This window comes from Thamnophis elegans, chromosome 1 (genome assembly GCF_009769535.1).
Source record: "Thamnophis elegans isolate rThaEle1 chromosome 1, rThaEle1.pri, whole genome shotgun sequence".
In the NCBI taxonomy this organism is placed as follows: Eukaryota; Metazoa; Chordata; class Lepidosauria; order Squamata; family Colubridae; genus Thamnophis; species Thamnophis elegans.
The window spans coordinates 139,498,431-139,628,635 of record NC_045541.1 but is presented as its reverse complement, the minus strand read 5'-3'; the positions used below and the strand labels follow the sequence as shown (position 1 = coordinate 139,628,635).

The window sequence follows — 130,205 nt, the reverse complement described above, 5'->3', positions numbered from 1 at the left end:
TGTTATACTGTTAGTCTTTGCTCATGAAGGTTGGCAGATCCTACTGCATCTGATCAGGCAAAGAGTCAAAGAAGAAGTGTGCTTTGGAAGATAAAAATAGGAAAGAAGATGCCTGAGATTAGCAATTTCATAAGCAAAAAAATAGACAAAATGAGAAACAGAAGAATTTCTATCTTTCTCTCTAGACCACTCTTCCCTTGTAGTCTGGAAATTGTAAGGTACAACGGGTCACAATTCTAAGAAAATAAAAGAAAGTTAATTAAAATGAGACCTGTGGTTGACATTTGAGCAGTCCTGTTTACCTTAATAATATACTACTTAGAAGCATTGAAACATTTGGTGAGTGCACAAAGTAAAACTATAATAAAAATATATTGTTACTTGGATAGAAAGAAAACTTGACAATGAGTCAAGTCATAGTTAATAGCTATACTTTCCTTCTTTCATTTATTTGCTCTAATATATATCCCTGGTTCTGCTGAGAATTACATGATACACACAGAATTGTTCTCGTTCTGAACTGGCTTTGTTTTTCTTAGCAATATTTGCACAGTGTCATAAGCTTATTTATTCACAACTCAATCATTGGAGTATATCATATTCTTTTTGCATTGAAAGGATTCATAAGTTGCTGAAAGTCCAAGGGGCAGATTTGGTGTTTTTTTTAAATTTTATGAATATCAAATCACTATTTTAATTGGAAAATTTATAGTTATTTATAAGTAGCTATTTATCTGCACATGTTCATACATGATCTTGTTCATCTTTTCCTCATAATTAATTTAAGTGTATCACATCATGCATTGTCACATAGTTTTCAAACATGTTTTGATTGTGAATGTCGGTCATAATTAAGTTGCTTTTGATGCTGGCTGTAACAAAGGAAGTCCTAGTTTCCAATCACATCTTGGAGTAAACTGTAAAATTAAATTAGTGTTACAATCTCCATGCTAATGCTGCACCAATCATGATTAATTCCAAATAATGTTCAGTCTCAACAGAAAGAATATAGAAACAAAATATTTTAACCTTTTTTACACTACAGATTAATGTTCTTTTCTAAGGATGTTCCTTTTATTCTTTTTCCTCTTGATTTGTCACAACTCTTTGTCTTCCCTAGAAAAAGGACAAATAATTTAACTATTCAGTGCTGTTTCTTATTGCCATCAGCCTTCATTACGGCTGGTGATGTTTGAGTGGAGCTGTTCTTTGGTTTATGTCCTTCCTTCCTTCCTTCCTTCCTTCCTTCCTTCCTTCCTGCCTGCCTGCCTGCCTGCCTGCCTGCCTGCCTGCCTGCCTGCCTGCCTGCCTTCCCCATCATGCTTTCTGTCATTTCTGAAAATTAAAATCACATTTTCCCCAAAGTTACATGAAACACATGCACCCCTCAAACCCTGAAGCCAGCAATAAAACCAGACATAGAAAACCACCTCTATTCTGAGTCTTTTTGAAGGAAGAATAAAAGCTAGTAAAAATTTAAAACTCTTTTAAATCTGCAAAAGGCTTAACTGCAGGTCTGCAGCTGAGGAAGACATATCCTTACAATGTCTGCAAACATGTGCAAAGTATGTTCTGCAAGACAAAGTTTGGTGCATACTCTAGGCATGTCTAGAACATATTCTTGAAGGGCAAATATCTGTTTGGTCCTAGCAAACCTGGACCAAAGCAGGAACCTTTATTCAAATAGCATGAAAGCTAGGTACCATAGAATTGACCTCTATGTCTCTCAAGCAAAGGGTGAGGACAGGAGACTCCATGCTCTTTGCTTTGTAGGGGATGTGTGAGTGTGAGTGTGCGAGAAAAAACTACACAAGATGCAGTTATGCTGCCTTTAACTGCCTTGTGACTGTAATTTGATATCACAGTAAATAGTAAGATTAAGAAAAATAATACATTGGATTAATTGTAAATTCAGTTACTCTATTTTTTTTAGAAATTTCAAAATATTAATATGACACACTGTTTGAAAGCCTCTTAACTACCTTAAGCTGTATCTGTGGGGAAATAACATACTTGTTCATCTCCTAAATCTGGACCCCAAGGAATGAAGACCAGAAACTTACTCTCCTCCCTTCAACACTTCCATAATTCTATGTATCTTGGTAGCAACACAGTTGAGAATTCTGGGAGTTAAAGCCCACACATTTGAAGAGTGCCCAAGTAAAAGAAAAATGACACAAAGAACAAATGACACAAAGAACAGGTTGTTTTCTTTTTATTCTGAAGAATTAACATTGTTTCTGCAAAATTAAGCTCTGTTTTAAAGATATTTAAAAGTAACCTGAGAAGTTAATATATGAGTGAGTCTTAATATGTTGTATATCTTGGATTGGGAGAAAAAAATGGCTGCTTCTGCTGATATTTGACACAGTATCTATCAACCTTGGCACATTTGACTGGGGAATTCTGGGAGTTGAAGTCTACACATCTTAAGGTTGCCAAAGTTGAGAAATACTGCACTAGCATATATCTACCAACTTACCATTCCTATTGATTAGTCGTCCTAATAATTGTCTGCATTTTGCCTTCTGTGTACATGCTGCCAATTTTCCTAGCACCTCTTATTATCTGGAACTAAAATATGAAGCACGTAAAGTGTTAGATCGGGTGAATGAAGGCACACTCAGGCTTCAGAGTAACAAACAGCTCTTTATTAGCACAAGTCAACTATGTACAATCCAGCGAAGGTTCAGTCTGACAGCAGCCCTTTTATAGGGAGCTGTCAGAACCTTCGACCAATCAGATTGAATCTCTGTTCCCACCGGAACAGAGGACCATGGTGTAAACCAAAACATTGTTTCTGGTATCTAACAGAAGCATACCTTTTATTTAGGGGAAGCAGCAGCTATTTTTTTTAGCCTGCTTTCTCAAATAGCTGGCATGTTTGTTATTTCAGGGTGCTGTGTGGAAGAAATTTTTTTCTATATACCTCAAGTCTGTTAAATTGAGATCTTATTTTAAATTTTCCAAATACAATAAAGCTTATCACCAAAGTTTCTTGGTGATAAAGACAGAAAATGTACTTTATAGACTGGTAAGCGATCAATAATTGGGATGCAAAATAGAAATAAAATGAGTGTATTTTATGAGATTAACAAAATGACATTACCCCAAGGGTCTATACAATATTTGGATTGATTTTTAATGTATTTATAAATAAATCCTGCAATATAGTTAAAATACCTAATGATGTTGTATGTGTTTTCGTGCGGTTGGAAGTAAAAAGCAAGCCAGGTTGTGAGATAGACCTAAAAGGGAAATGCATAGTGCTAATATAACTCCAAATTGAAACCCATAGGTAAGAGATAGATGAGAGAAATAGCTCACATTCTCTGTATATGAAATGAACACAGCAAATAAAGATGAAGAACAGCTTTTTGGGAAAGGGGACTGTTTGCACAAGGTGCCGATGAAGCCTTCTAATATGTGTCTGCTTGTGGTTTGTGTGCTGATGAGAGGCAGTAGCTGTTGGTTAAAAATATACATCCATTTGGATTAGTCTTATGTGTTCTATAAGGGGATGCCTCTAAAGATCACTCCCAAATTGAAATTGCTTCAAAATGTAGCAACCTATTTATTAATGAATTAGAGTTGTTATAGTCTCATCACATTTGTTTTGTGATCACTGCACTAGCTACCCCTATGTTTTTGAATGCAATTCGAAGTGTTGGTTTAATCTAAGCTTTTCTTACAGCAAAGAATTTCCAGGACCATCTTCTCCACATAGAGATGACTTGCCTAATGCAGAACTAATTTCCTATCAATAATGTATAATGCCCCAATTTGGAGAGTTGAAGGCAGTTAAAGCTTGCAGGCGATATTTTTAATGTCAGCTTCCATATTGTGGAACAGCCTCCCTCTAAAGATTTGATTGGGGCCCCACAATTGGTTTTGTTGAAACTATTAAAGACTGCGCTGCTCCAAAATGAATGAGCATCATCTTGCCTTTGGTTTGGGGGTAATTTTGTGGGTCCTCCTCCCATTTTTATTATGTTTTAATGCTTTATGGTAAATGAAAGCTGACTCAAAATGGTTTATAGAAAATCCACACACCCAAATCAGTATTTACATTTTGATTCTCACCAGTCACTGGAGCACAAAAGGTTTGTGTGTGTGAAGGTTTGTCTATCAGCAAATGGGAAAGGAAAACAAACTGAAACACATCAAGGAAGCTCTCAGAACTTGTGGCTACCCCAACTGGACCTTTGTCAAATCCAGAAAAAGATCTAGAAGGAGCTTCTCCATAACTAAAAAAGAAAACAACAGACAAAGCAATGTTGTCATTCAATATATTGCAGGAATATTTGAAAAGCTCAGGAGGATTTTCAACCAACGCAACATATGAGCACACTTTAAACCCAAGAATACACTAAGGCAGAAGCTTGTCCACCCCAAGGATAAAACACTGAACCTTCTGAACTGAAGAGAATAGTGGTTGCTAGGAAGTCAAATGTTGTTCTTCTAAAGACTTGACTCTTTGCTCTTTGCCAAGGATGAGTGAAGCTTCTTGCATTATTTGTTTCTCTTTTCCCCCCCCATCGATAATAGATTTAAAATATACCATCGTTGTCATCATATAATAGCTAACTGAATAATAAAGATAAGTAAGTAAATAATAACAGTGGCAAAGCTTAGAAGCAAAGATTGAATAAGTTGAAAACAATATTTTATACTGCAAGGCATAGAGGTACTAATGGAGATTGGACTAAGTTGTAGGCTTTTATTTTCTTATTTATATTTTGTGTTGATTGGATATTTATATCTTTGCATTTTCCTCCTTTCTGATACTATTTTAAAACACTTTTAGTCCTTTGAAATAGGTGAGTGATACACACACACACACACACACACACCAGGGGTGGGTTCCTGCCAGTTCTAACCTCTTCTATAGAAGAGGTTCCACAAATCTACAGTGCCGTTTAGAACTGGTTTCAGCTCCCTCCCTCCGCCCGTCCACACATCATCAAGATGAAGAGCGAGAGGAGGAATTTGGGAGTTGAAGTCTACAAGTCTTAAAGCTGTCAAGTTTGAACATCCCTGAGGTTTTTTTTCTAAAGGGTGATGGGTGCAAGGGTCTTGTAACTTGCCAGCTTTAAGACTTGCACGCTTCAAATGCCAGAGTTTCTGAGCCAACATTTTGGTTGCTAAGCAAGAGCATTGTTAAGTGAGTTCACCACATTTTACAAGTTGGCCATGCCCACCCAGTCACATGGCTGGCAAGCCACTCCCACCCAGTCACATGGCCAGCAAGCCACTCCCACAAAGCAGGGCACACCTACAGAAGAAGTTCTAAAATATTTGAAACTCACCACTGTTACACACACACACACACACACACACCCCTGGTTGATTGTATCACAAAATAGTGGTGGTCTTCAGGATTTTTGACTCAGCACAGATAGGATGGGTGTTAAATTCTGGTTGGTTGCCTGTAGTTTGGATAGTTAAAAAGGAACGGCAGGAAAAATGCTGGCGGGGAAAGGGGATAAACCAGTAATTCCCAAAGAGGGCAGTACTACCCCCTGGGGGGCTATGGGATGACTTAGGGGGGCGCTAAGAGGCAAGGGAGGTGGCAGAGGAGTGCTGGAGGTTGCCCCCTCGCAGGGCGCAATTCTGCCTGGGGCTCTGTTGGCTGCCAGTCAGCTGAGCACTTCCGGCAGGGGTGAAATTCAGTCTAACATCCCAAAGACTGGAATAATTTTTTGCTTGCTTGCTTGCTTGCTCATTCAGGAGGCATACAATCATGTCAGGCCGGGGGGGGGGGGGCAAAGGGGGGCAGAGAAAGAAGAGAAGAGCCTTTTGCGTGCATTTCTCCTCTGATATGACTCTGCGTGTGCTGTGCACAGAGAAGAGATACGGGACTGAACGGGACTGTCCTTGGGCCTGCATTTCAGGGATTGGGAATTGGCGCTGCATTAAGCAGCAAGTCCGATGTCACTGCACAAGAGTGCTCGCCTGCCTGCCTGCCTCTCGCACTTTTATAAATGGCTTTATTTCTGACTCCCTTTCCGGGGCTGTGCTGCGAGCCGCCTCTTCGAGGCCTGTGCAATGGAGCCAGCCCCCAATCCTTCTTGTACCGTCTCCACACGGACGTGCCACTCTCGCCTATCTCTATCCTTCCCATCTTAGAAATGCAACACAGGTAAAAATGTGGCTGGGTGGGGGGAGAGGCTAGCCCCCCTCTGCCTCCTCGCTCCATTCGTAGAGGTGGCCTTAAAAAGCGAGGAGTGGGAGGAAGGGCACTTGGGGTGGTTTCTCAAACTTTGAGTTGCAAAGTAATCTTATTGAAGGCTGAAATATAGGAGATTGTGGAAAAGGGAAAAGCATTTCCAACATATACTGTTTTAAAAAAAGTAAATTAAAAAGTGGTCTAATTACTGTCTAAAGTTGGATGTTGTCACATACAGGAAAAAGCAAAGCAAAACAAAATTATGATAGAACAACGTCCCATATTAGAAGAAAATGCTGTCTAAATGTTCCAGTATGCCAAACAAGATGTTTTATAACCAAATGGTGTCAAAACATTGCAGCCCTTCCTATCTTGATATTTATGCACAGTGAGACCTTTGTTACAGATAAATCTGGATAACGGCATCACTCTTAGGTTGTATGAGTATACATGAGCTGCAAGTCTTGTATTTTGCCATAGTATCATCTACAGCTCCATAAGTACTACTAGGGTTTTGACCAGCTGCTGGGCACCAATATATTGAGGAATACGGAAAGACTGATCACGTGGAGCAGTGTAATGAGCATTTCTGAAATGGCAGATACCACAGAACAAAGTCTTCTTCCTTCTCTACCCCCACCCCACCCTGTTATTTTGAAAAAAACAAAAGGCAGCAGTGTGTCTGTGAAAGCATGTACTGTATTACACAGAACTTACTGAACAGTGAAGTAGTTACTAAATTTTACTGAGTTTACTAAGTTACTAGTTACTCAGGTTCTTGATAAATGACTATCAGACTTTGAAAACCTGGTATCATAGGATCATGTTCAACAATTTTGCTGAATTAACCTGAATTAAAAAGGTTTTTAAATTGGATTTTGAATAAATGTGCAATTAATTGTTACAGTTTTGCATTTTACTGTTACTACCTTCCTTCCGTTGTTCAAACCACCCAGTCACATGACCCCCCAGCCTCACCCACCAAACCATGCCCACAGAACCGGTAGTAAAAAAAATTTGAATTCCTCCACTGGGGGGGGCGCTCAGGATCAGTTTATAGCACCAAGGGGACGGTGGACTGAAAAAGTTTGGGAACCACTGGATAAGAAGAGCCAAGGTGGCGCAGTGGTTAAATGCAGCACTGCAGGCTACTGCTAGATCAGCAGGTCAGCGGTTCAAATCTCACCGGCTCAGGGTTGACTCAGCCTTCCATCCTTTCGAGGTGGGTAAAATGAGGACCCAGATTGTTGGGGGCAATATGCTGACTCTCTGTAAACCGCTTAGAGAGGCCTGAAAGGCCTATGAAGCGGTATATAAGTCTACTGCTATAAACCAACCAATTTAATTTAAAACAGACATAAATGGGGTGGAGTATAAACATTTCACAAAGCACAAGTTAAAAATTATTCACTCGCTTAAAATTCATAAGTAACTTCTTGTAACCCAATCTTACATGCTGACATAAGAATCAATGTCTTATTCCAGTTTTCAACTGCAATATTATATTTCTGTTATTTATTTTCCATTAACTATATTTGTGTTGCTAAAATGTTTTTTCCCCAGTGTTTTGTTTCTCCTGAACCATGAAGAATCAATTCTGTAAGTCTTTCATATTGTGCCATCTGTCAGTTCAGTCTGTAATTTTCTAATGAAATACTGTGGTTTTTTTTACAATTGTTTATATGGATCAAGTCTTTAATTACCTTGCCTCTATTAAACCATCTCTCAGTAGATCACACACAGTCTACAACCAAATAAGAATTTCTCCAACAGTTCTAATTTTTCCTCTTCTGCCAAAAACATCTGAAAATGCTTAATTTATACGCAATGAAGGTAGCGGTTTCAAAATTTATTATTGTAATTATTTATATTGTTGTTAAACATTATCAGGTAGCTGAGGAATGCTGATAAGAAGAACACCATAGCTGCGTAGCAAGTTGACACAGAACAATCACAATACCATTGACCAAGTAGATATTCATGTTTGCTTACATGTGTGAGCAGAGAGTTACTCTTTTATATTTATTGTATCATTTTGTTTTCTGGAATATTCTTTTTAACTTTTAAATAATATATTTGAAAACAGCAAAATAATTTACTTTCTTCTTTTAAAAAAATGCTCAGTTTACACCTAAAAATTTGGGGAAAAGGGAGTACCTATTAAAAATCCAATCAATTATTTCATAAAGTCTTAAATCAAAAAGTCTAGAAATCCTTATGTTCTTATATCTTTTCTATGGAAAAAAGAAAAGGAAGAGGCTATTTTAATTGCTTTGGAAAATGAAAGTAATTGCTACATGGGTCCCTTAAACCTAGTTCCTTTATTAGCAACTCTTTGTTCTCCAGTCCATTCTGAAATTCCAGTAAATGTTCAGCTAACATAGCCAATTAGTTCACTTCTGAATTTAACCAAGATTGCATTCTGTGCCATACCTTATCTTCCTTGTTCCTTCTCACTGTCATTATTTCTTCTCATTATATCCAAACCCACATCCTCTTGTTTCTTCTGTGCCCATCTTTATCAGGAAAGCCCACTATCATTGTATTCAAATTGGTAAAATATTTTTTAATGTTTGACAATTTGCATATATTACCGAAATTCTGATATCCAGATTCTTAATATACTTGAAGAGATTTTAGTGAAAAGAGAAAGTTAGCATTGTAGCACCATTTATGAGAAAAATGAATACACAGAGATACACAGAGAGGGATTTGCAGTCCTGGGGATTTTTGCTTGATGCTTCAATTCTGTGAGTACCTACCTCTGAATAGTGGTAATCCCAGTACTGTTGATCATGAATCCCCAACCCCTGGTCCGCAGACTGTACTGATCCATGGCCTATTGCGAACTGGCCCATACATGTAGTGGCTGAGCACATGAAACTTGTGTGCGGAATCATTCCTTCCCCCCGCTGCTGCCGATCTGCAGAGCCGAAAACATTGGGGACCGCTACTGTAAATAGTTCCTGACACTGTACTTCCATCTTTAAACAAAATATAAAATTATTAATAAGACTAAATCAGAGGGAGCTACTGCTATTTCTTTAGGCAGCATATTATTTGGTGGCCATGATGTTTTGCCCTTAATTGTGGCCACAAAATAGAGATGGCATAGTAGGATAGCCCAGAGCACTTGAAGCTTCACTGCAAACCACAGCTTTTATCCTATGGAAAACTACTTTTCCTTAGAATTTGACTTACAAAATTTTTACAATTAATCTTCATTATCACTATGTGAGATAATTCACCATTACTTCCATTTTATGCATGTAAATTAAAACTGATACAGTGCAAGACTATAAGTCCCGGAATGGTTTGGAATGAAGCCTAGGCTGAATTGTCACTTGTCTTGTAAATCCCTTATTGTTTACTTATACTTAAGCCAGAACGGATGTCATAATTTCTTGCAACATCAGGAAACAGGGAAAGGAAACACAAATCAGTGTTTTTAGTTCACATTTTCATTGTTAACTTTTCCTAGCAGAGGAGGAGGTACTTTGTCCCTTAGACTTGTAAAGCTTATAGAGGAAAAGCACACACATTTCCCCATCAACATGCTTATAGGGTGCAAGAACATATTGGCCAAGATGGACAAAATGACCTCATTTGCTTCCCACACCTTCTTTTCACATAGTCTTATTTTCTTACATATTGTCTAGACATTCCTCAACATTACATATTAATAAAGAAAATTCCAGCAGTACCCGAGAGTACAATATGCATTTCAGTGAGCTACACCAGTAAATTCTAGATTTACCTGGGATATTGAAAATGAGCTACTTAGGGATAAAAAGTGTCCCAGGGGATCTGTTGGAGCTGTTCTTCCAGCTTAGGAGTCACAGGCCTGCATGTTTCTACTATCACTGGGATCATTTTGGCCTTTCAATACCTTTTCTAGTTCCTCCCTCAGACTCTGCTTCCTCCGTCTTGGGTCCTCTACCAGAGGCTTCAGTTTTGCACAGTATCTTAGCTGTTTTAGGAGTTCTGTGAAGTATCTTCCATAAATCATCATTAAGGTCTGTATGAGTATGGGTATTATACATATATACTGTACATGCACACATTATTCTTTTAATAAGGTTGTTGCATTAGTTTTACTTATTTAATTTAATCTTTAATTAAATTATTGAAAAAACATGAACATTATGCAGTATATTTGGGTTCAGTCCTGTCATTCTGAGGAGGGAATGGACCTCTGCCTCTTTATTTGCAGGGACCACCTCCTCTGGCATCTCCTGAAAGGTTTTAACCAGCCAAGATGGCATGGATTGACCGGAAGTCCTCCAGCTGGACAGATGAGGGGTGTGTGAGCTCTGAAGAGTCTCACATAAACTCTGTCTGACAAACCAATTCCGAGATCCTTTTTGGATCAGAACCCCCCTGAGGGGAGGTGAAGAAAGGGCAGTGTCTCATCAGACCCAGAGGGAGAGCAACAGGTCCCTCGTGGGTCGGAGATTTGCTCTCTGAATTGGGTGGCAGCATGGCAACATGGCTGCACAAGAAGCTGGCTTCCAGCCAAAGCAACTGAAGAGGAGTGTGCAGGACAAGATGAAAGCCCAGTAAGAAGATCTCCCACAGTTATAAATCAGAATTTGGAAAAGGCAAAGAGCCTTGAGAGTATAAATAATATTAACGGACAGATCTGGATTTTGGCAAAAAGAAAGAAAGAAGGGTTGAACCACTAGCCCAAAAAGAGCCATTTGCTTGAAACGCATGTGGACAGAAATCTGAACAGAAAAGAAGAAAGTAGAGAAGTGGCAAACCCACTCAAATGCAAACTCTAAATTTGGTTTTGGATTTGAAAAGATTGTGTTTTTAAAAGCGACTAGGAGGTTGAAATGAAAATCAAAACATACCAAGGAGATTTGCTCTGTTTGAATTTCTTCTAACTAATATATCTTAAGCAACTCCAATTAAGAAGAGGTGGAATATAACAAGGAAAAAGAAAAAAGAAAAAAGCACTATTTTATCACTGATAACCTAATCTTGCCTGTGAGGCAAATGGAATACGAAACTCTGAGTAAGAAGATTTAATTAACCAATTGCTATAAATCAGAACTTGGAAAAGCAGGAGGCGAAGAGAAACATACTGGAATTTGGCTGTATGCAAGTTTGTTCCAATTAATATATTTTGAGCAATTATAACCAATGAGAGGTAGAAGGTAACAAGGGAAAAAATAATAAAATCAAGAACCGGGAAAATACATTTCCTCTCTGCAAAAGATCAAGATGGCTCCCGTTTCTCTTCCTCTTTACATTGGCTGAATTAGCTAAATTTAAGGTAAATCAGAACTTTGAAATAAGAACTGTATAACTAACTGCAATTTTGAAACTGGACATTAAGGAAAAACAAAAGATCAAGATGGCTCCGGCCTTTCTTCCTCTCCACATCAGCTGAACTAGCTAAACTTAAGGTGGACCAGAACTCTGAAATAAGAACTGTATAACTAACTTAACTTTGAAGAACTACGTGAAATTATAAAAATATGCATAAATAATTAAAATCAAGTTTAAATAGAATTTTGAACTCAGAGAAGCAGGAACTGAAGAAATGAAGGAAGAAGGGGGAGGGATAATGAAGGGCTAGAAACGGTGGAAGATAAAAAGCAGACAAAAACTTCATTGGGTTTGACAGTGGTATAGGGAAAATTGAAAAGAGGGGGATGTGTCCCAACAAAAGGAAATAAAAAGCAGAGAAAATATTTTACTGAGGCTTACAGTGGCAAAGGGAAAACTGTAGAAGGGGGTTATGACTCAAGAAAGGGAAATACAAAAGATTTCACTGGGTTTGACAGTGGCTTGGGGAAAATGGAAGAGGATGGATATGTCAAAACAAAGAAAAGGGAGAAGACGGGAATAGAGAAGTGGGACAAAAGATTTACTAGGAAAAAATTAGATAATTAGAAATTGTTATAAGGGGAAATATAAAGCTGAAATATGTGGTTTATTTCTGTACATGATAATAAAATTGAGTTGCTGATTGAATATGATAATGGAAAGATAATTAAATAAAGGTTAAAATATATGGAATATGGGCAAATATGAAACTGTTACGGGGAGAATGTAAAGCAGAGGTATGAGATTCACTTTTATACATGACAAACTGAGTTGCTAATTGATTGAATATGACAATGGAAGGACAATTAAGTATGGGTTAAAATATATGAAATATGGAACATGTAGAACTCCTAAGACGATGAACAAAGTGAGATGTGCATCGCTTTTTATTCTATATAGTAGATTAAGGGAATTGTAATGATCATTGAACAGTATGGATTGTTATTTAAAGACAATTAAGGGTAACCTAAACCAAGATATGGAAAAATGGAGAGGGAACATGAAATATACCTACAATGGGAAATTATTGAGATTACAAAGATAGAATCACAAATTTGGGGAGTGTAAGGATGCATAATTATATAAATATAATAATGAGAATAGCTGGGAATTGTAACCAGGTCTACATCTTACCCAAAAATAGGCTGGGGTGGGTGGATTAAAAATACAATTACTATATATGTATACTTCTTTTTTTCTCTTTAAAAAAAGAAAGATATGTTAAAATTAAATATGTACATTGAAAAGGAATTATAAATACCATCAACACAAAATGGAGCTTGCTCAGAGGCTGAATTACACTAAGTAAATGAGATGAAGACTGTGAAATCGAGGAGAGAGGTAAGGGAAGAAGAGAGGGATAGGAGAGAGGGCGGGCTGGGAGAGGAGGAGAGAAAGGAGGAGTGGAAAGGGGAGAGAGGAGAAGGAGAGAGGAAGGGGAAGTAGAGAAGAGAAGGACAACAGAGGGAAGAAAGGAGGTAGGGAGGAGGAGAGAGGGAGAAGAAAGTGATGGAGAGGTACAAATATGGTGTATGGAAAGCAGAGGAGCCAATAATTATTTTGGGAGCTGATGATAAGACAAAATGATGTAAACAGTTAATAATATAATACAATGTTGGTTATGTAATAATATACATGTGGCTATATATTATGAAAATAAAAAAATGTATATATGAAAAAAGATGGCATGATTTAAAATTCAGGCAGAAACACCCTACCTTCAAGGATGGTGGCTATTTTCTCAGAGCCAATAGAATCAAACCCTTACCAAATATACATGCCAATTTGTTTCTTAACGAACTCCATAGGACTTAAGCATCCAGAGTGCAACTCCAAGTGAAGCTGAATGATTTTAGCTAACATATGGTATAAAATACCCTCAGTGGCCCTGCATGTGATTTTCTAACTCAGCCCCCCCCCCCAAAAAAAGCAGGGACCAAGTCCCTTTAAATACAGTTCAGATGCAATCTAAGAATGCAGTAAAAACAATAAAAAGTGTTGCTACTTTTATCACCATGGTGTATCCTTAATAAAGTCTCTTAATTACTGGTATTTTGTTTGGATTTACTCTTTGTTGTCCTCTAGTGACACTCTAACCATCTCTTCAACCAGTTCATCTCCCAGAATTTTTCTGAAAAAATAGTTTTTTTGGGGAATTTGCCTGCAGAGAGAAGCTGTACAGGTGCAGTTATTCCTATTCTATCCTCTCATTCCAAGTTAGGCAAATTGTGCACCAGATTATTGGGAATTCCACCAAGTGTCCTCTGGAATTCAATTGGTCCATCAGGCATCTGAAATGACCAGATGAATTAGATGCTATTGCTCTGGTGTGAGAAGCAGATCAGAGTGATCTGATCATGACAAGGGACAAACAGAAATATTTCTCAGATCCAGATCATATTGCCACCATCTAACACTGAAACACATGTTATTCCCATTGTGTGTTCATGCCCTTAATTACTTGGATTATGTCCATGGTTGCCATGGTGGCCTTGAACGGATTAGGAAGAGTTATCAGTATTAGTGAGTGTGGGATTTATCCCATTTATATACAGTAACTTGCCCTGCCAGTGTTGGTGGGGATGTAGTATCTTTTCCATCATTAGGATATTTTTCTACTTGATTGTTTGTCTGTTGATTTGCCTCCTTAATCAAAATTCTGTTGAGATCTTAATGTACCATGAGCTTATGGTATCTTATTGCCAGCCTGCAAATGTAAATAAAAATGATATCAGAAGAACACAACTAAATAATGAGCCATGGTGGCCCAGTGGTTAGAATGCAGTACTGCAGACTACTGCTGCTGACTGCAGTAGTAAATAAAGACTGCAGTTGGCAGTTGAAATCTTCCCAGGCTCAAGGTTGACTCAGCCTTCCATCCTTCCGAGGTGGGTAATATGAGGACCCAGATTGTTGGGGGCAATATGCTGACTCTGTAAACTGCTGTAAAGCACTATGAAGCAATATATAAGTCTAAGTGCTATTGCTATTGCTACATTAGTTGATTATTTTCAGAGAAATCATATAACTAATAATTGTTGCTCTCCTCACCAGTGCATGTCTAACAATTGAACGTTTCAAGTAGCTGGACTTACTTGAAATATTCTCAAGAGCTGCAAATTCAGTGAAGCTTCACATAATTTAAAATACATCTGCAAGTTTTTCATTTACCAGAATTACACTCTCTTACTGACATGTAAATGACAACCTGAGCAACAGAAAGAACTATTGTTGGAACCATTACCATGCCTTCAGTAGCCTTTATTGGCATAATAGATTCAACATAGATATTCAGGAGGCTTTTTGGCAGTTTTTTGGATTGGCTTTGTTTACTAATATTGTCTGATCCCAGCCACCATAGTTTGTAGCCTAGCAAATTACATATACATGTCTAGCCAACTGAGATTTATAGAGTAAATTATACTTAAATAAACAATGTTTTGCTTAATTTAATTTTTATGTTAGATTTTTAATCTTGCCTTTATTATTTTTATAAATAACTGAAGGTGATGAGCATACCTAACTCTGTTAGGTGGGTTGGGATGAGAGAATGATTGACTCAAAATCACTCAGCTGGCTTTCAGGCCTAAGGTAGAACTAGAACTCACAATCTTCTGGTTTCTAGGCTGATACTTTAATTACTAGAAAAATGGCTTTTAAACCATTTATGAACAAAATCTTAATGCTTTATTTTTTTAATGTTAAGTGAAGGAAGGAAAGTAATTTTTTAAAAGTCTGTTTTAATTTAAATATATTCTTAGGGTTTTATTCTAGCAAGTAATGAATCAAATACCGTAACCTATAATCACCTCAATTCCAATCAGGTGAAGCACATTGCGATATGAGAAGCTGTGATATCATTAACCTGTGAGGGTTCTACTGACAATTGAATGGGGAGTAAAAGGGTACCAAAATGTGCAATGGAAATCAAACAGCAAATTTTCAAGACAGTCCATAAATATTCGTCATTTTTAAAGACTCAAAGTTCATTTGTCTGACTGTGATTTGGACATTGTAGAACTAAATGCTTTGAGACACAAAAGTCTATTCTCATCAGCAACAAGTAGGTTGAATTGTCAGTTCTTTATCAAGCCTATGATTAAAAACTGTTAACTTAAGCAATAAAGTATATAATAGATGGAAAAAGGACAAAGTATGGCAGATTAATAAGGAACAGAAATTCATTATTAAGTTTCACAACAGCATAAACACCTGGCTATTTCCCCACATGCAGGGTGCAGGGTGTTAATGTTGTATGGGTCTACCGATTTTATTGTGAGATCAGCTGCTATCACCATTTCTTTTTTATTCTTTTTTTTACTGTTATGGATTGTGATTTATTTATTTTTTTGCCATCCAGAGTGCTTTGATGGATGAGTGACTTCATAAATATGCTAAACAAACAAACCTCAACAATTAACCACATGGGAGTCAAATATAGCTAAAAGTGATCAAAAATCCTACAGGTGTGAACTAACCCTATTTAGGCAGCTCCACTGTAAGAAGAAAAAACTCATAGATAAATATCCTGTTTTACGTACCTGGTTTTTGGAGAAAAAAAACAGCAAAAGGTAATTGAAAAAGTAAGTGACTCTATAGGGGACCTCACTGCCAATGCCTGGCAACCTGATATCTTCCAAATAGGATTGATTTCAGTGGTCAAATCACAGGCCAGAAGTGGTATTCAGCTGGTTAGCACCAGTTTGTGTGAACCAGTGGCAGTCATTTCCCCAAGGTTGGAGAACTGGTAGTGATTGTCAGCTGGCTATGCCCTTGAACTGGTCCCCTGGCCTGTCCCTGCTCACTCGGCCCACTCACCCGGTCACCACTCGCTCGTCCCACCTGCCCGCCCGACGCTTGCTCGCCCCACACATCTGAGCCCTATATATCCCTTTGCCACACGGCCCAGCCCCAGCTAAACCCTCGCCAGTCACCTCCGCACCTTGCTTGCTCAGCTCACCAAATGTAAGCATGCCACCTGCTCGCCCTGGGTCGGGGGCTGGGGCCCCAGGGACGCACCATTCCAAGGCTCCAGAGCCATTGCCCTCTCGGTGCCCACCTCGGGCGGGTCGGGGAATGCACCATTCCCCAGCTGCAGTCTTGCCTTGGAACTGCCATCCTGTCACTGCCCACCTCAGCTGGGTCAGGGAGTGCGCCATTCCCGGACTCCGACCTTGCCCTCTCGTCCCCCCCTGTCCTCCCTACGGCCCCGGTCCTAGCCCCACATCCTCCCCCCCACCGACTCTTTCAGCAGCTTATCTTCCGCAGCAGCTGGTGCAGAGTCCGGAAGGCAAACTGAAACTCCCAGGCAGCTACTGCTGCTGGGAACCATCTGACTGGCAACGAAGCTCCCAGCCGCTGCCTCTTTGAGAGCTGGCGACTGGGAGGCTTGTTTGCCAGCCAGCCACTGATTGCCTAAAAGTCCTCCAGTTGGCGAAACAGCTGCTGACGTTTCTGCCATGTTCTTTGCACATGCACAACCCTTAGACTTGTTTCAGATTAACAAGCAGTAAGTTAAGTTTATTGGTAGAAACTTAAGGCTGAACAAGTAGGAAAGGTCTGTACAACATGGTAAAAAGAACTGATGGCAGAACCAAAAGTCAAATGCATCCCATTTAAGACAAAGCATCCACGAAAGAGACCTAAAACAAGATGGATCAATGATATCAGCAAATATTACAGGCAAAAGAAAGCTCAGGACCATATTGGTTGGAAATATGAGGCCTTCATACTGTAGTAGATAGGCAATGGCTAAATGATGATGAATAAGAAAACATGTTTGTCTGTGTGGTGTGATTTCTAATCTGAATAGGTCCTTGTTTTGTTTGGGTGTGTTTTGTGAATGTATGTAAATCAAGTTGGGTCCACGTCAGAGGTGGGTTGCTCCCGGTTCGGCATAACTCAGCCAAACTGGCAATGATAATTGCAAAGCATGCGAGCGAGCGAACCAGTACTGGTTCACATAGGAGCCCACCCCTGGTCCATGTGTTTCATATGTTTATCCTTTGTTCATGCAGGTATGTACTGGAGTGATCTCCATGTGCTTCCCTCTGCTGCCCTGAGGAGTGAAGGGCCAACTGCATTCTGTGTCACTCCCCAACTATTGCTATATTATGATTTTTAGATTTTTTTTCCCACAGTCCAAGCTCAGAGACAGAATCCTAAGACCTTTTTCTTAATTTCTTTATAATATTCTATTAGGTTGGAAAATATGAAAATCTGACCCCTCACATGCCCCAATTCTCAACAGCAAAATGCCAAAATAATAATAATAATAATAATAATAATAATAACAACAACAACAACAACAACAACAACTCCGCCGTTGCCCGTCCCAAGCCCGGATGAGAAAGGAGGAGGGTTGGGGTCAGGTTGGCAACCTGGCCCCATAAAAAACAACCCGCCAACCCATACAATATGGTGAAAGAAACGAATAAAAATTTTATACCACATCGGTTGTTGCGCGGGTTAACAAGGACCGCGGTGGATGTTGGGGTCCCTGGACATCCGTCGACAAGTGGGCTAAAAGTGGACCAGCCAACAAAACGACAAAAATATAGTGCAGATGAAAACCGTGCCATAATGGCCTGTTCCTACAACTCACAGCCAGAAAAAAGAGGTTATTTAAAGCGAATGTATGAATTATGGAAACAACAATATCCAGATTCAAATGTTAGTGAACAACGACTAGCAGATCAAAGACGATTTATTATATGGAATAAAGTGTTTAGTGAAGTTGAACTTGAGGAAATTCAGGCAAATTGCAAAACCAAAAAAACAATATCACAAGCGGAAATAACTGATATTCAAGACACAACTAAAGACATTATAGTAGAATTCCCAGAAGAAGCTCTTGGAGAGGAAAAAACACCACCACCACTAGAACCAGTTGTCACTGAACCAACTGATGAACTAACTCAAAAACAAAAAGAATTGAAGGATAAGATCATGGAGCATTTTCTGCTTAATGAGGAAAGGCAACGTTTACCATCACTAAAAACTGTGCCTAAGAAAATTTTGGCCCCTATCATGAAAATGGTTAATGCAGTGTTTTCAACAATTGAATCGGGATCCATCTTGGAAACGAACCAGTTAATGTACAGCGCAGCTGTAATAGTCACTAACAAACTAGGCATTAAAATCAAAGTACCTAGTCACACAACAGAAAAAGCATCAAAGCCTAAGTAGAAAATCCGATTAGAACAAAAAGTAAAAAAATTAAGGGCAGATGCTAGTAACTTAAAGAACATGCATGAGCAACGGCTTAAAAACAACAAAATCATAGATCGGCTAATCAGAAGATATAGATTGGATACAAGAAACATCAATGAAGCTGTAGAGATTGTAAAACAGCAGATAACAGCAACAGCTAGAAAAATTGAAAGATATGAGGCACGAATCATCCTATATAAACAAAATCAGCAATTTTGATCAGACCAACAGCATTTTTATCAAAGTCTTAATGTGAATGGTGACACCAAAAGTGAAAAACCAGAAAAGCAGGCCACAGTTGAATTCCGGAAAGAATTGTGGGAAAATACAAAGGACTACAATAAGGAAGCAAAGTGGATACATGACTTTGAGAAAAACATTGCAACAAACAAATGCAAGTATTAGAAATAACAACTGAGATGGTCAAAAATCGAGTAAAAAAGGTAAAGAATTGGACATCACCTGGAAAGGACCAATTACATGGTTTCTGGCTCAAATATCTGACCAGTTTACATGCAATATTGGCCAGGCAACTGAATGAAATTTTACAAAAGGGCCAAATTGATGAATGGTTGACAACTGGAAAAATAGCAGTAGTAGACTTATATACCGCTTCATAGGCCTTTCAGGCCTCTCTAAGCGGTTTACAGAGAGTCAGCATATTGCCCCCAACAATCTGGGTCCTCATTTTACCCACCTCGGAAGGATGGAAGGCTGAGTCAACCCTGAGCCGGTGAGATTTGAACCGCTGACCTGCTGATCTAGCAGTAGCCTGCAGTGCTGCATTTAACCACTGCGCCACCTTGGCTCAACATATTTGATTCAGAAAGATGCAACTAAAGGAACAACACCTGAAAACTACAGACCAATAACATGCTTGCCAACAACCTTCAAATTACTCACAGGCATTATTGCAGATAACATGATGGATTATTTGGAAACAAACAACATCTTGCCAGTAGAGCAAAAAGGCAACAAAAGAAGGAGCAGGGGCACAAAAAATCAGCTCCTAATTGATAAAATGATATTAGAAAATTGTAAGAACAGAAAAACGAACTTGAATATGGTCTGGATTGATTACAAAAAGGCATTTGACTCACTGCCACATAGTTGGATCATAAAATGCTTAGAAACAACTGGCATTAGCAAAAATATTACATCCTTTACTGAAAAGGCGATGAAACAATGGAGAACTGAGTTGGCAGTAGGGAATGAGATCTACGGAATGATTAATATCAAGCGAGGAATTTTCCAGGATGATTCACTTTCATCTCTTCTCTTCATCATCGCAATGATCCCACTAGCAGTAATCTTTAAAAAAATGAAATTAGGCTACCAAACAGCCAAAGAAGCTGAAAAAATTTCACATTTACTATATATGGATGATTTGAAACTCTATGGAAAGTCAGAAATAGAAATCCAATCATTGACAAACACAGTCCGAGTATTCAGCACCGATATTTCAATGCAGTTTGGCATGGAAAAATGTGCCACTGTATCCATAAAAAGGGGCAAAATCACTGTATGTGAGGGAATTGAAATGCGCAATGGCCAACTAATTAAATGCAACAAAAATGAAGCCTACAAATACTTAGGCATTCTGCAGTTGGATAACATCAAGCATGGAGAAGTAAAAACTATTGTCAGGTGAGAGTACACCAACAGAGTTAGGAAAATTTTGAAATCTAAATTAAATGGTGGAAATGCAATCAAGGCCATAAATACCTGGGCAATACCAGTTATAAGATACACAGCTGGTATAGTTAACTCGACACAAGCTGATTTGGACATTTTGGACCGAAAAACCAGGAAACTAATTACAATGCACTACAGTTTACATCCACGTGGTGATGCTGATAGACTGTACCTGCCCCGAAAATCAGGTGGCAGAGGATTATTACAAGTGAAGCAAACAGTTGAAGAAGAAAAACATGCACTGGCTGATTATTTAAAAGAAAGTCAAGAACATCTATTAATCAAAGTAAAGAACAAAAATCTACTGAAGGCCCAACAGACGAAACAAGAATACAGAAAAGATGTGATAAAATCAAGAATGGAGAGTTGGCAGAACAAAGCACTGCATGGCCAATTTCTGGAAAAAATAAAAGATAAAGTGGACAGTGGATTATGGTTAACAACAGGTACATTAAAGAAAGAAACAGAGTCACTAATCCTGGCTGCACAAGAACAAGCTATCCGCACAAATGCCATTAAGGCCAAAATCGAAAAATCCTCTGATGATGCCAAATGCAGACTTTACAAAGAAGCTGATGAAACTGTTGATCACATACTCAGCTCCTGTAAAAAAATCGTGCAGACTGATTATAAATTGTGGCACAATTCAGTAGCACAAATGATCCATTGGAATTTGTGCAAAAATTATAATATTAAAACAGCAACCAACTGGTGGGAACATAAGCCCGAAAAAGTCACTGAAAATCAGATGGTCAAAATCTTGTGGGATTTTCACATACAAACGGACAAAATACTGGCGCATAATACACCAGACATCACACTGGCTGAGAAAAATAAGGTTACAATCATAGACATCGCAATACCAGGTGATAGCAGGGTCGACGAGAAGGAATATGAAAAAATCGCGAAATACCAGGACTTAAAAATTGAAATTCAACTATTATGGCACAAACCAGCAGTGGTAATTCCAGTAGTAATTGGCACACTGGGTACTATTCCAAAAGCACTGGAATTACATTTAAACCAGTTAAAAATGGACAAAATCACCATCAGTCAAATGCAAAAAGCTGCACTGCTTGGAACTGCACGCATATTACGAAAATACGTTATGACGTCCTAGGCCCCTGGGTGGGGCCCGACTAGTAACCAATGCCAAATCCGGCGGAACAACTGGCCGCTGTGATACAATTGAATAATAATAATATTGTTTGGAGTTTATCTTATTTTGAGTTCTTTCATGAAGTGACAATCCTCATTCATTCTAGTATTTGTTGCACACAGATAAGGTGGACACTCAGCCAACTCATTCCTGTTTAGGGGCCTACATACTATTAGATAATCACCATTGTTTTTAAACATGCTAATATATTGAAGTTATAATCCCTTTGGCAAAAGAGAACAAAAGTTCACCAAGTTTGTTATCAAGGTTAGGATAGAGGAAGTGGGAGGGACACAATATTTTTTTAAACAAAGCCCAAAGTAGTTTCTTCAGACCCACTTGCCTTCTCATTTAAAAGTCTTTAGATGTGAGAACGATGAGATGTAAGCTAATATGCGGGCTGGGAAAAAGCCCATGGTGAGTTTGTCTCTAGTGAAAATAGAGAAAGGCAATGCTTGAAAACAGGGCCAACAGGACTTCAGGTTAATGGAGAAGAAAACTGCCTAAATCTGAAGGATGAAGTTCATTTCTCTGGAATGAAACTGAGGGGGGGAATGCTGGAATTGGGATCCAAAAATCTGCAGAAAAAGCAGAGGAGTAATATTAAATCGTTCTTAAGCATATAATTAAAAGGTGAAAGCCTGGAAGAAGCAAGTCTTATCTAAGTAATATTCAATCAGATGGTCCTGAACAGAGTTTTGAAAGATAGAATGCTCCATCCGAATCTTATGCTGTATTTTCTGGGATCTTGATTGTTTTTAGCAATTATCTTTAATAGCAAATAATTATGTGTGTGAAGTTATACAACAGTAAGCCTTAGGTCCTGCCCATTGTGGATCTGTTTGTCTCCACATAACATTTTATGGAAGACTGATATTGAAGATCCTGTTTGCAATTTCTTGTGCTCATTGACTTGAATATTTGACTACCTAAAAAATAGTCACATTTTTAAAAGTTCCTTTTTAAAATGCTTAAACTATATTTCCTGCTTTGGCTTGCAACTAATGAAAAAGGGAGTGCTATTTTTTTCTTAAAGCTATAAAGTTATAAAGACTAGGTGACACTACAGAATTTACTTTTTTGTCATTATTATAACTCTCACACAGTTCTGCGACTAAAAAGCTGTTTGATTATTTTCATCTAATTTCCATGTATTTTGGTGTGCTGAAAACAAATAAAATATTGAAAAAGCTCCTAGATATCATGATTTGTCACAACATGCAAAATTGTCTTCAAATTTATCAAAAAAAATATTTTTTGGTATTTTTTATATTATGGGTTTTTAACCAACTTTAAGGTCCAAATTACTATTAATTAATTCACATAAGTGCATTTAAGATATAAAAAAAACCCTTAAACCGTTTGTCTGAGTTATGTAAAAAAATATAGCACTGTAAATCTGATGGTCAGCAATATATACATAAGCTAAGCAAGTTTTAAGTCTGTGCTTCTAATGGTAGAAGGTGTTAATCTTTCCTGAAGAATCCAGTGGGAGGGAGACACAGGGCAGATAGCAGCATCTCCGGTCAGTGCAGGGGGCATGGCCAGAACTGTGACGTCTCGTGTACAGACACAGAGCTGCTCCCTCCTGCATGCCACACTTGTGCACGAATCATCATCAGATTCTTGGTTCTAGGCTGTTCACACTTTTTCATCGCAATTCATGTTAGTTCGTCATTCTTCAACGGTTACGTTATGGCTCCGCGAAAGTGTATTAATTCGCCAGACAGTTTCTGTTTTATCTGGGGTGAATATACAGTGTTGAAGCAACAGCAGAATATTTGATTTGATTTGATTTTGATTTAAAGTTTATTTATATGCCGCCCTTTTCCCTGGGGGGACTCAGGGCGGCTTACAACTTAAAAAGTGGGGGGGGGAGACAAACTTTTAACATATAAGACAAATACATAATTAAAACACAACATTCATACTATTCGGGCGGGTTGTAGTCTTAACCCCAGGCCTGACGGGATAGCCAGGTTCTGAGGGCTGTGCGGAAGGTCTGTAGGGTGGTGAGGGTACGAATTTCCATGGGGAGATCGTTCCACAGGGTCGGAGCTGCCACCGAGAAGGCTCTCCTCTGCGTAGTTGCCAGTCGACATTGACCGGCAGATGGGACTCGGAGGAGGCCTAACCGGTGAGATCTAATAGGTCGTGTGGAGGTAATTGGCAGTAGGCGGTCTCTCAAGTATCCAGATCCACTACCATGGAGGGCTTTATGGATGGCAAGTAGCACCTTGAAGCGTACCCGGAGATCGACAGGTAGCCAGTGCAGCTCGCGGAGGATAGGTGTTATGTGGGTGAAACGAGGTGCACCCACAATCGCTCGCGCGGCCGCATTCTGGACTAGCTGAAGTCGCCGAATACTCTTCAAGGGCAGCCCCATGTAGAGCACATTGCAGTATTCCAGCCTAGAGGTCACAAGGGCACGAGTGACTGTTGTGAGAGACTCCCGGTTCAGGTAGGGGCGCAACTGGTGGACCAGGCGGACCTGGGCAAATGCCCCCCTGGTCACAGCTGACAAGTGATGTTCGAAAGTCAGCTGTGGGTCCAGGAGGACTCCCAAGTTGCGGACCCTGTCTGAGGGGCGTAGTGTTTGACCCCCCAGCCTGAGAGATGGAATACTAGCCAAATTGGTGGGAGGGAAACATAACAGCCACTCGGTCTTATCTGGGTTGAGCACGAGTTTGTTAGCCCTCATCCAGTCACTAACAGCTTCAAGTCCTTGGTTCATCACTTCCACCGCTTCATTGAGTTGGCACGGGGCGGAAAGATACAACTGGGTATCGTCCGCATACTGGTGGTATTTTATCCCGTACCGCCGAATGATCTCGCCCAGCGGTTTCATGTAGATGTTGAAAAGTAGGGGGGACAGGACCGAACCCTGCGGCACCCCATATGTTAGGGGCCTAGGGGTCAATCTCTGCCCTCCAACTAACACCGACTGTGACCTGTCCGAGAGGTAAGAGGAGAACCACCGCAAAACAGTGCCTCCCACCCCCACCTCCCGCAGTCGTCGCAGAAGGATACCATGGTCGATGGTATCGAAAGCCGCTGAGAGGTCAAGGAGAACCAGGATGGAGGCGTAGCCTCCGTCCCTGGCTCTCCAGAGGTCATCGGTCAATGCGACCAAAGCGGTTTCTGTGCTGTAGCCAGGCCTGAAGCCAGACTTTGTGAGAAAAGTATACTTTGCATACTTTGGACTAAAAATTGGAGATCCAGATAAAGTTTGGGCGCCTCATAAAGTGTGCAAACGGTGTGTTGAGGACCTCCGAAACTGGTTCAAGGGTAAGAAAAAATCTTTCCGTTATGGGATTCCTATGGTATGGCACAAGCAAAAGAACCATAGTGATGACTATTACTTTTGTTCATGCGATGTGAAAGGGTTTAATTCCAAATGGAAGCATTCCATTTCATACCCCAATCTTCACTCAGCAATTCGTCCCATCCCCCATGGCACAGATATACCAGTACCCAAGCCCCCTGCTACTTTGGAAGAGATACCTAGCTCCGATGAAGGTGAAGTCATACCTGAACCAGATGATGAATCAAGTTCTGACTTTGAAGATGATACAAGACCAAAATTGTTTTCTCAGGAAGAGATGAATGATTTGGTAAGAGACTTGAATCTTCCCAAAGATGCCGCTGAGTTATTCGGATCAAGGCTGAAAAGCAGGAATTTATTGTTGCCAGGAGTGTCATCTTCATGGTTCAGATATCGTAAAAAGGAGTTCGTTCCTTACTTCTCCCAGGAAGACAAGTTGGTTTATTGCATCGATGTTGAAGGTCTGTTGGGTCAATTTAAAATCCAATATGATTCAGAGCAATGGCGTCTTTTTATAGATTCTTCAAAAAGAAGTCTCAAAGCAGTTTTACTCCACAACGGTTTTTACGCTTCCATACCTGTAGGTCATTCCGTACACTTGAAAGAAACCTACGAGAACTTGGAATTGATTCTTCGTAAACTTAAATATGAAGACCATGGTTGACAAGTGTGTGGGGACTTGAAGGTCTTGTGCATGCTGCTCGGGCAACAAGCTGGATATACCAAATACCCTTGTTTTCTGTGTCTATGGGACAGTCAAGACCGACAAAATCACTGGACCAAGAAGAGTTGGCAGCCAAGGGTGCTAACAGTCGGTGAAAAAAATGTCCTCCGAGAAACTTTGGTACCTTTCCATAAAGTTCTTTTACCACCTCTCCACATAAAATTGGATGAAGCAATTTGTAAAGTCACTTCCAAGAGATGGCGAATGCTTCAAATACTTGGTCACTAAGTTTCCATGCCGGTTGGAGGCAAAATTGAAAGAAGGTGTGTTCATCGGACCAGACATTAGAAGGCTTATAGTTGATCAAGAGTTTGTCAATACCATGACGGATCCTCAAAAAGAAGGGTGGATTGCATTTAAAGAAGTCATACAGAAATTTTTAGGCAATAACAAAGATCCTCAGTACAAAAAGATCATCAGAAGAATGCTGAAAGCATTTCAAGCTTTAGGTTGCCTGATGAGTTAGAAAGTGCATTTCCTCCAGTCCCACCTTGACTACTTTCCTGAAAATTTGGGAGCTGTGAGTGAGGAACAAGGTGAATGATTCCACCAAGACATTAAAGAGATGGAAAGGAGATACCAGGGAAAATGGAGCATTACAATGATGGCAGACTACTGTTGGATGCTTCAGACATTCCAGAGGCTACTCACAAGCATAAATGCACCAAGAGGAGTCTTACAAGGAAGAAGAATCGAGTTTTGTGTGTGTAGGTGAGCTCATTTCAGTTCAAAAAAGGATTTTCATGAAAATATTGTAATAAAAAATTAATTTTATAAGTCTATTTCCATTTATTTTGAGGTATTGCCTTATTTAATATAGTTACCTAAATTGTCAGGAGGTGTGATGTCCTATGAAAAAAAATGGAGGTCATTTTTGGATTCAGCGCACCAAAAAAAATAAAGATTACGTGGAATAACCAAAACAGCTCACGATTTTTTTTTTGCGGGCCTAAATTGTTGTTAAATGAAACAATTGTTTTAGGCCTAAGTAAGTGTACATAATTAACATCAATAATTGCTGGGGCTGGATCCCTGTATATCCCACATCCTGGGAATCATGAAGGAAGTTGTTACATAAAGCCATGCCTAAACAGATTGGTGAGGGCAGCTGGAATTACAAAGCCCCTGTACTATGGCAAAAAGATGAAACAGGATCTGTAAAACTCAGGGGATTGGAAGGAGAAAGGTTGGATACTATTTGTTGCATTGTGGACCCATGCTTTTGTTGCTTCATGAATATTTTTGGGTCTTTTAACAACCCCATAATCCCTTGCATTGGGGTGGAGTCAGGGTAACTGAATGGAGCTGAGTGTTTACTAGCTGGATGCCCTTCCTGTCGCCAATGCAGAGTTCGCAGCAGATATTTTTTCATTGCGCCTCAAAAAAAACGAGAGACAGAGACAGACAGAGACAGAGAAAGACAGAGATCTGCTGCTACCTAGGATGGAACTCACAGACTCTTGATTGTGATGCGAGAGCTCCACTTCTAGGCACTGCACCACTGTGTTTCATGAATAGAATGATGTGAAATAATTTGATAGATGAAGTCTTTTTAACATCTCCAGGCTTGTGTTAAGAGGGCTCATTATTCTCCTTTTTTAAACTTTAAGATCCATGTTAGAATAGCTGGCTATGATGGCACATCAGAAGTGTGGCATTTTAATCATTATGCTTCAATGCTAAAAAATAATGGGTTTCATTTGCTTTTCTACTGATTTTTTTTCTATAGAAATGTTGGTGCATTTTAAAGATAATTTTCCTTGCTTTATGAGCATAGAAGCCATTGTTCAGTGCAAATGACAGCAAAGGCTTTTATTACTTCTTTGTATATTGGATTTTAGCATATTTAGCTATGCCTAAATAGAAACATTCTCAATTTTAACAACTTTGAACAGGAATAAATGAAGCTAGAATGTGACTCTTATTTTTACAACCTCTTCCTCTTCTATTTATTTATTTCATTATTTAAGGTAAAATGTTGTCCACTCATTATTGATCCATTTGATTTCTGGTTTCCTTGTTTAATCAATCATTAAAACAGTTTTCATTTAGTTGCCCATGTCACATTGAGCACTTGAGTGATTTTATTCAGCAGAATGAGGAATTTTCATCTTTCCTAATCAAAGCTCCGTCATTATCATCAAGAACTACTGTATGAAAAAGGCTGGAGAATATAGATATTGGTACTTGCATGTTAAAATGGTACTTGCCCAGCATTTCATGTCCATGGACACTTACACGATAAGTTCTTGACACGTTGTTCCTTAAATTAATTCAGTACTGAATTTACTTACCCTTTACAATTTACTTTTCAAATACACTTAGGATACCTCAAATTTCAGAATGCATCAAAAATATGGGGCCCATGATTCTCATGGAATTGAAATTTAGCAAAGTTTATAAAAAATTTATGACATAAACATTATCAGTTTATGAGGTAATACAAAATGTCATAAAACATTTTCTTAAAACAAAACATCCATAAGACAAAGTGCCTAATCATACGTGCCTAATTGCAGACAGTTGCTGTTGAGTTGCAACTTTTTCAAAGAGTTCAGCCCATGAATAATAATAGATAAGGCTTTGGAACTGGAAATTAGAAGATACATTTTGAAAGCTAAGATGTTTTATAGTTCTAGTGGGTTTAACCTAATTTTATTTCACTATTTCTAGTGGAAGAACTTTGCCATTAGAAATATACAGTTGGTCCTGATAATATGGGCAATACAAAGGTTTTATGCACTAACATGCCATGGCATATCAATCTAATGATTAACTCTTGCAAACACATTACACAGTGCAGAATTCTGATGAGTGCAGAAATGACAAATAATCCTGGAAGATGAAGATGCAACAAATCTCTGAATAAGCAGTGAAGAACTTTTCACATATAAATTCAAAAGTAAATGTTTGCTTCTGAGTATTCATTAGAACTCATTCTATGATTTGTCTGATTCTTGACTTTATCTCCTGACACAACTACTGTATTCTTTTGTGATGTACTTTTGCTGTACAGCATCTTTGGTTTAGGATTAGTTGTGTATGTGTATGTGCATATTTATATTCGTGTGTGTGTGTGTGTGTCTATACATACATACATATATACATGTATGTATGTGTGTACATATGTATATGTAGAACTGTTTTCCTGTAACATAAATTAAAAGAATAATTGCTTAGCCTTTTGAACAATTATTTTTTAGCTGAAATGAATTGCACACTGTCAGTTGACCCCTTGAGTAGTCTTGACTGATACAGAGAAAACTGTGGTTTGTACATGCCTTCTAATGTAAAAACACATTTGACATAGGAACTTATAGTCTGCTCTACAACCTTCTTGATTGCTATTCTAGAACTTTGGGCTAGAGCAATGAGGATAGATTAGTAGTTAATCAAAGGAAGGATGACAAACAGGGTAAGGAGTCAATGGCAGCAGCTATTTCAGTGATATGAAATGGAGAAGGTCTGATACTGGCTCAAGGAGACATCTTTTTCACAACAACACTTGTACTCTGTGCTATTTCGTCTGTTGGGTGTTTTGCTTACTTTTGACACATATTTTTACATGCTTTTGACACATATTGCTGAAACTTTTAAGTGTGGCTACATGAAATGACACCAGTCTTCAGCAGGGGATACTCAGCAAGAACAGACAGTTGTGTGCAAAATCCAACACATATTAACTCCTAGCAACAAAATTAGGGATTGCCTTTCTGAAAATCATCTTGTTCAGTTAGCTGTCTTTGTGGTTTGAGCTTTATGTTCCCATACTTACTGACCTGTTCCAGTGTTAATGTTTACTTATCAGTTCTTGTCTCTGCCAATCTATTGTTCATAATTCCCAAAGCACCTACTCCACCTTCAAGTCCAGTTTTCGCAGATGAGACTGGTGGTCTGTGAAGAGGAATTTCAGCCAATCGTTTTTGCAAGACAGCAAGTGATACTTTGTTAGAGGCTAAGAGGTCTTTTATGGACATTTCAGCAGATCGACTGGATCCTCTTGTCTCACTGTCGACACCATCTGACTCAATTGATACGGTGCGCTGTCTCAACACAGTCCCTGGCATCACAACATTTGTCTGTAACCTCAAGAGTTTTCTTTGGCACTTATGACATGTGCTGCCCATGTTCTTTAATATCCAGTTTAAGAACTGTTTGATGACAATGGAGATCACATTAAATAAGGAATAGACAAAACATATCCCTGTGAGTATAACAACACTGTTGCCAAACCGATAAAGGTGTTGATTTTTGTAGTGTGGATTCCAACCACTCACCATGTCACCAAAACCAATAGTACTGAAGGTCACAAAACAATAATAAAGGGAATCAGAATAACTCCATCCTTCTGTTGCCGTGAACATAGCAGAGGCACTACAGGAAACAATGACTGATGCCAAACACAAGGTAAGCATGACATGATACACAGAGGGCTTCCATCTAGCTAAGTTGTCTACTTCATCAATATCAGCCTGCTGGACATCTCTACGAAGTTTTCGTTTTAACTTCCTCTCATGGTAACTCTTCATAACATATGCTATGACTACAATCAGACGCTCCAGGAATAAGTTGAAGAACAAGATGGCCGCTGCACAGCCAATAAGACCATAAAGTATTAGAAAAAGTTTGCCTGTTCGGGTAGTTGGTGTAGTTCTGCCAAATCCTGGAGAAATAGAAAAAAAGTATGTAAACAAGATTTCTCAGCAATAAGATATTGCACATGTATTCAGTGTATTATTAGAGTTGTCTTTCAGTGGTAATATTAGGTTATAATATGTATTTATGTAAAATTTCATATTGCTTCACAATATTATTCTTATTCCTTATAAGCTTCTGATCACTATTAATATATCATTGTGTGCAAGCTTGAGAGAGTGATGGCATTGTCAGGGCTCAAATAAAACCGAAGTACAATTCAGTCAGATTGGGTGTCCAAAGATAATAGCATTCAGAACTGAAGACTGGGGAGAGGTAAATCAGAAAGAAATGTGTAGGAAACATTTATGGCATTTAACATCAGCCCCACATCCAGAAAGTAAGAATAGATTAGAGGGACTCTAATAAAAAAAAATTGGACCACATTTTTTGTCCTTTCAAAGTGTGGCCCATGTTAAAATCCTGAGAGAGAGAGAGAGCACTGGATTGTCTTAAAGATTAACACATAGATTACAAATTAGATGTGTTTAAAAGGACTGCATATTTCCTTCATTTTCACTGTTTATTTTATTTTTGATCCTATGTTTCTATCATGAGCTCAAGCAGGGGTGGGATTCTACCGGTTTACCAACCAGTTCGCTGAGCACGCGCTTTGCGCACACTTCACTCGTGCACGCGCACAGTTTAGAGAAGATTTACCTTCCAGGATTGCTGCTTGGGCAGGAAAACAGTTGAGACATGGCAATCCACTCTCCCATACGACTCAGCTGAGAAGATACAGGTAGGTAAAGTAGAAGGGCGGGCGAGCGGGCCCACTTCAGAGCTATAGGTTTGCCCGAACTGGTAGAATCCCACCCCTGAGCTCAAGATATGATATACAATATTGCCTCCTCTAATTTCACTCCACAATAATAACTTTGTATAATAGATTGGGTTAAGAGAGGCGGCTGACTGGCCCAAAGTTACTCAGATAACTTCAAAAGCTGAGAATGGACTGAAATGTTCTCAGTCCTAATCTACTACACTGCATTAATTCCACTACCATAAATGATTTTAATATGTATCGGAGAGTGGCGGAGGCCTATCCACACTTTTGGTAGTATGTATAGAAAAACTATAATTTCTAGTGGAGTTACTACTATTCCCACTATGAGTCCTGAGAGTGGTGATTCTATGGAAACATTTTATGGACTTTTTGCTAAAATGGAAAAATGTGAAATGGTGATTTTTGTATATTCTAATTTGAAAAATTTGACTATAGGACAGAAGGAATCTGCAATTTAAGTTTAATGAGGGAGGAGAGATAGTTTGTATACTGCAAAGAAGACTGGAAGCTACTTCTGCTTTTTTTTCTTTTTCTCTAATTGTATTACTTTTTGTACTTTTTCTTTTATTTATTTTTTTAACTTTTCTTAATATGCTTTCATGTTTAACTTTTATCTATGTAAAAACTTTAACGAAAAAAACCCCTAATACAAAACCCAATTCAACCTCACTTCCCTGACAACAATATTTATTCAAATCACTTGATAGGCTCTCTATCAAATTGGGCTCCACATGCTCACTGGCAAAATTATCTTCAGAGACTTTTGAAGAGTATAAATATGGAAGCCAATCTTAATTCTATGGGGATGATGTCCCACAGAGAGGGAGCCAGTAAATGGTGCCAATGCAATAGTTGGGCTTCTTTTCTATAACTGGAGGAGGATGCCACAGAAAATGCACTTACACTGACAATCAAACTCTTCCAGGATTACAACACTCAGAACCAAGCTGAGTCACTCCCTCCCTGTAAAGAATCCCTCTGAGTTTTCATTAAAGTTTTTGCTAGAGTTGCTGCTTGCCTACATTCTTTAATCACTGAACAATCAATAAGTGAACTTTTCAAATTCAGCTTGGAAATCTCCATATGGGGATAAGAAGTCATTTAAAGGAAAAGAAAAAAAGCACCCTGGCTACAGGTTATGATGAAATTCATAAGGCAAATAATTTATTTTTACACTCCCCCTTTCGAAAAACATGATGGTAGGAATCACTAAAACTAATTTAGAAACAATAGACACATAACCTTGAAATGCTTTTCTTGAGGTACTCGTTCCATGCTATAGTGCTGCAAAGCAACAAAGCTAAATTCCTTTAACATCAACCCCGCACTCCTCGAAAGCAGGCAATATTTGTCAGATACTGTTATGTGGTAGTCAGTGGGTAAAACTGCAGATTCAATGTGACTTTAAGAATGTATGCCCAATTTATACATGGTTTTGTAATGTAAGCTTTATACACAATATGATGTAACCTTGAATCTATATAACTATCTCACAGTATACAAAAGAGTTACTGTGAATAGAGAATTTTTAACAGATATTCAGAATTCATCTACCATGACAACAGAGTAGCTGATGTATTCTGGGTACTAATATTGGATGGCCCCAGTTCAAAGTATATATCTTGTTAAAAAGGGTTTATGATTAATAAGATTAGTCATATGAGCCCGCCACAGAGTAGTAATAATTTCATAATTTGTAGTAATTTTGAAATTTAACATGAGGCATATTATATAGTGGTTATTATAGATATTACATTTAGATGATGAGAACATGCAAAATTAGGATTTTAGTTGTGACAAAGGAGATACAGACATGATCCCTAGCCTTCAAATTGTAATTGCAAATGGTTACTAAATACAGCAGTTGTTAAATGAGCACTACTGTACCTGTATTCATTACAATCTGAAGAATAGAATATTTTCTTGAAATAACAAATTATGGCTTTCTTTTCTTCCATATTTATTCAAGGGATTTATATAACAACTTTTTTCTGTAGGATAAGACATATTATAAAAGAGTAATAGGTCTTTGTGACAGGCAAGATATTTTTAGTTCTATTTATTTATTAAGAAAAATTATGTCACTTCTTATCTTAAATAAATTACCTTTGGTGACTTCTTTTCCAAGAATTTAATCTTCATATCTGCCTCCACGAAAGAAAGAAAGATCTCATAAAAGTTCTTTTCTGATCTAAGTATTCCTTATATTATGGACTTCAAAACCAATAATTTTTAGCAGTGGTTTATTGCTTGGAATTCTCAAAGATGAAGATTACAAATCTAAGAAGTATGCTTTAGATTTTGCCTTCAAATTTTAGTTTTTAAAATTAACCATGTTAAAATATGAGTTAAAAATAACTGTCCTAGTCAGCATGTTGATTTGGGAAAAACTGAGTAAGCCAGGATCCAGCTTGGCCAATTATATTTGCATCTAACAGCATTTCTTTTATCTATTAAAATTTTCAACAGAGCCTATTAAGAACCAACACATTTGTTTCCTCCATTTCCCCCCAGTGAAATTTATGGTACAACACAAGGCAGAAATAGGGAAGTTGAAAATACTGTAATTATTCCTGTTTTTACTATTTTGAATGAATATAGTACATTGATCTAATTGATCACTGTAGATAATGAATCAAACTCCAAAAGTATAATATGTGGAGCCTTAAGGAAGTTGTCCTGGAACTGTTTCAACTTCACATTTATTCTGGTTTTGTGCTATCTATGTATTAGGCAGAATCACAAAAAAGGAGGGTGACTGAATAAACGATAGGGAAAACAACTGGAAGTGGAGCAACTGTATACAAAGTAAGTTTGCTATTTCCCTTGTTTATTAATTCAAGTGCTGGAATACATCCATTGTAAGAACTAAGTATTGGTATATTACCATGTGTGCTTCCTCAAAGCTTTTAGCAGAAATTTCAAATAAACCATGGGCACAATTTAATTTGTAACATGGAAACATCTGCATGAGATCCTAATGTCTGCACACAAAAGTATATCTAAGAAGAATGTGGAGTCCCTGAGATCCATGGGAAATGCCAACCTGGGAAAACATCACTTTAGCTAGCTCTTTTTTCCTCAATAAGTTTCTTATGCTCTGGAATGGTATATCTACACTGTGAAGGTTTGGATGACATGGGTGGAAAAGGAAAAATGGAAATAGCAGTGGACTTATATACCGCTTCATAGGCCTTTCAGGCCTCTCTAAGCGGTTTACAGAGAGTCAGCATATTGCCCCCAACAATCTGGGTCCTCATTTTACCCACCTCGGAAGGATGGAAGGCTGAGTCAACCCTGAGCCGGTGAGATTTGAACCGCTGACCTGGAAATGGAAAGTGGAATGAACAGCCAGTTCTGTTTCCCCAGTAACCAGTTCAATGCTTTTAGGAAGGCCACAGGTGAGTCTAGAAGGGACCTACAGACCCATACTGAAAGCTTCCAATTACGGTAATGAAGTGACAATTCAATCTCTAACATCAAGGTTCAAATTAATCATAGATTGTTTGTATAATTAATGATCATTTATTCTTTGTAACTAAAATACAAAAATTGCACAGAGATATAAAAATTCCAAAGGTTTTCCAAAAAGAAAAAGCAGAAAGAGAGAAACCCAATCTAACCAATTAATACTGTACTTGAGAGACCGCCTACTGCCAATTACCTCCACGCAACCTATTAGATCTCACCGATTAGGCCTCCTCCGAGTTCCATCTGCCGGTCAATGCCGACTGGCAACCACGTGGAGGAGAGCCTTCTCGGTGGCAGCTCCGACCCTATGGAACGATCTCCACGTGGAGATTCGTACCCTCACCACCCTCCACACCTTCCGCACAGCCCTCAAAACCTGGCTATCCCGTCAGGCCTGGGACTAAGATTGTAACCCGCCCGAATGGTATGAATGTTGTGTTTTTTAAATTTGTACTGTTCTATATGTCTAAAGTTTGTTTTTCCCCCCTCCCCTCTTGAGTTGTGAGCCGCCCTGAGTCCCCCCAGGGAAAAGGGCGGCATATAAATTTAATAAAATACAAATACAAATACTGAAGATGCTCTAACTGTTGATGGGGATAAAAACCAGTTAGAATATGTATATTGGGAAAAAATCACAGCTGATTGCTGTCATAAACAGGCACAATGTATATACACCGTCACCTATTAAATATAAGCTCTGGGCAATTATCCTTTGTAAGTAAGTCTAATTTAATTACAAAATGGAGTTTATATTCTGGTCAATAGAGGGATGTTATATTTTTATATCCACACGCTATATCTATGTCCTGCAAAAGCATACATTGTTGTTTTTGTGGTTGAAAGCAACCCAATAGTTTAGCAGCAATCCTTCAGCATGTCCAACTGTAAATAATTTGAGATATAACATGAAATTTACACAACATACTACAGAGTCAGTTGTTAAAGCACCATGCTACAAATGGGGAGACCTGTCAGTTTTAGTTCTGTCTTAAGTACAAACTCAAGTGGATTACCTGGAGCTGGTCCCTCTCTTAGCTCTACAAAGAAAGCAATGAGTGAAACTTTGTAAAACCTTACTAATAAAATTGTAGGAATTAGTCTGGGCAGTCACCATGATTTAATTTGGTGCCCTGAAGCAGCAAAAACAACACAAAAACCTACTACATATTAATTCACTCAATCACTGTCAAAAGAAAACTGTACAATTGGGTCATCTTAAAAGCCAATTACACCTGCTAAATGCAGTTATTATAAAGACTCATCAGTACAGATAGCATCACTGCTTGTTCTTTTTGTGATACGATTTGTCATGAAAAAAAAATGTTTCTAAACGATTGTGTGGGAGAAAATGAGCACTTGCTGAGATAATATTTTGATAAAAGTGATACCTTTGGGTATTTAACTCATGTCTATGTGAGAAAGAACATTGCTAATTGTGTTGCCATTTAGAAGGAAGAGAAACTGAGATATTCAAGAACATGCAAGATTAAAGTGGGCAAAAGCCACTATGAACTTTCAAGAAATCTGACTTCCAATGTGTGTTAACAGGAACAAGAGCCATAACATGGAGATTCTTAAAGACATGTTATAAAATTGAAAACACAGCAAACTAGTGGGAAAAGCATGAAGGAAGGGTAACTTGCTTATTGCTCTCAGTACTGTGTGGAATAAATTTGGCTTTCTGCAATGAAGTTCACACAAATGTGCCCTATTGAAAGAAATCTGTCATGTTTCTAAATACCCTGTGACTTGGAAAAGCACGTTTTAGTTACAGATAGTGACTAAAGCCATTTCACAAATTACATATACAAATACACCAGTCATCCAAGCTTTACCTTCCAGCACTGATGTTGATCAGAGAAAACATTCATGTATTGTCCTTCTCTTGTGAATGGTAGTTATTTTCTGAGCTGGAAAAGTACAAGAGCCAACCAGTGTAAGGCAAAGAAAGTGAAGAAGTGTTTGGACGGTTTCCTCACTTACCTACAGTAGAAACCACGGTGCCTGCAAAATAAAAGGCCCCCATTAAGTCCCACTGGGGCCGCGTCGCGTTGACCCGGACACCAATCAGGTAGGCAGCCTCGTATTCAAACAGAAAACCCTTCAGGTCCGCCAAAGCCAGGTTGTGCTTCTGGGAGAAGTTTTCAATCTTTATCTGCCACTTCCGAAGGGTTTCCAGCTCGGAGGGTCGCTCTAGAGTGGAGAAGATGACAGCTCCGCAAGCCATGTACAGAACAGTCAGAACGGCCAGGAGCAGGAACCGGGCGGTGTCTTGGGTGAGGACGCCAAAGCCGGGCAAAGAACAGGAGCAGAGACCGCGACGAGCCATCCCTCTCTGCCCGCCGGGCACCCCCGGAGTTCCTCCCTATCCCCAGCTCCCCTCAACGGCTCATTCTCCTCGCGCGACTCTCGAAACAGGCGGCCGCGGAGTCCGTGGCGGCGGGTAGGGTTCCGCGGCTCCCGAAGGGGGCAGATCCAAGCCCCAGGCGCCCTTCGAAGTACTTCCCAGGCTCAGGAAGGGGCAAGAGGGCGAAGCGCGAACCACAATGCCGCACCCGCTGCGGCCAAGCCTCGCAGAGCATAGGCGGCAGCCCGTCCCCACAGCGCGTCCCTTAGAATCGCGCCGAATCGCAGCTTCCTTCGCTGGATCTCCGAGCCGTCCACCTGTTGACGAAACTCGGGCTCCTCGGAAGCACCGGCGCAGGCTGGGTTTGAATCAAGTCCTTCAGTCAGATCTCACAACGGCCGGGCGCAGGGTCAGGGCCTCAGCCTTCCCAAATGCCGGGTCATTAAAAACACCCAAAGCGCGCCCTTTCCCACGTGCGGTGCGACTCCTGTTGGCCAGGAAATCAACGCGGTCCGCAAGGGGCCGGGTTTTTTCCCTCCTGTTTCTTCGGACAACCGCACGGGAAAATCAAGATTGGACAGAGCGCCCGATTCCCCCCCCCCCCCCAAACCCATCGAAGGGAGTCAGAGCTCGGGTCTTTTGCTTCCTGCGTAGTGTGCGTGTGTGTGCCCACGCCTCCGCCTCCACAAGCTGCTTCAAGGGAACGCTTTGAGACACTTGCGGCGAGCCTAGCTGTAGCGCTTGGCTGGTGAGGAGCTTCGAAAGTGCGGATTCGAATTTTACTGGAAATGTTGTGGTTGATCGGGCTGTGGTTTGGGGGAAAACTGGGCGACAGAATCTGGAAGTAGGGCTGCCCTAAGGAATTTAGGAATTCATGTGCTACAAGCACATGAAATGAATTCCCAAGGTCCTGTATACCGTGTTGTCGGTAATCGTTATTGTTCAGAAGCCAACAGTCCTGTTTTGTGAAGAGTACAGGTAGAGTTGCTACTACAATGGAGCCAAAAATTTATGTTGCTAAGTGAATGATTTGTTAAGTGAGTTTGCCCCATTGTACGACTTTCCTTGCCAGAGTTGTTCAGTGAATCGTTGCATGTGTTGTTAGTAACGTGGTTGTTAGGTGAATCTGGATTTCCCATTGATTTTGATTTTGCCAAGTATCTGAATTTTTATCATGTGACCATGGAGAGGCTGCAACGGTCGTAAGTGTGAAGAATGGTCTTAAGTCACATTTCAGTGCTGTTGTAAGTTGAGGACTACCTGTATCTCTGCAGAAGTGCTAGGCATGCTTTATCTTAACCCTTTATCTTTGCAAGGAACCAAAGTCAAAAGACAGTGTGCCATGTGTCTAATGCCTCATTTTAATCTTGAATTTTCCAGTTTTACTGAATTTAGAACAGATTGATCTGAAAGAAAGTGATTTCTCATTCTGTGCAGTATCCTATACACTATTCTTATATTGAACTTGAGTTTTCTCAACAGTTGCTAGGGATTTCCAGTCTAATTCTGCTAATGTACTACCTAACAGAAATGTTTGATCTCTAAAGGGGCACTATCTTATTACTTGCTCACCTGTATTCTCTCTTTAGGAATTGAGTTGGTGAAAACAGGGTCTGGATTCCTAGTCAATCTAAGACATCAGACATTTCAGGCTCTGTCTTTCACTTCTTCATTTAAATTTTCACTTTAAATAGTCAGAGACATTTATTTATCTATCTGACTTACATACCGCTTCATAGGGCTTTCAGCCCTCTTTAATTCACCCACCTCGGAAGGATGGAAGGCTGAGTCGACCTTGAGCCGGTGAGATTTGAACCGTTGAACTGCAGATCACAGTCAGCTAAAGTGGCCTGCAGTACTGCACCCTAACCACTGCTCCACCTCGGCTCTTCAAAGTATCTGCATCAAGGACAGAGGTAGCAATCAAGAAGGCAGAAGGACGAATTGTCACAGCTCCCTCCTCCCATTCTTTTGGCTTTAGTAATAGCCACGAGTAACTATTTGAAAACAATCCTGATCATTCCCCAGAGGAAGAGGACATGATGAGGTGACAAGTTTTCATCTGCTTTCTCTATGGCAAAAAAAGATGGGTGATCAAAGAGTTGGATGCTTTGTAAATTATTTCTCTCATGATGCCGAGTTGAGCAATAGAAAAGAATCAGAATAACCCAAAGTTAGAAATAGAGGACTCAAAGTCGCTATTCAGATGCTCCTCCCCTTTTAATCTAATGTGTTCCAGTTACATGGCAAAGGAATGGAAGTGAGATTGTTTTCATCTCTGTTCTTCACTCATCAAAAACAAAAAGAAATTGATAATATGAAGCATATTTCATGCACACATATTCTAAATCCCATGTTTCGAAGTGTAATGGATAGAAATAATGATTTGAGAAACAGGAGGAAGAGCTGCAGCCAAGGTAAGTCAGATAAAAGAAATATGTGTCCAGGCCAGAACTGTACCCTGAGTAAGGCTCTCAGACAAGAACCTTTCATGAAGACCAAGGGAGGGGAAAAGTGCATTCATTGCAAGGTTCTGTGACTATACCCTATAATAAAAAGTAGTACTGGTATGAGCATGTGTGCTTTGGTTTCCTAATCTGGTATATCTTGAAGACTCACAACAGGATCCATTTATCTACTATTGGAGTCAATCCTTTCTGTCAAAGGCTTGCTGGGCTTGATTCTGAAACATTCAGGGCCCAAAGGAAATTGGCGAGCTAGAATTATATAGTGGGAACAACCAGAGTAAGTCAGCCAGTCTTCAAAAGGCTACCAGAACTACTGTAACCCTGGAAGGAAATTGCTGAATGAGGCTGGAGATGACTGATGAGTGGAAGAAGAAACAAGAAGGCAGCTGCTCTGCTTTTTTTAATCTGAAGGAAACTGGAAATAAAAAGATGAGAGCTGTCTTCCTTTGTACACATGGAAACCTCTATTGAATCAAACGCCTTAGGTAAATAAAGAGACAGGTTAGGAGGGACTTGTTAGAACTGACCAAGTTATAATTTATTTAAATAAATTACTGCCTGAATAAAATTCAAGGAAAATAGCCCAGAAAAAGTTTCATTTTCTATTGCTGGGCAGTACTGGACACTATTGTAAATGATATTTTTATTTCCCATTTGGATATAAATTCTTAAAATAATACTGCTTTTCCCCCTCAAATATAGCTGAATATCTTGATTCAATTATGTAATGTACTCATGAATAATCCCAGACTTGAATGTTTCTTGCTCTTTTATTGGGTTGCCTCCCTAAGTAATTCACACACACATTAATATTAAAATATACTAAATGTTCATTTTTTATTGCTAACAGCTAGGTAGTTTATTTCATTTTTTTGGTAAACTTTCTCTTTTATCATGTTCAGAATTTCACAAAACTCTCCAAAGATGAAGTTATTCTGGCTAAAAAAGACAATTATCTGACGGCCATTTCAAAAATTTTTAATTTACAGATACACCTTGTTTAGCAATTGCTTCATTTAGTGACCAGTTTTGAGTGATGAAAAATATTATGTTAGTAATGAAAGATAACTTTATGATCAATCCTTATATTTATTACTCTGTGAAGCAAAGGAAAGATGAAGTAAGATCATAAGAATATTACCTATTTCATTTAGTGACCACTTCACTTGATGACTGAATTGCTAATCCCAATTATGGTCACTAAACAAGGAGTCTACATAAATGTAATTTCAAAAGTATGATTTATCATGAAATTTAATGCTGCTAATCTTCAAAGCAATTATTTTTTTTCAAAAATGCTGTTAGTAATAATAACCTAAAGTCTTTATTTTATTCAAACAATTTTTTTCCAAGTGTACAGATATATAATAAAATGTACAGATATAAAGCATAAAATCTGACAGGTATTCAAATGATTCCAAATAAAGATTCAGAATTACTTTAAACGTTCATTTCGGAACCCACATATTACCATTTGTATCAGGAGCTTTGGTGTAAGGAATATTCCAAATCCATGGGTGGTCTGCAAAGCAAATTAAAAGGACAGATTTATAGCACAGATGAAGATGAACTGAAATTAAATTAGATTCCCCCTTCCTAAAGTTCTTTATATTAAAGCTATTTAAAACCTAGCCATTTTCTAACCAATCAGTTAATCTTAAATAATCTAATATTGCCACTTTGAAACTATGGAAATGTTTATGAATAAGTTTTACTTGAAATTAGCTTTTAAATTTACTGCTTCATAATACAAAACCAATTCTTTAAAGCCATCTTTAAGTAGTGAGCAACGTTATATACAATAATCCTAAAAGCAATTATAGAATCAAAGGTTCTTTGGTTATATTTGGTCTTAAACAGAGTTGCACTTCAAAGGTGGCATGATATCTGAGGTTCATCTGGACTCACAACTCATACTCAAATAACAGGCAGCAGGTGACAGCTGTGACCAAAAGGGCCTTTGCATAGGTACATCTAGCATTACAATTGCATCCTTTTCTGGACTGGGAGGCCCTTTAGTCACATCACAAACAGATTAACAAATGTGCTCAACACAGGCCTATTCTTGAAGGTGACTGGGAGTCTATACTGGTTCAAAATGCAGAGTTGCAGGCAATGATGTGCATGCTTCATTAGTTTTATGTGACTCCATTATTTTGTGAGCAGCACTGGTTAGTGTTTGGCTTCTAGGTGGAATCTGAAATGCTGGTCATTGCCTATGAAGACCTTCAGGACATCAATCCTGATTATTTGTACTTCCTCTCTTTGGTTGTGTGTATCTGCTGAGATCCAGTAGAGTGGGCACATTTTGGATCTTATTGGTTAAGCAGTAAGAGTCAGGAAGTATAACTTTTCAGCTGCAACCCCTGTCCTTTGGACCAATATTCTTCCATAGATCCAAGTGGCTCCTACTCTGATAATTTTCATAAAGCTATTAAATATATGACCATTGTCCCACCTCTTGGGGCAGGATGTTTTGAGCATCTGTTGGATGGTTTTGCTTATTTGCATGTTTGTGATTTCTTTTCTTTTTCTTGTATTTTTGTACTTTTTCATTTTTAAACTGTAAGCCATCAGAACTGTTGAGATTGGAGGGGCTCTAAATTGTATATAGTTATATATCTATAAAGAATGATAATATGTCTGTCGTAGGATAAATTAATATGACCCTTTGACCGCTGTGTGAGACTTTGCTTATTTAGAAAACAGAAATATTATGAATAATAAGAGGAATGCCTGTATTAAAGCCTTTGAAAATAATGTTCCAGAGATCCTAAAGGATCTTCCATTTCCATTTATTAGCTTTTAAAGCAAACCAATTCTATTGCACACAATATTTTAAAATCCCATTTAATTTGAAAGGAACTAAAAAATAAGCCTATTGTTTGTTAGACCAAGGAGGAGCTGTAGTTCAATAACAGGAGCATATTTGTGTAGTGAATGCAGTAATAGAATGCTGATTTGCTAGAGAATTATAGTACAAGTGCAAGTGAAATGTGATATGTTCAACTGCAGCACCATTACACAAATGAATCGTAACAACTGATAATCTTATCAGTTGTGACTTAAACCGTTGCGACTGTTGCTTTGTTTTAACTTGTTTTTTGTTTTTTTGTTTGTATTCCCCTTCCCCCCTGCTGTAAGGCGCCCTGAGTCTCTCGGGAATAGGGCGGCATACAAATGGAATAAACATTACAACAAACATTTCAAACATGAAGCAGCATTCTGTATTTATTCTAGCTGTACCTCACGCTTATTCCAAAAAGCTTGTAACAAGACACTGGTAAAGAGGTAACGATGTGCAAAAGTTTCAGGGTTCAGCTGGATGTCAGGACTGTAGCCGGTTCCTTTTGGGATCTTTGGCCTGCCACACTAATATTCTATTCTACTCTGCTGTTTCATTAGTGGGGAATTGGGAGGGGGAATAGTAAGTAGAATGTGATGTTGTCAAAATAAAATGTCTTTCTAGAATCCAAGATCATCCTTTGTCTCTACACCTAATCGGAACTGGATGGGTGGAACTGCCAGCATGGCAGTGGAAGATTGGACCATGTGATGGGCTTGTGGGTGTGGGGGCAGGATCTTGAACTTTCAACTGCGTGGGAAAAACTGGGAAGCTTTCAGATTTGGGTTTTCCCAGATGTGCCAACATGACTCTCTTAATAAATTGGAACTGTGAGCAATACTTTGCCTTGGACTCTGATTTTGGATGTTATTTGGAACCCTGACACTGGATTTGAAAACAGAATCTTCTAACAATTGTAATTTAAGCAGCTGTTATATCGGGTATCTAGTTAAGAAATCTGGTTCAGGAATTTCTTCACAAAATTCTACTCACTTGTCTGTTTTGGCCTTTCTAAATCCTCTTTTCCCAGTAATCTACAACTGCATGTTCTTTATTATTTTAAATGGTTTTCATTCATTCAAGTGGATTAATTTTACTTATATGCAGAAAAAATAATTATATAGGAGAATGCCTTACCTTTTTTTTCATACTTTTCAGGGGGCAGATCATAAGGAACAGGAAATGACAATACTGATGTATTAGCAAACATATTTTCCTTTACTTGGAAATACCCTGTATTCAAGTTCTAAAAAAAAAATTGCATTCAACCAAAATTAAAAAAAAACCCAAATACAGTAATATAGTGCTGTTAGTAACACGCCAATATGTGTCTATTAGGTAGGTTGTCTAAATAGCAACTATAATCAAATAATTAATGTATAAGCAATCTGCCACAATTAAAAGCAGATAATCTATTACTCAGTCATTATTTTCTTTAAAATAAGCAAGACCTCAAAAAACCAACTTAATCACCTTAATTTGAAATGAAGAAATGTTCTACATCATACTGAAGGTTAATTCTGTTAAATAATGAATGTAGAGTGGTTTCCAAGACTGAAAATTGTGTATATTATGTTCACATTTAAAATACTATAAAGCTTCTTTTTTGCTTGATAGTTTTTCTTAATATGTATTTCTATTATTTGTGGGGTGTAGCAGGGTCTATATACAGTACTATATTCAAGTAAAACATTGGATATTAAATATTCTATCTTGGTTATTTATTTAGAAAAGCATAAGACAACCACTTAAGGTAGTATGTATTAAAAGAAACTCATAAAATATAGTTTTTTAAAAACACCGAATCTGGAAAAGAATCAACCAGTAAAAACTAGTCAAACATGTAGGACCCATCATCCCAGCTTTGGAGAGATATCTAGATTTTAAAAGCTTTTTTAAATATGACCAGCATGGGTATCTACTGTATCTCTGTTGAGCTGGAACATTGGTTCTACCTGAACATTCTTCTCAGCGTGGCACAGAATGGTCCAGGAATGGGTTGTTCAATCCTTATTTGCCCAAGAGACTGAGTCAGAATTGAAGCTACGCCTCCAGCTTCCCCTGCTGATATCCGACGAGGCGCAGCTCCAACTAGAGAAACAAAAGAAGAACAGGTCCTGCACGCAGCATTAGTAGCCCCCAGGGACATGGACCTAACCAAAAACAACAACTAGGGTGGGACCTGGGCCGTCCTGCGCCACGCTGAGAAGAACGTTCAGGTAGGACCAACGTTCCTTCTCCAGCTGATGGCGCAGGAGGGTCCAGGAATGGGACATACAAAAGTGGCAGTCTCTAGGGCGGGAATTCACTGGTTTGTGGCACCTGAGGAAGCATGTACTCCCTGCAGCACCATACGTCCAAATGATGCCTCTGCAGATGCAAACACATCCAATCCATAATGCTTAATAAAAGGTGAAGGGGAAACCCACATCGCAGCTCTACAAACATCTCCAATTGGGGCCTGAGTGTTCCATGCGGCCATGGTGGCTGCACTCCTAGTTGAATGAGCTGTTATGCCCTGAGGTACTGGTTTGCCTCTTGCCTCATAAGCCCAGGTAATACAAGCTCGCAACCAGCATCCAATAGTAGAGGAGGACACCCATGACTTCTCCCATCCCCTGAACCCCCCTTGCTTGGGTGGAGCATGCTTCACCAGCAGGGGAACCCTTCCTCTTCTTGGAGCTCTTCGAGGGAGCTGCTGAAGTCGCCCCAAAGTTACTTTCAACGAGGGAATCATCCATGGCACTGTAGCGATCTCCATGCCCCAAGGCCTCACTCAGTTCAGGAACCAGCACAGTAATGTGCGACTGTTCTCACCGGAGCTGGCACTCGCAATGAGTCTCGTGGTAGCGAAAAAAGGGAAACTAAATGGCCACCATGTGACTCACCGGATGCTCAAACAAAATAGCCACCGCCTCATGGCCACTAACAAAATGGCCGCTGCCACGAGGGCCTCCCCAAGATGGCCACCGCCCAATAAGGTCTCCCCCAAAAATGGCCACCCCAGGGGCCCATACTCATGAAGGAGAAGCCTTTGGGGAAAACCAGCAGTGCCGGCAAGCAAACGGCTCTGAGAATGTCCGGTCAGCCGTGCAGCTTTCTCGTAAGTCCAATCGGCGCCGTGCGCCTTCTGGTCGTCTCTCCAGCTATGCGAGAATGCCGGTGCACCACACACGCGCTCCCCGCACCAGCAGCCTCGATGTCCACCTGCTGCAGCCCCTGAGAACCAGCGGCAATGCAGGGAAGCTTCCCTGGCCTCTTACGAGTCAGTAATCAGAATCAAGCCGAACGGAGCCGCAATAGACTCCGATGGCTAGCACAGTCGGCTGCTTACTTGCGAGGAACCTGGGAACCTCCAGGAGGATCCAACCCACAGAATTCACTATCCTAACACAAGCAGGTGGGAAAGAACTTGTGAGCCAAGTTCAAACACCTTCCTTCTGCTAATAACGTTAAAGATAAGCGAAAGAAATAAATGAAAAACTATTCTGAGAAAGAAACCAATTTTCACTCACAGCAAAAAAAATTACATCTCTTTTCGGGCAAGATTGAGTCAGAATTGGATATCAGCAGGGAAATCTGGAGGCGTGGCTTCAATTCTGACTCAGTCTCTTGGGCAAAAAAGGATTGAACAACCCATTCCTGGACCCTCCTACGCCATCAGCTGGATAATATATTTATTCAATCCAGGAACTGAAAAGGTTGAAGAAGGAATAAGCAACCTGCCTTATTTAGAATATGTTAACACAGTTTGTAATATTCACTACCATTATAGCCTGTATCAAGGAATTCTGAGAATTATAACCAAAATCTTTGGTAAGCATCAAATTGTTGGTTGGGATTGTATAAGCTTCCATAAGATAAATATAAAGGTTCATTTCCATGATAACAGTTAATGACATTTCCCAAGAGAAGACATAGAGACAGCACAGTACTGGATGGAATATTTGCTACTGGATAAGAAGATGCAACTGGGAATATTTTCGCATCTGGAGCATCCCCTGTTGTGTAATCAATTTGCAAGCAAATTTCTGCAGCACTTCATTTTATCATTTTTGCTTCATCCATCTTTGTCTTTTCAAATAAAAGGCTGAAAGCTTGGGTCTGTAATGACACCACTGGACATTTGATTACAGCCCTCAAAGCATCCATAATTTATTTTTAAGATTGAAGTATAGTCACTGTCCAGAAAAAAATTATCATGCTGAATAAAGGATCAAGAGCGATTAGATGACTGGGAGAATTGAACAAATTGGTGAATCAGTTAAGTCTTCTTTTCTGGCATTAAAGTATAATGTAGTTTTGCAATTTAATACACCCATTAAATGAGCCTACATAACTAATAGTTTTCTTTGGAACTGAGTTACACATAGAAAAATACTTTTCTTTTTACTTTTTTATGCAAATACATTTCTGACTTTCTTGAGCAGTGGATAAAAAAAGCAAATTGGCTCTATTTGCATTCATTGCAACCTGGTGTAGGATTAAAATGAACTTACAAACTCTGAAGGCAGGAACAGAACTCCTAGTTCATATGATCGGATCATCAGCTGGGTGCCATTTTTCTCAAAAGCTCCCCAAGCAGCCTTGGAAAGATTGGCACTAAACAGGCATAAACAAAAAAGAGAAGAAAAGAGTTCTGTTTGTGCACAGAATGCAAGAATTTGGAGAGGACAAAATAGGGGAAAAAACCATATAGGCAGTCCTTGACTTAAGACCATTTGTTCAGAATTGAACGACGGGACTCACAACCTGTGCCTGAAATTATGCCTATTGTAGCAGTCATGTGATCAAAATTTACTTGCATTTACGACTATAAGGGTGCTTTAACTCTCTCCATAACAGTGGTGTTCCTTGATGGAGGCAGTGCTGGGGTAGAACTAGAGGCTGGGACCTTCAGCAGCTGCCACCTCTATTTCAGTCTCAGTGCAGCCTCTATTGAGTAACCACATCATGGCCAGCCACCTCAGTGCAAATCCCCAGCCCCCCTCCACATTCTGGAGTTTCTGCTGTGCCCAATTGATCTTCACCATATTATCCCCATTGCTGACAAGATGCATCCAGTTGCTGGCTGTGCCAGCTCTTCTCCACAGGCCTCTTCCACTGTTCTCCAAACTGTGCTGGACATCTTTGTGCCAGATGCCAAGGGAAATTGTGGCTGCTAAGTCACATGACATCTTGCTTTATGACTGCATGGCTCAGTGATGAAAATTCCAGTCCCAATTATAAGCGGAGGATTATCTGTAAAAGACTTACCTTGTCACTAGAAACCATGCAATCTTCTGGAAATCCAGGGATGCTCTCATGTAAGTTTTAATATGTGGCATTGCATGACTACGACCTGAAGTTTCAGCTGACCATTTGCTTGGGTTAAAACAAAAGAAAGGAATCTTTCAGATTAAACCCAAGATACGTTTTTAGATTCTAATTCCTAGGATGCGAAATCCATAGCCAGAGGCATTTTATTCCTCCTTTTTAAATAACTGAACATTACTTGAAATATTTGAGTTTGGTGACTTCAAGGTATAACGGTTAATAGCTTCTATCCACCCCATCTAAAAAGGTTCACTCCTGATGGCAGGGAATGATGGGAAACACAACTGAACACCTTTGAAGAATCTGGTTGATTTCAGGTACACAGTTGTAGTAAATTAATACAAATAAAAATCCCAACAGTTGATAGAAAAGACAAGATATCATTTGGATCAACTGCCTGCCACCTGACAACGCTCCAGTGCTCCAAGTAGCACTAGCACTTAGACTTATATACACTTCACAGGGCTTTACAGCCCTCTTTAAGCTGTTTACAGAGTCAGCATATTACCCCCAACAATCTGGGTCTTCATTTTACCCACATGGGAAGGATGGATGGCTGAGTCAACATTGAGCTAGTGAGAATAGAATTGCCGAACTGCAGCCAGCAGAAGTAGCTTGCAGTACTGCATTCTAACCACTGCGCTACCGTGGCTCATAAGTATATTGCGATTTAAACTCTGAGCGGAACTATTACACTCAGCATGGAACAGAACCAGTTTGGGGAAGGCTGATTTAGATATCCTTACCAATCACATGCAAAAATCCAATCTACAACAATTTCAGTAATTATATTAATAGAAAGGATTAAATAGAAACACGGAAAACATTGTACTCATGTTTGAAATATGAGATGTCAAGTGTTGTTTTTGGAAAATCAATTGATTGGCATATAATTAAGCTTTTTTAAAAGGTTATTACAATACACCTGAAAGTCAATTTATATAATCTCTGTTTGAATTTTTATGATGAACATTCTAAGACACATCTAATACTAATATTTTTCTAAAATATTTTAGAAATATAAGACACAGTAAGTGTTAGTTTTTAAGGTTTGATTGCATCTTTATTTTAAAACACTAACCATAAAGACAGCATTTTTACTTACTGGAAATAAGAGTGTAGCCAAAGCTGCTTTTGTGCAGTTTGTATACTATATGGCAGAGAACCTCCAGCTGAAAAAGAAATAAAAGACTAATTTTTTAATTTTGACAGGTGATCTTACAAATGTATTATCACAGGCAGGAATATATATATCTTACCTGGATAACCTTCTAAACTCCGTCTCACATTTTCGACACTTGGATAAATCTAAACAAATAAAAGCAAATGTAATACCAGGTATTTATAACAAATGCGTTGTGCATGTTATACAAATTACCAATCATCAAAATACTGCCAAGTAACAGAGCATAAGTATATAACAGTCAAGTTTGATGCTGCTATTGGTTTGTTGAAAACTCATGTTATTTTTTCTGAGATTTTGCTACATTAAAAAAAAATCTAACAGAAACTAGTTTCTGGACAGACTTTTATGTTTATTCAAAGGATGACTAAGTCACACCTGCTTTGACAAAGATTTGTTGAATCAGATACACATTTTGAAATCTGAATACTTAAAAAAGCAAAGTAGAGATTTTGTGGAGATGAACAATGTATTTTCAGTAAGGATGAGCAACCAACAGACCCAGACTATATTCTTAATTTTGAAGGTGAAATAGCTGGTTTCTTTTTGCAGTGCCATTATTTGCTCTTCATACATTTATCTCTCCATAGCAACCATTCAGGAAGCTGGTTTCATATGTTAAGATTTCCTCCCAGTTTTAAGTGTAGAGAAGGGAACAAGAACCTCCATTTGAATCCCTGCCCTTCTAACACTATAAATACACAGACACTCTCTCACGCATGTCCAGACCCAAATGTATGTATCAAGCGGTCAATTACCAGATGGATAGGAATTTCATTTGGAGAAGTCTTCAATTTTTTTCCTAAACTCCCCAAACTTTCTTTAAATTCTGAACACAGCCATTTGGATTGATCAACTCCCATTGATCCAATACTTGAGAATTGTCCTATTATAGACCAAGAATCTTGATCAGGTATTTGTGTTGCATGTTCTTTCAGAAGCTGTTTGGGGAAAAAAAACAGAAACACCACCAATAAAATGTTAACACTTTATCACCTTCAATTATTCAATTAAGTAGCAGATGAGACACTTTATGAAGACACTGCTCCTTAATTAGTTGCATATGTTCAATATTTTATCCAACACTGCAGACTAAAATTATTGCAGACATTTGTGCTGAAATCTTATTTTCCTGAATATTTTCCAGATACGTTTAGCTTTAAGTCTTATATTAGTGAGCCAGCATTGTGGCAGACGCAGGCTAACATATCCACTGTTATTAGTGGGAAAACCAGCATTCAATTTCTACATAAAACCAATTAAGTTTTCAGTCCCTTTGTAAACTGAAGGACAATGAATTGAAACCACCAATTGTTGCAGCAATCCAAATACACTTTTTTGGCATAAATTTGTGAATTACCTAACAATAACAACAACAATACAGGGCTGCCTAATTGGAACAATTCAAGATGATATGCAGTGTGTACAAAATATTTATGGTTGACTGACCATTATTTATTATTAAATTCTAACCTTGCCTGCAGAGACTGCAAAAGTAAGCCTAAATCTCTTATGAATCTGCTAATTAAATAATGTATAATGTAGGATACGTAATAATGCTGGGGAAAATGAAAGGAACAGAAAAAAAACAGCAGCAGAGTGGATGGATCCAATTATAGTGGTAATGGGCTCACTGTTGGGACACCTGAAGGGTCAGATAAAGGACAGATCATCCAATTTATTTATTTATCAAATTTGTATAGTCATCTATCAACCCAAAAGTGAACCACAAATATAAAACATCTAAAAATCTACAAATATAGAAACCTCTAAGTGCAAAAATGCAAACTGGTCACTGCAGCAATAGACCCATCTAAAAATATTTCTGGTTTCTTAGGAACCCCAGGCCTGATAATGTAAACAGGTCTTGAGGGCCTTCTGGAATATAAAAAAGGAAGCAGCTACCATATTTTTCGAAGTATAAGACACACCTTTTTCCCTAAAAAAAGAGGCTGAAAATCTGGGTGCGTTTTATACACTGAATACAGCATTTTTTGCCTCCTGAAACTCCGCCCCCTTCACCAAAATGGCTATGCATAGCCTGTAGGAGGCTTTCAGAGAGCTCCTGGGGGCTGGGGAGGGCAGAAATGAGCAATAAATGGCCCATTTTTTGCCCCCCCGCCCCCAGCAGCACTCTATAAGCCCCTTTTTTTTGACAAAAATCGAGCCTGTTTTTGTGAAAAATGGGCCGGTTTTTTGCTCGTTTTTGCCCCCCCCCGCCCCCTAGGAACATTCTACAAGCCTCCTAAGGGCTATTCATACCCTTTTTTGGAAAAAAAAAAAACCAGGGCCATTTTCGTGAAAAACGGGCCGGTTTTGGGAGGTTTTCAGAGTGCAAAAACTTTTTTAAAAAAAATTCCTCTTTAAAACCTTGCTGCGTCTTATACTCCAGCGCATCTTATACTCCGAAAAATACGGTAATCCAATTTCAGGGGAAATCATGTTTCATGTATCTGTAGCATGCTATGAAGGTTTTTAAAGGTTAAAAACCAGCATCCTGAATTGCATTTGGAAGCAAAATGGAAACCAATGCAGTTTGCGGAGTAGGGTGTAACGTATTGTTCTAGGGATGCTTATAACTGTTGGCAATTCTGCATTTTATACCAGACGAAGCTTTTCAATATTTTTGGAAAGCAGGTCACCAAGGATTTCACTGACTAAGTAAAACTATCTTTTGAATTTTCGTTCACCAGATTCTTAATCAATCAATCAATCCTGATCATCCAAATTTATATGGGATAAGAGTTTAATAAAATATCAATAAGTTGGTGATTCATCCAAAAATTGTTACTTATTTCCATTAAAGTTTTGGCAATTATTCATCTTGATATCAGTTGTATATCAGATTCTCATGCTCATGAAAAATTAACCTTATAAAAGAATTCAAACTTAAAAATAAATGATGAGATGTTTTATTAGAAAGTACGGATATAATCTTGAACAATTTTAGAGCAATTCCTCTGTAAAGATTATTTTATGATTTTTCTCAACTTCAGATGGAAGTTCTGTATTCCCTAATCCTTATCAGTGGCAAAATAATCAAGTTAGTCGTGTTTTAATATTTCAACATAGGCCAAATACTTTAACTACTTCAAAGAAATCAGAGAAGTTATCTCTTCTGATGGAGTCCATTTTTGAAACCAAGCATCAAGAGATTCCATTTCCAGTTTACTGGATTTGGGGAAGAATATATTTGAAAGGATGCATGTTTTCTCTGCAACAATGTAAAAAAAATGATGTTAATATTATATTGAATTATGTTCAAGAAATGTAGAATTTGATTGTTTTTGAGGATTTGTTCACTGCTCACAAAATTATTTTGAAAAATTGGAAAAGCAGTTGTTCTGGACATTAAGGACTGAATTCAAGATGTATAATTAATCCATTTTTGAAAATCATTTTTGCACTAAAAATGATGCAATGCATTTAGTTTGACACAGAATTCAAATTTTACAGAATATGCTTTATTCTAATTTTGAAATTTTCATGTTTAAAACTTGAAATATAAGTGACGTGCCTAGAGGGTCCATACTTTTACACTTTTGTTTTGCTTTTTATTTTTCTTTAAATCTATTGATTTTTTTGGTAAATTGAGAGTCCAAAATGCCTAACACTGAAACAAACAGGGTTTATGATCTTAACAGTTTTCAAATTCTGAAGGTTATTCTATTAGAAAAGCTGCTATAGCAACGGATTTTTCAACAATAGCGAGTAACAAGAGTACCTCTTCATAAGATTACCTCTTCACCGCTCATAACCCCTCCTTGAGGGAGACGGGCGGTCTAGATGGGCAGTTTAGAAACATGAAATATAAATAAATAAATAATTTTACAAATATTTACTTGGAAATATTCCAATCTTTCATAGTTCTACAATTTTTTATCAGAAATGCAAGAAAGATGAAAGACATAAACATCTATTACCTTTCTCAGTTTAAGATGACCCCATTTTTCTTTTGCATCACCTTGGTATCGACCTGGAGTTGACCCAATAAGATATACCCTGCATAAAAATTAACCACACAAAGTTGTTTTCCCAAATTGCATCATAGTACGTGTTATTACAGCATAATTATACAGCATATAATACAATTTTAAAAGTTGTTTTCCCAAACTGCATTACTGCTTATTAAAAAACCTAGACACATTTTCACAAAAAGCTTCTATACAGAGTCTAATTTAAATTACTAAACAAACAAACAAAATGCTTTTCAAAAGAAATAGTGACATTACTTTTAGTAACAAATTCACAAAAATGCATCTTCAATGCCATAACCTACTTCTAGGAATTTTATAGTTTAAAAATTGCTTATATCGAAACACATTTTTATAACTATGATGAACATTGGAACTGTGAGAAATTATTTAATATAAGGATACATTGAATTATATACCTGGTCTCTGAAAGATCATGCTGCTTAATTATTTCAACCCACTCCATCAGACTAGCAGATTTATAAGATATCAAATAGCTGATTAGATCTGATTTAAAATGCGTATGAGATTCACCATCAGACTCAGGACTCCCGGGAGGCAATCTTGGATACAAAGGACTTAGCCATATTCTAAAATATTAAAAGGTAAAGCAGTAAAATAGCATTAACAAGCACATATTATATAGTTTAAAAAGAAGAAAAACTTACATTTACTTTGTGTTTTTTGCAAAGCAAAGTTAAACTCAGTTTTGACATCCTTCATATTCTATCAAACTTGAGTTATGAACATTTACTGTCCCTTGAAATCATACAGTTAGACCTTGATTTACAACCAGTCATTTGAGGTCCATTAGAAGTTACAATGGCTGCAGAAAGAGTGTTTTATGGCCTGTAAAGTCCTTCTGGTCATTGTAAAAAGTTCTTCTGCCTCCCTCTCACATCATGTGATTCCCCTCCCATCTCATGTGATAACAATCTGGGTGATGTCAGCCTCTGCTTCCCTACTTGCTTTCGGCTATCACTGAAACGGGGAGGGGGAGGCATGGTATTTGGGAGGGGAAGTTTAAGTACAGGAGTTATTGTAAGAAAAGGGAGTTTTGTTCTCACCATCTACTGCGCATGCTGCAGATAGTGAATTTGCCCGCTAAGGCCAACTGTCCTGCGTACCAGCCTGATGATGCTTTTCAAAGATGGAACCCACATGACACCTGAGGGGTGTGCGGATTGGACTATGGGATGAGGTTACCAGGGGGAGGGAGTTTGGCTCACGTGTTGATATCTATGATTACGCGCGCTTTTGCCTCAGTTCTTGCTTTGCTTAGCTGCTATCTACTCATAACCAGTAAAAGTACTCTTAATTCTGCAAAATGGAGTTGAGTGGTTTCTTTCTTGGTTACTGAGGGAGGCTGCCCTGACAAGTGATTAGCAATCTATTTGCACTTTTGAACAATGGCCAATGCCCCATGATCAGGTGATTGCCATTTGCAATCTTCTCTGATAGCTTCTCCAGAAAGTCTGTGGGAAAGCCAGTACGGATGGTTGCTAGCTGCTGCCACTGCCAAGAGGACTTCTCATCTCTGTGGGCTGGCTGAAATTTCTGCCTGCTGAGGGGAATTGAACTCTGTCAATGGGATAAAAAAATGAAGCTCAGATCCTGATGTTTGAAGCTCTGTTCCTCCACCTCACCAAAGTTGTTCCCTTCCACATGTAGAGAAAAACTGACATCGTCCCACAGTGCAAAATCAGAGCTCAAATCTGCACCCCATGGGAAGAGCTCCCTTCAATGTACAGAAGAGAGCTGACATCCTTAGGGGGGCAGCTCTTTCAGCCAGCCCCTAGGTACCAGAGGGAACTGAAATCCAAGGACAATTTTCAGCTCCTGAGCAGAGTAGCAGCACAGTAAGGTAAGGAGTGTAGGGTAGGGAAGGTAGGTGAGGGAAACCGGTCTCTTCACTCAGGAGCTAAAAATCCTGTATTGGTTTTCAGTTCCTGAGTGGAATCTCCCAGGGAGTTCCCCTCCCATCCTGTGCTCTTTATTTGGGACTCCATCTGTTTAACAATCTGTGTGTGTCTGCTATCAACCACAACTGGGAGTGCCTGGATTGCACTCAATGAGCAAACCAGTCATGTGACATTCTGTTTAACTCTCATTTTGCTCAGCGACCAAGATTCCAGCCCTGACAGAGATAGTTAAGTGAAGGTTGCCTATATTGTAAAAAAAAAAAGGGGGAGTATAAATATTCAGACACTTTAACATATTAGTCAGTATTTCTTTATTTCCTTCAGTTATATAGAAAGGAAATGGCTTCTGTTAATGGATCCCCAACCTATTTGCAAATATATCTGGGCCTGTTATAAAACTTTTCCCACCATGTTGACTATTCTATCACTGCGTGGAAAAAGGAAGTCTCTAAGTGTGTTGCTCCCATGTACTTTAAGCATTAATGAGGTAGAATAAGGAGGGAATGAAGATTCACAAAAAACTAGGTTTCCTCCAACCCGTAGTACCACTAAACAGAGCATGGCAAGAGTAGTAAGGTACATAATAATTTTTAAAGTTTCCTCATTCATAATTTATCTAAGTAGCAAGGAAAGACAGACATGCAGAGACATAGAGGTTCAGGGCAGTCTGACCCAAGCAACTTTCATTAAGTCAATCTTAGGATATTAAAGCAACAACCCTGACATATTATTTATACTGATGAATGAAAGGTCATGTAGATGGCCAAATACCTATTACATAGAAATAACCAAATATTTTCTGTAATTTCCTCTCTAAAAGCAAACATTCTATATTCAGGAAATACACTTTATCCTGAATAAAAAGGTTCTTTATCTTTCTGAGTTGTGTGAGAAATAGAGCAAAGCACTACCTTCTCAGTTGTAGACATCAATTATAAGAGAATATATTCACAGCAACCCCTCCCCTCTGGAAATTATGCAATAATTTAATTAAATTCATTATAATTTCAGAAGTCATCCATATGATGCAAGACCATTTATTTTGAAATGCTTCTTTCTGGTAAACAGTATTAACTATTGCTTATTATTCTTTAGTTGATAAAAAAATAGGATTTATTACAGATACTGCTTTTTAAATCTGCATGACCAGGAGATTTGCCGCTATATTTTGAAATCACACAAATCAAATCAGTGAAATCCAATATGCTATTGCCTTTAAGATGTGAGAGTGGAAGCAAGACCAGCAAGACTCAGATGCACAACCACCCACAGTGAAAGTTCACTAGGTGACTTTGGGCCAGTTCAGTTATAGGATTGCTTTTGTGGGAAAAACGGGTAGAAGTGGCATTACATAGATCGTCTTGACCTCTGGAAGAAATAACTAATATATAAACAAGACTGTGTCCTCTACGAATAACCAACTCAATAATTGTTGTGAAGGCATTAACTGTGGTATGCAGTCATGGGCCAAAGTACCAAATTATAATTTTTCTTACCCTTGGGTTTTCTGGTACCAATCATCATCAATAAGATTGGATGTATGTATCACCACTCGAAGGCCTTCTTCATAATTCAACAACATCATTTTCCTGTAAAAATAATGTAAATATTCCCAAAATAATTACATATCAAATACTATAAAAAATTTAAAAGACCAAGGCCAAAAATGAAGAGCACATTTACATAAATCCATTTGAGTCGCTAAAATTTCCTTTAAGAGTGATATTTCCTAAATGTAGATCTATTCCAATCTTGATTATCCAACTGATTGGCTGGACTATATGTCATTTTTATCAGCCCCATATGTAGACCAGACCAAGAAGTAGACTACAGGGAAAGGAAAATTACTTTTATTAGACTATTGTAACAGAATCTTGCAAGTCCCAACCTCCCATTTATATTCCTGCAAAACTATGTCTTCCTTTCTTCATATTGTTTGTGCTTGAATTCTTTTTTATTTTGTTGCTCTATATTACATTAATATTTTTGGGACATCACCTTTATAGATGCTTCTATATAATATTGCTATCAGAAAGATTAGATTGGTAGGAACTCATGACAGATCTAAACATAAGGATAAGTGCCTAATATTTCTATAATGTATGGTTTACTAATCTTTTTCCTTTAGTGCATTTATCCTGTTATATTATTCAGAACTTCCAAATTTTGTACAAATTTTCTTCCTAATTACCAACCGCCATTATATCCAACAATCTGAGTATATTATAACACGTACGTCATTCACTGTGTTACATGGTCCATAGAAGGCTTACGCAACCTTACATTACCATTTTAGTGCTCTTGCAGTATTCTGAATGGCTCTAAAATTAGGATTTTGTGACTCTTTGTTAATGACAAATATTGATTATTTGAGGAATCAATTACACATATACAAATTTCAGCAGTGATGGTTTGCAAATCCCGTTCCAACCGGTACAGTTAGAACAGGGCCAGCTGTGTCCTGATGGATGCGTGCAGCGCGTGCATGTGTCTTAGCGCCTCCGCAATGCTCCAGCTGCTCTGTGGAGCATTGCACAGGTACTGTATACACCATGAGCCTGCGCGGAAGCGCAGAAGACTTTAAATACCGGTAAGGAGCTCGGGCAGATGGGTGGGCCCTCCGGAGCACCGTACCAGAACAGTATCTGGTGCTCCGGGTTTGCTCCGGTATGCCCGTACCGGGGCGTACCTCCTGCAACCCACCACTGAATTTCAGAGACTCTAATCTCTCCATTAAAATCTCCATTAAAAGATTTAAGCTTCCTAGAGACCAGGGCTTTCAAATAATCGACTACTGTATTGTCTATTAATTCTCCACTGTTATAATTCCATCATTTATTTTTAAAGATATTTTATAAAAGCATTTGTCATATTAAATAGCTAGTCTAATTTCAATGGTGTGCATTGAATAGATTTCATTTTAAAATGTAACCTGATATGTGATTGTTGCCACAATTTGAAATGTGATCCTGCTATGGCCACCTACTTAAAAAATTGCTAAGTAAATATAATAGTCACATGCTCTTTTTGTAAGCTTGTTTTTGTGAACACTTAAAAAAGTAATTGAATCACCATAGATTCTAAATAGAAAATGTCCCATATTTTGCCCTGATGTTTTCTTCCAAACAGGTTGCCTTAGAAACTGGCACCTGAGAATCAAAATATACTGAAATAAAAATATACCTAGTCATATAACTGACTCACTCTATGATTGCACATGGTTCTGCTAGTGTTATAAATATTTATAGTTTAGAAATTAAAGTAAAAACATCTTTAAAGTATGCTTCATATGCTGCAAAATACAGTGAACAATAAAGCCTAAAATAACAATAAAACAATACTATCTGGGAAAATTGTTTTAGAAAATATTAATTACCAACTTGTTACAAAATATGCACAAATTTTATTTTAACAAGATCTAATTCTATCCTAATGCCACTCAAAAGGAGCTTTGCGTTTACATTTTTGAAACAGTACTTTAATTAATGGTTTAGAAAACCACCTTTGAAGGATAACTAAGTGGTGGTATTGGAGGTGGTTGATGTATTAAAGAAGATCCCACCTTCACCCCATTGTATACTGCTTCCTTCTGTTGATTTTTGCTCATTTTAATCTTAATATTTATCATTTTAATTACTGTTTAATGATTAATATTGTTGCTTTTATCTTATAATGAGCCCCTTTATAGTGAGATGGGTAGCCTAGACATTAAAAAAATAGAGTAGAGTAGAGTAGAGTAAAACAGAACAAAACAAAACAGAACAGAATAAACGTAGTATATACTAGTGCTATTTAACTAAAACAAATCAAACGTGGTCATTCAACCACGGCCAAATTTTTGTAATTTAAATATAGGCATACAGGGTGCAATTCCAGATGCTGATTACTACCATTAAAGTCCTATATTGCATGGTACCATTTACAGGACTGTATCTCCTTAAGGACTGGTTTGAGTTATTTGTAAAAATAATAAAGGTGAGATACAAATAAATAAAATAAAAAATAAGGAGACATTGGGTGGAGTGAGCATGTACCTAACTCCCCCTTTTAAATGTTGCCATTTTATGGGGCCTAGGAAACATATCTTTCCTGTAGCAGCCCTGCCATATAGAACACTCTTTTCCCTTGAAATATGGAAGGCCCTCGCCCTTTTAATGTTCTGAAGAGCACTTAAGACTTCGCTTTTCTCCTAAGCCCTGGGATAGAATGTTTTTTCTTTTCTTTTAACAACCATGTAATCCCTTGCATTGGGGTGGAGTTGGGGCAACTGAATGGAGCTGAGCATTTACTGGCCAGATGACCTGCATTATGTCTATGTGGAGTTCACACCAGATATTTTGTCTTTGCGCCCAGACATAGAAATATCTGCCGCTACCTAGGATCGAACTCCAGGTTCCTGATTATGAGGTGAGAGCTCCACCTCTAGGCCACCATGTCACTTGGGATAGGATGAGATTAATGAGATGAAATTGTGGGATGCATGTGAAAGTTTAGCAATGGTGCCAGATTTTGATGTGTTTTAACTGCATCCCCATAGCCTTGGGATCAAAATTTGAGAACTTGGCAATTGGCCTGTATTTATGGTATGTATTTATGACAGTTGCACTCTCCCAGGGTTATGTAATCACTATTTGTAACCTTCCCAATGGCATTCAACAAGCAAAGTCAATGGGGTAAGCCAGATTTAATGACCACAGAATTCATTTAACAACTGAAGTGAGATGTTTAACTGTGGCAAAAAAAAATCTTGTAAAATGGAGCAAAACTCACTTAACTACTGCCTTACTTAGCAAAGGAAATTTTGGGTTCAACTGTGGTTGTATGTCAAGAACCCTCTTATCTGTATAAACATTTTAAGCAAACAAAAAAGTAGACATGAATATCACTAGGCTTTAATTAATTAAAAGGAATTTGTTTGCTAAATTTAATCCCTCAAAACATATTTTGTTATAACAAACTCTTTATCTGGTGAATTTTTAAAAGAATCAGTCCTATCGTGTTCTATGCCTTTATAGAGCATTAAACAAAAAAGAAACACATTGGCCTGATTCACACATAATGCTAATGTAATGATTTTTTTTTCTTTTGGTATAGCATAATTTGAAAAGGCACAGAATGGGCTAGTATTGTGTGTAAACTGTTGCCATCCATGATTTAATTTGTCTTGCAAACAGAATTATAAGTAACTATGATTCCAGAAAAAGACACATACATACCTGCCATTATGGACTCCAAGGAACCTTTGCCTTTCAATATAAAGTATTGTGCAGGCCATTATGGATAACAAATAACTAGATTATCTAGCACCACTGTTTATATATTTTTAATATTCTAATATTTTATGTAATCTGAAATTATGGTTTATATGAACTATAATGCTCTATAATTCAGGGAATTTACAATATTAGAATGGTGTGGAAACTGTGCTACAAGAGCTTCAGTGGCACCATGGTGAGAATGCAGTACTATAGGCTTCTTCTCCTGATCACTGGCTGCCAGCAGTTTGGCAGTTCAGGTCTCATTGGCTCAAGATTGACTCGGCCTTCTATCCTTCCAAAGTGGGTAAAATGAGGATCCAGATTTTGGGGGCAAGATGCTGAGAGTCAGAGAGTGTAAACCGCTTAGAGAGGACTATAAAGCACTGTGAAGTGGTATATAAGTTTAAGTGCTATTGCTACATTCGTGGATGTCAGAATATTGTTAGAAGTCATAGTACCATGTAGAGTAGTGTTGGCGAAAATGGGAGCTAGCACAGAAGAGCAGCTGCCCAATGTGCAAGATGAGGAAGATTGTCTTCTGGTTTCCGGCACACGCATGTGCACCGGCTAGTTGGTTTCTAGTGTGCATGCACGTGAAAAGACCAGCTGGACGGTGCACAGAAACTGGAAGATCATCTTCCTGGTGCGCACATGCTCTTCTGGTTTCTGGCACTCTCACGCACGTTAAGACAGCTGGCTGGTGTGCCAGAACCTGAAAGAGCAATAGGCGGCAGCTCGCATGCCTGAAGAGATGGCTCTGCATGCCACTTCTGGCACGTGTGCCATAGGTTTGCCATCACAGATGTAGAGAATATAAAATTGTGAATCCTAGTCAGTAATGTCTGTGGACCCATGTATAAAAACGACAGAATAGATCTTACACACTTCACAAACTATTTGTAAAAAGTGCTTTGGATCTTGCAAAAGTGGATCGCCTCTCTGCTATTCATTAAAAGAAACCCATCTTTTTCTGGCTTTTGTGAACGCCTGAGAAGAAAACCCATTTTTTAAAATGAAACCTACTCATTAAAGTTCTTCTGATACACTTTGAAAGTATCCATGGTAGTAAGACCATGTATGTAACTATATGTACAAATGTAAGTGGGGCTCGGGTGCATCTAACACAAAACACATCAAAATTAAAATGCATCTGATGGCAATGTTTATAAGCCTGAAATATTTTATATAAATCATTAGTATAACTGACTCTGTATTTTCAACACTAAAAGAGTTGAGATTATAAGCCCATCACCTTATAATAAAGTATTTTCCTTTCCAGCAGAAAAACCTTGCCATATATTGAGAACACTTTAAACTAACCTTCAGAAGTAGTGTAGCTACTTCTGAGAATTCTGGAAGGGGAATGCTAAATGAATTAGGTTTATTAATTCAAAGAGCACTCTGATTACCCTAAAACAAATATTTTGTAAAGTGAGAGATAGAGAAAATAAATAGCGAGGAGAGGAAATTGGTAAGCCAAGGTAATTGGTATTTTATTTGTATTTTCTCAGAACCCAAACACAACAACATGATTCTAATTATTTCTACAATCACAGTGGCATTTATCAAAGTAATTACCATAAGATACTTCTATAGCAGACATTCAGCATTTATGATAAATTACTTACGTGTGGTGGGTTCCAAAGGCAATATCCAATTTTGCCTACAATAAGAACATTGTTTAAAAATATGCTTTTCAGTGTAGGGCACCTGTCATTATGTGGAAATAATACTAAAAATACTTTTTCTTTGCTTTATTTTGATGCACTCTGGTGGCTGCTGCATAAACTGCACAATAAACCTTTTAAAGCTAATACTACACAATACAATCTTCGATTCAAAATGTACATTATTTTGTACAATAAATTGTCACACATTCATTTTAAATTTCTCAGATTGTATCTCAACGCCATTGTCATCTAGATGAGTTGAAGCTGCAATTTCCAATGTTCACAATAAACATAGTTATAATGACTGGAAATTTTGAGAATTACAGTCCTAATATAGACAAAAAATGCCAAGTTAGGAAAGGTTTAAGTAGAACATTATTTTATCTATATTCTGCCTTATTTTTTTTAGAAATAGCGCAAGGCAGAAAACGAGGGACGCAATGGCTAAGTGGCTAAGATACTAAGCTTGTTGATCAGAAAGGTTGGCAGTTCAAATTCCTAGTGCTGCGTAACGGAGTGAGCTCCCGTTACTTGACCCAGCTTCTGCCAACCTACCGTGTTTCCCTGAAAATAAGACAGGGTCTTATTTTCTTTTGACCCCCCAATGTTGCTTGGGCCTTATTATCGGGGGGGGGGGGGGGGTATTGGTTTAGGGTTGCTGGGTGGCTGCTCTTGCAAGTGGGCGCCTGAAGAGCCGGGCACAGCCTCAGGGGCAAACAGCTGTGTTGCACTGTTGCAGCAGCGCAACAAAGCCGCCATAAGGTGACCACGCTCATGAGCAGCCACCCGGCAACCCCCCTTTCTAGCCAGGCAGAGCGCCACTCATCGACCCAGTAATATCCCAAACACGCTAAGCTGTGTGGCGCTGTGCCCGGCTGGAGAGGTTGCACGAGCATTTGTTCTGCCTCCAGCTCGCGTGCCTCCCAGCCTCACCATGCTCTGGCCCAGCTCTCCCTGCAGGCCAGGCCAGGGCACCACCATTGCGGCCCCACTGCCACTGCAGCCCTGCTGCTGCTGCCATGCTCCAAGCATAACCGGCTTCCAAACTCCAGAGATCTGGGACTATGCTCTATGGTTGTGGGCTGGCTGCGGGAAGACTCCCTGTCACATCAGTCTTCCATCAGCCAGCCCACAACCATAGAGCGTAGTCCCAGAGCGGCTGCTGCCGGAAGACTCGGCAGCGGATCTCCGGAGTTTGGAAGCCAGTTATGCTTGGAGCATGGTGGTGGCGGTGGCAGGGCTGCAGCAACAGCAGGGCCCCGGTGGCAGTGAGGCCCAGGCAGCACCCTGGCCCAGCCTTGCAGGGAGAGCTGGGCCAGGGCATGGTGAGGGTGGGAGGCACGGGAGCTGGAGGCAGAACAAGTGCTTGCACAATCTCTCTTTCCAGTTGGAAAGGGGCATTGCCAGGTGGCTGCTCGTGTGAGCAGCTGCCCAGCAACCCCCCTGCTCCAGGTGGGCACAGCGCCACCCACCAACCTAGCCGTATCCCAAGGGCATCAAGCAATGTGAGTGCCTTTGCCCGGCTCCTGCGGCTTTGCACCTTCGGGATATCGTTAGGTTGGTGAGTGGCGCTCTGCCTGGTTGGAGGGGGGGGGTTGTCCAGGGGGCTTATTATTGGGGGTGTATATTTTTGCCCACAGGAAAAATATGGCATGGCCTTATTATCAGGACATGTCGTAATTTCGGGAAAACACGGTAGCAATTCAAAAGCTGGCCACATGACCATGGAGACGTCTTCGGACAGCGCTGGCTCTTTGGCTTTGAAACGGAGATGAGCACCATCCCCTAGAGTCATGAACGACTAGCACATATGTGCGACGGGAACTTTTACCATTACCTTTAAGGCAGAAAACATATACCGCCCTATGAGGTGAGTTGGGCTGAGAGTGTTACTGGCCCAAGGTCACCCAAGCAACTTTATTATGCAGGGAAAAAGAGATACAACATGAGATTGAGCATGAAAGATTAGGAAAAAGAACTCCTTCACTTTACTGGTGCCTTTCTATATATACATACATACATACATACATACATACATACATACATACATATATATATATAGTGTGTGTGTCTGAGAGAGAGAATATTTTTTAGGAAACAGAAGCAATAAAAGTTTTACATGATCACATTAATACACAGGGGAAAAATTCAAAAGTTGAACATGAAAAAATGGGGGGGGGGGTTTGAGCATGCTTGCTAGATGATGAATTTAGTATCAGGTTAGAGCACTACAGGTGGCCTCGATTTACAACAGTTCATTTAGTGACCATTCAAAGTTACCATGGCACTGAAAAAAGATACTTCTGTTTTCCACAATTATAATCATTGCAGCATCCCCAAGGTCGCATGATTAAAATTCAGACTTTAGCAACTGATTCATATTGATGACGGAGTGTCCTGGGGTCATGTAATCCCCTTTTGTGACCTTCTGACAAGCAAAGTCATGGGGAAGCCAAATTCACTTAACCATGTTTCTAACTTAACTGTAGTGATTCACTTAACAATGGTGGCAAGAAAAGTCATAAAATGGGGCAAAATTCACTTAAGAATTGTTTCACTTAGCAATTGAATTTTTGGGCTCAATTGTAGTCATAAGTCGAGAGCTACCTGTGTATACTTTTGGTAAATGTAGTGATAATAAAAGTGATTACCTGGCATAAACGAACATTTTTATAAGGGTGAGCATCTTCATGTAGCTCAGCCTTGGATTCTCGCTTCTCTCCATGGACTATTAATAAAGGTTTGTCCCTAAGTTTTTAAAAATATATTAAAAAATTATTTGTATAAGCCTCTAATTATTATTTATTTGAAACAGCTTAATTATCTTTAAAATATTTTGAGCAACATTCTCAAGGATAATTGTGAAATGTATTATTCATACTTTTTCCCCTTCCACCTTAAAAATGTAACCTGCATTCACAGCAGCATGGGAAGGTCAACCTTATCTTCCCACTTCCAAAAATAGTAGCCTCTAACTTTGTATAATTATGTAGTTATTACTGGAAAGCAAATGCAAGCATGAAGAAAGCTCCTATGTACCGCAAGCACAAAATAAGGTAGAGTATCCTCCCATTCCCACAAGGATTCTGAAAGAAATTTGTAACCAGACTTGAGTTTCTCCTTCCGTTTATGTTCATCCTGACCTTCATAAATGTGATGATGAAGATAGCGCAATTCAGGACCACCCAATTTAAAGAAGATTGGTAGGAAAAATTAAAGGGAACAAAAATGAACAGAAGAATTTCCTTAGAGAATTCATGGGAAGCAGAGGTGGTATTCAGCCAGTTCTGACAGGTTCTGAAGAACCGGTAGCGGAAATTTTGAGTAGTTCAGAGAACCAGCAAATAGGCTGGCCCTGCCCCCGCTCTCTCCCACCTGATCTTCTTTTGTTGCCTTGAACAGGAAAACGGAGCTGGAAAGCAGTTTAGTAGGGTGGGAAGGGAATGAGGATTTTGCAGTAATCTTCCCACAAGAGTGGAGAAGAAATGGGGATTTTGCAGTATGTTCCCTGCCATGCCCACAAAGCCATGCCTACAGAACCCATAGTAAAAAAAAAAATTGAATGCCACCACTGATGGGGAGGGAAAAGAGGTTGTCTTTTATATGCTTTGCTCAACTGTATAAATAGACTGGAGAAACGTATTTCACAATGCACTGGGGCTACATCTCCAGAATTTTCAACCGTATCTATCAGCCAATACTTGCTAAGATTTCTTATATCTGAATACCTGATAGGCAAGTAACAGACAATCTCTGGATTATATCGCAGTTAAATAAGGTAATTTGAACATGACACATAGGGTTATGAAAATAACACCTGCCCTTTTGTGCAGAAGACATAATCCAAGGAGTTTAAAAATCTCTAGTTCTAGAACAGAACTCTTACACAGAGTGGAGACTACATATAAATGCTACCTTTCTACCAGAAAATATCAAAAACAGCTATTGCTTCAATGTGACTATTTTAAATTAATTCAGACCAAGTGGATATTATCCTTGTATTATCAATGAAGACAACGGATTATTTAACAGGAAACTATTTTTTAAATGCATTTGAAACATGTTATATTATTAAATAAAAATTATGCTAAGAATCAGTGGTGGGATTAAAAAAAAACTACTATTGGTTCTGTGGGTGTGGCTTGGTGGGTGTGGCATGGCTTGCTGAGCATGGCAGGGGAAGGATACTGTAAAATCTCCATTCCCCCGCCCTCACTCCAGGGGAAGGTTACTGCAAAATCCCCATTCCCTCCCGATCAGCTGGGACTCAGGAGGCAGAGAATAGATGGGGGTGGAGTCAGTCAGAGGTAGTATCTACCGGTTCTCTGAAATACTCAAAATTTCCGCTACTGGTTCTCCACAGCCAGTAGCGGAATACCACCTCTTCTAAGAATTAAAGTTCTTCAGTGCAAAAATACATTTTCTCTTTGTTTTCTCCAAAGAGTGACATCTTCTATTGAAAGATTGATACTGTTGCTGCATCCTTAAACTCATTTTTCTTACCCAATGTAGCAAATAACACATTTATCTCACAATACTGATAATAGTGAATTTAGAATGCACAAATTAGAAATACAAAATGGAAGCTGAAATTAAATTCTGAAGCTTTACCTGAATTCCTTTGGATATTGTTGGACCAGCCATTCCACATCTATACAATAATTAAACTTTGCCATGGGGAAAATATGAAAATAGTTTTTAGAAATCAAAAGGAAAGGGAATGCAATATTGTGAATGACAGCACATTAGAAGTTTATACCTATGTTTATACAGATTTGTATGCTGTCTTACCCATAAAACACAAATATTCTAATATATTAGAAAATTAACGAATGCCATTCTATAGAAATGTACAAAAACAGATGCAAAATTTAAGCCGGGATTTTGGGAGATCTTAGTTTCTCCTAATTGAGTCATTAATGCACATTCTATTAATTTATGCATGGATATTCTCTCAAGAATAAATAGCTAATTAAACAAACAGTTTTCCAAACTGTCAATCGCAACTTACATTACTTAACAAGATGTGCTGCAAATCTGGCTGTATTATTAATGTAAAATCTTGATTTGCTGGAGAATAATAAATCAGAGCCCCTAAGAAACTTTAAAAAAACATGAAAAATATCTAATTACCAGTAGTTTGACTAGTTAGCCTTTTGCACTCAGAGCTCCTGAGAAGCATCAAGGACTACAAAAGTAGTTCTTAAGTTCAAACATTACAAATATTGACTTACCACTCCTAGTTAATAGATTTATAATGAATATGTAACTAAATTCATAAATGTATTAAAATAAATTGATACTTATTCTTTAATAGCATTAAAATAAAAAGTACACCGTGCACACACAGTTTCATGTCTTTTTAGAACTGCCACCTATTTTGTGATACTGATCTTAACAAAACTACCATTCTACCATGGCTTTTGGACCTTTTTAATATACTGTAAGAAGGTAGCACCCACTCCTTCCTAGAAAAATGAAATATTTTGGGAAATATTAAAAGGGCAGAATTTTTACCCTAAAAAGAGAAGTAGAAACTCAGAGAGGCAAAAACTCCCCCCCCCCTTTGTTAATGGGCCATTAAGGCCTATTCTACATAACAAAGATCTACCCCATTTCATTGCCCCCCCACCAAGTTTCAACCAAACTTAGCACACAATCTACAAAGCTTACTTATCCCCCCCACCTTTGTTAATGGGCCATTAAGGCCTAGACCAGTCTATTCTACATAACAAAGATCTACTCCATTTCGTTGCCCCACCCACCAAGTTTCAACCAAACTTAGCACACAGACAATCTACAAAGCTAGCTATGACTTCTGACAGCAACCAACCAGCATGCTCTTCCTGTGCCCCAGGAAGTTCAAAGCCCAGAGGTCATAAAACCCAGGGACTTTCAGCATCTCTTCCCTTTTCATCCTGGAGCTCCAAGACATGTCGTCCTGTCCACCATTAAACCATTTTTCCAAACAGCCTCCATGTTTCCAGTGTCTTTTTCCCCATTTCAAACTGAATCCAGATGGACATTTCTTCCAACAATACAGAGCTATTTTAATTATACATTTCCAAAAGACTATTCTGAATTTTGACACAACTACAGAAAAGATATGCTCTATTTTATATTGAAAAGACAATAAATAAAATGTACCTGAGCAGAAGATACAAGAGTCCCAAAAAGAGGAGATAAAATATCTATTATAAGAAAAAAAAAGATATGTTGTAAGTACAGCAAGCATACCTACTGAAGTGGTAACATACTTTTTTTTAGCAATGTCAAGCAACTAATTCTAGATTTTGCTCAGGTCAGGTTCACATATTACAAGAAACCCAAACCAAACAAATTACATGACGTACCCATGATGCAGGAACAAACCATCATTTAAAATATTTTATCAAGGTAATTTCCATGTTATATAAAGATTATATATTAAATTGCAACATAAACAATTTAAGAGCTATGGTGGCGCAGTGGTTAGAATGCAGTACTGCAGGCTACTTCTGCTGACTGCCAGCTGCTTGCAATTTGGCAGTTCAAGTCTCACTGGCTCAAGGTTGACTCAGCCTACCATCCTTCCAAGGTCAGTAAAATGAGGACCAAGATTGTTGAGGGTAATATGCTGATGCTGTAAACCGCTTAGAGAAGGCTGTAAAGCACTGTGAAGCAGTATATAGGTCTAAGTCCTATTGCTATTACTAAACAGCCTCCCTCACTATAGCCAAGCAGCTAAATCTATTCTCAACTAGCTGCAATATTCTGGTTTATCCAAATTAGGAAAAAAATGCAGCTTGCTTACATTTCATGATTTAAACAAAATAAAACTAAGATAGTTTCTGGTCCTGGTTTGCTTTAACCCATAACTAAAAAGCTAATTACAATGTTCAGCTTCAGTATTAATTTCCAGGAATATTAGAATAGTCACAGTTTAAATTACAGGTTCAAAGGAGTGTTTCAGTACATTTTGGCATGGTTTTTGCAGACATAATTTCAACAATATTAGAACTTGGACATGTTGTCCCTTCTTATTTTGAGTGTTTCTAGCAAAATATTCAATTGAGATATGGGTAGGAACAGAACCTGCCTGTAGATTTACCAATCAGCATATGCTGGGACTAAAATAAGGAAGGCACTAAATTGATTAAGATATATGTTTAGTATCTTGATACATACAATTTAAAAAGGATGACTTACAAAAACAAGCCATCACAAATATCAAGCAAGATATAGTAATTTTATTATTATTTTTTTTTTACTGAGTTCACTTGTATTTTGTAATCATAAAGCATAGAAAAAATTAATCTTCTGGGTCTTTTGGCCATAAATAAAATTGATTGGTTGAAGCCAATTTGGTAATTATGTAAGAAATTCTTAAGCTCTTCCAGTCTTTCTGGGTCAGTAGGCACATTTTGCAGAATCCAACAATTTAGTTTTTAAGAATACCTTTGGGGTCTATGTGGAGCCCAGAGGCACTACTGAAAATGCAGACTATAGAGATTGATATTCCACAGCATGCTAATTTCCCATTCATTTTTTATAAATTAATCTTTTTATAAAAAATAATAATAGGGAGCTTGAGCAAATGTTAGGGCCTCGGGTTGTTACTGTACTACATTGTTTATATGCCAGCTACAAGAAGTATCATTGTTTCAGAAAAAACAAAGCAACTAACATGTTTAGGCACACTTTTCCCACAGTATTTTTGCTTTGATATTGCTTACCTTTTATATGAAGGGCTCGGGAATTGTATTTTGACTTAATTCCTTTGACTTTAGTGAGGAAGAATCTGAAAGGGTCCTGCCCATTCAACAGATCCCATGTGTCCTGTACTTCAGATGGCTCTTCAGACTTGTGACTTGATGGAATCTTACAAGCTGTTGGTAGCTCCATGAGTGTCCCACTCTCTGCTTTTCTGACTGTAGTTATTGCATCTTTATTTCCACTTGAGGTTTTAAGATCCTCATCTTCACTACTGGAAAGACACCAGCCAAAGTCTTCCCGGGCAAATTTCTGATCTGAGGCCTCATCCTCCTTTGAAAAGTTTCCAGCTACATATTTCAGAGGAGACATTTTTCTCTTGTTAGCAGCTTTCCTTGCCTCTGAGACAGAGTGGCTGCTCTTTTTACTTTCGTGGCCTCTCTGCATCACAGAGGTAGAAGGCTTCTCAGAATCAGCTAATTCATCCATACTATCTTCACTACTGGACAATGTCCATTTCCCATGCTGACTTTCCTGAGACATGATACCCTATATATCAAGGAAAAAAAGGGGACAGATCTCCAGGAAAGTCTAAATGAGTGAGGAGACTACTTCTCCCACTGCAGAAGCCCCTTTGGCCAATTACCTATCATGCTGTGCCTTCAGCTTTCACACATTTCCATTCAGGGGCATCCAAAAAAGAATTCAACTGTTATTTGGTTCGCTATACACGCCCTGCCCTCCGTTCCTTAAAACAGTAAGAAAACTCCTTTTCTATCCTTCTAGTTCACCAAGGGCAAGCCATAGATATAAAACAGATTAATAAAATACGCTGGGCAGGAGAACGGAGGATAATTCAATGTGCCGAATTTAGTGGTTTTTAAATCGTTCACCGCTTCTATACACTTCAATCCATCGCCAGCCACATCGCACACTTCGGAACACCCAGCAGAAAGTGATCGCGGGGACTTGATCATATAAGAGAGAAGGAAGGGAAGCGCTGCGCGCTAGGAATCAAACCTGAACAAGGTATTAGTATAAGAAAGTGTAAGAAAAGAAACAGAAGAATAATTCCCTAAAACACCCCAGGAGGGAACTTCTTCTTCACTGGTGGCTTCTGCGAATGAATTGCAGTCCATCAGCGAAACGGCTTAAAAAGAGAAAAAGCGGCACTAGGGAGACAAACTTCCTCTTCCGGGGAAAGCTCCCGCCCCCTGGACTCCAGGATTGACATCGCTTCGCTACCAATGATTGGGCTGTTTATCAAGAACTGAAAAGTACGAACCACCAGCTTTTCCACGCCCGATGCCTCCAATGGGTCTTTCTCCTGCTTTCGGCCGCTGACAAACCCGCGTTTTGACCGCGAAGAGGTAGTTGAGGGAGAGCGTCGCTCCGTTGCTAAGGGAGGCTTCCTTGCAAGTTGGCTGTGCTTTCTGCTGTTGGCAATGTGCGCGGCTCCTAAAGAAGCGGTGACATCAAAAGATGTCCCAGCCGAGAAGTACCGCAAAAAACGATGGGTTAAAGTAGGTAGTTTAAATGGGGCATTTATTTATTTGTTTGTCTGTCTGTCTGTCTGTCTGTTTGTTTATTTATTTATTTTAGTTACTTTGTCAAAACATGTAAAAGATAACAGGTATAATAAGTATAAACATAAATATGAGCACAGTAAATGGGTAAGAATAAATGGAGATAGTAAAACAAGGACGGAAGGCACGCTGGTGCGCTTATGCACGCTTACAGACTTCTTAGGAATGAGGTGAGGGTGACATTAGACAGTCTTAGGTTAAAATTATGTGGGTTTGGGGATGTAACAACAGAGTCAGGTAGTGCATTCCAGGCATTGACCCCTCTGTTGCTGAAGTCGTATTTTCTTCAAACATTATTGTTGATGTCCCTGTATTTTCTCACCTGGTCTAAAGATTCCCAACTGCTAAAGATCCCCAACTAACCCCTACCAATGCAACCTGCAAAGGATACATTCCAAGGAAACACTGGGGGGAGGGAAGCTTTCCCAAATACATGCCAAAATACAACTTTGTCTTGTGTGCTGGTTGTGTCTTTTTCTGGACTGGGAAGAATTGCCTTAGTCGCTGCGGGAGTGGATCATGCAATGCACGTTCCAATGGGGCTGCTGCCTTACAAGAATATCCAGAAACTTCATCTGGTCCAGAATGCAGCAGGATAGGCAGTTATGGGTGCTGCTCAGCATATCCTTAAGCTCCCAGTATGTTTCCAAGTGCAATACGGACTGCTGGTTCTCCCCTGTAAAGCCTGACATGGAGCATGAGTAGATAAATTGTGGGACTGCCTTTCCGCAGTTACATGTATTTCTGCCTGCTCCATCAAACCAAGTAAGAGAGGCATACTTGGAAGATGCGACTGAAAGTATGCCAACTGTGTCAGATTAACAGATTATACCAATAACAGAATTGGAAGGAACCTTGGAGGGTTTCTAGTCTCACCCCTCTGCTCAAGCAGCAAAACCTTAGCATTTCAGACAAGTGGTTCTCCAATCTCTTCTTAAAACCTCCAGTGATGACAATTTCTAAAGGCAGTCAATTTCTCCTTATTTTTAGATTGTTTCTCTCCTTGATGAGTTTCCATCCATTGCTTATTGTTGTGCCTGCGGGTGCTTTGAAAAATAACTTAACTCCTTCTTTGAGGTGGGTCCCTTGGCTATTGGAACACTGCTATGATGTCATCCTTAGCCCTTTTCCTTAAATTAGACATACCCAATTCCTTCAATTAGGAGGAATATATGGGAAAAAATAGGCAGAAGCCATAGGAAAAATAGTCCCTCAAATAACAGAGCCTAAGACTTAAAAGGCTTTATACATGACAACCAGCATGTTGAATTGCACCTGGAAGGTGGAGAAGTTTTATATGGACATATAATCTGCTTGAACTGCCTTTTTCTGCACCAGTTAAAGTTTCCAAATGGACTTTAAGGGCAACCTCAAGTAGAGCGAATTGCCAGAATCCAGCTGAGAGGTGACTAATGCATGAATAATTGTGAATAGGGCCCTCAGTGCAGAAATGAGTACAATTGGCGCACAAGTTGGATTTGTGTAGAGACCATCTTGGCCATAGCTGCGCCCTGCTCCTTAAGTAGGAACAGTGAATCCAAGAAGTTCCCCGAATTGTTTATCGGTTATATACAGAGGTATATTATTCCACTTAAAACTAACATTACAAAATTTCCAGCAAAAGAAGGTCCATGAACCCATTTGGTCTTAGCAGGTTTGAGCTTGAGTCTGTTGTTTACATCCAGAGCATCACAGATTCTAAGAAGTAGGACTAGACTTTGACAACATTACTTGGTTGAACAGGGGCTTAGACATAGAACCATGATCAGTTTACTTATTTTACTTAATCCCATATTGATGGATAACCTCACCAAGGGGTTTAATATCACTGCAGCACCCTTTCTCTTAATCCCAAAGTCCGTAGTTGACCCAGAAGGACATCATGATTGAGAGATCAACCAGGACAGATCCATCATCAAAGATCATAAACAAGTGCTGCTTCTGTACTATGTGATACCATGGGCATACACCATAAATTGAATGAACTTTAATCTGAATTAATGTACAGATGTTACATTTGTATACATTAATTATTCCTGGAAGATGGAGATTTTTAAAGTTTTATTCTAGCCAGGTAGGAAGTTTGTTTATGGGTTTTACTAATATTAGCATTAAAATTTCAATGAAAGTTAGAATTAGATGCATTTTTCCTAATTGTCTGGAATGTGATATTTGCTTAATGCTCAATTCCAAAAGTCTTATACTCTCTATATCTAGAATTTAAAATAACAGAGCGTATTGGTTGTTCCTTTTAATCATTATTCAAATTTTCTGAAATAGCTTTGGTGTGTTTTCAGGACCTGATAATTTGTTCATGGATGTCATTAACAGTTTTCTTCACAAAGTGCTTCTAGTGATCATCAGTAGGCAATTTATCATTTTTCTTTTCTCTTTGGGTTATTTTAAAGGCATGTTGCTGCATGATTCTGTAACTAAAAGAGGCTGAGATCTTTATTTGATGAGAAATATAGCATTATTAGATTCATGTGTATTTTTTCTAATCTCTTTCATATACATTCAAAGAATATCAAAGTATTTCTGAACTGCGTTAGTACTATTGTCCAATTAAGTATTGCTTTGACTTTTTCTTATTTTGTGATTATTTTAGCAGCTGCTGAAAAAATAGGTACCATTTTTTGAGGAGATATTCAAACAGTGAATCTTCATTATAAACTCTTTTTTATTGGTCTTAAATGGTTGGGAGTGCCAAATTCACGGCATCATTAGCTTTGTTAAAAAAATAGTCTCAAGTGTGGAAGACAACAGAGTTAGAAAAGATGCTCAAGACAGTAGGAAGTAGCAGGAAAAGAGGTAAACAGTTTGGCATTGGATTGGCCAGTTACGTCGTACGTATATCCTGTGTTGGGCCATTTGTTAAACATTCATAAGTAATTGTTTTACTATGTCTAGAAGATTATTGTCTATCTGATAAAGGCATGCTAAAGGTTTCTGACAAACCCATATTGGCTTCTGATTATAACTTTGCTTTTTTTCTTTTTTCCTTTCCACTGCTTTTTTGAAACCCATGGTCATTTGGTTTCTCTGTTTGGATGATGAAATATTAGTTCACTGACAAATGCGCGCCCGACAAATGCGCGCTGACAAAACCGCCGTGACAAAACGGCGCCGTTGAAACCGCATCCACTAAAGCGCGTCGACAAATGAGCACGGACAAAAGTGCGCCATCGAAAACAACGCAAAAACAACGGTAACAACGTTAACAACCCTAATCCTAACCTAAAAACCCTAATCACGCTTTAGTGGGGGGCGCTTTCAACATCGCCGTTTTGTCGCAGTGGTTTTGTCGGTGCGCATTTGTTGGGTCACGGAAATATCTATGAAACAATGATCCCACAGAACAAGGGTCATCTAATGTATACATAGCATTATACATTGAAGATGATAAAATTTCAAATTGGAGCTGTTTAACTTTGCAAGATAGTCATAAAACCATCTTGCAAACTAACCATTACCTTTACAAATAAATTAATTTAAAATTATGTTGCAATAACTATGTTGCTTTCATGCATAAACATATACATACAATTGGGAACAGCTTCTGAAGAGAGTTACTAAGTCTAAAAAGATTTTGTTGCTTTAAAGGTTTTAACACCATGTTGTTGTATGTTGTATGAAGCTCATTTTGAAGGATTTTCACAACTCTGGTATACATCAAGATAAGTAATGGTGAGCTTTTAAAATCCTAATTATCTTTATTTTTTATTTAGGCTTTTGAGGCTTGTGATGAAAACAACAAAGGATACTTAAACCGAGAAGACTATAAAGTTGCTATAGTGATGCTATTTGGCTATAAGCCCTCAAAGGTACCATTTATTTCTTATATTGAGGATTGGCTTATTGTTTCAATAACTTGAACACAAGAAATTAAATAATCTCTATTAATATGAAGTTTTCAAAGAACATTTTTTCAGAATTATTTAAAAATATAAAACATTTGGTTCTTGCTATCTTTTTGAGATATTGCAGATTTCCATTGTTCACTTTCCCTTGTTCTAAGTTTGTTCTTCACTTTCCCTTGTTCTAAGCTTCCGCCTCCCAAAGCTAGAATTCAATAAGTGTACCCTTGTTGTAAACTTTTTAGTAGAGGGAGAACAAAATTCTATATGGCACCACAAAGAATAAAAGAGACACTTCCCTTCCTCTCAAAGGTGGTAGAAACAATCTGGTTTACAAATCAAAAGGACTGCTTCTATATCAAAAGTACTTTTTTCAAAAGGTAATTGGACTGTTTTTTTTTTCTTAACAAAAAAGAAGATGACAACTGATGAAGCTTCTTGGATGAGAAGTGAAACGTCTTCTTTTTCCTTAAGAAAAAAACAGTCCAGGTGCCTTTTGAAAAGCACCTTTGAGACAACTATGACCTGATGACTTAAAATCTCCATAAGACAAATTGCTTCTTAAAATGCCATTTAGCTTTAGTGCAATATCATCTGTGGTAAATTCAGTTTTGTTTGGCTTTTATTCCACTGCTGTCACTATAACTATACATGATTTTTCCATCTGTGTTAAATGAAAAGACAGTTATGCTGACAAATATGTTACAGTGTTGAGTGCAAATATCAGTTATCATGAGACAAATTGTGCTAAGAGAAGAATGTTCTCGCTTTGTGATTTGTATTCACTCCCGTATATAAATTTAAAAGACTGAACATCTGATGGTTTCAGCCAATGGGAACATGTGTTAGAATAATGTATAAGCATTTGTCTTTTACTGGACTTAAAGTCCAATTTCAGGCTAGGTTATTTTCAATTACATTGATTAGACAAAAGTTGATTAAATTCTAATATTGGGATTCTCAACTGAATCCTAGTATTGTGTCATTCATGAGCCGAGGGCTGGTTTGGAGAACTATTGAGGTTGAAAGTGCAACTCATGGAAGGGGAAAAAAGCAGAAATCACTCCCAGATTCAAAAAATCAGTGGGAAGCACTGTGGTTTGGGACTAACTTAGCATGGATCAGAATTCTGAGGAGGTAATGCCAAAAGCTTTTGGTGTAACAGATCTTAGTAAATCAAACCTTGACTCAGTGTATTAGTATAAGCCACAGCGATAATTAATCAAATAAAATAAGAGTAGTAATTGGAGTTTTTCATTTTTATCAAATTTGTCGCTTCTGAGTTATTTATTTATTTAATTTATATAGTTGCCCATGCTGCCCAAGTCAGGTCAACATACACTATATTGCCAAAAGTATTAGCTCACCCATCCACATAATCAGACTCAGTTGTGAGCGAATACTTTTGGCAATATAGTGTATATTGAACAATAATAACTCAGCAAAACAAAATCCCCGAAAGAAATGTACGTAGGCATAAAGTGTTAGAAAATGTCATCGAACAGGTCCTCAGACCCAATTCTTGAGGGGAAAAAACAGTCTTTAGTATCTTTGGAAAAATCAGCAGGGTTGGGGCCCGACAGATCCAAAGTTGTTCCAGAGGACAGGAACAGCAACAGAGAAAACATATTGCATAGGTCCTACCTAAGTAATGGAACCCAGAGGAAAAATGTATGCTATTGTATAGATGTAATAGCAAATAGTTGATTGCCAGCAAAAATTATAAGCTATGTTCAATGACATTTAGTAATGTTGCTAATAATTCAGTATTGTATGAGGGATTTGAACTACAGATTTTATCTGAATTAACTTAGTTTGGTTCTTACGTTATTTTTGGTTTAGCACAGTGATTCTCAACCGATAGTCCATAGATCCCTGGGTGGGGATGTCACCATAGAAAGTCTGAGAAGGCTTGAAGAAATGTTATGATTTAAATCTTGAGATAAGCCGTGGTGGTCCATGGCCATGGTCAACAGATATTTAAAGATGGTCTGTGATGAAGAAAAGGTTGAGAACCCCTGATTTATCATATTATGCTAATTCAAACATTAACACTGATTTTTAAATTCACATTTAACAAATGCAGTTAAAAAAGCTTGGTTTAATATGTCATTGGCATTTATTTGGTCATAATTAGCTTGCTTACTTCATTTCAATGGGTGCATTGAAGCTGGAAAGGTTTTTAACTTTTCATTTTAATTATAAAGTTATTATCAGATTACTTCTTGAGAAAAGCAATTTTGATATTTGAAAAATTGATTCTCTTGAGAGTTTAATACAATGGCTTCTTAATCTACTCTTTACAATATGTTACTGGAGACATTGTTACTAGTGTTACTGCCCAGTTAAGTACTTTCAAATTTAGTTAATTTTGGTTTTATAAATTTATGTGTTTGACTTTTCAATTAAAATCTAAGGATGTTAAGGTTTTTAAATTTTGATCTTGCTCTTAATGTTGAGTTCTCATAATATGATAGTGGGGAAAACAAGAAGTGGATCAAAAATAAAGTGGAATAAAATATAATTAGATAATTATGTATTCTAATAATTCTGAAGAATTGGTTTTTGTTAATGATACTTTTTTTTCTATTTTAGGTGGAAGTGGATTCAGTTATGGCCTCTGTGAAACAAAATCCATTTGGTATTATATAAGCATGAAAATCTATTATTATGCACTGACAATAAGAGCTTAATCAAAAACTAGAGAGTTTGAAACGTTGATGTACCTATTTTGTTAAATAGTGGAAAATGATTTTGGACATCAACTTGCAAGTATTAATTTTGCTTAGTTGTGATAGTTTACATTAAAAATATAGAAAGTGGAAAAATTGCATATAGGTACCCTAGTACAATTATTGCTTCAGACTCTGAGCCAAATCTAATATTGTTAAGCAACAGGAATTCCTGTCTTTATTCTCCCTCTATATTTCCCAGATCTGTTCAAGATTATTTCCTAGTGTCCTGGCTATACTGGGAAGAACGCCCTGAAATAGTGAAGGGTAAATCTGCTCCATCAGTGGTTCTTTTCTTCGGATTTCAATAAATTATTAAATTGATTTACAAATATTTGTACAGAAAATAAAGAAATAAGTAAGAAAATTGGGTTAAAAATCAAATAAATTACTGTAATCCTATTGACCTTTATCTAATTCCAATTTACGGCTGACTGTTAGTTGACTAGATTCTTGTGTATAGGCTTGAATAAATCTTCTATACTTCAACCTTAAAAATGCTCCTGATTATCTTTTGCTTGATAATGTGTTATTCTTTTGCTTGATAATGTGTTATTGTCTAATGATAGTAATTAGCACAAAAACTCTTACTTATATATTTCTGCCGTATAATAAATTCATGAGATTAAAATATAGTTTAGCTAACAAATAATTTTTCTTTATATAAGGGTCCTTCTGAAATATTAGTTGCAATTCACTTTAGCATTGATTACTTCATAATAAAAAATAATTTGCTTAATATCCACATTAATATTGTAAAACCTGGAAACCAGAAATCAATTTGTAAATATGACATTTTTTAAATTAATTGTGGAAATAACATTGCTAACAGTTTAGTGAAACAATAATCATATGTAATAGTTCTAATTGGCTGAAATAATATAATAAGGAAATAAAACTGGTTTTGGTTCAAGATATTAAGGTGGATGGATGGATGTATAACAGTTCAGTTCATATTTCTTGTGTGCTGCAAATGACTTCCTACTTTTACACTGATTTTATTAAAATTTTCCACTAACCCACATTTTATTCAGCGAAAGCTAATTTTTACATTTTATTTATTTTTTAATTAAATCCTCCTACTGACTTTCACTTTCAGATTATTATAGGATTTTTGGTCCCACCTTTCTTCTAACACGTTTATTTGTTGAAATAATAAATATTTACTTCTATTGATACATGCTATTGATAATCCTATTGATACATGCTATTGATAATCCTATTTTTTAGGTTTATCACTTGAAGAATTTTTAAATCTTATGACTACAAAGAAGGTTTTACACTTGTACCATAGTGAAATAAGACGGTTATTCATGTCTTTTGACAGACAATGTAAGTTTTCCACAATGTGGAATAACTTTATTTGAATATCTGATTGATAAAATGTTTTACTATTATATTTTAATTATATCCTTTTTTTCTGTGTAGCTTAGGGCAGCATAAAAACCATTCTTTTCCTGTCATCAATATCATTGCAGGGCAATTATTTAAGGAAAAGCACTTGTTTGGGTGGGATTTGAGGCACTTAAATCCATTCAAAGTTACAATGACATGACACAAGGGCAATATATGACAGGTCCTCATAGTTGCGGCAATCACAACACCCTCTTGGTCACCTGATTGTAATTTCGGCACTTGGATAAGTGGCTCACAGTTATGACATCACAGCATACCACAGTCACAAGATCATCATTTGCAAACTTTACGTGCCTTTTGACATGTAAAGTCAATGGAAAAACCAATAAGAGGTCGCAAATGGTGATCATATGACCACAGGATGCCGTGACCACGCATGATTTACCTAATGATCGCTATGGGAGTACCACAAGTACTGTTATGTTGGCATGGTCACATGCCATTGCATTTTACAACTACATTGCTTAGCCGCAGAGTTTCCTGTCCCAATTATTTCCATTAAGCAAGGACTAATTGTTCTATCTTGTGGACAAATTGGACATAATTCTCCCCAGTCTGATTTTTCAAACTCTGTAGTTGCCTTTAGTTAATGAGCCAGATGCTTCAGAGTTTACCAAGGTTAGAAATAATATTATCCAATTAAAATGTAAAATCAGAAGGGCTGTGAGAGCGCATTTTTTGATTAACAAATTTTATAAAAGGGCATAAGCTTACATTATTTTTCCAAAACATTGTGAAGCTCTTCATTTCTTGTGGATCAACAATTGCAGTTTTCAGTCTTGGTTTATGAATGTACATCTTAGCATCTTTCAACTGTATCCCCTTTTTTGTTTTATTTTTCAACAAGGTAAAGGATTTTTATCTTTTGAAGATTTCAAAAAAGCTTTCAGTATTGTTGCACCAAAGTTACCAGAAAGGATCATTGTTGAAGCATTCAGGTAGGATGAATTGAATTATTTGCGATGGTCTGAAAAATTGCATGGTCTGGTCTGGCCTGTCGCAGGCATTGTATAGTACTTTCCTGCCAAATAATCAGTTCTCTGTATTCTGTCCCTGCTCTCTTCCCAACATGTACTAATTAATTGCACTTGTGTATACTTTGTCCTCCTCTCTTATTTTCTCTATTACCTTATTACAAACAGTTTCCAAAGAGATCAAGATGCTGGTGGGTGCAAGAAGTGGAGTGAAATTACTTTGGCAAAAGATAATGGGGGGGCTTTGAGAATGCTCTGAAAGATGTCTGACAAGCTATTACTTCAGTAACTTCAAAATCCATACAACACTTTTAATAATATTTCAGATGGTTCCTCCCTCCTGATAGATAACTTTCTTTCAGATTTTATTCCATCCTGATTTAAAAACACAAATAAGTTACGGATGTATCAGAGGTGGTATTCAGCAGGTTCTGATTCTGACTAGTTCTGGAGAACTGGTAGCAGAAATTTTGAGTAGTTTGGAGAACCAGTAAATACCACCTCTGACTGGTCCCACCCCGATCTATTCTCTACCTCCCGAGTCCCAGCTGATCAGGAGGAAATGGGGATTTTGCAGTACCCTTTCCCTGGAGTGGGGAGGGAAAGGAGATTTTACAGTATCCTTCCCCTGCCACACCCACCAAGGCATGCCCACAGAACCTGTAGTAAAAAAATTTGAATCCTACCACGGGGGTCCATCTCTTTTTTGCCCTTACTATATAGGATGTGAAGTGGGAGGGATTCCTTTTTTTTAATTCATTCTTCAGAATTCAAATTAATTGGGCAGTTCCCCAGACTCACACATTAGAAGCTAATGGCTTAATTATAAAATTATTCAGTCGCCTTTCCACAACCTTACTATTTGAAATTCTCTGTTTCAGTTTTATGTGATATGCAACATGCTTTGTCAAATCACAGTGTTTCTTTAAACAACTTTCTGCAAACAATTATTTGTTTAATTTCATTCAAGAATAGCAGGGTTGTAGGTGATGTATATAGGTAAACATAAGTTTTAATCTGTACATTGATCTTAACAGTGTATGTGGAACAGAAAAATGAACCTAAATTGACAATATATCCTCTGAACCATGTGGTGGTGCTAAATAGCTTTTTAAAGAGAATCAGTGAAAGAAATGTAATGCCAGCTCTGGCACAGGCCCGAAAGTATTTCACAATGCAGTACTTATCTTAGATTTTTTTCTTGGGTATGATGCTGCTTTTTAAAATTAAATTCTTATTTTTTTCATATTAACAATGACATTAAGAACAACTTAGCATAAAGGTAATAATATATCTTGTGAGAAGTGAATCTTAGTTGCCATAGATCATCAAATCATTATAACAATGTCAGTTCATTTCAGATTTAGTCATTCAAGTCATTTAATCTATCTCTTGATACAGGTTCTAAACACATATCAAAACTGTCACTATAATATGAAGCAAAAACCACAACACTGGAATGGTACAAAAATACCAGACTCTTTTACTTTCTTTAACTTACAGGAGTCCATAACATACTTTGTTGTTTCAGTACCTGCTTGCTGGCCTTAAATAGTCACAATGATTTTGCAAACAAAATTTGTGCAGGAATCTAGTGATCTGTTCATGCATTATTTGTTCCATCAGGAATAACTGAAATCATTGCAGTAGGTCTTACAAGTGTGGAAATTTTGCATTTGATTTTGCATCAAAATCTACAGGTTTCAATTTATATTTCTGTTCAAGTTTGTGTCATATACTCAATTTACTGTAAATAGAGTTGTGAACTCAAATGTACTTCTGATCTGTGCCCATGGTTCTTGAGCTCTCTTGAGTACATGGAATTTCCTGGTTGGATCGCACCTCAACTGCTACATTGTCAAAATTGGAATTTATTTGTGTATCTTTCCAAGAAGTCATGATGTACTTTCCTGACCTCTGGTCAATGGAATAAGGGTTATTGCCACCACAACCATCAATGTTTCCAGTGGATAAGAAATAGGCTGCAAGAAGTTGTATCTCTCCCAAGTTATTTATAAGTAGTCCTTATTACTGATTGCTCATTCAGTGACCATTTGAAATTACAGTGGCACTGAAAAAAGCTGGTCCTCAAGTTTGGGGCCCTTGCAGTGTCTCTGAGGTCATGTGATCATGATTTGGGTGTTTGGCAGCCAGCATGCATGCACAATGCTCACAACATGTTGTGCTCACATGATCACCATCTGGGACCTTCACAGTCAGCAAACACAGTCAGTAGGGAAGCTGGCAGGAAGTTGTAAATCGTTGTCCTATGACATTGTACTTAACAGCTGCAGTGATCTATTTAACAACCATACTTGGAACTGATGCCTCAATTTAAGCAAGTCACTTGATGTCTCACTTTACAACCATGTGATTTAGTAACAGAATTGCCTGTCCCAATTGCTACTGCCTTTCCTTTGGCTAGCTTACAATAAATGCCAAGATGGTGTATTAACAATTAAGCAGACTAAGTGTGTGCTTAGGGTACCAGGCTCAAAGGGGGCACAACAATAGCAATAGCAATAGCAATAGCAGTAGACTTATATACCGCTTCATAGGGCTTTCAGCCCTCTCTAAGCGGTTTACAGAGAGTCAGCATATTGCCCCCAACAATCCGGGTCCTCATTTTACCCACCTCGGAAGGATGGAAGACTGAGTCCACCCTGAGCCGGTGAGATTTGAACCGCTGACCTGCTGATCTAGCAGTAGCCTGCAGTGCTGCATTTAACCACTGCGCCACCTCGGCTCTTTTCTTTCGCAACAAAGTTGCGAAAGAAAAAAAACAATGAAGATTTGTACAGTATGTACAAAGGAGGGAGGGCACCAAGATTTGTCAGTGCTTAGGGCACCAGTGAGCCTTAATCCGCCACCGTTTGCCATAAGACATAAGTGGAGAGGATTAGCAGCAATATATAAATATTTGATTTATTTATTTTAGTAATCATAAGTATCTTGATTCCTGTAAAAGGAACCAAGATTTTACTCCTAATAATATTTGCAAAATAAAGCCAAACATACAATGCAAATGAAGAGTCATTAAGCTGCAGATAAACGAGCAGCTGGACTTCGCACATTTTGTGTCCTTGTTCTCAGGCAGATATAATGGCACTGGCTTCTGCCCCTCTTCTGCTCAATGGGAGATACAGTATGTATATGCACCTTCTAAGTAGTGGTTCTCAACCTTTTCTTCACCACATATCTCCTTTAAGTACCTTTTGAGGCCATGGACCATGGCTACGGACCACCAAGACTTAACTCAAGATTTAAATTATAACATTTCTTCAAGCCTCTGTGGACCTTTTGTGAAGACATCATGGCTCCCCAGGAGTCCTCAGACTACAAGTTGAGAATCATAGTTCTAAAGTGCTTGGTTTACAGTGCAACAAAAATATATACCTTGCAAACTAGAAAGAGCTCTTTGTCCTGTACATCAAAGATTTTTTCTACTGTTATCACATCGAATGAGCTGGTCTAAGCAATTCCATCCTAAATATAGCAGCAAGATATACATACTTACCTGCAAAAAGGAACACTCAATAGGAATTCGGATGGAGTAAGCATCCATAGTTTTATGCTTGATGAGCCTAGCACAAATGTCCTACATTCTTTTGTTCAGCTATTTCATCCTTTAGTCATCTGTCTTGTTTTTTTCCTTTTTCTTTCCTAATTCAGCTTCCTTTTCATTACAACTCATTACAGTCTTTTCTGCACCTTCTTCTTTTAATAAAAGATGGGATGTGTACATGTGTATGTATGTGTATTACATACATACATACATACATACATACATACATACGTAAGGGGAAATAGTTTATATGTGAATATGCTTCTGAGCAATAAACATTTTTTACATATAATACACAATTAATTTAAATATTGCCTGTAAATATTTTACAGAAAATTTAAATATTTAAATTAACATTATTTTAATATTTTCCTGGTGTTTCCTTTTTTTCAGAGAGCTCTCTTGCAAGTGTGCTGGGTGACAGATTATGTATGAGTATATTTCTTGTAGATACAGTACTTATTCGGACAGTTGGGGGGAATCTCTAGAATTGATTTCAGCTGGAAGATGGCAATCCTAAATTGACAAAATAGGAAAACTGAGCATTATATATATTTATATATATTTTCCTTTGAGAGCAAGCATCAGAATTTCATTTTTTGTGTGTCAGTGTGCTCACAGAAAAAAGTGACAATAATGATTATTTTATCTTTAAAAAAAAGAAAACACAAACAAAATATATACACACATTCTATCTTAACGTTCTTCTTTATTTAATCAGTTTTAAAATTCAGGCTCCTTGTTCTGTAAATAACATTTCCAGAAGCAGATTTTTGGAGATTGTATTACTACTCCTTTTTTTAATCCATTCAAATAAACTTATATTTTGGTATTCATGATGAGTAATGAACTTGTACTGATGATGTTACCTAGTTTGGGTAATGAAATATCTGCAAGAAAACAATCAACCTCAAATAGCACCAAGGACCCCTCATTAATGAATTTCTTTCTTTAAAAACTATATATTTGGGTACTTTGTAACACCCTAAGCTTCACTCCATTACAACTCCTATGTATGCTGCATATGGCATGAAGCAAATGCAGACTCTTAGCTATGGCGTTTTTGTGGGGATTTTTGATCAGGATATGCAAGATAGTATTTGAACAGAAGCTATTTTGTTTCTCATTTTAAGTTCACTTATGCTTAGATGAATAGGATCAGACACTGGAGACATATTGTCTTTATCTGTTCCCATTCAAAATTACCTGAAATTATATAAAAATATGAAAATAATCAGATAGTGTGTGGATACCTTCAGTGAAGATCTTATGCTGTCTATGAAATTTTTATTTAGACATATACTGCAGAGTGAATATGAAACATTAATCTTCCTATGGCTAGTTGCCATGGGAACATGCTATACAGTGCAATGTCATTTCAGTTCTGGTGATTTCTGCAGTAGCTTTTCGATGATGATCTTTCTTAAGCAATATTCACATAGCTTAATCTTTGCAAAATAATCTCTAAAGGCTTGCATATTTTACCTATGTGCTGATTTATCCCATATTGTTTTAAAGTATTTCATGATTCTTACATTTTATACTTCTGTAGAATTGAAGTGTATTTTACTAGGCCAAAGGTCATTTATGTCCCAAATAAATAAAATATTCTCATTCCTTATTATGAAAAGAATTATTTGTTGCTGCAGAATTAATTTTTAAAATTCCATGGAAAAAGTCTTCCTCTTCTCCTATTTCTGTAAGGAAGTACATCAGAGAAGAAGCTGGGAAATAGGGAAGCTTTTTCTGTTTTTTTTTTCCTGGAAAACAATATAAAGGGAAGATTAAACATATCCAGTCAATTTCAAACCATGTATTGATTTTAGTTCATTTTGTTATTGTAATATGTTCTGTGCGTTCAGTGCAAAATGCAATGTGTACAATTTATTAAAGTCATTAGACTGTTTCATATCTTTTATAAATATTAAATATGATTTTAGTCATGTAACAATTATATTAATTGAATTTACCTTTAGATATTTTCAAATCTTTATTTTGTTCCTTTATGTTTCCAAAGTTTTTTTGAGTCAAAAATAGATTCACTGACTTCTATATAAACAGTCAAAAACAGATAGGCTCCTCCCCCATACCCCAAAATTTAGGTATTGAATCTTTTGAACTTTGGTTTATGTGCATCTTGGTTTTTCAATAGACAGTGGTAATGCATTGCATGTCCTCTTCTGTATCAGAACGATTGTGGCCTAATATTCTAGATAAAAGCCTTGTATTACCAGTTGCCCCAGATTTATCCAGATATCTTTTAATCAAAATAAAAGAGCATTTTAAAGATCAAAAGTTCCTTGAAAAGGATAAAATGTAAACAATAACAAATAAAAATTGGAGCCATTCAACTCCCATTCGTCCTATTTTGGCACTGTTACAGGTAAATCTAAAGAACAGGCTGAAGGGACAAGATTGAAACTTGAGATTGATAAAAACAAGGTCAGGGACTACCTGTATATTTTAAATGAATTGATTGATTGTTTGGTTGATTGGTTGACTGTGCCAGAGTCAGTGTTGACTCTGACCACAATAGATACATTTTCTCTATGACTCTGCATCTGATATTGTTCTTCAGGTCTTGCAATTATTCACATATCACAACCGTAATGGAGTAATCCATCTGGCTGCTGATTGACTTTTCTTCCACATTTCCATCATTATAGACTTTTCTAAAGAGCTAGATGTTTGTATAATTTCATAATTTGTCTTCATTGCCATATTTTGGTTGGTTACAGTTTACAATCTTGGCTTTTGACATTCCTCTCCTTGGTTTTCATTTTTATTGTATTTTTACTAATGTTTCATCATTGCAGTATCCCAACCATGGTGGTATTTCTTTGTTGTGTGGGAATAGTGCTATTCTCACTACAAAATCAATACTTGGAGAATAGAGAAAAATATTTTATTAGTAAATGTTAATGTTAAAAGTAAAGGTATGAAGTCAAGGTCAGCGTTGAGCTGAGGTGCAAGAAATTGCTTTTGATCTTTATCTATGTAGATGTGTTTTGTTGTTATAGGATCACAGGTAATTTCATTAGCTCACTGGTTTATAAGGATCACAGGCAATTTCATTAGCTCACTGGTTTACAAGGAGAATTCATGAACAAATGGATATTTTTGGACTGGCCAATTTAGTGGAGAAATTCTGCCTTCTTTAAACCAGTTTGATCAATGAAGTTGCAAACTGCATATTTATTTCCAAAGGAGTTTTTTGAGGGAGTCAACTGCTAAAATCAGGGAGATGGTATTACAGATTCTCAGCAGTTACCTCATAAAGGGTATAATCCAGAAGAGCTACATTATACAGCAAGTATGGAGTATATACAAGAACAAACAGTTTGGACAACATTTTAAACATCAAGCTAAACAAGCAGTTGTCAAAAGTATGGCTGTGTTCCACTGCAAGCTAAGCTTTTGTCCAGATAAGAAAACACTTATTTGTGAAAATACTTGAATATAAATATTCAGGGAGCACTTCAGCTACTCTTTTATAGTATCAAATAGTTTTATATTCAGTGGTTCATGTAGGTTGATTATTGGTATATTGCTCAAAATATCTTTAAACAGCATTAAAAAAAGAAAGTAAAAAGGAATTGAAATAAAATGGTACATATGGGAAATAGGAAGTCTCTGAGATGTGTCTAAGTATCTAAGATATAGATTCATTTATCTTAATGTTATGCATGTTTCTTAGCAACAAGCAGTAAAAATATGAATTAATGACTAAAAGGTAATTTAAAAAATGACCTGTGAATTAATAGGTCCATAGCTAACAGATGTGAAAAGTAGAGGTATGGAATAAAAAAGTTTCCAAAATGGAAACCAAAATTTTCCTGTTATTTTGGATCCTGTTGTCCATGGGATGGAGGGATTGATTTTTAGATATTCTGGTTTCCATAATCCAGAAGATAGCATCTTTTAAGACTAGCAGTATTATTTAAGGCAGGGGTAGTCAACCTTTTTATACCTACACTTTTGTATCTCTGTTAGTAGTAAAATTTTCTAACCGCCCACCGGTTCCACAGTAATGGTGATTTATAAGTAGGGAAGTAACTTTACTTTATAAAATTTATAAAGCAGAGTTACAGCAAAGCTGGAATGCACACTAGTGGGCGGTAGGGACCAGATTGACTACCACTGATTTAAGGCATAAGCTTTGGGGAGCTGCAGCTGTAAAACTTGGACTGAATTGTAAAACCAAGTAAGACTACATTATATAAGTTAAAGAACTTTCATGTTTCTTATAGCATCAGCACAAAAAACTAAAGTGCAGTCATTTTAAAAGTAAACATGAATATTTTCTGATGAATTAATTTTGTATTTAAATCATAAGACTATTTTATAATTTTAACCTTTTGACTCATGGATCTCCAAAGCCAGATATTCCAATTCTACATTCTAAAATCTAGTTATATAACTATTTTAAAGTTTCATTTAATTTTTTAATTCCTTATAAAATTGAATTTGTTTCATTTCAAACAATGCATTTGTTGAATTGTCACACAGCTAAGTGAATGTTATAGGTAAATCATATTTAAATAACAATCTCAAAGTCTTTAAAACAACCAATTACTTGTTTAAAGTATTCATCCCTTATTTCGCCAAAACATTTCAATTCAGTACATGTTTCCCGCTATTTTCAAATATAGCTTGTTCAATATATTAGTTCTATCATACAAGTTGGAATTAAAATATAATTGCCTCCATATTAAAGGCTAGAGGTGAACATTCTTTTCTAATGTTTCTGGACTGTAAAACCTATTAAGTTTTCTAGGTATTATTTATTTAAAGTCCAAGAGAGTGGAATTCTCATATAAAGTCTTGTTTTGAAAAAACATAGATGTTAAAATAACATCTATGTTTGAGTAGGTTATATAATCTTCATCATAAAAAATCTCAGTTTAGCCAAAGATATTTGAGGGACTTTAGCTTGCCATTAAAAAAAACACCTCTCATTAATTTATCTATTCGTGTAGAATATCTAATAGGGATTAACACTAGAATCCTTAATATATATATTAATCTTGCCCTGGAGATTTAGTGGACATTTTAATAATCCATTTATGTCTACTGAAATTGCCTGCATATATTTAGATATATTTAACTTAACATACTGTGATTTACTTCAAGAATAACATAAACTCAAATCTATCCATGCAGCATTAGCAATCATAATCTCTTTCAGTAGTCTATAGATATAGTGGATCCCAAAGGCAGCCAATTAGACTTATTCTAGTTAGTGGAATAACAAGAATACAAACCATATTATGCAACTTAAATTAGTTTTACTAATGACATTACATTCAAGGATAATCATCAGCGTATAAGAACAATTTACATTCACTATTAAATACCACCACAGTCTTAAAATCTTGGCAGTCCTGAAAGATGAAGCCAGTGGTTAAAAACCAAAATTGAAAATTGAAGAAGATAAGTGCATTCTTGACAAGTACCATGATAACTTAACTAAAGATATCGAATTAAAATCCAGCAAAAATTGATGGTAGAAACCTATATTTTGTCTGTGGAGATTCTCAATCATCCAAATCATGTTTGTTCCAAAGCTTCACTTCTCATCCACGAAGCGTCTTCAGTTCTCACCCAAGAAGCTTCTTCTTAGATGAGAAGCAAAACATTTGCAAGGAAAAAGCCAAGAAAGTTTAGTTGCTTTTTGAAAAGCACCTGTGGGAAACTAATAACTTCTTAAAATGCAATTCATGAATTCAATTTGAACCATATCAAAGACCTTCTCAGCATCTAAAAAAAGATGCTGTGTATCAGTCTGGAGAGCACTACCAAGTTGAGTGTTACATGGCTCTACCCTCTGATGTTCCTCATTTTTATTAATTAATTTAACTTCCTGGATGATTTCAAGCTGTGCTTCAGAGTATTTTGGTGGCACAATCACACTTGAAAAGATTCACACTTGGCTTAAACCTTCTTCATTACAACAAAATGTTCTGCAGTCCCTGAACTTTAGAAATTTATTGATAGCCATCCCACTTCAAATAACTAGGTGGTTTACAATACCCTTATACAGTTTAAAACAAAGACATAATACGAAGAACAACAGCGCACACAAAATGAGCCATAATAGTCCCACCTCCTCACCCTGAAATGGTTTTGTAACCTTTGTCACTTTAATAAAGACAATATTTGAAAAACGGTTAAATTGGAGGTTATGTTGGTTAATAACAAAAATATTACTGTTTGTATTTTGAAAAAATACAAATAATTGGCCAAATAAGATTGAAAGTGGAGCTCACTTCCATTTGTGCATTTTAACATATTTAATCTCCCATAAACATCTATGTAATAGAGAAGTCTTTGAAATTTCTCTCTGTACTACCTTTAATTTTTTTCTGTCATTTCATAATCATAGACCTTATGAGGGCAGAAGCAACACTTTTTTCTTCTTCCTTTTAGAAAAGGCTGAATTCATTTTGCTATGCACAGCAATTTGAAAGTTCACACAGGAAGAAATATTTAATAACTGTCTGTTACCAATTGGGGACATTACTTACACGAGTATTCTTAGAACTTTTCAAAAACTGCTATCCTACAACACTGACTGGAGCTGGGAATAAAAATTCCCGCTGCTTACTAGAAACCATTATCTGTGAAAAAAATATCCTAGTTAATTATGATCTTGTTGCTGAGGAACAGATATGAAAGTTTTAAATAGAAAATATTGGTAGCGGTTTCGATGTTCTGGAAATTGTAAGAAACTACTGTGGCCTGCCAGCAGCCAGTGGAGCTGGTGGCAGACTCAGACAGTGAGGAGATTGGGGAGGAACATGGGCCAGTCCTGGAGTCTGGGGAAGGCTCGGATGAGTGCTCTGTGTCAGAGACAGAGAGGGGGACAGGGCCATCTGACAGTTATCAGCTGCCTTTGGAGTCGGAGATCAGTGGGGCAGAATAACAGCTGGGGCCTGTTCCCTACGTGTGCATGCACAGAGCTGCCAGGAGAAGGGAGCAGTTAAGAAACAAAGACCAGCTTGGGTGTAAAGGCATAGGTAGATGATGAATGGCCCCTCCCATAAGGAATAAAGAATAGTGAAAGGGGAGTAGAGTTTGCAGGAGATCAGTAGTGGGTTCCTACCAGTTCAAACCGGTTCAGCCGAACTGGTAATGATTTGGCAGCCTGGGTCACAGGAACTGGCAGCAACCCAGGCCTGCCATGCCCCGAACCGGTTCCCCGGGCGCTGCCATTGCTGCCATTCTGTTTTTCACTTCTGTGCATGCGCAGAACTATTTTAATTTCACAAAGTTAATTTTACCCCTTTTAAAAATGTTTTGCGCATGTACAGACCTATTTATGATCAACTGCACATGCGTGTGGAGCAAAATTGCGCATGAACCCAAATTGCATGCACACCAAACCAGCAGTAATGTTGGTAACAACCCATCCCTGTAGGAGACAATTAGTTTGCTTAATTAATTTGAAGATTTGTTTTTGACTCTCAGAGACTCTACCAAGTATTTTCTTGTACAGCATTGCTTTTGGAAGATATTGGCCTGGCAGCTCTCCAAGCCTGATAATGTCTGTGGTTGTAAATTCATCGTTGAAAGACTATTTGCCTGGCTGGATTTGAATGAGTGGAATTCACATTTGCTTAATAAAAAGGGGTTTTGTGGGGACAAGGAGACTGTTTTGTGGTTTTGTGAAGCCTAGGTCATAATAGAAACTATTCTTCTGTGAAATTGACTAGTAAAAATTATTGTGTATAGGTTACTTTTTAAAAGCATGACTATGTAGTGTTTCATAATAACCTCATCTGTAGTGACTATATCTAAAAATATAATGCAAAAATATGCAGTTTCATCCTGAATAAAATGCAGCCATTTAAACCTTTCAGTTCAGTGTAGAAATAATAGCCTAAAATTTTGATCATCTTAGTTTTCCCTACCATCTCAATCAAAGCAGTATTTTATTACTGTTGAGAAATAGAACGATATGAGAAATGCCTTAAATGCATTTTGAATGTTTTAAAAATGTAATAAAAAAATCCCAATGAGCAGAATCTGACATTGCATCGCTTTCTCTAAGCTCAAGAAAATTGTTACAAAGAAAAGTGATTTAAGCATAGAACAAGCCTTGGCTATGAGTCTTTCTCCTGAAAGTTGTAGGAAAGACACATCTGATTGCTTTACCATTTTGCGCATTTAAATGGTTGCTTGAAAAGCCCATTTGCTTTTCAAGCAACCATTTGAAAATAGGTAACTGCGGTTCCACTAGGTGGGGATATCCTAACAGATAATTCTTTGGGGTAGGCTAGTGTTTTTAAATCTTAGCTCCTTTAAGATATGTAGACTTCAGCTCCCAGAATTTGCCATTCACAACCAATTTATGAGTTGGCCCACACATCTTAAAGTCGCTAAAGTTGAGATAGGCTAAGTTTGATAATGCTAGTCAAGCATCCACATTAATATTGAACCTTGGAAATGTCAGGCATTCTTATACCAATTTCCATGTTAAACTATTGATGGCAATCATGATGCCTGTGGTAAGACTGTAGTTGTCAACCCACATCCATTCTATCCATGAAGTTGCATTTTGTTGGCAACATGATATGCTGGCAGCTACAATGAAAGACGTCTTCTCAGTCTTGTCTTGGCAATAGTCAGCAATATGCCTGGCCCACTACATTGTATGTAGCATTAAAAAGGAGAATTGGATAATGCCTAAACAGGGCTATGGGCTCCTCATTTCTAATTCAAACTTGGTTTCTTTTAGCTCTTATTTCAGGGTGCTTCTTTTAATACTTCTATCTCCCTTCAGTGTTCCAGGGATTGAAATCTGTAAATGAAATTAATCTGAGTCAAGAGTCAGTACTAAAAATAAACACAACTGCTTTGTAATACATCTGTGGAGATTCTCAATCATCCAGGTCATGGTTGTCCCAAAGGTCTTTTTCCAAAAGGCAACTGGACTTTTTTGAGGGGTTCCTCCCCCCTTAAAAACATTTCGCTTCTCGTCTGAGAAGCTGTTTCTACAGTTCTGACTGAATGGTGGGAAGTAAGCTTCTTGGATGAGAAGCGAAACACTTTCAAGGAGAGAAAAAAAGCCCAATCGCCTTTTGGAAAAGCATCTGGTACAGCTTTGCAACTTATTTCACAGTCTGAAAATATCACTGTTTGTTAATTTTCTGTAAGTCTGTTGCTAGGTATATGAATGAAACCAGCAAGAAAACTCAACAAATGTGAACAGCTACCTCACATTTTTATTTCAAAGAATATAGTCTCCTTGTTGATAGTATTGATTGACTGTCTGCTTTTATTTTTGTATCTTGTTTACATTGTTCATTCAGAAATGGTAGTTGGCTTTGATTGTGAGGTTTAAAATGTTTTCAATCATGGATGAAAGTAAGATTGTAAAAAGAAACAGTAATGGAATCAATAAAATATAGGCCGAAAGGTTATGTTTTCATTTAGTCACATACAGTTAGTTTGGTTTGTAATGTATCTTTTTTAAAATCCTGATGTGCATCAGGCATTTGTTTTCATTCTGTGGAAATATTGTTAGGAAAAATATAGAGGTCATTGTCAAATTCAAAAGCGAAGCATTTTTTTAGTATTTGTGATACTCAGCATGAGAGTATTTTATTTATTTTATTATATTATTTATTGGACATTGTATTTTATCTTCCTTTGTATAAGAGGGAAGCTATTTAGAGAACCATCTGAGTTAAAATTTATTGTCATCAGTAGATGATACAAACTGGCTACTATTTTGTATATTTGAATAAAACACACTTGCTCCAGTCAAGATTAAAAAATGTGAAGAATGAAGGCCCACATCTGAAAAGTTGAGGCAAATTTAAATGGAAAAATCACGTAGAAAAAGCAAGATTACAGAAAACAGAAAGAATATCACCGAAAGTTTCCTCTCCTGTACTGTAAGAAGAATAAATAATTAGAGGGTCAATTTACATGTAAATTTTATTGCCAAGAGATTGGTAATACAATATTACTATTAACAAGAGAGATGGAAGAAAAGCAGGAGCTTGCAGGTCACTTAATGGTCAGAAAAAGACCTGTTCTAATGGATCAAGTAGTTAAAAACAGAGACAGGAAGTTTGTGCTTCCAGATTTGAAAGATTGTTATCAGATCTCTCAGATAAAACAGATAGGAAACACAGTAAGATGAACATTATTGTAAGGCTACATTGACAGAACCTTGCAAGTCTGAAGGCAAAGAAACCTCTGTCTCTTTCTCTGACAATTATGCTATTGCGGGCTCCTGCCTCACTTGACTGATTATTTCTTAGGCAGTATCTCCTCTCTTTCTTCAAGGTCATTCATACATTCCATTACAAGTCAAAAGTTAGTAAATTTTAGAGCATAATAGCAATAGCAATAGCAATAGCAGTTAGACTTATATACCGCTTCATAGGGCTTTCAGCCCTCTCTAAGCGGTTTACAGAGTCAGCATATTGCCCCCAACAACAATCCGGGTCCTCATTTTACCCACCTCGGAAGGATGGAAGGCTGAGTCAACCCTGAGCCGGTGAGATTTGAACAGCCGAACTGCAGTCAGCTGAAGTAGCCTGCAGTGCTGCATTTAATCACTGCGCCACCTCAGCTCTAATATTTCAGGAAATTGCTTTAATTGCTAATTAAAGAATAGAGAAATCATTTATGTCTTTTACCATTGTAAATAGGGAATCATTTCAGAGATATTTCCTTGCCTAAACAAAGAAACACAGGGACGTGGTGGCTCAGTGCCTAAGACACTGAGTTTGTTGATCAAAAAGGTTGGTAGTTCAGCGGTTCGAATCTCTAGTACTGTGTAACAGAGTGAGCTCCTGTTACTTGTCCCAGCTTCTGCCAACCTAGCAGTTCGAAAGCACATTAAAAAATACAAGTAGAAAAATAGGAACTATCTTTGGTGGAAAGGAAACAGTGTTCCGTGCGCCTTCAGCATTTAGTCATGCTGGCCACATGACCATGGAGACATCTTCGGACAGCGCTGGCTCTTTGGCTTTGAAACTGAGATGAGCACCGCCCTCTAGAGTTGGGAATGAGTAGCACATATGTGCGAGGGGAACCTTTAACTTTTTAAACACAGAAACAGAATGACCAAGGCCATAAAAAAAGCAGTGGGAGCAGGAGCAACTTCCAACTTCTGACTTCCTGCTGGCTTGACTGTAGCTAATTGTCTGTCAGCTAATGGTGGGACCAATCTACCCAACCTCCAGAGAGCTAGGGTGGAACTACTCTTCTTGGTCTCCAGTGGTCAGAGGAGGGATTGGTTTACTCACTCTCTTGATGGCCAAGGTGACACAAATGTATTGAACCCTCCTGGTGGTAGCACAGCAGCACTGAAGCAACCACAAATTTGCCCAATTTGAATCCCACGAGAGTCAGATTGTGGATGCATTCTGTAAGTTAGCCCATTTAGAGTACCTTGGTTCAAAAATTGTTGTCCTATGACGCCCAGTTAAAGCTTAAAGACACATTTTAGTGGTATATATATGTATAAATATTTAAAAAGATACAAATCTGAAATGCAAAGGACTATTAATTTTTTTATGAATGGCTGCTAGATTAGTAATAGCAATATATTGGAAATATCTAGAAGGGACATATAAGAAAAATTGGTATGATAACGTATGGTCTAGTGTGATAATGGAAAAATTAACATATAAATTGAAAGATGAAGAAAATAAGGGAGAAAAATACTTTTTTCTGTATGATATGATTTTATAAAATACTCTGATAATGACAATAATAATTAACCACCTATTTCTCTCACATTATGAGAAACTATGAAATATATAAATATTATAAATTGAAAGTATATGTGTGTATTATTATTGGCTTAGTCTTGCGTTGATGTTAAAATGTATTGAATTTGTGGAAGTTTTGTTTGTACAGTTATAAAATATTTCACATGGTTTTATATTTGCATAAAATTGCTGTAAAGTTAATGTTTCACTTTATAAATTCTGTGTGTGTATGTGTGTGTTCTACTCAGCATCAATAGTAGGTATTTTCACAGGGAGTAAATGAGTTTTTAGCAGTGAGCAAGATATTCAGGTTTTAAACTGATATTCATAACTATTGGGGCAGTTTGTGATGAAAAAAGATATTGCCAATATCTTCCTGAAAAGTTGTATTTTTAAGCAATCTAAATTTGTTTTAAATAACAGCAGTTGAATGAACGATAGGATATACTGTATATAAATAAACATTCTTAGTTAAGGTTTACATTTTCTAGTTTCTGATAATAAAATCTCCACCAGTTTCACTGAAAGAAATTTGTTCTTTCAAGTGGTTTAACTGAAACCAAGCAAAAATGAATTTATACATTCACAAATAGCTAATTCATGTAGGATAAAGACACTATCAAAAATCATAGAATCATAGGGTTGGAAAGGACCTTGGAGATCTTTTTGTCCAATCCTGTGCCCAGTGCAGGAGTCCTCATACCATCTCAGAAAAAATAATTGTCTATTTTTTTTTCCTTGAAAACCCCCAGCAATAAAGCACCCAGAACTCTGGGAATCTCACTGTTAAGAAACTCCTCCTTATTTCCAGGTTGGACCTTCCTCAGATAAGCTTCCAATTATTGCTTCTTGTTCTACTCTCAGGTATTATGGAGAAAAAATCCATGCCCTCTTCTCTGGAACAGCTCTTCAAATATTGGAAGACCGCTATCATGTCTTCCCCTCAATTGCTCCTCTCTGCACTCTTTCTAGGGCAGTTATGGCTAACCTTTTTGTCCTCCCGTGCTGAAATCGTATGTGTGTGTGTGTCAGCACAAGTGTGCCTCTGTGTATGCGCGTATGACCCCCTGCACCCCATTTTGTGCCTAGCAGGCCTCCCTGAAGTCTATTGGGACAAAAAACAGGGCACTGGGGGGGAGCTCCCCCATGCTTCCTCCCCAGCCCCCGCACATGCACGTGCATCCCCCACATGTATGGCAGAGACCCGAAAATCAAGTGGCCGGTGGGAGGCATGCATTCATGCATGGTGGACCTGACCTGGGCAACAGTTCACATGCCAGCATAGAGGGCTCCATATGCCACCTGTGGCACACATGCCATAGTTTCGCCATCAGGGTTCTAGGTCATCAGCATAATTTTGTATTATAGTGACCAGAACTGGATACAGTATTCCAAAAGTAATCTCAGTAGTGCAGTATAGAGCACTGCTATCACTTACCTTAATTTAGATATTATCCATGGGTTGATGCAGCCGTAGTCTGCTAAGACTGTTTTGTAAAGCTGAATATTTCAATGAACACAACTACAAAGAAGTATCCAGAGAAATCCTAACTCTTACTAAGTGATTTAGATTTTTGTGAGAGTGTACCCAGAATATCCATTGCTTTCTAATAAAATTAATGGAATTTGAAAAAGCTTGGGTGTATACACTTTTTTTTTAATAGAGCAAAAGCATCCATAAATTTGTATTTGTCTCTATTAGTGCTGTATTGAAAACAAAGCTGACATAATTTAATCAGTAGTTAAGCAGATGTTGAAAGTGTAGATTAATATAGTACAATTTCTGTTTTCTGATTTGTAGCTGTGTGGCACATTTTTCTATTAATAAACATTAGAGCACATCAGTGTTTTTATGCATATTTTATGCAATTGCATATGCTGAATATAAAGTTCTGTTGCTCCATCTGTTCTTACTAAGAGGACAGCTATGATAGCAATCTATATCTATCTAGCTGTTTGAAATCTTTTAAGTGAGTTTTTATACTTAAACAGGTAAGGGGGAATCACTCATTGAGGGAAGGAAATAATATATTCTAGATGTGAACATATCGAGTTTGACCTCCTAAGTCTGTGATGATGAACCTATGGCATGCGTGCCAGAAGTGGTACGCAGAGCCATCTTTCTGGGCACGCCAGCCATTGCCCGTTGCTCTTCTTCAGCTGGTCTTCGTGTACGCATGTGGACCAGAAACTAGAAGTCCAGGAGACCGGCGCACATGTGCATGCCAGAAACTGGAAACACACTTTCCCAGTGCACACATGCGCAACAGGGAACTGCTCTTCCAATTTCTGGTGCTCCCCTGCACGCGTGGCCCCACTCCCATTTCGGTACTCAGTGCTGAAAAGGTTCGCCAACACTGTCCTAAGTATTGGTTTTTGTTAATAACTATAAATGTGGCATGGTCCATTGGTGAAATTCAATTTTTTTTACTACTGCTTCTGTGGGCATGGCTTGGTGGTGGGTCCTGTGACTGAGTGGGCACAGCCAACTCGATGTGACGCATAGCCTCGCCTACTCAGTCACATGCCACTACCACCAAACTACAGCCACAGAACCCGGTAGGAAAAAAATATGTAAATGAGTCTATTCACAGCAGAGCTTTGAATGTGTTTGGGGGAAAGTTAAGGCAATAAAGGGGAGTTTGAACTGACTGTTGTCTCTGTGCCTTGCCCTGGGTCATCACAAAATATAGCATTTTGTTTTATAAAATATATTTCTATAGTTTCTACCCAGTGTTATATCCTTTGTTGGCAGTTTCCTAGGATCAATGTTTAAAGCAGAGGTCTTCAAACTTGGCAACAATTCTCCAGTCAACTCCAGCTATGTTGACTGGAGAATTATGGGAGTTGAAGTCCACAACTCTTAAAGTTGACAAGTTTGGGGACCCCAGGTTTAAAGCAATAATTTAGTATAAATAGTATCACTTCCACAATAGTTGATTTTATAAATATTTAACATTGGAAGACGTGAACACCAGGATGCAAGGAAATTGAGTATAGTAATTCTGTTCTGCTTTGAATATCCTTAAGATAATATAGTGCAGGGGTGTCAAACTGATAGCCTGTGGGCTGGATGCGTCAATGCAGGCCTATCCCACCTCAGGTCCGCAAAGGCAAAAAACGTCACGATACGTGACACAATTGAGTTTGACACCTGTGATGTAGCAGCAAGATTGCCTTTACAAGAATCAGAGAACCATATCATCTTATCATTTTGGAGTTAAGATAGTCCTCCAATGCATTCTTAGAATGGAAGAGTACATGTAGAAATGCATGTTGCTAAGTAGTCTAGGTCTTTGATTACATAGGATGAAAAAATGCTGGATATGTACATGAAGCAAACCATTGCTTTGTTCAATGACTGTGGATCCGCTTAACAACCACGCAGTGACCACCATAAAAGTTGTAAAATTGGATTGGGCTTTATGACACATGACTGTTATGGGCAGGCTCCATTAATGTCATAGGTTGAGGTCTACCTGTAATTTAATAGAAGACTTATATGCATATGAGTGTTTATATAAAACTGTTATATGAGTATCCCAACTGTCAATGAGACGAGTTCTCTTACTACCTTGTTTTTATGCCCCCAAAATAATAAAATATTGCTTTCATTAATTACATTATTTGAATATGGATCCTATTACATAAAAGAAATAAAGAATTTCCAATAAAAAGTAACCACTTCTATTTAATCTTTGAACCCTTTTCTTCAGTACAATATATTGCCTTTCTTATTTAATCCCATCACTTTAAATTAGTTTGCCATTGAAAAACTGGAGAGCACTTCAGACAATTTTAGTGGGTAAGTATCTACAGATCTTGATGATACCATTGCAACTAAAATGCTTCCTTGATAGTTTCGTTTATCAAAATAACTGGTTTGATTGTCATTATGTCTATACTACATTATTCTAAAAACCATAACAATCTTTTCTGTAGCTGTTCCACGTTTGTTAAGTATTTATTTAGTTTTCTTTACATGCATTTTTAAAAGTGAAATTAATACTCATGCATCTGAGTAAATTGCAGAGCACTGCAGGAAGCTCATCAACAAAGGTACAAGTATTAGAAATAAATAGCAGTGGATAATTTATTAGGCAAAAAGACAGATTACTGAAAAAGCTGCCAATCCTTGAAACATCAGTTGGTGGGTCATTTTATCCGAAAGGATCACTCTTCGTACAAAGTGTACAGTCAGTTTGACAGTTTAGTAGTCCTGCAATAATAGCTTCCAGTTTAAACTTATAAATAGATGCATTTTATTTTCCATCCCTCCCCCCTCTCTCACCCACTCCCTTCCTCTCTCTCCTCTTTCTCTCTCTCTCTCTATATATATATATGTGTGTGTGTGTGTGTGTGTATATACACAGAACACACACACACACACACACACACACACACACACACACACACAGGGGCCCTGCTGGCATATGGTTAAAGAAGTATTGCACACTAACTCTATCCACAGCCTGGAGTTTGATCCTGACAGAACACAAGGTTGACTCAGCCTTCCATCCTTCTTAGGTCAGTAAAACGAGGACCTGATTATTGGGGGCAATGACATTGAAACCTCTCAGTGCTGTAAAGCATTGTGGAGTAATATATTCGTCTAAGTGCTATTACTATATGTCTTGTCATAAATATTATTATAAAATTATAACCTGGTATTTCCCCCAACTTCTATTTAGTGTTAAACATTGTTATACCAACAACTCCCATAATCCTGGTATTAAAATTATCTTCTATGGCATTCTTCTTTTCTGCCTGGCTTTCATTCTCTTCCTGGCATGCTTAAAAGGCTTAAACAAAGGATAAAGCATGAGGGTGGTCGTTGAATGACAATAAATATCTAACAACATACATTCTCCAAGAAGAATCATTACTACTTAAATTATATAATAGTTATTGTGGCATGCCATCCGAATCCAATGTCTGGAACCCGCACTGTATATCGGATATTAACACAATTGAGTGAGTCCAGACTCACAAACTAGAAGAGTCCTCCACTCCACTGCTTATACTTCTACCCTAACTTATGCCACCAGACTTGAAATTTTGGGCTTAGACAACTTAGAACTACACCGCCTTCGGTGTGACCTAAGCGTAGTTCATAAATTATCTACTACAATGTTCTACCTGTCAATGACTACTTCAGCTTCAACCACAACAATATATGAGCATACAATAGATACAAATTTAAGGCAAACCGTACCAAACTCGATTGCAGAAAATACAACTTCAGCAACAAAGTGGTCAATGCCTGGAATGCTTTATCTGACTCAGTAGTTTCTTCCACAAACCCCCACAATTTTAACCTTAGACTGTCTACTGTTGACCTCATCCCATTCCTAAGAAATCTGTAAGGGGCGTGCATAAGCGCACCAATGTGTCTATCATCTCTGCCCTAACATTTATTCATATCTATTTCATGTATTCATAATCTTGTATATACTTATATCTATTATCTTATACATGCTTGACAAAACAAACAAACAAATAAATAAACAAATAAGAATTCTGATATTGTTGGCATTGAACTTTTTAACCTTCAGGCAGTGGTTTAAGATTTATCCTGTTTTGTAGGCACTCATTAAAGTGGTGCACCTACATATCTGGCCTTATTTTCCCCCATTTCAAAAGCTTTTAAGCCGTGTATTTTATTTTTAGAAGCTTTTATTGAATTATTTATGTAATTCAATATAAATTGATGGTTTTTAAAGCTTATCATAAACTGCTTTTAATTGTTCCCATTTGGGACCTGTTTTTCAATGAACCCGGATAACTGGTACAGGGCTTTCTAAATAAATTATAAAAGAAATAATACATAGCTATAGGAGGCATTGTCAATAAAAGAGGCAGGAGGGTGTGGGAATAAGTATGCAGAAAACAAAACATGACTGGAGAGCCCCTTGGCTTCCTATGATTTGTTATAAATTCATTATCACTTCAGTTCTTGTTTATACTTTTATTAAGAATATTAAAGTAAGCAAGAATGGCTTTGCGCTCTTAGTTACTTTCACTGCATTCTATTGTAAGTGTTTCCTTTTTGCCTTACGTATTTAAACAAAGTAAGTATTTGCCTTTTAAACAGCAGAGTGAAAAGGTTTTTTTTGTTTAATCAAGATTTCAGCCCAAAGCATCTGTCTCCTCTCCTCTCCTCTCCATCTCCTCTTTTATCTCTCTTCATCTCTCCCTCTCCTCTCTCCATCTCTTTCTCTCTCCATCTCTCTCTCTTCTCTCCATCTCTTTCTCTCTCCATCTCTCTCTCTCTTCTCTTCATCTCTTTCTCTCTCCATCTCTCTCTCTCTCTCTGTGTGTGTGTGTGTGTGTGTGTGTGTGTGTGTGTGTGTGTGTAAATTCTCAGTCATCCAGGTAAATTTCCCAGGAATTGCTGTGCTGAAGAATTGGGTTAAAATAGTTCTAAAAAGTGGTTAAATAGTTTAGGACCTTTTCAGATGCAATAGAAACACTGAGTTCTTGAGTCTTTTATTTTTTTAAATTATTTTAGTAAGACTTATATGCCATTTAAATTAAAAGTAACTCTATGTGGCTGTATATTCCTCATTACATTAGGAGGATTAAAATATAGTTAAATAAAAAATGACATAGCAATAAAATCAGAATCTACCACACACATATATTTCTTAAAATAGTCAATAATCACATGGCAATACTAATTCAGAAACAATTCAGTTGCTCATCTAATTCTAAAAGGCTCTTCAGAAGGCCACATCTTGATATCCTTCTCCAACAGAGAAAGGATATCGTGCTATTGCTTCCCCATTATCTCCAGTAGAATGCTGCTCTTGGAGAAGGGAGTCATCCCCCTTTATGGAGAACATTCCCTCAGAGTTGGGGCCCTGCAATGCCTTACATCATAGATCTTACTAGACAGGCAGGTTCCACTCAGAGAAAGTGGTCTCAAAACTGCCTAGGTCCTGACATTTAAATGTGACAATCAGCACCTTGAATTGTACTGGGAATCCAGTTGGAAACCAATATAACTCCCAAAGTAGGAATGTTATGTGGGTGATATGTCTGTTAGTATCAGCTGTATCAACTGTATATTCTGAAGGAAATTTAAGGGCAGCCCTATATAGAATGAGTTAGCATAAAGTGACAAAGACATGAGTGGCTATCAAAAGAGCCTGCTGGATTAGAAATGGCCCACAATAGATAGCTACAAAACTAAAAGAGCTCTCCTGGCCATAATCTTGATTTGCTTTTCAGCAGAAGCTTGAATCCAAGAGGGATCCCAGATTGTGATCCTTCTTTGCGTAGGGAAATTCAATTATATCTAGTGGTTGAATTTCATTAATGATGAAGTTCAGTTTTACTAATGGTGAAATCTAATGGAAAATATTGGCTTCTGCACCCATACTCCCTTTCTCTTTCTGGCATTGAATCTAAATCTGTTTTAATTCATCTAGATCCTTGCAAGTTTCAGGCAGTACAATTGAACTTCATCTATTATTTACGCTGACCACCAGTTTGTTTTGACTACATGTTCCAAAGGCCAAATAGACCCTTGATAGAATTGTCTGCTAATGCCTTGGAAAACTCTCTTCAGAAATTAAGCAAATCTTTCAGGTTTCTGGGTATATCAGAAGAAAGGGTCCATCTTTCCTGTGTATGTGAAAAACAACATGAGTTTTTCTGAAAATTATAGGAACCTCTACAGCTCCACCAAGGAATGGAAAACAGTAATAATATTGAAATATGGCAAGCCATCAGTTGAGTGTCTCTCATTAATCAACACTATTGCATTATTTATTTTATTCTTTGCTGATAGTTCAAAGGGATAATCAATGTTTGCTGATGATAGAATAATAATAGCCAGCAAAATGTACCTTTATCAAGCACAAAAAGGATTGTACATTTATCAGCCTTTTCATCTGTATGAAAAGAGCAGTGGAAATAGATTAGATGACCTTTTAAAATTCTCTTCTTCCCTAACATTCCATGAAAAAGTTGTATTATAATGCCAAATGGCACAATGTAATTTCACAATACTGCTACCTATAGTTTTAAGATTTTGAAAATCTCCTTCAGGAACAAAAGAAATACTTTAATTTTTATCCATGGACTAATATTGCTAGTTAGAAATCCCAGAGAAGTCAAAAGTGTTGCCATAGCATAATATGACATCAGCCATTTGTCTGTATCATGTCAAGAGGCATTCTCAGATCAGAGGTTTGTCATAGCCAGTGGGTATCCCTGGACCATCCTTTCACTGATATAATAGCATAATTCTTGCAATATTTTAATCTGCCTGAATATAGTACAATGTGTGATTGCTGCTCCATACATGAACTTGCAATCATGGCATGACTGACAAAAGGGATGAAAGTAATTTTTTTCTGTTTTCAACTAACCATGATTTTTTTAATATGGAAATAAGGTCAAACTGTGATATGTTTGCCATGTTTTATCCAAACAATTCCATTTCAAACTGTGGTTTATAATTTTGGCTTATTTAATTAATAATTGAAATTCTGAAGAGAAGAAGATGCTTTCAGTAGGTATGACTTAAGAACATGATATGAAGGAAGAGCTGACTCATGCATCTTATTTGTTTGTTTTGATAATTGTCTATGTTATTGTCCTACCCAAAGAATAATGAGACAATAAAAAACCCAACCCCAAATTTAAAAAGCATGATTAAAAAAAGCTATCAAATAAGTATAAATAAAAGGTTTCATTATATACATTAATAAGACAGACTAAGAGGCATAATATTATTAGAGAGACAAGGCTGCAGTTTAAATAAATAAAGTTTAGTCTTTGATAAACAGGCCCATGAAGATGCAGATCAAGCTGTTTTGGGGAGAAAATTCCAGAGCCATCTGGGGCACCCTTTGCCTTGGCAGCTTCCCTCAGGGTTGACCCACACAACAGTGCTTTGAATTCAACTTGGAAATCTACTGGGGACTAATCCAGGATGAGTGTTAGATGCTCCCTCCTGGAAGCACTTGGTCTGATCATTGTAATATGGACCTTTTCTAATGTTTGCATTTCCTTCAGGCGCCTCCATAGTAAGATTATAATTATCAAAGAGGAAGAAACCAACATGTGAGAAATGGAAGCCAAATTAGATCTGTCTAAAAAAATGGCTAGATCAGTGGCTGAGATGCTGAGTTTGTCGATCAGAAAGGTCGGCAGTTCAGTGGTTTAAATCCCTAATACCATGTAATGGAGTGAGCACCAATTACTTGTCTCAGCTTCTGCCAACCTAGCAGTTCGAAAGCATGTAAAAATGCAAGTAGAAAAATAGGAACAACCTTTGGTAGGAAGGTAACAGCGTTCCGTGCTCCTTTGGTGTTTAGTCATGCATGCCATATGACCATGGAGACATCTTTGGACAGTGCTGGCTCTTCGGCTTTGAAACGGAGATGAGCACCGCCTCCTAGAGTCGGGAATGACTAGCACATATATATGAGGGGAATCTTTATACCATTAAAAGTAATCATTCCCCTACTACAATGCTGGCCTAGCAATGCAAGGACGAACCAGACAAAATCAGAATAACCCTCAAATTTCAAACATACCATTTTAGGGAAAAAATTTCTTGTCTGGAATATTCTCCCAACCACTAAACCTTCTAACTTGTCGGAATTTAGCTTTAATTCTTTCTTTAGAGCTCAGCTTTAATTTCACCAATGTCAGCCCTTCAAGGCAGGGCAAGTCAGGAAATAGACATTGCAAGAAATATGTCTACTTTATCGACATATACTATAATAACAGAAACTTGAAAGCCCGACAGCATTTTCTGTCCCTCCTCTTTATACCAAAGAGAGTAAAAGCAGTGAACACAATCTTGAATTTCTTTCTCAACTTTCCTGTTTTACCAGACTAGGCTCATATTCTACTAACAGCTACATATTTTCTCCAAGTTAATCTCTACACTCCTCTTATATCAACCCCATTATTCAGTCCAAGCAGGAATAAACTGAGGAGTTTGGCACAATTGGTGATGAAGGGAAGGCAAACTAAAATTTGTCATCATATTAACATCCAATGTCTTCGTACAAATATTAAATAGAATGGGAATCACAATTAGCAGGAAATACGTTTTGTAATCATTATATTACAATATAGAGCAGGGCTGTCAAACTCTTGGCCTGCGGGCCAGATGCATCATGCATCTGGCCCGGTTTAGCAAAGGGGGAAAAAGTCTCAATACATCATGTGACATCGCATCCTACTACCGGTAGGGCTAATTTCACTAAAACATAACAACCCTTAGATGCAATGGTGTTTGTTCTGTCCAGTGAATGAAAACAACCAAAATGATGGTTGCAAGCTAAATATATTCCCTACTATACAGACCAGCTGCAACTTTGCAGAAAGGAAATTATAGTCTGAATTTTCCAGTTTCTCCAAATAGGGCTGGGGAAGATTCATGCTTAAGATTGCTTTCCTCTGACAATATTGGGCTTGGTAACCAATGATCTGACTTGGTGGTAGACAAATTCTGTGATTCAATCTGTATGTATAAAATACTCTTGTTCTGTTTGTGCCAATTCCTGTCACCTGACTCAGATTTCCAGTTATCAGTGAATTATCCAGTAGATCAGCAGCTAAAGAAATGTCTTGAATATCCAAAATGTTATCTGGAAATAGAGCACTGAGAACTGAGTGAGAGAATGTTTTGTATTAGAAAAGGGGTTATTGATTGGAGGGGACACTATTGCAACATTTATAATATATGCATTTTAATTAATCAAAAAACTGGAGAGCATACCAAAAGGAATTCTTTATGCTGTTTAGACAATACACAGATATTTTAAAATTCCAGCTGGAGTGGTGGCTTTATTCAGCCAGGGAGGGTAGGAAGTGTTTCAGAATGCTTTAATTACCTAATATAATAAGAAAGTAATTTATATTCTGCATTGAATTAAGTTGTGTACTAATTACATCTACCATTCTAGTAAAAGATTAGCCTTAGGTGCTGAATGGCACAGAATAAATAGTTTTAAAAATTATTAGGAAAATTTGATGAATAATAAACAGCAGTGATTCTAGTCTATTGATTTGTATTTACTGACTCAAAGAGATAAATATTTTTCCTACTTCAAAGATACGTTGAAATGAAACATGTCATTTTCATCATAGTTATTCATTTGAACTAGATAATACTTGAAAACTCACACATTCAGATTATTTATTTATTTATATTTTATTCAATTTATCTGGCTGTTCGTTCAAAGCACATACTCTGGTTGATGAATACAGTTACAAACATTAGCATAATAATTCAGAATGAAAAATAAATATACACAGAAACAAAATAATTGGTTTCACAAACAATCAGCAATGAGAAAAGTAGAGCAGCTTATAAGGTGAACAGTTGTCATTGTTAATTCTTGAAGACTTGTTCTAATGATGCATTATTGTATTTAACAGTATTGTGTAACCTGTGCTAAATTAATGCAAAATTCCACCTAGTCTTACATTATATTTCTAATAGTCAACAAGACATAGGCTTAGCAGCACTTTGCCATGTTAGAGATAATATAAAAACCATAAGTATAGATAGCTATTTGTAGCTTGCTCTTCTGTGAATTTACCTAATGCTTGGGGAATGAGGCTTCCAGAGCACTATGAGAATGAGCTCCATTCTTGAGATCCTTTAGAAGCCTCATCTCCCAAACTGCATGATTTTGCAGATACTAAGATTGTTGGCCAAGCAGAAACAAAAATAGCCAGAGAAATGATTGAAGCCTGGGAAATGTGCCCCTTGTCAGTCAATAGGAGTGCTGATTTACCACCAGCTTCTTGGGTACTTGGAAGTGGAGGGCAGGGTGTACAAGAAAACAACAACTAATGAGTTAATAGCTGGTCATCAACACCCTAATTAACAACTAAAAGTCACACACAACCACAGGCCATATAAATACAATGCTTAGAACAGCCCAGAGCATACATTCTGGAGAGAGAGAAGTTCCCTTTCAGGCTCCAGCATGAGCCTGAAAGCTTGGAAGAATAAACGTTTGGTTCCAGTGATTGACTCAGATTGGATCTTGCAATAATATCCTAGGACACATATATTTGTCTTCATTCACGAGTATTAAATATATTTGCTACGTTGAGTTATTTATAAAAAATACTAGTTGATAAGCCGGCGTTGCTCAGGAATTTATTTACAGGGGGGAAATGTCCAGACCAAACATAATTTCTAATATTGGATTTTCCTCCCTACCAGAGGGAGTCCCCTTGTGGAGTACTGTGAAACCGTTACCATGGCAACTCCACTGCGCTGTACAGTAGAAGCCATTTTAAGGCACAACAGGCTGTATCTTAACAGACGACACACACCAAGAGGTGTAAGGGGTGTTTTACCCCCACAGTATTTATTTCCAGAGAGTAAGTCATCTGTGTACCAAGTTTGGTTGTAATTGCTCGAGAAGTTCCAGAGTTATGTTGGAAAACACACACACACACACACACACACACACACACACACACACATATCTTTAAAAATCCCTAAAGGATTTCCAAAGGCTGCATGAACAATCTTTTCTTTCAGATACCCAGGTTTTTTTATATTTCTCTATAATTAACTAGCTGTATACTGTACGAAGAGCTACATTTAAAAGTTGCAAATGTTGTAAGGAAAAGTCCTTTTGCACATTTGTAATGCTGGCCTTAGATATTTGTCAATTAGATATTAGTCTTTGCCTTACAGAATCACATACTTTCATGCTATAAAATATAGAATGATTTCATTAATTAAAGTATCAAAATGTTTTTCTTTTATAGGGAAGTTGATCAGGATTCTGATGGCCGTATTAGCTTCAATGAATTTGAATCAGCGATGAAGTATGGAGAAGAAAATTTGTCTCACCTTACCTGAAGTGCAATTTGTTATAAATTTGCAAAAGAACTGCCGTTTCCAAAAGCTGCAAAACTTTTTTTTCTTCACGTTTGCAAATCTACACAGAATCTGAGGAAACAAAGAAATCTTGTCCTTTCAAACTTCCATGACATGTATTGATGTTCTTTAATTACTTTTTAAATTTTGGTTTCTCTTCCTCAATATTTATGCAAAATTAATTAATATAACTGATGAACTGTATGAACATGGAAAAGGAAAAAAAACAGTGAAAGACTACTTAATTAAATGAAAAACCCACTTTGTTTGAATACTTCATTCGCAAAGTTCAGTTATTTCTTTATAGACTGACCACAATTTGGACAAACTAAATCCAATTTTCCTATTCTGAGATCAGTTAATCTGGAAGTGGGATTGGTTCTGGGTGTTTTGTAAAAAGGAAACAATGGGGTTCAGAACAGAGTTATTGCCTGCGAAATCTGGATAACCAGTAGGATAATAGCAAAGAGATAAGAAAGCTCTTAGCTACTTGCTATCTACTGGTCATCCAGATTTTGCAGTCCAGATCTGGTAATCTTAGCTGTAGCTCCGTGATGGCAAACCTATGGCACACGTGCCAGAGGTGACATGCAGAGCTTTCTCTGTGGGTATGTGCGCTGCTCTTCTGGGTTCTGTTGCACGCATGCGTGCTGGACAGCTGGTCCGGTGCGCATGCATGCCAGACCAGCTGCTGTCTTAAGGGTTCCGCTGTTCTGGCATGTGTGATTCAGTTTCGGCACTCAGTACCGAAAAGGTTAGCCATCACTGCTATAACCTCTCAGAAGCAACTGTTTGATTTGGGCCATTGCTATTTTAATTGAAAGAAATGTGAAGAGAAACTGCTTGGCAATCAATGGGTGGGTGGGTGGATGGGTTGGTTGGTTGGTTGGTTTTTATATTCCACAAGACAACCCTTTTGATCATAATACAATAATTACCTTTTCTGTGTCTGGGGAGTTGAATTGAATTGCTAAAAGAACTACAACAAGTGAAAAAAAGAACCTAGCTCAACCATGCCTATATGTCTAATGCACTATGGGCTGAATCAACATTGCATAACAGTATGAAAAGAATACCCTGTCCATGAATACCCTGCAGTTAGCAGGCCACCTAATGCAAATATTTGTATTTTTAAGCATACTCTGAATTTTCCATAAACAAAAGGACACAACACACAAAGTGTGTTGAATAAACAACAGCCCTGAAGGCAATACCTCCAAGAATCAATGAATGCAAAACAGCCACCAGCAAGAAATACCTTGGATATGATAATAGTGACTGCTTGCTGAATGTAGCTGTGCATGTACCCTATGTGCATGCTCTTGGCAGTTACTGTTTGAGGACACTTGCTGTGTTTAAATCTCAACATTAGAAATCAAGGGTATGCATACTGAGTATTGTGCACTTTGAACAACCTGAAACTACTGCCAGAACTTTTTTGTATTTGCATCATTTGTGTTAATATAGGTAGAATATAGGTACAGTAGAACTGCATCAGCAGAAACATCTTTAATGTTCCTTCCAGCACTTGCTTTTCTTTTGAAGGTCACATATTAATCTTCCCACCCAAATTCAGTCTCTGCACGTGAATTCACACAAACCCCCTCCAGCAGTAGCTTATTTCTCAAGCAAGCAGGCAACTGGGCAATGGAAGCCTGGTTCCCTCTTCCTGGCTATATGGACTGCTGTTGGATAGATGACTTCATGCTGCATGTCCGTATGTCATATGAGTGCATGTAACTTCAGAGCCTGCACACCCTGTTTGACTTACCTCTAGATCTCAGTGTTATGCTTTGTTGGTGTCCGGGAAACAGGTAATTTGGAAATAGTACAAGTTCAGAGAAACTGCATATTCTTATTTATTTTTCACATTTCTGTACTGCTCATCTCCCAATGGTCTTTTGACCATATTCTTTTCTTATATTAAAAAAAACCCAGATAACTATACCCCTTGTGCTAAGGCTTGCTACCGACAAACTTCTTAGAATCTTGGTTTGGACTCTCAAGTTTGATGTTATGAATATCAGCATTGCCCATATGTGAAGGTATAATAAAGCAGAACTTGTGGAAGTTGTGGCTTCATTTTGGAAGATTTTTAAGAGATGAAGCTTAAACCATGCTCCAACACTGGAAATTTTTAAGATGTCTGAAGTGGTATAGGGTTTCCTGCCCAAGCAAGGGGTTGGACTAGAAGACCTCCAAGGTCCTTTCCAACTCTGTTATTCTATTCTATTTCTTGTCAACTGCTGGTTTTTCCTGAAAAAGATTAAATTTGATGAATCTTGCAATCTCTTCCAATTCTGCAATCCTGTAACATACCAGAATGGAAACTCAAGTATTTTAGTCACTGTTGAGTCCAGTTTGAAGTCAGCCTGCCAAGGCTCTGCCATTCTTAGACCTCACTTTCTGCTGGAGTTAATTTCCGAAGTGTTCTTAAAAATAACCAAGAGCAGAACCTAATTCAGCATGATTCTCTGCAGTTATATTTATCACAAAGAATGGCCTAAGAAGCCAGCTTGGCAATAAGTCTCATGTTCTGATTGAGCGGGGGACAATCGTGCTTTCTGTTATGAACAACCAGTTGCTTGAACAGGTTAGCAGAATTCCAGCGGGACAGCTTTCAGAAAACCAGGTTTCAATGCATCTGTTGATCTGGCACCTGTTTAGGGTATATTTCCCCTTTGGACTCCAATGGAGATAGCCAGCAATCTTTTGGCACTTGTCTGTAAATGTGTCAGTGGCAACTTTAGTGAATTATGTTCATTCACAGCCTATAATGAGTCCCAAATAGTTTTAAAGAGTCCTACAGTAGGCTGCCAAAGTCTTTCAGGATAAGGCTGATAAACACCCATCTTTAATGTCCTTGAAATGCTGCCTAAGACTTAATTGGCAATTAGCTTGGCAAGCCACATGGATCAAAGAGTTAAAATGGAACTTCAGAAGGTAAACTGATGAGCATGAACCAAGTTGCTTCCTGCAAAATGTCACATGCCTTTGTTCCTCTATGTCCTATGCGAGGAGCCCATCATCTCCAAGCCTTACTCCCGAGTCATCCCTTATGTCTTAACTGTTCTTGCCTTCTGGCAGCTCTGCATATGCGCACACTGGTAACGGGGAGCCTGTTCCTCTGCCTCGCTGATGTCCAGCTCTAGAGGCAGCACATACAGTAACTCCCAGATGTCCCTGGTCCCCTCTCTGCCTCGGACGCAGAGCCCTCGTATGAGCTTTCATCAAACTCCAGGACCGGCCTATGTTCCTCCCCAATCTCCTCGCTGTCCAACTTTGCTGCCAGCTCCGCAGATCGCCCGCAGACCACAACATGCACTACAGTAGTTGCATCTAACAGCTCAGCATGAATTAGCAGTTTAACTGCCAGGGTCCCGCATCTTGGGAAGTGCTAGTGATAGGAAGATTAGTACACTCTCTACCTGGTCTGAACCAAATGTCTGAGGGGATGTGAAGATCAGTGATGTCAGGACCTGTAATTTTCACTTCATAATACCTTCTCCCTGCGCTACTTGTCTGCTGAAGGTGATGTGTCAGAAGATAATCAAGGAAACTATGGAGGAAGTTTCAAAATTCATCTAGTCATTTATTTATTTATTTATTAAATTTATTTGTGGCTCATATCGCCATGCGATGACTCCAAAGCCATCATCTGCATGATAGCGCTGATTGTGTCTGATGCCTCTGGATCACATGCTGCTTGCTGGCTGACAACTGATTTAACAACTGCACAAGGATTTTTCTGTACTTGAGAGCAGATATGAGTTGCTTGTGCTTCCCCTGGTGGGAAGGATACCTGAAGGATGCCAGAAATAGTGTTTAAACATTTCCAAGGTTGAAAGATGCCAGGAGTCGTTCCTGCTGCTCACCTGGGACTTAGAATAGATGGAAACAGTGTAGCTTCACCTACAAGATTGAAAATACCCTGTTGTTCTTGTGCCTATACTACGCTGATGCCTTTGGGTGCTAATTCCATTAATTTCAGGTGGGAGGACACCCCAATTTCTTGTAAGTTGAAAAGTTGTGCAAATCCTTATTTTTGTCTGCTTTTATTTCCATATCATTCTGTAAGGATATCATGTTTTAATGCATTCTTACTTTTGCTTCTTGGGCAGAATTTTAATTGTAAAATTCCTACAATTGTTAACCATTGTCATACTTATTACTAAATATGGATTTAAGTGAATTATTATTTACATTTCAAGGAAGAAAGAGACAACATAAAACTGTTACTCTATCCTTACTATAAGCTTGATTGAAAACTAGGTTTTGCCATTCCTGCATTTTTCACTCTGGTCTTTTTACAATGGAAAATCCCTCCACATTGAATTATATCAGAAGGAAGTCAGGAAAAAAAATGGCAAGGAGCAACCATGAAAATAAATAGTATCCTAAACAGCTAATAATGAAATTAGTTCACAGAATTAACTTGGTGGGGGAGTTATATTGTGAACCTTTAATGTTGTAAGTTATCTATGGTAGCCATGTATGTAAGGATAGCCATTTAAATTTGTGCCTAAATCACATTTATCACATTGATAAATAAATCAATGTGTATAATATTTTATAACACAGATAGAGGATAGATCAGCTTTCTCTAGTCTGGGGCAGCCTTCTAGATGTGTGGAATGTTATCCAGAGTCTTCATAAATGCTCATGTTTTAAGAATGCAAATGTGAAAGGTTGGAAACTTTATTTTGCCAATGAGCACAGGAAATAACAAATGGATGCAAATTGCAATTATTATGTAACACAGACATGTTGCTAATTAGTAATATTTTAAGAAATTATTTGAAAGTGTCCCATAAATAAGATTTATTAGATAAAGTTTACACATTATTTAAAGAACACAACCAACATTTCAAACATATCAACAAAAATGGGAAATTCATTTATGTTGATTTCAGTGAAGTCTTAAAAATACAACTGGAAGAAAGGAATTTTGTTGTTGTTGTTTGGCTCTTGGTGACCTCATAGATTAGTGCAGAGGTGGGGAACTATGGTCCTTTTACAATCTGTGAACTTCAACTCCCAGAATGTCAAGTTTTCTTGACAAAATTTTGGAATGGTTTGCCATTGGCTTCTTCCTGCGGCTGAAAGAGAATAACTGGCCCAAAGTCATCTAGCTGGTTTCACATCTAAGGTGGGCAATTGAACTCATAGTCTCCTACCCTGTTTCCCCTAAAATAAGACCTCCCTGGATAATAAGCCCAATCAGGGTTTTGAGTGCGTGTGCTAAAATAAGCCCTCCCCTAAAAATAAGCCCTCCCAAAAATATTTACACACATGCACAGCCGGTCCCCTCCATTTTTTTTCTGGTTGCTTGCCACGCAAACAACACAAGATGAGGCGAGTCTGGAGGGAGGGAAAGGGAGGGGGAACATGACCCCACGCACCACACACACCCTTACCTAATGGCCACTCCCACAACCCTAGCCACCATGCCCCTTCTGTCACACTAATGGCTGCTGCTGCCCCAAAAATAGCAGCAGGCCCAGCGACCCGCAACACAGCAACAACCATGAGGTGACCAAGCTCACCACCTTCTGTGCCTCAAAAATAATAAGAACTCCCCAAAAATAAACCCAAGTGCTTATTTCAGGGGCCAAAAGAAAATAAGACCCTGTCTAACTTTTGGGGAAATGTGGTATTTCCTAGCTGGGTGCCTTAGCCACTATACCAAACTGGCTTTCCACTAGGTACATGTGTGCTCCCTTATAATTCAGATGCTTAAAGAACAATTTTTATCAACTTGTTTTTGCCTTAAAAATAGTACTATAGTATGAAATAGTATCAATATCCAATCTATTTGACTAAAAGGATTTGATAAAATAGTGGTTAATTTTATATATATAATAAACATTTAAGTGAAAATTGTTTTTAATGTTCTATGAGAAAATAATGGTAGAAAATATTAGTGAGATATATTTTAGATGATCTATTAATTGTTGACTTATGTTTAATAAAAAACCAGGAATAATTTTCAAGGAATGATTTTAATTTGCTAAAAGTTGCTAGCATAAGCAGTTGGTTACAAGGGTGACAATATAAGACAACTCACCAATAAGGCAATGGCCAAAGAGATTCCGAGAAATGTTATTTATATTGGAACTGAATACAAACTGGTAAAATTGTCTATTTTTGTTGTCTGGATTAATAAAAAGAATGAGGTAATGAGGTATAATCACTTGATTTAATTTGTGTTAACTAATGTGTAAATTATATACCAGTACAAATTGTCAATTAATTTAAATAATATATGCTTACAATTAAAATGTGTACAAAATTGATGTAATTATATTACTTAATACCAGTATATCTAATCATATAATACTTATACAGTTTTTTTTAGGTACTAGGTTTTTTATTGTGGGGAAGAAGGAAGGAAACTCAAAATCTTAGTTTCAGACATCTTGTTGTGACATTTAGGAAAAATATACCATTTTAAAACACTGACTAAAAGGGGAGACGCTGAACTTCATAGTATTTTGCTTGTGAAGAGATAATCAGAGGCTTTTTCAAGCTACCCATTACTTGCAATTGGATGAAAATGTAGCAAATAACTTGAGGGACAATATGGAGAGATTTGGCTGTCATACTGATTTCTTTTTTCATGAGAAAAACCCACCAATTTGCTGAAAAGAAAAAAAGGAATCACATGCTACTTCAGAATCCTTCGAAAGCTTTTTATGTTTATCTTCTTACTACTGTGATATGTGCGTCTAGAAATTCTATTTTATTACATAAATAATGTTATCATGCAGTAAACGTTTTATTCAAAAATTCTTAAGATCTTTATTTCTGCCATATTTCTAATTCTGAGTTGCTTAATATGGCTTATTTAGTATGCCTAAATGCCATATCTATGAAAATATTTTCTAAATGGATAAGAATGGTAAGCTTACCCTGTAGGAATATATAAAAAGTCTCCAACACTTGGAGGTTTATCTGTGTCCTCAGGGTCACTTGAGTGGTGCTCCTGATTCCTGTAGTCTGCCATTTCCCCACCCACTCTGGAAATCCATTCCTACTTCCACACCATTCCTAGTCCCAGAAAAAAATTGCAGACGACCAGAATCAGGAGCACGACTACTCAGGTGATTCTGAGGACACAGATAAACCTCCAAATGCTTCAATGAGCCTCTAAAAGATGCAAATGATCAACTGTCTGCAAGGAATAAAAATCCTTCCATTCCCCACTATCCTGTCAGAGCTGAAGAAGCTTCTTCAATGGGAAGTGAAACGTCTTCAAAAGAAAAAACAAGAAATTCCAGTTGCCTCCTGAAAAAGCACCTTTGGGACAACCATGACCTGGGTGACTGAGAATCTCTACAGACCATATATTAGGAAGATTCATCAATCACAACAATCATTTTTTGGGGGGGAAATGCTAGTTTAATCTGAATGAGCTAGCATGCTCATGTAATTAACACTTGATCAGAGTATATTCAGAATATGCTTGTCTAAATTTAGCCAATCTATAAAGCCTTCAGCATTTTTCCAGGATCCATGTCATATCTTTTATGCTAAATGCAGATTATTGAGGACTTTCATTTTATTTATCAAGAACCTGAAACTATTCAGTGTTTTGAATGTAGTCAAACAAGACAATTCTTTGCAATAATCTTTTCAGCCAAAGAATGGAAAAATCTCTTAAACCCACCGAAAAATCATCCTTTCTAAAACTCGTTACATGAATTCCACTACTATTAGTGAATTGGGACTTCACACTGACTCGTTCTTCTCTTCAATAAATCAATCAATCCATAACTGAATTTCAGAGGTTCATTCAAGATTTCTGTTCAAAGTATCTCATAAGATTTAATAAGGTATAGAAAAAAGAAGTCCCTGTAATCCCAGGTAACCCTGTGAAATATTTCTGCCAATCATTTTGGTGACTTATTACTAAACTAGTAGTAAGCCACTTGGAATCCTCCAATATTTTGGATAACTGCCATTGCTATTAGACTACTGGTAGAGGCCGAGGAGTGTTAAGACACCAAAATATATGGAGTGCACCAAATTGACACCTTCTTCTATTGGAAGTTATGAGGCCAACATTTTGCTTATCATAAGATCCTTTCCGGTGTTTTTATGTGCAAAGGAAGGAAGGAAGGAAGGAGGGAAGGAAAGAAGGAAGGAAGGAAGGAAGGAAGGAAGGAAGGAAGGAAGGAAGGAAGGAGCAATGATTACAGGCTTGTTACGTACTTCTTTGCTTGATTTTCTTTTAGGCAAATTAACATGCTAGCACAAAAGTAATTGGGCTTATTTTAAAGTTCTCTTGTTGGTGCTTAGATTTGCCTTATGGGACTACAGATAGAAAACTAACATCTGGTGTTTGAGGTTGCTGGGGATTTTCACCATATTATCTGTAATAGCTCCACTATAAATAAACAAAATGAATAATTAAATGAGCACTAACGTAGCCTGAATAATAAATTGTTCAAAAACATTCTCTGCAGACGACCTGGTGCTATATTTTTTGCAAAATACCTTGCCTTGGATTTTGAGATTATAGCCATGATGTAGGATTATGTCGATACTTAAAATTCATAATGTAACATTTGAGATAGTTTCACTGCTGCTAGGTGAAAGCATAATTATATTTGTTTATTATTAAGTGTTTATTATAAAAAACAAAACAATTAATCTGTCTCATGATAGAATTCTTAGCAGCTTCTTCCATGACGGCACATACAAGCAGTAGTGTCTCAGTTACAAGTTATATGGTGACAAAACTTAATAAAAACAATACCATGATTTAATGCAATATGAGAACATAGATTTTGTCTTGAGATTAATATGCTGGATAGGGCTGTGCACAGTTTTGAAAATTATTTGGAAGTGGTGAGAGTGTTTGCTTAGTAGGTCTTTAAAAAGACATTTTTTCACATTACCAGTTAGATTGGGAGAATGGATGAGACAGACTCAGGTTAACAGTAACACAACTCTTTATTAGTCACAAGTGCTTGTAGGGTGTGAGTCCCTGTTGGTGAAGTTGGATCTTGGGGGTCAGGTGGGCTTGTTGCTAACGTACCCACCTCCCAACAGCATTACAACAGCCCTCCCTGTGCTCCTCGAGTCAGTAGCCGAGCTAGCGGTTGAGTTCCCCAGGCTTATTGTTCTGGGGGATTTCAACCTGACTTCGCTCGACGAACGCTCTGATGGGGCGCAGGAGTTCATGGCTTCCATGACAGCCATGGACTTGACCCAAGTAATTCGGGGTCCGACTCATACAGCGGGTCACACACTTGACCTCGTATTTCTCTTGGAGCAGTGGAGACGTGATCTAGATTTGAAGGGCATTAAGACCTTGCCCTTGTCATGGTCTGATTACTTCCTACTGAGGTTTGACTTTCGGAAACCAATCCCCCACTGTAGGGAGGGGAAACCAATTAGGTGGTTCTGCCCCAGGCGCCTGATGGACCCTATGGGATTTCAGACAGCGCTTGGTGAAATACCTGACGCTCTCATCCACACTCCGGCGGAGTCCTTGGTTGCTGCTTGGAATACAGCGGCGGTGGAGGCTCTAAACCAGATTGTGCCTTTATGGCATCTCTGCGGTAGTGGATCCAGGAGGGCTCCTTGGTTCACCGAGGAACTCCGGGAGATGAAGCGCCAAAAGAGGCGCCTAGAGCGATGCTGGAGGGCCAGTAACTCTGAATCCGACTGAACACAATTAAGAGCCTTTATTAGGACTTATCTAGTGGCGATATGGGGGGCAAAATGTACGCATTTTTCCACTCTTATTGCATCCGCAGAATCGCGCCCAGCCGCCCTGTTTAGAATAGCCCGCTCCCTCTTGAAAGGGAGGGATGTGGACGACCCTTTACAGGGTAGAGCTGAGGAATTTGTCCAGTTTCTGTTGGATAAAATCACTCGGATTCGGATGGACCTGGACTCCAATTGGACGGTACCAGCCGAGGCGCTGGGGGAAAGTCTTGAGCAGATTTTATGGAGCGAGTTTCAACTTGTCGCTCCTGAGGAAGTGGACAAGGGCATGGGAGCGGTGAGTGCCTCCACCTGTATACTGGACCCGTGCCCCTCCTGGCTGGTCTCGACCAGCAGGGAGGTGACACGTGGCTGGCTCCAGACGATTGTTAACACCTCTCTTCGGGAGGGATCCTTCCCGCACCCCTTAAAGGATGCGGTGGTGAGACCCCCCTGAAGAAACCTTCTCTGGACCCAGCCATTTTGAACAACTATCATCCAGTCTCCAACCTCCCTTCGTAGGGAAGGTTGTTGAGAAGGTGGTGGCCTTTCAACTCCGATGGACCTTGGATGAAACTCATAATCTGGATCCCTTTCAGTCGGGTTTCAGGCCTGGTTACAGCATGGAAACTGCTTTTTTTGCGCTGATCAATGATCTCTGGCGAGCCAGGGATAGGGGTCATTCCTCTATCCTAATGCTTCTTGACCTCTCAGCGGCCTTCGATACCATTGACCATGGTATCCTTCTGCGACGGTTGTGAGAGGTGGGAGTGGGAGGCACCGTCCTACGGTGGTTCTGCTGCTACCTCTCAGACAGGTTGCAGTGGGTGTTGGTTGGAGGGCAGAGATCGACCCCTAGGCCCCTCAATTATGGGGTGCCGCAGGGCTCAGTCCTGTCCCCCCTCCTATTTAACATCTACATGAAGCCGCTGGGTGAGATCATATGCCGGCACGGGATTAAATACCACCAATACGCGGACAATACTCAACTGTATCTGTCCGCCCCGTGCCAACTCAGCGAAGCAGTAGAACTGATGTGCCAGTGCCTGGAGGCTGTCAGGGTCTGGATGGGAGCGAACAAGCTTGCACTCAATCCCGACAAGACTGAGTGGCTATTGATGCTCCCTCCCAAGGATGGTCCAGTTATTCCATTCTTAGCCTGGGGGGTGAAATTATACGCCCCTCAGAGAGGGTTCGAAATTTGGGAGTCCTCTTGGATCCGCAGCTGATGTTAGAACATCATTTGTCGGCTGTGACCAAGGCGGCCTTTGCCCAGGTTCGCCTGGTGCACCAGTTGCGACCCTATCTGGACCGGGAGGCCCTTCGGATGATCACTCACCCCCTCATCACCTCAAGACTGGATTACTGTAACGCGCTCTACATGGGGCTGCCCTTGAAGAGTGCTCGAAGACTGCAGTTGGTCCAGAATGCAGCCGCGCGAGCGATAATGGGTGTACCTAGATTCACCCATGTTACACCTATCCTCCGTGAGCTGCACTGGCTCCCCATTGGTCTCCGGACACACTTCAAGGTACTAGTAGTTACTTTTAAAGCCCTACATGGTTTAGGACCTGGTTACCTGAGAGACCGCCTCCTGCCATTTACCTCCCAAAGACCAATAAGATCACATAGATTGGGCCTCCTCCGGGTGCCATCGGTGGGTCAATGTCGGCTGGCAACCCCCCGGGGGAGGGCCTTCTCTGTTGCTGCCCCGGCCCTATGGAATGATCTCCCCATAGAGATCCGGACCCTCACTACTCTTCCGGCCTTCCGTAAAGCTACTAAGACCTGGCTGTTCCGGCAGGCCTGGGGCTGTTGATCAGCATCCAGCCCCATTTTAAATGGTGTTTATATTGTGTAATTTTAAATAATTGTATCTCTATTTTTAATTTTTTATATTCCCTTGTTGTCTGTAAGCCGCCCAGAGTCACCTGGGAGTGGGCGGCATACAAATGCTAATAAACTTCCAAACTTCCAAACAACTATGTACAATCCAGCAGCCTTCTGTTTGACAGCATTTCCTTTTATAGGGTGCTGTCAAATGTCTTAGCCAATCACCATTCAGTATTTTCCCGCTGGATCAGAAGACCTTGGTGGAACCTACCATACTGTCTGTCAGTATGTAATATTACCACTTTAAAGAAATATACTTCTCGTGATGTTCTTCATTTTGAAGTACTTCTTTCAAACTGCTTTTGAAGGATATGCAGCCTTAAAACTGGACTATACACTTATTAAACTTAATTTTGAACTTCTGACATCATAAATATGGTTTCTTTTTCAAGGAGTGCTAGGTTGGCATATGTAGATGTCCCCTCACAACATCAGGCAAGTTAGCTAATGGCCACTGAAATATCTATATGGCTACTGAGAGATTTGCACTCCCGTTGCCAGATTTGAGGAACAAATATGAATTATATTGCCTGTTGCAAAAGACTCATACATTGTCATTGAAAAAAATACTACAATATGTTTCTAAACATAAATGAAAATATTTTATAGGAATAAAAGAATATCCATATTGGATCAGACATGTTCCACATTCTCTTTTCTTGGTGGCCAGCAAAATGTCTTTAGGATGCCCACAAGTGGCACAGGAATACAACTACCATTCCACATGTGTTTCCTTGTGTTCTTAGAAATTGTTCTCCAGCAGCAGCCTGCTTCTGATAGCAAATGTAATCTATAGTCATTACAACTAACCTTGACGATAAGATCAGGGTTTTAGTATGGCCCCAAAATCACCCCCACTATTGTTTTGGTTCTGGGAATTCTATCCACTAACATAAAACATGCAGGGGGTTTATTTATTTTAGGCATATTAGATATATTCAGAAGCTCTGTTAATATTATTCTTTAGCACAACTCCCAAGATTTGTGCTGTGCTATAATGTTGCAGTCCCATAGGTGTGCATTGGAGTAAGTCCTAAGAACTCATTGAAATTTACTCCTGAGTAGACTTATATAGAATGGTGTTCTAAGCCCTCCACACAAGTCCTAAAACTAAATATCGAGAATCCAATTAAACAAATGAATCAAAGCCATTTTACTTGTTCATTTATTTTAGCTTTGGATAATTTCCCTCAATGTGTAACAGGTAGGGACAACAGATTGCATTTTAAATCCCATATTTATGTAGAAATATTGAATATTCAAAAGGGTTCTAAGTATCACAAACTTCTAAGTATCACTGTGGACTCAAATACCTACAACTGAAAATAGTTATATATTTCTTCTCTCATTTTGCTCTTACTATCATTTCCCTCTCTTTATAATTTATACAGTACTTTTATTGTTAAATTAAATCAGGTGAAAGACGCTTCTTCCTTAGCAGCATGTTGAGTGCATCTGAGTTGAGGGGCCTGTCATCCAACGCTATTGTATATTTTCCATCCATGAGATTTATTTAGTAAAATACTGGAGTGAAGTATCATTGTCTTCTCCTGCACAGTATGAAATGATGCCTTTGCTATTGTGACTACAGTGATCAGGCACTTCCAGGACTTGTTTTATCTGATCAGCTGAATTGACCTTCATGACTTGGATGGCCCTGCTGAGAATTATATACTCCTGGCATCTTTTATTCATCTCTTCCATGATTCCCCCTCCTATCCTGATGAGTCATCATAGCAGGAATAGAATAGAATAACAGAGTTGGAAGGGAGCTTGGAGGTCCTCTAGTCCAATCCCCTGCTTAGGCAGGAAATCCTACACCACTTCAGACAAATGGTTATCCAACATTTTCTTAAAAACTTCCAGTATTGAAGCATTCACAACTTCTGGAGGCAAGTTGTTCCACTGATTAATTGTTCTAACTCAGGAAATTTCTCCTCAGTTCTAAGTTGCTTCTCTCCTTGATTAGTTTCCACCCATTGCTTCTTGTTCTATCCTCAGGTGCTTTGAAGAATAATTTGACTCCCTCTTCTTTGTGGCAACCCCTGAGATATTGGAACACTACTATCATGTCTCCCCTAGTCCTTCTTTTCATTAAACTAGACATACCCAGTTCCTGCAACTGGTCTTCATACATTTTAGCCTCCAGTCCCTTCATCATCATTGTTGCTCTTCTCTGCACTCTTTTTAGAGTCCCCATATCTTTTTTACATTGTGGCAATGTAGTATTCCAAGTGTGGCCTCACCAAGGCATTTGGTAAGGACTTGAGGAAGGATCTGACTAATTGCAAAACTTAGTGGTATAGGACTAGACCTGAGTTAGGATAGTTCTTTGACACGATTTCAACCATTTCTGCAATCACAGTCAGATCTCAGAAACCAGAGGTGTTTATTTTTTGTTTTAAGGCCTGTCATTTATGATTGATGGACTGCATTAAGTGTATTTATTTGTCAAATTTAGAGACTGCTCATCTCACTCACAGAGAAATTCTATTTATTATTCAGACCTATACCTCATGATAAAACACTGTGATAAAATTTTATCTCTTGGGAGGATCTTTATTCCTTGAATTCAATCTATCAAATTGAGCAAGTGATTTACTGGTAAGCACAGGTAATCCTAGCAGGATTCCTACAGGAAATCTCAGTTAATGAGAATTCTATAAATCTCTTGGTGAAACTTGATAGTTCTGGGTTGTATTAGATGAAAGATTTCTTGACTTTGCAAAAGCAAAAAGCTCAACTGCAAAGCTATTTCTCTATGAAAACATATCTTTTAGTCAATTTTTATTTGCTGAAATAGCAAGGAAGAATTTTGGATATTTACTTAAAATTACAAAAAGGCAGAAAATTTAATGAAGTTAAGGGGGAGGCTAGAGACAATGCTAAAAGTTTTCTTAAGGGTGGGAAAGTGGATGGCCTCTTTCTAATTTTGCACAGTTTGCAGGGGTGTTTAATTTATTTTTCTTTGTATTTGTCCTTTTAAAAGTATGCTAAAGCTATCTGGGACTTGTTTTGAAGATTCACATCACATTTTCTGCATCAGAAAAACAAGAAAATATCATGTGAAAATTTGAGCAGTTCTACTGTCAAAAGTTGATAATGTAATTTGAAGGTTGTCTATGCTTGCTTTAGGAGAATTTTTTTTGGGTGCGTGTGAGGAGGAAGGATTTTGCTGACAGATTGAAGTTACAGAAGGATAACAATTTTTTCTCTGTAAAATGACACATCTGGATAATGTTCATATAAACCATTACAAATGTTCCATTCTCTTTCATACATGAAAAGCCTAATGAAATCGAACAAAGAAATGCTGATAAAGGGGTGGGTGGCAGAATCAACCCATAAATTTATTCATCTAGACTGTCTCCTTTTTCCAATATATAAACATCCAGGTACCCACAGAGCTATTGCAATGCAATTGTTCTGTGGGAAGGATCCCTGAAGAGAGAGAAACGGGAAACCAATCAAGGAGAGAGAAAAACTGGAATTAAGGAGAAAGTTCCTAACAGTGAGGATAATTAACCAGTGGAAGAGCTTGCCACTATAAGTTGTGGGTGCTCCAGCCCTGGAGGTTTTTAAGAAGAGACTGGACAACCATTTGTCTGAAATGGTATAGGGCAGCGATGGCGAACCTTTTTGCCATAAGGGGCGGAGTGCAGGGAGGGTCATGCGCGGGCGTGCCACACCCATAATGCAATGCATGTCCCATCCCCAGTTCGCATGTGCACATGAAAGGTGCTCCCTTTTGAAGACTGAAGGAGGGACGCGACAACCAGGATGAACGACTAACTGCTTTATTCACAAACAACTAAGACAGCGATTCAAGTGGCGCGGTGCGCGCCAAGGTATTTATATTAACGGTACAACCAATAGGAACCCGGGACTTGGGCAGCAACTGCTGTCAAGTCCCGGTCCAATCAAATGGTAACTTTCGGCCGGCAACAGCTCCTGCTGCGTCCCGGCCAATCAGGAAGCAGCAAGCTGTTGCTGGCCTCCGAGAAGGTGCTGAACTTGCCGAGCCTAATTTACATGGCTCATTAATATTTAACACTCCCCCCATTTTTCATGCTTTTTTCACCCTCCCCAGGCTCCAGAGGCTTTATAGCAGCCTGGAGAGGGCGAAAATAGCCTCCCCCGTCCCCTCCTGGAGGCCCTCCGGAGGCTTCAGGGACCTTCAAGAGGCTTCCCTGAAGCCTCTGAAGGGCAAAAGCAACCCAGCTTGGGCTGGATCCAAGCGGTTATTACCGCCTCGCTTCGGGAGGGGCACTTCCCCGCCGCACTTAAAACGGCGGTGGTGAGACCCCTCCTGAAGAAACCATCTTTGGATCCAGCCGTACTTAACAACTACCGTCCAGTCTCCAACCTCCCCTTTATTGGGAAGGTTGTTGAGAAGGTGGTGGCCTACCAGCTCCAGCGGTCCTTGGAGGAAGCCGATTACCTGGACCCCTTCCAGTCCGGCTTCAGACCTGGTTACAGCACAGAAACCGCTTTGGTCGCATTGACCGATGATCTCTGGAGAGCCAGGGATGGAGGCCATGCCTCCATCTTGGTTCTCCTCGACCTCTCGGCGGCTTTCGATACCATCGACCATGGTATCCTTCTGCGACGACTGCGGGAGGTGGGGGTGGGAGGCACTGTTTTGCAGTGGTTCTCCTCCTACCTCTCGGACAGGTCGCAGTCGGTGTTGATTGGGGGGCAGAGATCAACGCCTAGGCCCCTAACATATGGGGTGCCGCAGGGGTCGGTCCTGTCCCCCGTACTATTTAACATCTACATGAAACCGCTGGGCGAGATCATTCGGAGGCACGGGATAAGATACCACCAATATGCGGACGATACGCAGCTGTATCTGTCCGCCCCGTGCCAACTCAATGAAGCGGTGGACGTGATGAGCCGGGGTCTTGAAGCCGTTAGGGACTGGATGCGGGCTAACAAGCTTGTACTCAACCCAGAAAAGACCGAGTGGCTGTTGTGTTTCCCTCCCAAAAATTTGGTTAGTGTTCCAACGCTCAGGCTGGGGGGTCAAAATTTACACCCCTCAGACAGGGTTCGCAACTTGGGAGTCCTCCTGGATCCACAGCTGACCTTTGATCACCACCTGTCGGCTGTGACCAGGGGGGCATTTGCCCAGGTTCGCCTGGTGCGCCAGTTGCGACCCTACCTGAATCGGGAGGCTCTCACAACAGTCACTCGCGCCCTCGTGACCTCTAGGCTGGAATACTGCAACGTGCTCTACATGGGGCTGCCCTTGAAGAGCATCCGGCGGCTTCAGCTAGTCCAGAATGCGGCCGCGCGAGTGATCGTGGGTGCACCTCGGTTCGCCCACATAACACCTATCCTCCGCGAGCTGCACTGGCTACCTGTTGACCTCCGTGTGCGCTTCAAGGTGCTTCTTACTACCTATAAAGCCCTTCATGGTAGTGGATCTGCGTACTTGGGAGACCGCCTCCTGCCAATTACCTCCTCTCGACCCATAAGATCCCACAGATTAGGCCTCCTCCGAGTGCCATCTGCCAGCCAGTGCCGGCTGGCAACTACGCGGAGGAGAGCCTTTTCTGTAGCAGCTCTGACCCTCTGGAACGATCTCCCCGTGGAGATTCGTACCCTCACCACCCTTCAGACCTTCCGCACAGCCCTCAAGATCTGGCTATCCCGCCAGGCCTGGGGGTAAAGACCATAGTTTGCCCCCGCCCGAATGTTGAATGAATGTTGTTTGATCTTAACTACATACTGTATTTTTATGTTATTGTATGTCTTCCCCTCCCATAAGTTGTTAGCCGCCCTGAGTCCCCTCAGGGAAAAGGGCGGCCTATAAATAAACGCAACTACAACTACTACAACTACAACCCTACGAGCAAACTGGAAGTCACTTCCGGTTTCCTTGTAGGGTTGGTTTAAGCCCTCCAGAGGCTTCAGGGACCTTCAGGAAGCTTCCCTGAAGCCTCCGGAGGACTAAAAAGGACCCTACGAGCAAACTGGAAGTGACTTCCAGTTTGCTCGTAGGGTCGTTTTTTGCCCTTCGGAGGCTTCAGGAAAGCCTCTTGAAGGTCCCTGAAGCTTCCGGAGGGCCTCCAGAAGGGGGCAGGAGAAGCTGTTTTCCTGAAGCCTCCAGAGGGCTTAAATCAACCTTATGAGCAAACCGGAAGTCCATTCCTGAACTTCCGGTTTGCCCAGAGGGCTGTTTTTTTGCACTCTGGAGGTTTCAGGGAAGCTCCTGAAGCCTCCAGAGGGCCTCCCTGGGGGGCGGGGGAGGCTCTTTCCACCCTCCCCAGGCTCCTATAAAGCCTCTGGATCCTGGGGAAGGCGAAAAATGTCTTTAAAAAAGGCTGAAGTCAGCTGGCCAGTGTGTGCATGCCGCTGGCCAGCTGACAAGGCAACACTTTGCATGCCCTGACAAATCGGTCCGCATGCCACCTGTGGCATGCGTGCCATAGGTTCGCCATCCCGGGTATAGGGTCTGCTGCTTGAGCAGGGGGTTGGACTAGAAGATCTCCAAGGTCCCTTCCAGCTCTATTCTGAATGAATGAAATGAGGAGGAAGGGGGGTAATTGAAGTACTGTAGGTCAAGACCAACATCTTGGTCATGGAGATTGGTCTCCACCTACCTTCCTTGCTCTCCCTTCAGCTGGACTTTTTTCTCTGACTTCCACCATAAGTCATTTTCACCAGTTGCTCTTCAAGAAAAATAATCTCTCTGGCTGTCATGTTAGTTGCCCTATCCATGATCCAGGATCAGATACAGCTCTGAAGAAACTATTATACTAGTTTAAAGAGTTCAGCAATAATATGGAACTCATAATTAAAGTGCCGCATTTTGCATCAATGGGTTTTCTGGTCAGTTACATATTTAGACAACCTCCTGACATAAACAAAAACAGATATTTCAAATGTCATCTGCTCTTTCTGTTAATGATATCATTTCTTACCTAATTAAATTCCTTTAGAATTTATGTTCCCTAAACAATAAGCTTCATTGGTTAGAATTGCTAACTGAGGCATTGCCAGTTTTGAGGACATTAATTCTTCTATCTGATTAAAATTACTATATCAAGTTATATGGGTGAGAGTGAGATGGGCAGTATCTAAATTTGATAGATAAATACACACATAACTAGTTCTACATTTGTATTTTAAGGATACAATCTAATAAGGATTGTTTCCTGAATCCATTTGTATGCTAAACTAACAAAATATGTCTCGTTTTCAATCCAGTTTGCTTGTTAATCACATCCCTCTGAGTCAGATTTTAACAACAACAACAACAACATCCCTTAATGGGATATGAAGTTCAATCTAAATAACTGATTGATAGATATTTCATTGGTCAGCAAATATAAAGAATTTCTATAAGCCAAAAGAAAGTCTATGAGCTAAACAAATACACTTCCTATGGTTTATTTAGTATTGCTCAGGAGTTATTTAAGGATGGGCTTGTAACATCAAAGTGGATCTATTCACAATCTATTGATAGTTTTATGGATCTAATTATACCTACCTAATACTAACACTAATAAAAAAGATGCTACAAAGATCATATTTAGAACACCCATTGGGAATTGCAAATGAATGTTGAATGCAGCTTGTTAATCATATCTTACATATGCCTTAAGACTGGCATCCAAAAATTGCACTACATTGGATGCTTCCTTGTGGAAAGAGAAAACAAGACCAACCTCAGAAAACCTGGTGCTAAACACTTAAGAAAGATCTTAAGATTATTAATGTCCCTTAGGACGATGCTGGGAACAACTGAAACTGCTAGAAAACACTTGCTGCCCAAAATGCTCTGCACAGGAACTGATGATGATAATGATGATGATGATGATGACGACGACGATGACGATGACTACCTCTACCATACCTATGTTCTGTAGTTGAATTGTTCTGTAGTTTCCAGAGTCTTCCATGAAAAATCGTTCAGTAACAGTGCTGCTTTTTTATCAAAACACTTTGTGTAGGGCTTATCAGGACAGCTAAATCTTTGCAGAAGGCAGTAGGCTTTTAATATTACATTAAGCAGCATTTTTGAGTGGAACAATTTGAGGTATCATGAATTACCTCTATCTTATGAAAGCCCTATGAAGCGGTATATAAGTCTAGAGTTTAGAGTTTAGAGTTTATTGGGATTTATAGGCCGCCCTTTTCCCTAAGGGGACTCAGGGCGGCTTACAACCACAAGGGAAGGGGGTGCAGCGTCAAAAAAAAAAACAAAACAGAATGTGAACAAAGAAAAAATAGTAAAAACACAACTTTCGTTCAGCAATCAAACACTCGGGCGGGTAAATTAGGAACCTATCCCCAGGCCTGCTGGGAGAGCCAGATCTTGAGGGCTGCGCGGAAGGTCTGGATGGTGGTGAGGGTACGGATCTCAACGGGGAGGTCGTTCCACAGGGTCGGAGCTGCCACAGAAAAGGCTCTCCTCCGTGTGGTCGCCAGTCGGCATTGACTGGCAGATGGGATTCGGAGGAGGCCCAGTCTGTGCGATCTAATTGGTCGATTTAGGGAGGTAATCGGCAGAAGGCGGTCTCTCAAGTACCCAGATCCACTACCATGGAGTGCTTTAAAGGTGGTCATCAGTACCCTGAAGCGCACCCGGAGACCAACAGGTAGCCAGTGCAGCTCGCGGAGGATGGGTGTAACGTGGGCGAACCGTGGTGCGCCCACTATCACTCGCGCGGCTGCATTCTGGACTAGCTGTAGCCGCCGGATGCACTTCAAGGGCAACCCCATGTAGAGCCCATTGCAGTATTCCAGCCTAGAGATCACAAGGGCTCGAGTGACTGTTGTGGGAGCCTCCCGGTCTAGGTAGGGCCGCAACTGGCGGACCAGGCGAACCTGGGCGAATGCCCCCCTGGTCACAGCTGACAGCTGGTGGTCAAAAGTCAGCTGTGGGTCCAGGAGGACTCCTAAGTTGCGGACCCTATCTGAGGGGTATAAAATTTGACCCTCCAGCCTAAGCGTTGGTACATTGGCCAAATTATTGGGAGGGAAGCACAACAGCCACTCGGTCTTGTCCGGGTTGAGTACCAGTTTGTTAGCGCTCATCCAGTTCTTAACGGCCTCTAGACCCTGGTTCATCACGTCCACCGCTTCATTGAGTTGGCACGGGGCGGACAGATACAGCTGCGTATCGTCCGCGTATTGGTGGTATTTTATCCCGTGCCTCCGAATGATCTCGCCCAGCGGTTTCATGTAGATGTTAAATAGTACGGGGGACAGGACCGACCCCTGCGGCACCCCATATGATAGGGGCCTCGTGGTCGATCTCTGACCCCCGACCAACACCGACTGCGACCTGTCCGAGAGGTAGGAGGAGAACCACCGTAAAACAGTGCCTCCCACTCCCACCTCCCGCAGTCGTCGCAGAAGGATACCATGGTCGATGGTATCGAAAGCCGCTGAGAGGTCAAGGAGAACCAGGATGGACGCATAGCCTCCATCTCTGGCCCTCCAGAGATCATCGGTCAATGCGACCAAAGCGGTTTCTGTGCTGTAACCAGGTCTGAAGCCGGACTGGAAGGGGTCAAGATAACTAGCTTCCTCCAAGGCCCGTTGAAGCTGGAAGGCCACCACCTTCTCAACAACCTTCCCGATAAAGGGGAGGTTGGAGACAGGACGGAAGTTGTTTAAAATGGCTGGATCCAAGGATGGTTTCTTCAGGAGGGGTCTCACCACCGCCGTTTTAAGTACGGCGGGGAAGTGCCCCTCCCGAAGGGAGGCGGTCACAACCGCCTGGATCCAGCCATGTGTCACCTCCCTGCTGTTGGCAACCAGCCAGGAGGGACACGGGTCCAGAATACAAGTGGAGGCACTTACAGCTCGAATGGCCTTGTCCACATCCCCAGAGGCAACATCCTGGAACTCAACCCAGAGATGGTTTGCCAAGTGGTCCTCCTGTGTCTCGGCTGGATCTACTGCGGTGGAGTCCAAGTCCGACCGAAACCGAGCTACTTTGTCCGCCAGGAATTGAGCATAGTCCTCAGCCCTACCCTGCAAGGGGTCTCCCGCATCCCTCCTATTAAGGAGGGAGCGGGTTATCCTAAACAGGGCGGTTGGGCGTGACTCGGCGGACGCAACCAAGGCAGAGATGTATGATCTTTTAGCAGTTCTTAATGCTCGGACATAGTCCTTGGTGCAGGTAGTTAAAAGTGCTCGGTTCGCCTCGGACTTATCGGACCTCCACAGGTGCTCTAGGCATCTCCTCCGGCGTTTCTTCTCCCGGAGCTCCTCGGTAAACCAAGGAGGCCTCCGGGATCCACTGACCCGGAGGGGCCGTAGTGGCGCAATCCGATCAAGAGACTCCGACGCCGCCGAATACCAGGCGGCAGCCAGAGTCTCTGCCGAACTGTGGGCGAGAGTATCAGGAATGACCCCAAGCTCCGTCTGGAACCTCAACGGGTCCATAAGTCGCCTGGGGCGGAACCACCTGGTCGGTTCCTCCTCCCTACGGTGGGGGTTTGGCCTCCGGAAGTCAAGCCTCAGTAGGCAGTGGTCTGACCACGACAGGGGTATGATCTCATTACCCCTCAGACCAAGATCACACATCCACTGCTCCGAGAGGAATACGAGGTCGAGCATGTGACCCGCTGCATGGGTTGGGC

The 130,205-nt window shown here is 38.7% G+C and overlaps 3 protein-coding genes across 3 annotated transcripts; 1 reads left to right on the top strand and 2 right to left on the bottom strand.

Moving 5' to 3' along the window:
* Positions 1-29,280: 29,280 nt before the first annotated feature.
* On the bottom strand, positions 29,281-36,903 carry KCNK13 (potassium two pore domain channel subfamily K member 13). Its single transcript, XM_032232879.1, has 2 exons — positions 36,558-36,903; positions 29,281-30,284 (listed from the first exon to the last, which is right to left on the bottom strand). Exons 1-2 carry the CDS (start codon positions 36,901-36,903, stop codon positions 29,419-29,421), a joined length of 1,212 nt encoding a protein of 403 aa, XP_032088770.1. The 3' UTR covers positions 29,281-29,418.
* Positions 36,904-40,351: 3,448 nt separating this feature from the next.
* TDP1 (tyrosyl-DNA phosphodiesterase 1) lies at positions 40,352-70,412 on the bottom strand. Its single transcript, XM_032235459.1, has 15 exons — positions 69,273-70,412; positions 67,705-67,748; positions 66,169-66,224; positions 64,209-64,305; positions 61,516-61,550; positions 56,126-56,218; positions 53,127-53,297; positions 52,657-52,735; positions 49,492-49,674; positions 48,810-48,858; positions 48,656-48,722; positions 47,491-47,598; positions 46,734-46,836; positions 43,372-43,480; positions 40,352-40,911 (listed from the first exon to the last, which is right to left on the bottom strand). The coding sequence occupies exons 1-15, from the start codon at positions 69,790-69,792 to the stop codon at positions 40,838-40,840; spliced, it is 1,788 nt and encodes a 595-aa protein (XP_032091350.1). The 5' UTR covers positions 69,793-70,412; the 3' UTR covers positions 40,352-40,837.
* An 81-nt stretch (positions 70,413-70,493) lies between these two features.
* EFCAB11 (EF-hand calcium binding domain 11) lies at positions 70,494-108,447 on the top strand. The gene is made up of 6 exons (XM_032236948.1): positions 70,494-70,772; positions 74,564-74,659; positions 77,288-77,333; positions 78,655-78,756; positions 79,688-79,778; positions 107,880-108,447. The coding sequence occupies exons 1-6, from the start codon at positions 70,695-70,697 to the stop codon at positions 107,971-107,973; spliced, it is 507 nt and encodes a 168-aa protein (XP_032092839.1). The 5' UTR covers positions 70,494-70,694; the 3' UTR covers positions 107,974-108,447.
* The last annotated feature ends 21,758 nt before the right edge of the window (positions 108,448-130,205 follow it).

Coding starts and splice junctions, on each gene's coding strand:
- KCNK13 (XM_032232879.1), bottom strand. CDS start 36,903: ATGGCTCGTCGCGGTCTCTGCTCCTGTTCTTTGCCCGGCTTTGGCGTC. Junction 30,285..36,557: donor CACCGTGGTTTCTACTGTAG/GTAAGTGAGGAA, acceptor CTATTTCTCCAG/GATTTGGCAGAACTACACCA.
- TDP1 (XM_032235459.1), bottom strand. CDS start 69,792: ATGTCTCAGGAAAGTCAGCATGGGAAATGGACATTGTCCAGTAGTGAA. Junction 64,306..66,168: donor CAATATCCAAAGGAATTCAG/GTAAAGCTTCAG, acceptor TTAAAAACTTAG/GGACAAACCTTTATTAATAG. Junction 40,912..43,371: donor TGAAAAGTATGAAAAAAAAG/GTAAGGCATTCT, acceptor TTTGCTTTGCAG/ACCACCCATGGATTTGGAAT.
- EFCAB11 (XM_032236948.1), top strand. CDS start 70,695: ATGTGCGCGGCTCCTAAAGAAGCGGTGACATCAAAAGATGTCCCAGCC. Junction 70,773..74,563: donor GCAAAAAACGATGGGTTAAA/GTAGGTAGTTTA, acceptor TTTTTTATTTAG/GCTTTTGAGGCTTGTGATGA. Junction 79,779..107,879: donor ATCATTGTTGAAGCATTCAG/GTAGGATGAATT, acceptor TTTCTTTTATAG/GGAAGTTGATCAGGATTCTG.